Source organism: Petromyzon marinus, unplaced genomic scaffold (assembly GCF_048934315.1).
Source record: "Petromyzon marinus isolate PM22_M1 ecotype Great Lakes invasive population unplaced genomic scaffold, UKy_Petmar_22M1.pri1.0 PM_G_Scaffold_19, whole genome shotgun sequence".
Taxonomy (NCBI): Eukaryota; Metazoa; Chordata; class Hyperoartia; order Petromyzontiformes; family Petromyzontidae; genus Petromyzon; species Petromyzon marinus.
Genome location: NW_027422750.1, coordinates 2,618,567 through 2,742,284, shown reverse-complemented (window position 1 = coordinate 2,742,284; position 123,718 = coordinate 2,618,567). Strand labels below are relative to the sequence as shown.

Genomic DNA, 123,718 nt, shown 5'->3' with positions numbered 1-123,718 from the left:
GCTTCAGGTCTTCTCGGCCACGGTCATTCCCTCCCTTCTCTACGCTTGCGAAACGTGGACCCCCCTAATGGAACATCTACGCCGGTTAGAAACATTTAGGCTGGCCTGCCTACGATCCATCCTGGGTTTAACCAGACTGGATTGTGTGAGGAGCTCACAAATCCTTGAAAGATCTGGGCAGGGTCCCATCGGTGAGCTCCTCCGGCAGGCAAGGCTGCGATGGCTGGGTCATGTAGCCCGCATGCCCAGCCACCGCATGCCGAAACAGCTTTTGTTTGGCCGGATTGAGGGGGCTAAGCGGGCGCGGCACGGGCTAGAGAAGAGATGGAGTGATGTGGTACAGGAGGACGTGGAGCAGAGTGGACTTGCCGATGACTGGTACCAGCGGTGTCAAGATCGGCCTCTGTGGAGGAGGCTCGTGAAGGATGCTACTGGGCAGTTGGAGGCAGTCGCCCTCCAACAACAACGGAGGGCGGAGGAGCGACGCTCACAACAGCGAGCGGAGCGCCGGGTGGCTAAAGCACAGCAGGTTGGCACAGTAGGGGGCACAGGTGGTGCATCAGCCAGTCATCTCTGTCAGTCGACCCGTGGCACCTGGGTCTGCCCCGTGACCTCCTGCCAGCGGGCGTTCGACACTTCACGTGGCCTCAGGGTGCACATAGCCTGGCACAAGCGTCGTGGTGACGTCACCGCCACTTAGTGGCGAATGGCGGTTGTTGTTGTTGTTGTATCTGTGTGAGTCTCTGTGTGTGTGTCTGTGTGAGTCTCTGTGTGTGTATCTGTGTGTGTATCTGCGTGTGTATCTGTGTGAGTCTATGTGTGAGTCTCTGTGTGTGTATCTGTGTGAGTCTCTGTGTGTGTATCTGTGTGAAACTCTGTGTGAGTCTCTGTGTGTGTATCTGTGTGTGTCTCTGTGTGTGTATCTGTGTGAGTCTCTGTGTGAGTCTCTGTGTGTGTCTCTGTGTGTGTCTCTGTGTGAGTCTCTGTGTGAGTGTCTGTGTGTGTATCTGTGTGAGTCTCTGTGTGTGTGTATCTGGAACTTATTTCGCACCGTACGTAACCGAACCTGCCCAGGAGGAGCGGCTGGTATCTGTGGAGCCGTGGGCTGGGTAAATCTGTGAGCAGGAGCGAGAGACAATTAAACTCCCAAGCATTCGGTGTTTCGTATCGAACCTCATCTCAAACAATAGAAGGGCGCCCCCTAGTGGCAGCTGCCCCTGTGTGGCACAAGGTGGCCCTGCACCGGCCTGCACGTGGACATGAGTGTCGATAGGGGGCGATCATTGACGCGTCATCTCCTTGTGGAGTTTCTGGATAGTGTTACTAGAATTGCCACAATTTTGACCGTGACACCAACATGCAATGTGCGTTGTGAGTGACACAGTGGGTTGTTTGACATCCGCTGTTAAGCAGACTGCGCATGTTGTGGTGAATGTTACTGGGGTAGCCAGATATGCCTGTCGGATTTGAACCTCGGCAACGAATAGAGAATGCGCTACCATATTCCTAGTTCTTTCGGTAAAGTCACGTAGATAGAAAAATAAAATATAAAAATAATAAATTAACATTTTCATTATAAAATAATAACAAATTAAAATAATAAATTGAAAATAAATTGATGAAAAAATGTCATGGGTCGACTGACTGAGATGACCGTCCAATGCACCACCTGTGCCCCCCATTACACACACAGTGTACACACACAGTGTACACACACACACATTGTGTACACACACACAGTGTACACACACACAGTGTACACACACACACATGTACGTACACACATTGTATACACACACAGTGTACACACACAGTGTACACAGTGCACACACACACAGTGTACACACAGTGTACACACACACACAGTGTACACACACATTGTACACAGAGTGTACACACACACAGTGTACACACACAGTGTACACACACACAGTGTACACACACAGTGTACACACACACAGTGTACACACACACATTGTACACAGAGTGTACACACACACAGTGTACACACACAGTGTACACACACACATTGTGTACATACACACAGTGTACACACACACACAGTGAACACACACAAAGTGTAGACACACACACTGTACACACAGTGTACACACATTGTACACACACAGTGTACACACACACACACAGTGTACACACACACAGTGTACACACACAGTGTACACACACACATTGTGTACATACACAGTGTACACACACACAGTGTATACACAATGTACACACACAGTGTACACACACACACACAGTGTACACACATTGTGTACACACACACAGTGTACACACACACAGTGTACACACACAGTGTACACACACACAGTGTATACACAATAATGTCCACGTTGTTGTTGTAGCTGAGCCCACGCACCCAAGGGAGGGAGCAATGAAAATTAATCTAAATCAACTTAAACTCCAATCCCGCTGTGACGTCACCACTCAGCATTACTTCATCGGCGTGAAACGCCAGGGGGAGGTGTACCTCGCTAGTGACGTCATGTCACCAAGGTATTCCACCGCGCTCTTGAGCGTGACGTCACCTTGCGCTTGGGTCACTGCCGATTGCGTCCCAGTGGCAATCCTTATTTGGGCAAAGCTACGCCCAGTGACGGTGACTCATTAACATAATGTATCCGTTAAAGCCGTCGCGAGTTTATTTGCGACGGGTTCAGCACCACGACATATGGGACGGGTCACATTAGCATAATTTGTTAATTCTCTAATTTATTTAGTTACGGAGCAGCTCATTGTGGGAGGAGCGTGTCTGGAGAGGCCTACCCACCTGCTGGAGAGGCCTATCCACCTGCCGCTGGGAGGCCTACCCACCTGCTGGAGAGGCCTATCCACCTGCCACTGGGAGGCCTACCCACCTGCTGGAGAGACCTACCCACCTACTTGGAGGCCTACCCACCTGCCGCTGGAGAGGCCTACCCACCTGCCGCTGGGAGGCCTACCCACCTACTGGAAGGCCTACCCACCTGCCGCTGGAGAGGCCTACCCACCTGCCGCTAGGAGGCCTACCCACCTGCTGGGAGGCCTACCCACCTGCTGGGAGGCCTCCCAGCAGGTGGGTAGGCCTCCTGTAAGCGTGAACAATCAATTAAGACCTGAAATGGTTTATCAAATCTTTCCAATGATTGCTAAGATAGAATCCATCTTCTCAGTTGAAATTGTCTCTGTGCTTGTATATGTGGATAGCCTCATGAACGAATCTCTCATGGAAGCCAGATGGCTTACAAAGAACCTCTGTCTTGGAAAAGTCAATGGCATGTGAGCCTACTGAATTAGAACAATGATCTGCCACGGCCGAGGTGTTGGTCCTACCGTGTTTAAAAATAAATTTATGCAAACCAACACACCTGAAGACGACCGTTTGAGTTATGGTCGAAACGTCGTGAGAATTTTTTTATTGTTTTATATATTTTTTATTATTTTGTTGTTTCCCTTCAACGTGACTTTACCGAAAAAACTAAGATTATTATTTATTCAGTTACAGAGCCGCTCATTATGGGAGGGGTGTGTCTCTTACCCCGGAAGTGACGTCATGTTACCTGCTTACCCACGTGACGTCGCGAGGTAACAGGAGGCTGCGGATCCGCGCTTGCACTGAAATCCGAGGTGAGAAATTCTCATGGTGGTAGTGGTGGTTGTTGTTGTTTACCAAGGTAGAGCCTCTCTCTCTCGTAGGGATGTCAGTTGAGTAGCAGCGAGCATGGGAATCGATGTCCAGGTTGGAACTTTACAACGCGGGGCCTAGCCACGCGGGGCCTTGCCTCCTGCCCTCGCCTGATTGCGTTTACTTTAATTATCTCGCTTAAGTTTAATTTGTTTTCACCCGGCTCGCCACTTTGTAACTTTGTTTTATTGTAAATATTCACGCAGTTTTTATTTTCTTTTGTTAGCAGGCCAAGCCCGCTTGAGCTGCTATACCGCTCTTGTTATCAGAAGCGACCTGCCCACAACAACACAAGGTGAGGCTTTGTCAACGTGTGTGAATGTTTTGACTTAAAACTTTGGTGACTGCAGGAATGAATATTCTTGGTTCTTTCGGTAAAGTCACGTAGATAGAAAATTAAATAAGATAATAAATTAAAATAAATGTTTTTTTTTAAATAAAGCAAAAAACCCACGACGTTTCGATCGCAATACAAGTGGTCTTTATCTTATTAAATATAATCTGTTATTTTTATTTTCTATCTACGTGACTTTACTGAAAGAACCAACAATATGTGTCAATGTATCTATCGGTCAAAGACGCTAAGCGCGTGCCGCTGTTGACTCTGAATGTGTGGAGGGGAACACCTTCACCACGGGGAGAGAGAGACAGAGACACGGATAGCCTCGGCTATGTTGATTGATCCTCGATTCATTACTTGGTGGAGTGAGGAAGAATTAATGCTGAGCAGATGAAGGTGGCCAGGCATGGTTCTGGTCACACCACCACCTGTTTACTCATGGCAGTGTGTGACAGTGTCAAGTTTGTGTTTGCAGTAAAATCTATTAACTCTATTGAACACGGAGGTTATATCAAAACAATAGTTTTTTTTGTTTTCCTCTGAAACTCTTTATAAGAATGGAAACAGGAGGCGAACACAGCACACACATTCAGCTGATGTCGGATCTGTTCATCCCAGCATTCAAGGACATCTGAGCCTGGATTCACACCTCTAAGTTGTGATTGAACATTAATTTCTGCATAACACAAATAGTATTGTTTTCAACACCCTTTGCTATGTCAGCTGAATTTAGCTTTCATAAATATTCCTTTTGTAGTCAGACAGCCGAAATTGTGTGCTTAGAGTTTTGGGTTAACATTAATCTTGAAGATATGAAGGCTTCCAGGCATATTAATGATATTTTCCCTCTCATTGTGTGCCCTAACAGCCCGTGGAGAGAAACCCTTCAGGTGCACTCTGTACGTGAAGGCGTTTGCACAGTCAACACATCTTAAAGTACACCAGAGAACACACACGGGAGATAAACCCTTCAAGTTGCAGTGTGTGCGTGAAGGCATTTGCACGTTCATCAAATCTGATGAATTTGGGAAATGTTTTCACTACATCATGAATATATTAATAAGTATAGACGTGTAAGTCACGTGTGCATTCCTCTGTACCTGACGTGTAGATGGTGTGGATATTCTTTTTTTCTGTCTGCAGCTGACGCTTCCTCTACAGAATTGGTCTGATGGAGCAAAGGCAGTCAGCACAGCAGCTCGGTATGACAAGTCAACAATGCGACCAGCGTGCATACAGCACGGACCGGACTGGAAATTTGACACGGCACCAGAGAAGTCACACAGGAGAGAAACCCTTCAAATGTACTGTGTGTAACAAGGCATTTGCTTGGTCATCAGTTTTTCAGAACCACCAGAGAACACACACGGGAGAGAAACCCTTCAGGTGCACTGTGTGCGGGAAGGCATTTACACAGTCATGTAATCTTGTAATACACCAGAGAACACACACGGGAGAGAAACCCTTCAAGTGCACTGTGTGTTGGAAGGCGTTTGCACAGTCATCTGCTCTTGTAACACACCAGAGAACACACACGGGAGAGAAACCCTTCAGGTGCACGATGTGCGGGATGGCGTTTACACAGTCATATAATCTCGTAATACACCAGAGAACACACACGGGAGAGAAACCCTTCAGGTGCACGATGTGCGGGATGGCGTTTGCACAGTCATGTAATCTTGTAACACACCAGAGAACACACACGGGAGAGAAACCCTTCAAGTGCAGTGTGTGTGGGAAGACATTTTCAGATTTATCTACTCTTAAAAAACACCAGAGAACACACACAGGAGAGAAAACCTTCAGGTGCACTCTGTGCGGGAAGTCGTTTGCACGTTCATCAAATCTTGAAGTACACCAGAGAACACACACGAGAGAGAAACCCTTCAAGTGCAGTGTGTGTGAGAAGACATTTTCAGATTCATCTACTCTGAATACACACCAGAGAACACACACAGAAGAGAAACCCTTCCATTGCAGTGTGTGCGGGAAGGCATTTGCAGGTTCATCAACTCTTCAAGTACACCAGAGAACACAGAAGCATCAGAAGATCCACAAGGAGTGCAGTCTGAAATCAGCTTGTGAAAGTCAAAGTGCCGCAATGAGCCCATCCCTCATGAAACACGAACCGGACGAAAATCCCAGCTTGGACACTTTTAAAGTTATCGAGGTGAAATATGAAGAGGTGATGGTGAAGAGGGAAGAAGTGATGGTGAAGAGGGAAGAGGTGATGGTGAAGAGGGAAGAAGTGAAGGTGAAATGTGAAGATGAAGATTCAACTCCAAAATCGGACCTTCACATCGACGGAGGCAACGTGAAGCAGGAGGAGAATTCTGACTGTGAGGCAGAGCGAGGCAACTCCCAGCAGTTTGTGGAAGTGGAGGTGTGGGTGGACTTGCTCCTAGACAATACAAAGTCAAATGGAGGCCCGATAGATGTGTACGCTTGAGATGGTCGCTACAATAGATGCACCTTTGTCACAGGCCTTTAATGACAAGAATGTGAAGTTGAACACTCAATTCCTAGGTTCAACCTGCAGAGTAAGAGCGAGCGGCCAGTCTTTGTGGACCTGTGGGTTGGGGAGATCTCTGACCAGGAGCGAGAGCCAATAAGCTCCCAAGCATTCACTATGTTATAGTAATTGCTTTTACACGGTGTGTGCTTAATCGCCTCGGCATCTCCGAGTTTTGTGTCGTACCTCGTCTGAAACACTCGAAGAGCATCCCCAAGTAGCAGCTGCCCCTGTGTGGCACAGGGTGGTGGCCCTGCACCGGCCTGCATTTATTATTTTTTCGGCCTGAGGACGACCGCTTGTGTTACGATCGAAACGTCGTGATCTATTATTATTTTGTCTACCTACGTGACTTTACTCAAAGAACCAAAGAGTATGTGAACAAGAGGCTGTCAGTAGGGGGCGATGATTGATGTTTCATCTCAGTTATGTAATTTGTCGCTAATGTTTAGAATTCGCCAGCATGCAATGGCCTACTCGTTTTGAATGACACAATAGTATGTTTTACATCCACTGTTAAGCAGACCGTGCGTATTTTTTTTCAAATAGCTTCTTAATCAGATGTTATCTGTTGCAGTACATTTCACTGCAGTAATGAAATTTTGTTAAAATGCCTGTCAATAATTCAGAATGAACGCTTGTCTGATTTTGTGTGTACATGCATCATTTCATTTATAAGGGTCAAACATTGAATATGTGATGTTAGGACAAAGTGTGTGTGTGTGTTTTGGAAGTAACCTGTACAGATAACTCAGGTGAGACCCGTTGTTTTTTGTGATACAGGTCAAACGGTATTTTTGTGTTTCATGAAGCATCTGGAGCAACTCATTGTCTTTGAAATAGGAAGCACACTCTGATCATTCATCAGTTACAAGGCATACCACCTTAAAGCTACACGTAGAGGAGATACATTCTCTGCAACACGAATTATAATTTTGTCTTACGTGTTGACGTAGATTTTGTCGAACTTGGACTAGAAATGCTCCTTGCTGATTAACATCTGGATGTTCACAACCATGGCTTGAAGCAAGCCCCACTGCTGTTGAGACATTGTCCACCAAAACCGGTCCACAGTTGGCTTGCACACACAGTGTACACACACACAGTGTACACACACACACTGTACACACAGTACACACACACAGTGTACACACACAGTGTACACACACACATAGTGTACACACACAGTGTCCACCAAAACCGGTCCACAGTTGGCTTGCACTGAATCAATGCTGCAGTAATTATGGACTCGCACGAAGGCCGTGGGATTTATATTTCGTGTTCAACATTCCTTTGTTTCGTGGAGAGACCGATTAAATTAAAGACGTCTTGTCTGCTGATCTTGTTCATATCTGTGTACATCGATATCCCACATTGCTTGCACGTACACACCACACGCAATTAAATCAATAAGAATAAGAACGACTTCCGGGCATTGCGAAGATCGAGGAATCTCTTTCAATGGAGCGAGTTCAGTGTATTCGATTCAACATCTCTCTGTCCCTGTCCGTCTGTCTCATCTGTTTGCCTCTGTGTTTCTCTCTGCCTGTGTATCTCTGTCGTCTCTGTGTTCCTCTTGTCTGTGTCCGCCTGTCTTGTCTATGTGTGTCTATCAGCGTCTATCCAACCGTATTCAACGACTGTCAGTAGCAACACGTGCCCGGTCAACTTCCACGGCCCGCGACTCAAACTTGTTTATCTGTAACTTTCGCACCGGACGTAGCCAACCGTGATAATCTATGGGTCTCTGTGTGTGTATATAACTTCTTTCGCACCATAACTATCCAACCTTGTTAATCTATGGGTCTCTGTGTGAGTCTCTGTGTGTGTATCTGTGTGAGTCTCTGTGTGTGTATCTGTGTGAGCCTCTGTGTGTGTATCTGTGTGAGTCTGTGTGTGTGTATCTGTGTGAGTCTCTGTGTGAGTCTCTGTGTGTGTATCTGTGTGTCTCTGTGTGTGTATCTCTGTGTATCTGTGTGTGTATCTGTGTAAGTCTCTCTGTGTGTATCTGGAACTTATTTCGCACCGTACGTAACCGAACCTGCCCAGGAGGAGCAGCTGGTATCTGTGGAGCTGTGGGCTGGGTAAATCTGTGAGCAGGAGCGAGAGACAATTAAGCTCCCAAGCATTCACTACGTTATAAACAACATTTGCACTCATAAGTCGCTTGCCTAATTGCCTCAGCAACTCGGTGTTTCGTATCGAACCTCATCTCAAACAATGGAAGGGCGCCCCCTAGTGGCAGCTGCCCCTGTGTGGCACAAGGTGGCCCTGCACCGGCCTGCACGTGGCATGAGTCTGTCGGTAGGGGGCGATCATTGACGTGTCATCTCCCTTGTGGAGTTTCTGGATAGTGTTACTGGAATTGCCACAATTTTGACCGTGACACCAACATGCAATGTGCGTTGTGAGTGACACAGTGGTTTGTTTGACATCCGCTGTTAAGCAGACTGCACAGAGGATGTACTTTCTACGGCAGCTGAAGAAATTCAACCTGCCAAAGACTGATGGTGCAATTCTATACAGCGATCATTGAATCCATCCTCACATCCTCCATAACCGTCTGGTACGCTGCTGCCACTGCCAAGGACAAGAGCAGACTGCAGCGTATCATCCACACTGCTGAGAAGGTAATTGCCTGCAATCTACCAACCCTCGAGGACCTGCACACGACAAGGACCATGAGGCGAGCGAGGAAGATTATGGCCGATTTCTCCCACCCTGGACACTCTGTTTCAGCTACTCCCCTCCGGCAGAAGGCTTCGGTCGATCAGGACCCAAACCTCACGCCATAAAAACAGTTTCTTCCCATCTGCTGCTGGCCTGTTAACATTTTATCTACATAATGAAACCTTGCCGATATTAACTATGTTAACCTATTTGTATTTTTTATTTTGAAATTATATCTTAAAGCTATTTTATATTCGATATTTATTCAATTTTATATACTTCAGCCCCTTGGTGTTAGTTAGACTTTTAACCCTTATTATAATAGTAAGACTTGTTTAAAACTTATTTAGGATTTTAGATTCCTATATGTTGAATGTATGCACCATCCTGCCAAAGTAACTTCCGTGTCGGTGTGAACTTTCATGGCGAATACCCTTTCTGATTCTGATTCATTCTCAATAGGAATCGATTCTAAACGCTCTCCTTTTCTAACACAATCGATTCTCATGGTAGGTATCCCAATGGGATTCGATTCTATGCGCTTTAAATCCCTGGCTAGATCGATTCCTATGTTATTAGAACAAATCGCCATAATCAATTCCCATGTTATCGAAAATGTATTCGATTCCATTTTACACTCACGACCAACGTCAATTCCAATGCAGTCCCAATGTGGATCGATGCCATCGGCAACATTTTTGACCACTATCGATTCGCATTTGTTATCCCCACAGGAATCGATCCGAGTTTTTAATTTAACATTGAATCGATTTCCTCAGTACGTGACTTGGGTGAGGCGGCCACGTGGCTGCGTGTGGAGTTAATGGCGATGTCGAAACTCTACAAACTTGGCCTACTCTTCCCCTTCATCCTGCCTCTCCTCCTCCTCCACCACCTCGTCACGTGCAGCAGCCACGGTGAGCAGAGCCCGAGGTGGTCGATAAATCGGGTGCCAGGTTGTGTGATTGTGGGGGGAGTGGTGGTGCAGTGGTTAGCGCACTGTGTGGGGAGTGGTGGTGGGTTAGCGCACTGTGTGTGTGTGAGTGGGGAGTGGTGGTGCAGTGGTTAGCGCACTGTGTGTGTGTGGGGGGAGTGGTGGTGCAGTGGTTAGCGCACTCTTGAGTGTTTTTTCCCCATCTGCCCAGCTCCGCTGTTCCCACTGAATGTTCGTTTGGAGTCTCGAGACCTCCTGGCGACCCTTTGCTGGGACCCCGTTGAAGCGGCTCCCAGTGGGGATGGAGGGGATAGACCCCCACTTGTTGATCCTTTCACCATCAACTCGACCACCACGACCACGACCAACTCAACGTTCTTGAATGTTACATACACAGTTCAGAGCAAACTGTGAGATGCTCACTCACTCACTCAGCCACTCACTCACCAACCCACTCACTCACCAACCTACTCACTCACCCACTCACTCACCCACTCACTTAGCCACTCACTCACCAACCCACTCACCCACTCACCCACTCACTCACCCACTCACTCACCAACCCACTCACCAACCCACTCACACACCCACTCACCAACCCACTCACCAACCCACTCACTCACCAACCCACTCACCAACCCACTCACCCACTCACCAACCCACTCACCCACTCACTCACCAACCCACTCACCAACCCACTCACACACCCACTCACCAACCCACTCACTCACCCACTCACCAACCCACTCACTCACCCACTCACTCACCCACTCACTCACCCACTCACTCACCAACCCACTCATCCACCAACCAACTCATTCACACACACACGTCTCTCTCACCCACTCGCTCCTCACCACCCTCACCACTCCTCCCTGTGTCTCTGTCTGCGCAGCTTCAGACGAGCCCGCTGGCAGACCGTCTGCGCTTCCACAACGGAGACACGGTGCGACGTCTCCTTGGCGCTGGACGATCCCTGTGACCGCTACCTCCTCCGTGTGAGATTCTCCTTCTCATCCTCGCCGTCGCGATCCTCACGTTGGGTCTCGGTTGTGGTCCTGCCCTTGATGGAAAGTGAGTGGCACGAGATTGTACATATGCCTGTGTCTCTGTGTGTGTGTCTCTCTCTCTGTGTCTCTCTCTCTTTCTGTGTCTGTCTGGTGCTCACTAACAGCACTTGCCCCAGGCTACAAGGAGGATCTTTGTCATCTTTGTCTGTGTGTGTCGCTGTGTATGTCTGTGACTGTTTCTGCCTGTGTGTGTGTCTTCGGCTCACAAGGGGAGATCACACAAACTCCACTCGCTCTGTAGGACAGGGGGAGATCACACAAACTCCACTCACTCACTTTGTAGAACAGGGGGAGATCACAAAAAGTCCACTCACTCACTCTGTAGGACAGGGGGAGATCATCCAAACTCCACTCACTTACTTTGTAGGACAGGGGGAGATCACACAAACTGCACTCACACTGTAGAACAGGGGGAGATCACACAAAGTCCACTCACTCACTGTAGAACAGGGGGAGACCACACAAACTCCACTCACTTACTCTGTAGGACAGGGAGAGATCACACAAACTCCACTCACACTGTAGAACAGGGGGAGATCACATAAACTCCACTCACGCACTGTAGGACAGGGAGCGATCACACAAACTCCACTCACTCTGTAGGACAGGGGGAGATCACACAAACTCCACTCACTCTGTAGGACAGGGGGAGATCACACAAACTCCACTCACTCTGTAGGACAGGGGGAGATCACACAAACTCCACTCACTCACTCTATAGGACAGGGGGAGATCACACAAACTCCACTCACACTGTAGAACAGGGGCAGATCACACAAACTCCACTCACTCACTCTGTAGGACAGGGGGAGATCACACAAACTCCACTCACTCACTTTGTAGAACAGGGGGAGATCACAAAAAGTCCACTCACTCACTCTGTAGGACAGGGGGAGATCATCCAAACTCCACTCACTTACTCTGTAGGACAGGGGGAGATCACACAAACTCCACTCACACTGTAGAACAGGGGGAGATCACACAAAGTCCACTCACTCACTGTAGAACAGGGGGAGATCACATAAACTCCACTCACGCACTGTAGGACAGGGAGCGATCACACAAACTCCACTCACTCTGTAGGACAGGGGGAGATCACACAAACTCCACTCGCTCTGTAGGACAGGGGGAGATCACACAAACTCCACTCACTCACTCTGTAGGACAGGTGGAGATCACACAAACTCCACTCACTCACTCTGTAGGACAGGGGGAGATCACACAAACTCCACTCTCTCCGTAGAACAGGGGGAGATCACACAAACTCAGCTCTCTCTGTAGAACAGGGGGAGATCACACAAACTCCACTTAGTCACTCTGTAGGACAGGGGGAGATCACACAAACTTCACTCACACACTCTGTAGAACAGGGGGAGATCATACAAACTCCACTCACTCACTCTGTAGAACAGGGGGAGATCATACAAACTCCACTCACTCTGTAGAACAGGGGGAGATCATACAAACTCCACTCACACACTCTGTAGAACAGGGGGAGATCACACAAATTCCACTCACTCTGTAGAACAGGGGGAGATCACACAAACTCCACTCACTCACTCTGTAGGACAGGGGGAGATCACACAAACTCCACTAACTCTGTAGCACAGGGGGAGATCACACAAACTCCACTCACTCTGTAGGACAGGGGGAGATCACACAAACTCCACTCACTCTGTAAGACAGGGGGAGATCACACAAACTCCACTCACTCTGTAGGACAGGGGGAGATCACACAAACTCCACTCACTCACTCTGTAGGACAGGGGGAGATCACACAAACTCCACTCACACTGTGGAACAGGGGCAGATCACACAAACTCCACTCACTCACTTTGTAGAACAGGGGGAGATCACAAAAAGTCCACTCACTCACTCTGTAGGACAGGGGGAGATCATACAAACTCCACTCACTTACTCTGTAGGACAGGGAGAGATCACACAAACTCCACTCACACTGTAGAACAGGGGGAGATCACACAAACTCCACTCACGCACTGTAGGACAGGGAGCGATCACACAAACTCCACTCACTCTGTAGGACAGGGGGAGATCACACAAACTTCACTCGCTCTGTAGGACAGGGGGAGATCACACAAACTCCACTCACTCACTCTGTAGAACAGGGGGAGATCACACAAACTCCACTTAGTCACTCTGTAGGACAGGGGGAGACCACACGAACTCCACTCACTTACTCTGTAGGACAGGGAGAGATCACACAAACTCTACTCACACTGTAGAACAGGGGGAGATCACACAAACTCCACTCACTCTGTAGGACAGGGGGAGATCACACAAACTCCACTCACTCACTCTGTAGGACAGGGGGAGATCACACAAACTCCACTCTCTCTGTAGAACAGGGGGAGATCACACAAACTCAGCTCTCTCTGTAGAACAGGGGGAGATCACACAAACTCCACTTAGTCACTCTGTAGGACAGGGGGAGATCACACAAACTTCACTCACACACTCTGTAGAACAGGGGGAGATCATACAAACTCCACTCACTCACTCTGTAGAACAGGGTGAGATCATACAAACTCCACTCACTCTGTAAGACAGGGGGAGATCACACAAACTCCACTCACTCTGTAGGACAGGGGGAGATCACACAAACTCCACTCACTCACTCTGTAGGACAGGGGGAGATCACACAAACTCCACTCACACTGTGGAACAGGGGCAGATCACACAAACTCCACTCACTCACTCTGTAGGACAGGGGGAGATCACACAAACTCCACTCACTCACTTTGTAGAACAGGGGGAGATCACAAAAAGTCCACTCACTCACTCTGTAGGACAGGGGGAGATCATACAAACTCCACTCACTTACTCTGTAGGACAGGGGGAGATCACACAAACTCCACTCACACTGTAGAACAGGGCGAGATCACACAAAGTCCACTCACTCACTGTAGAACAGGGGGAGACCACACAAACTCCACTCACTTACTCTGTAGGACAGGGAGAGATCACACAAACTCCACTCACACTGTAGAACAGGGGGAGATCACGCAAACTCCACTCACGCACTGTAGGACAGGGAGCGATCACACAAACTCCACTCACTCTGTAGGACAGGGGGAGATCACACAAACTCCACTCGCTCTGTAGGACAGGGGGAGATCACACAAACTCCACTCACTCACTCTGTAGAACAGGGGGAGACCACACAAACTCCACTCACTTACTCTGTAGGACAGGGAGAGATCACACAAACTCCACTCACACTGTAGAACAGGGGGAGATCACACAAACTCCACTCACTCTGTAGGACAGGGGGAGATCACACAAACTCCACTCACTCTGTAGGACAGGGGGAGATCACACAAACTCCACTCGCTCTGTAGGACAGGGGGAGATCACACAAACTCCACTCACTCACTCTGTAGGACAGGGGGAGATCACACAAACTCCACTCACTCACTCTGTAGGACAGGGGGAGATCACACAAACTCCACTCTCTCCGTAGAACAGGGGGAGATCACACAAACTCAGCTCTCTCTGTAGAACAGGGGGAGATCACACAAACTCCACTTAGTCACTCTGTAGGACAGGGGGAGATCACACAAACTTCACTCACACACTCTGTAGAACAGGGGGAGATCATACAAACTCCACTCACTCACTCTGTAGAACGGGGAGATCACACAAACTCCACTCACTCTGTAGGACAGGGGGAGATCACACAAACTCCACTCACTCTGTAAGACAGGGGGAGATCACACAAACTCCACTCACTCTGTAGGACAGGGGGAGATCACACAAACTCCACTCACTCACTCTGTAGGACAGGGGGAGATCACACAAACTCCACTCACACTGTGGAACAGGGGCAGATCACACAAACTCCACTCACTCACTCTGTAGGACAGGGGGAGATCACACAAACTCCACTCACTCACTTTGTAGAACAGGGGGAGATCACAAAAAGTCCACTCACTCACTCTGTAGGACAGGGGGAGATCATACAAACTCCACTCACTTACTCTGTAGGACAGGGAGAGATCACACAAACTCCACTCACACTGTAGAACAGGGGGAGATCACACAAACTCCACTCACGCACTGTAGGACAGGGAGCGATCACACAAACTCCACTCACTCTGTAGGACAGGGGGAGATCACACAAACTCCACTCACTCACTCTGTAGAACAGGGGGAGATCACACAAACTCCACTTAGTCACTCTGTAGGACAGGGGGAGACCACACAAACTCCACTCACTTACTCTGTAGGACAGGGAGAGATCACACAAACTCCACTCACACTGTAGAACAGGGGGAGATCACACAAACTCCACTCACTCTGTAGGACAGGGGGAGATCACACAAACTCCACTCACTCTGTAGGACAGGGGGAGATCACACAAACTCCACTCGCTCTGTAGGACAGGGGGAGATCACACAAACTCCACTCACTCACTCTGTAGGACAGGGGGAGATCACACAAACTCCACTCACTCACTCTGTAGGACAGGGGGAGATCACACAAACTCCACTCTCTCTGTAGAACAGGGGGAGATCACACAAACTCAGCTCTCTCTGTAGAACAGGGGGAGATCACACAAACTCCACTTAGTCACTCTGTAGGACAGGGGGAGATCACACAAACTTCACTCACACACTCTGTAGAACAGGGGGAGATCATACAAACTCCACTCACTCACTCTGTAGAACAGGGTGAGATCATACAAACTCCACTAACTCTGTAAGACAGGGGGAGATCACACAAACTCCACTCACTCTGTAGGACAGGGGGAGATCACACAAACTCCACTCACTCACTCTGTAGGACATGGGGAGATCACACAAACTCCACTCACACTGTGGAACAGGGGCAGATCACACAAACTCCACTCACTCACTCTGTAGGACAGGGGGAGATCACACAAACTCCACTCACTCACTTTGTAGAACAGGGGGAGATCACAAAAAGTCCACTCACTCACTCTGTAGGACAGGGGGAGATCATACAAACTCCACTCACTTACTCTGTAGGACAGGGGGAGATCACACAAACTCCACTCACACTGTAGAACAGGGGGAGATCACACAAAGTCCACTCACTCACTGTAGAACAGGGAAAGACCACACAAACTCCACTCACTTACTCTGTAGGACAGGGAGAGATCACACAAACTCCACTCACACTGTAGAACAGGGGGAGATCACACAAACTCCACTCACGCACTGTAGGACAGGGAGCGATCACACAAACTCCACTCACTCTGTAGGACAGGGGGAGATCACACAAACTCCACTCGCTCTGTAGGACAGGGGGAGATCACACAAACTCCACTCACTCACTCTGTAGAACAGGGGGAGATCACACAAACTCCACTTAGTCACTCTGTAGGACAGGGGGAGACCACACAAACTCCACTCACTTACTCTGTAGGACAGGGAGAGATCACACAAACTCCACTCACACTGTAGAACAGGGGGAGATCACACAAACTCCACTCACTCTGTAGGACAGGGGGAGATCACACAAACTCCACTCACTCTGTAGGACAGGGGGAGATCACACAAACTCCACTCGCTCTGTAGGACAGGGGGAGATCACACAAACTCCACTCACTCACTCTGTAGGACAGGGGGAGATCACACAAACTCCACTCACTCACTCTGTAGGACAGGGGGAGATCACACAAACTCCACTCTCTCTGTAGAACAGGGGGAGATCACACAAACTCAGCTCTCTCTGTAGAACAGGGGGAGATCACACAAACTCCACTTAGTCACTCTGTAGGACAGGGGGAGATCACACAAACTTCACTCACACACTCTGTAGAACAGGGGGAGATCATACAAACTCCACTCACTCACTCTGTAGAACAGGGTGAGATCATACAAACTCCACTAACTCTGTAAGACAGGGGGAGATCACACAAACTCCACTCACTCTGTAGGACAGGGGGAGATCACACAAACTCCACTCACTCACTCTGTAGGACATGGGGAGATCACACAAACTCCACTCACACTGTGGAACAGGGGCAGATCACACAAACTCCACTCACTCACTCTGTAGGACAGGGGGAGATCACACAAACTCCACTCACTCACTTTGTAGAACAGGGGGAGATCACAAAAAGTCCACTCACTCACTCTGTAGGACAGGGGGAGATCATACAAACTCCACTCACTTACTCTGTAGGACAGGGGGAGATCACACAAACTCCACTCACACTGTGGAACAGGGGGAGATCACACAAAGTCCACTCACTCACTGTAGAACAGGGAAAGACCACACAAACTCCACTCACTTACTCTGTAGGACAGGGAGAGATCACACAAACTCCACTCACACTGTAGAACAGGGGGAGATCACACAAACTCCACTCACGCACTGTAGGACAGGGAGCGATCACACAAACTCCACTCACTCTGTAGGACAGGGGGAGATCACACAAACTCCACTCGCTCTGTAGGACAGGGGGAGATCACACAAACTCCACTCACTCACTCTGTAGAACAGGGGGAGATCACACAAACTCCACTTAGTCACTCTGTAGGACAGGGGGAGACCACACAAACTCCACTCCATTACTCTGTAGGACAGGGAGAGATCACACAAACTCCACTCACACTGTAGAACAGGGGGAGATCACACAAACTCCACTCACTCTGTAGGACAGGGAGAGATCACACAAACTCCACTCACTCTGTAGGACAGGGGGAGATCACACAAACTCCACTCGCTCTGTAGGACAGGGGGAGATCACACAAACTCCACTCACTCACTCTGTAGGACAGGGGGAGATCACACAAACTCCACTCACTCACTCTGTAGGACAGGGGGAGATCACACAAACTCCACTCTCTCCGTAGAACAGGGGGAGATCACACAAACTCAGCTCTCTCTGTAGAACAGGGGGAGATCACACAAACTCCACTTAGTCACTCTGTAGGACAGGGGGAGATCACACAAACTTCACTCACACACTCTGTAGAACAGGGGGAGATCATACAAACTCCACTCACTCACTCTGTAGAACAGGGGGAGATCACACAAACTCCACTCACTCTGTAGGACAGGGGGAGATCACACAAACTCCACTCACTCTGTAAGACAGGGGGAGATCACACAAACTCCACTCACTCTGTAGGACAGGGGGAGATCACACAAACTCCACTCACTCACTCTGTAGGACAGGGGGAGATCACACAAACTCCACTCACACTGTGGAACAGGGGCAGATCACACAAACTCCACTCACTCACTCTGTAGGACAGGGGGAGATCACACAAACTCCACTCACTCACTTTGTAGAACAGGGGGAGATCACAAAAAGTCCACTCACTCACTCTGTAGGACAGGGGGAGATCATACAAACTCCACTCACTTACTCTGTAGGACAGGGAGAGATCACACAAACTCCACTCACTCACTCTGTAGAACAGGGGGAGATCACACAAACTCCACTCGCTCTGTAGGACAGGGGGAGATCACACAAACTCCACTCACTCACTCTGTAGAACAGGGGGAGACCACACAAACTCCACTCACTTACTCTGTAGGACAGGGAGAGATCACACAAACTCCACTCACACTGTAGAACAGGGGGAGATCACACAAACTCCACTCACTCTGTAGGACAGGGGGAGATCACACAAACTCCACTCACGCACTGTAGGACAGGGAGCGATCCCACAAACTCCACTCACTCTGTAGGACAGGGGGAGATCACACAAACTCCACTCGCTCTGTAGGACAGGGGGAGATCACACAAACTCCACTCACTCACTCTGTAGAACAGGGGGAGATCACACAAACTCCACTCGCTCTGTAGGACAGGGGGAGATCACACAAACTCCACTCACTCACTCTGTAGAACAGGGGGAGACCACACAAACTCCACTCACTTACTCTGTAGGACAGGGAGAGATCACACAAACTCCACTCACACTGTAGAACAGGGGGAGATCACACAAACTCCACTCACTCTGTAGGACAGGGGGAGATCACACAAACTCCACTCACTCTGTAGGACAGGGGGAGATCACACAAACTCCACTCGCTCTGTAGGACAGGGGGAGATCACACAAACTCCACTCACTCACTCTGTAGGACAGGGGGAGATCACACAAACTCCACTCACTCACTCTGTAGGACAGGGGGAGATCACACAAACTCCACTCTCTCCGTAGAACAGGGGGAGATCACACAAACTCAGCTCTCTCTGTAGAACAGGGGGAGATCACACAAACTCCACTTAGTCACTCTGTAGGACAGGGGGAGATCACACAAACTTCACTCACACACTCTGTAGAACAGGGGGAGATCATACAAACTCCACTCACTCACTCTGTAGAACAGGGGGAGATCACACAAACTCCACTCACTCTGTAGGACAGGGGGAGATCACACAAACTCCACTCACTCTGTAAGACAGGGGGAGATCACACAAACTCCACTCACTCTGTAGGACAGGGGGAGATCACACAAACTCCACTCACTCACTCTGTAGGACAGGGGGAGATCACGCAAACTCCACTCACACTGTGGAACAGGGGCAGATCACACAAACTCCACTCACTCACTCTGTAGGACAGGGGGAGATCACACAAACTCCACTCACTCACTTTGTAGAACAGGGGGAGATCACAAAAAGTCCACTCACTCACTCTGTAGGACAGGGGGAGATCATACAAACTCCACTCACTTACTCTGTAGGACAGGGAGAGATCACACAAACTCCACTCACACTGTAGAACAGGGGGAGATCACACAAACTCCACTCACGCACTGTAGGACAGGGAGCGATCACACAAACTCCACTCACTCTGTAGGACAGGGGGAGATCACACAAACTCCACTCGCTCTGTAGGACAGGGGGAGATCACACAAACTCCACTCACTCACTCTGTAGAACAGGGGGAGATCACACAAACTCCACTTAGTCACTCTGTAGGACAGGGGGAGACCACACAAACTCCACTCACTTACTCTGTAGGACAGGGAGAGATCACACAAACTCCACTCACACTGTAGAACAGGGGGAGATCACACAAACTCCACTCACTCTGTAGGACAGGGGGAGATCACACAAACTCCACTCACTCTGTAGGACAGGGGGAGATCACACAAACTCCACTCGCTCTGTAGGACAGGGGGAGATCACACAAACTCCACTCACTCACTCTGTAGGACAGGGGGAGATCACACAAACTCCACTCACTCACTCTGTAGGACAGGGGGAGATCACACAAACTCCACTCTCTCTGTAGAACAGGGGGAGATCACACAAACTCAGCTCTCTCTGTAGAACAGGGGGAGATCACACAAACTCCACTTAGTCACTCTGTAGGACAGGGGGAGATCACACAAACTTCACTCACACACTCTGTAGAACAGGGGGAGATCATACAAACTCCACTCACTCACTCTGTAGAACAGGGTGAGATCATACAAACTCCACTAACTCTGTAAGACAGGGGGAGATCACACAAACTCCACTCACTCTGTAGGACAGGGGGAGATCACACAAACTCCACTCACTCACTCTGTAGGACATGGGGAGATCACACAAACTCCACTCACACTGTGGAACAGGGGCAGATCACACAAACTCCACTCACTCACTCTGTAGGACAGGGGGAGATCACACAAACTCCACTCACTCACTTTGTAGAACAGGGGGAGATCACAAAAAGTCCACTCACTCACTCTGTAGGACAGGGGGAGATCATACAAACTCCACTCACTTACTCTGTAGGACAGGGGGAGATCACACAAACTCCACTCACACTGTAGAACAGGGGGAGATCACACAAAGTCCACTCACTCACTGTAGAACAGGGAAAGACCACACAAACTCCACTCACTTACTCTGTAGGACAGGGAGAGATCACACAAACTCCACTCACACTGTAGAACAGGGGGAGATCACACAAACTCCACTCACGCACTGTAGGACAGGGAGCGATCACACAAACTCCACTCACTCTGTAGGACAGGGGGAGATCACACAAACTCCACTCGCTCTGTAGGACAGGGGGAGATCACACAAACTCCACTCACTCACTCTGTAGAACAGGGGGAGATCACACAAACTCCACTTAGTCACTCTGTAGGACAGGGGGAGACCACACAAACTCCACTCACTTACTCTGTAGGACAGGGAGAGATCACACAAACTCCACTCACACTGTAGAACAGGGGGAGATCACACAAACTCCACTCACTCTGTAGGACAGGGGGAGATCACACAAACTCCACTCACTCTGTAGGACAGGGGGAGATCACACAAACTCCACTCGCTCTGTAGGACAGGGGGAGATCACACAAACTCCACTCACTCACTCTGTAGGACAGGGGGAGATCACACAAACTCCACTCACTCACTCTGTAGGACAGGGGGAGATCACACAAACTCCACTCTCTCCGTAGAACAGGGGGAGATCACACAAACTCAGCTCTCTCTGTAGAACAGGGGGAGATCACACAAACTCCACTTAGTCACTCTGTAGGACAGGGGGAGATCACACAAACTTCACTCACACACTCTGTAGAACAGGGGGAGATCATACAAACTCCACTCACTCACTCTGTAGAACAGGGGGAGATCACACAAACTCCACTCACTCTGTAGGACAGGGGGAGATCACACAAACTCCACTCACTCTGTAAGACAGGGGGAGATCACACAAACTCCACTCACTCTGTAGGACAGGGGGAGATCACACAAACTCCACTCACTCACTCTGTAGGACAGGGGGAGATCACACAAACTCCACTCACACTGTGGAACAGGGGCAGATCACACAAACTCCACTCACTCACTCTGTAGGACAGGGGGAGATCACACAAACTCCACTCACTCACTTTGTAGAACAGGGGGAGATCACAAAAAGTCCACTCACTCACTCTGTAGGACAGGGGGAGATCATACAAACTCCACTCACTTACTCTGTAGGACAGGGAGAGATCACACAAACTCCACTCACACTGTAGAACAGGGGGAGATCACACAAACTCCACTCACGCACTGTAGGACAGGGAGCGATCCCACAAACTCCACTCACTCTGTAGGACAGGGGGAGATCACACAAACTCCACTCGCTCTGTAGGACAGGGGGAGATCACACAAACTCCACTCACTCACTCTGTAGAACAGGGGGAGATCACACAAACTCCACTTAGTCACTCTGTAGGACAGGGGGAGACCACACAAACTCCACTCACTTACTCTGTAGGACAGGGAGAGATCACACAAACTCCACTCACACTGTAGAACAGGGGGAGATCACACAAACTCCACTCACTCTGTAGGACAGGGGGAGATCACACAAACTCCACTCACTCTGTAGGACAGGGGGAGATCACACAAACTCCACTCGCTCTGTAGGACAGGGGGAGATCACACAAACTCCACTCACTCACTCTGTAGGACAGGGGGAGATCACACAAACTCCACTCACTCACTCTGTAGGACAGGGGGAGATCACACAAACTCCACTCTCTCTGTAGAACAGGGGGAGATCACACAAACTCAGCTCTCTCTGTAGAACAGGGGGAGATCACACAAACTCCACTTAGTCACTCTGTAGGACAGGGGGAGATCACACAAACTTCACTCACACACTCTGTAGAACAGGGGGAGATCATACAAACTCCACTCACTCACTCTGTAGAACAGGGTGAGATCATACAAACTCCACTAACTCTGTAAGACAGGGGGAGGTCACACAAACTCAACTCACTCTGTAGGACAGGGGGAGATCACACAAACTCCACTCACTCACTCTGTAGGACAGGGGGAGATCACACAAACTCCACTCACACTGTGGAACAGGGGCAGATCACACAAACTCCACTCACTCACTCTGTAGGACAGGGGGAGATCACACAAACTCCACTCACTCACTTTGTAGAACAGGGGGAGATCACAAAAAGTCCACTCACTCACTCTGTAGGACAGGGGGAGATCATATAAACTCCACTCACTTACTCTGTAGGACAGGGGGAGATCACACAAACTCCACTCACACTGTAGAACAGGGGGAGATCACACAAACTCCACTCACGCACTGTAGGACAGGGAGCGATCACACAAACTCCACTCACTCTGTAGGACAGGGAGAGATCACACAAACTCCACTCGCTCTGTAGGACAGGGGGAGATCACACAAACTCCACTCACTCACTCTGTAGAACAGGGGGAGATCATACAAACTCCACTCACTCACTCTGTAGAACAGGGGGAGATCACACAAACTCCACTCACTCTGTAGGACAGGGGGAGATCACACAAACTCCACTCACTCTGTAAGACAGGGGGAGATCACACAAACTCCACTCACTCTGTAGGACAGGGGGAGATCACACAAACTCCACTCACTCACTCTGTAGGACAGGGGGAGATCACGCAAACTCCACTCACACTGTGGAACAGGGGCAGATCACACAAACTCCACTCACTCACTCTGTAGGACAGGGGGAGATCACACAAACTCCACTCACTCACTTTGTAGAACAGGGGGAGATCACAAAAAGTCCACTCACTCACTCTGTAGGACAGGGGGAGATCATACAAACTCCACTCACTTACTCTGTAGGACAGGGAGAGATCACACAAACTCCACTCACACTGTAGAACAGGGGGAGATCACACAAACTCCACTCACGCACTGTAGGACAGGGAGCGATCACACAAACTCCACTCACTCTGTAGGACAGGGGGAGATCACACAAACTCCACTCGCTCTGTAGGACAGGGGGAGATCACACAAACTCCACTCACTCACTCTGTAGAACAGGGGGAGATCACACAAACTCCACTTAGTCACTCTGTAGGACAGGGGGAGACCACACAAACTCCACTCACTTACTCTGTAGGACAGGGAGAGATCACACAAACTCCACTCACACTGTAGAACAGGGGGAGATCACACAAACTCCACTCACTCTGTAGGACAGGGGGAGATCACACAAACTCCACTCACTCTGTAGGACAGGGGGAGATCACACAAACTCCACTCGCTCTGTAGGACAGGGGGAGATCACACAAACTCCACTCACTCACTCTGTAGGACAGGGGGAGATCACACAAACTCCACTCACTCACTCTGTAGGACAGGGGGAGATCACACAAACTCCACTCTCTCTGTAGAACAGGGGGAGATCACACAAACTCAGCTCTCTCTGTAGAACAGGGGGAGATCACACAAACTCCACTTAGTCACTCTGTAGGACAGGGGGAGATCACACAAACTTCACTCACACACTCTGTAGAACAGGGGGAGATCATACAAACTCCACTCACTCACTCTGTAGAACAGGGTGAGATCATACAAACTCCACTAACTCTGTAAGACAGGGGGAGATCACACAAACTCCACTCACTCTGTAGGACAGGGGGAGATCACACAAACTCCACTCACTCACTCTGTAGGACATGGGGAGATCACACAAACTCCACTCACACTGTGGAACAGGGGCAGATCACACAAACTCCACTCACTCACTCTGTAGGACAGGGGGAGATCACACAAACTCCACTCACTCACTTTGTAGAACAGGGGGAGATCACAAAAAGTCCACTCACTCACTCTGTAGGACAGGGGGAGATCATACAAACTCCACTCACTTACTCTGTAGGACAGGGGGAGATCACACAAACTCCACTCACACTGTAGAACAGGGGGAGATCACACAAAGTCCACTCACTCACTGTAGAACAGGGAAAGACCACACAAACTCCACTCACTTACTCTGTAGGACAGGGAGAGATCACACAAACTCCACTCACACTGTAGAACAGGGGGAGATCACACAAACTCCACTCACGCACTGTAGGACAGGGAGCGATCACACAAACTCCACTCACTCTGTAGGACAGGGGGAGATCACACAAACTCCACTCGCTCTGTAGGACAGGGGGAGATCACACAAACTCCACTCACTCACTCTGTAGAACAGGGGGAGATCACACAAACTCCACTTAGTCACTCTGTAGGACAGGGGGAGACCACACAAACTCCACTCACTTACTCTGTAGGACAGGGAGAGATCACACAAACTCCACTCACACTGTAGAACAGGGGGAGATCACACAAACTCCACTCACTCTGTAGGACAGGGGGAGATTACACAAACTCCACTCACTCTGTAGGACAGGGGGAGATCACACAAACTCCACTCGCTCTGTAGGACAGGGGGAGATCACACAAACTCCACTCACTCACTCTGTAGGACAGGGGGAGATCACACAAACTCCACTCACTCACTCTGTAGGACAGGGGGAGATCACACAAACTCCACTCTCTCCGTAGAACAGGGGGAGATCACACAAACTCAGCTCTCTCTGTAGAACAGGGGGAGATCACACAAACTCCACTTAGTCACTCTGTAGGACAGGGGGAGATCACACAAACTTCACTCACACACTCTGTAGAACAGGGGGAGATCATACAAACTCCACTCACTCACTCTGTAGAACAGGGGGAGATCACACAAACTCCACTCACTCTGTAGGACAGGGGGAGATCACACAAACTCCACTCACTCTGTAAGACAGGGGGAGATCACACAAACTCCACTCACTCTGTAGGACAGGGGGAGATCACACAAACTCCACTCACTCACTCTGTAGGACAGGGGGAGATCACACAAACTCCACTCACACTGTGGAACAGGGGCAGATCACACAAACTCCACTCACTCACTCTGTAGGACAGGGGGAGATCACACAAACTCCACTCACTCACTTTGTAGAACAGGGGGAGATCACAAAAAGTCCACTCACTCACTCTGTAGGACAGGGGGAGATCATACAAACTCCACTCACTTACTCTGTAGGACAGGGAGAGATCACACAAACTCCACTCACACTGTAGAACAGGGGGAGATCACACAAACTCCACTCACGCACTGTAGGACAGGGAGCGATCCCACAAACTCCACTCACTCTGTAGGACAGGGGGAGATCACACAAACTCCACTCGCTCTGTAGGACAGGGGGAGATCACACAAACTCCACTCACTCACTCTGTAGAACAGGGGGAGATCACACAAACTCCACTTAGTCACTCTGTAGGACAGGGGGAGACCACACAAACTCCACTCACTTACTCTGTAGGACAGGGAGAGATCACACAAACTCCACTCACACTGTAGAACAGGGGGAGATCACACAAACTCCACTCACTCTGTAGGACAGGGGGAGATCACACAAACTCCACTCACTCTGTAGGACAGGGGGAGATCACACAAACTCCACTCGCTCTGTAGGACAGGGGGAGATCACACAAACTCCACTCACTCACTCTGTAGGACAGGGGGAGATCACACAAACTCCACTCACTCACTCTGTAGGACAGGGGGAGATCACACAAACTCCACTCTCTCTGTAGAACAGGGGGAGATCACACAAACTCAGCTCTCTCTGTAGAACAGGGGGAGATCACACAAACTCCACTTAGTCACTCTGTAGGACAGGGGGAGATCACACAAACTTCACTCACACACTCTGTAGAACAGGGGGAGATCATACAAACTCCACTCACTCACTCTGTAGAACAGGGTGAGATCATACAAACTCCACTAACTCTGTAAGACAGGGGGAGGTCACACAAACTCAACTCACTCTGTAGGACAGGGGGAGATCACACAAACTCCACTCACTCACTCTGTAGGACAGGGGGAGATCACACAAACTCCACTCACACTGTGGAACAGGGGCAGATCACACAAACTCCACTCACTCACTCTGTAGGACAGGGGGAGATCACACAAACTCCACTCACTCACTTTGTAGAACAGGGGGAGATCACAAAAAGTCCACTCACTCACTCTGTAGGACAGGGGGAGATCATATAAACTCCACTCACTTACTCTGTAGGACAGGGGGAGATCACACAAACTCCACTCACACTGTAGAACAGGGGGAGATCACACAAACTCCACTCACGCACTGTAGGACAGGGAGCGATCACACAAACTCCACTCACTCTGTAGGACAGGGAGAGATCACACAAACTCCACTCGCTCTGTAGGACAGGGGGAGATCACACAAACTCCACTCACTCACTCTGTAGAACAGGGGGAGATCACACAAACTCCACTTAGTCACTCTGTAGGACAGGGGGAGACCACACAAACTCCACTCACTTACTCTGTAGGACAGGGAGAGATCACACAAACTCCACTCACACTGTAGAACAGGGGGAGATCACACAAACTCCACTCACTCTGTAGGACAGGGGGAGATCACACAAACTCCACTCACTCTGTAGGACAGGGGGAGATCACACAAACTCCACTCGCTCTGTAGGACAGGGGGAGATCACACAAACTCCACTCACTCACTCTGTAGGACAGGGGGAGATCACACAAACTCCACTCACTCACTCTGTAGGACAGGGGGAGATCACACAAACTCCACTCTCTCCGTAGAACAGGGGGAGATCACACAAACTCAGCTCTCTCTGTAGAACAGGGGGAGATCACACAAACTCCACTTAGTCACTCTGTAGGACAGGGGGAGATCACACAAACTTCACTCACACACTCTGTAGAACAGGGGGAGATCATACAAACTCCACTCACTCACTCTGTAGAACAGGGGGAGATCATACAAACTCCACTCACTCTGTAGAACAGGGGGAGATCATACAAACTCCACTCACACACTCTGTAGAACAGGGGGAGATCACACAAACTCCACTCACTCTGTAGAACAGGGGGAGATCACACAAACTCCACTCACTCACTCTGGAGGACAGGGGGAGATCACACAAACTCCACTAACTCTGTAGCACAGGGGGAGATCACACAAACTCCACTCACTCTGTAGGACAGGGGGAGATCACACAAACTCCACTCACTCTGTAAGACAGGGGGAGATCACACAAACTCCACTCACTCTGTAGGACAGGGGGAGATCACACAAACTCCACTCACTCACTCTGTAGGACAGGGGGAGATCACACAAACTCCACTCACACTGTGGAACAGGGGGAGATCACACAAACTCAAATCTCTTTGTAGAACAGGGGGAGATCACACAAACTCCACTTACAAACTCTGTAGGACAGGAGGAGATCACACAAACTCCACTCACACACTCTGTAGAACAGGGGGAGATCATACAAACTCCACTCACTCACTCTGTAGAACAGGGGGAGATCATACAAACTCCACTCACACACTCTGTAGAACAGGGGGAGATCATACAAACTCCACTCACACACTCTGTAGGACTGGGAGAGATCACACAGACTCCACTCACACTGTAGAACAGGGGGAGATCACACAAACTCCACTCACGCACTGTAGGACAGGGAGCGATCACACAAACTCCACTCACTCTGTAGGACATGGGGAGATCACACAAACTCCACTCACTCACTCTGTAATACAGGGGGAGATCATACAAACTCCACTCACTCTGTAGAACAGGGGGAAATCACACAAACTCCACTCTGTAGGACAGGGGGAGATCATACAAACTCCACTCACTCACTCTGTAGGACAGGGAGAGATCACACGAACTCCACTCACACTGTAGAACAGGGGGAGATCACACAAACTCCACTCACTCTGTAGGACAGGGGGAGATCACACAAACTCCACTCACTCAACTCTGTAGGACAGGGCGAGATCACACAAACTCCACTCACTCTGTAGGATAGGGGGAGATCATACAAACTCCACTCACTCTGTAGGACAGGGGGAGATCACACAAAGTCCACTCACTCACTCTGTAGGACAGGGGGAGATCACACAATCTCCAGTCACTCTGTAGAACAGGGGGCGATCACACAAACTCCACTCACTCTGTAGGACAGTGGGAGATCACACAAACTCCACTCTCTCTGTAGAACAGGGGGAGATCACACAAACTCCACTTACAAACTCTGTAGGATAGGAGGAGATCACACAAACTCCACTCACACACTCTGTAGAACAGGGGGAGATCATACAAACTCCACTCACTCTGTAGAACAGGGGGCGATCACACAAACTCCACTCACTCTGTAGGACAGGGGGAGATCACACAAACTCCACTCACACTATAGAACAGGGGCAGATCACACAAACTCCACTCACTCACTCTGTAGGACAGGGGGAGATCACACAAACTCCACTCACACTATAGAATGGGGGCAGATCACAAAAAGTCCACTCACTCACTGTAGAACAGGGGGAGACCACAAAAACTCCACTCACTCACTCTGTAGGACAGGGAGAGATCACACAAACTCCACTCACACTGTAGAACAAGGGGAGATCACACAAACTCCACTCACTCACTGTAGGACAGGGAGCGATCACACAAACTCCACTCACTCTGTAGGACAGGGGGAGATCACACAAACTCCACTCGCTCTGTAGGACAGGGGGAGATCACACAAACTCCACTCACTCACTCTGTAGGACAGGGGGAGATCACACAAACTCAACTCACTCACTCTGTAGGACAGGGGGAGATCACACAAACTCCACTCTCTCTGTAGAACAGGGGGAGATCACACAAACTCAACTCTCTTTGTAGAACAGGGGGAGATCACACAAACTCCACTTACAAACTCTGTAGGACAGGAGGAGATCACACAAACTCCACTCACACACTCTGTAGAACAGGGGGAGATCATACAAACTCCACTCACTCACTCTGTAGAACAGGGGGAGATCATACAAACTCCACTCACACACTCTGTAGAACAGGGGGAGATCATACAAACTCCACTCACACACTCTGTAGAACAGGGGGAGATCACACAAACTCCACTCACCCTGTAGAACGGGGGAGATCACACAAACTCCACTCACTCACTCTGTAGGACAGGGGGAGATCACACAAACGCCACTCACTCTGTAGCACAGGGGGAGATCACACAAACTCCACTCACTCTGTAGAACAGGGGGCGATCACACAAACTCCACTCACTCTGTAGGACAGGGGGAGATCACACAAACTCCACTCACTCTGTAGAACAAGGGGAGATCACACAAACTCCACTCACTCACTCTGTAGGACAGGGGGAGATCACACAAACTCCACTCACTCTGTAGGACAGGGGGAGATCACACAAACTCCACTCACGCACTGTAGGACAGGGAGCGATCACACAAACTCCACTCACTCTGTAGGACATGGGGAGATCACACAAACTCCACTCACTCACTCTGTAATACAGGGGGAGATCATACAAACTCCACTCACTCTGTAGAACAGGGGGAAATCACACAAACTCCACTCTGTAGGACAGGGGGAGATCATACAAACTCCACTCACTCACTCTGTAGGACAGGGAGAGATCACACGAACTCCACTCACACTGTAGAACAGGGGGAGATCACACAAACTCCACTCACTCTGTAGGACAGGGGGAGATCACACAAACTCCACTCACTCAACTCTGTAGGACAGGGCGAGATCACACAAACTCCACTCACTCTGTAGGATAGGGGGAGATCATACAAACTCCACTCACTCTGTAGGACAGGGGGAGATCACACAAAGTCCACTCACTCACTCTGTAGGACAGGGGGAGATCACACAATCTCCAGTCACTCTGTAGAACAGGGGGCGATCACACAAACTCCACTCACTCTGTAGGACAGTGGGAGATCACACAAACTCCACTCTCTCTGTAGAACAGGGGGAGATCACACAAACTCCACTTACAAACTCTGTAGGATAGGAGGAGATCACACAAACTCCACTCACACACTCTGTAGAACAGGGGGAGATCATACAAACTCCACTCACTCACTCTGTAGAACAGGGGGAGATCATACAAACTCCACTCACACACTCTGTAAAACAGGGGGAGATCATACAAACTCTACTCACACACTCTGTAGAACAGGGGGAGATCACACAAACTCCACTCACCCTGTAGAACGGGGCAGATCACACAAACTCCACTCACTCACTCTGTAGGACAGGGGGAGATCACACAAACTCCACTCACACTATAGAACAGGGGCAGATCACACAAACTCCACTCACTCACTCTGTAGGACAGGGGGAGATCACACAAACTCCACTCACACTATAGAACGGGGGCAGATCACAAAAAGTCCACTCACTCACTGTAGAACAGGGGGAGACCACAAAAACTCCACTCACTCACTCTGTAGGACAGGGAGAGATCACACAAACTCCACTCACACTGTAGAACAAGGGGAGATCACACAAACTCCACTCACTCACTGTAGGACAGGGAGCGATCACACAAACTCCACTCACTCTGTAGGACAGGGGGAGATCACACAAACTCCACTCGCTCTGTAGGACAGGGGGAGATCACACAAACTCCACTCACTCACTCTGTAGGACAGGGGGAGATCACACAAACTCAACTCACTCACTCTGTAGGACAGGGGGAGATCACACAAACTCCACTCTCTCTGTAGAACAGGGGGAGATCACACAAACTCAACTCTCTTTGTAGAACAGGGGGAGATCACACAAACTCCACTTACAAACTCTGTAGGACAGGAGGAGATCACACAAACTCCACTCACACACTCTGTAGAACAGGGGGAGATCATACAAACTCCACTCACTCACTCTGTAGAACAGGGGGAGATCATACAAACTCCACTCACACACTCTGTAGAACAGGGGGAGATCATACAAACTCCACTCACACACTCTGTAGAACAGGGGGAGATCACACAAACTCCACTCACCCTGTAGAACGGGGGAGATCACACAAACTCCACTCACTCACTCTGTAGGACAGGGGGAGATCACACAAACGCCACTCACTCTGTAGCACAGGGGGAGATCACACAAACTCCACTCACTCTGTAGAACAGGGGGCGATCACACAAACTCCACTCACTCTGTAGGACAGGGGGATATCACACAAACTCCACTCACTCTGTAGAACAAGGGGAGATCACACAAACTCCACTCACTCACTCTGTAGGACAGGGGGAGATCACACAAACTCCACTCACTCTGTAGGACAGGGGGAGATCACACAAACTCCACTCACTCACTCTGTAATACAGGGGGAGATCATACAAACTCCACTCACTCTGTAGAACAGGGGGAAATCACACAAACTCCACTCTGTAGGACAGGGGGAGATCACACAAACTCCACTCACTCACTCTGTAGGACTGGGAGAGATCACACAGACTCCACTCACACTGTAGAACAGGGGGAGATCACACAAACTCCACTTACAAACTCTGTAGGACAGGAGGAGATCACACAAACTCCACTCACACACTCTGTAGAACAGGGGGAGATCATACAAACTCCACTCACTCACTCTGTAGAACAGGTGGAGATCATACAAACTCCACTCACACACTCTGTAGAACAGGGGGAGATCATACAAACTCCACTCACACACTCTGTAGAACAGGGGGAGATCACACAAACTCCACTCACCCTGTAGAACGGGGGAGATCACACAAACTCCACTCACTCACTCTGTAGGACAGGGGGAGATCACACAAACGCCACTCACTCTGTAGCACAGGGGGAGATCACACAAACTCCACTCACTCTGTAGAACAGGGGGCGATCACACAAACTCCACTCACTCTGTAGGACAGGGGGAGATCACACAAACTCCACTCACTCTGTAGAACAAGGGGAGATCACACAAACTCCACTCACTCACTCTGTAGGACAGGGGGAGATCACACAAACTCCACTCACTCTGTAGGACAGGGGGAGATCACACAAACTCCACTCACGCACTGTAGGACAGGGAGCGATCACATAAACTCCACTCACTCTGTAGGACATGGGGAAATCACACAAACTCCACTCTGTAGGACAGGGGGAGATCATACAAACTCCACTCACTCACTCTGTAGGACAGGGAGAGATCACACGAACTCCACTCACACTGTAGAACAGGGGGAGATCACACAAACTCCACTCACTCTTTAGGACAGGGGGAGATCACACAAACTCCACTCACTCAACTCTGTAGGACAGGGCGAGATCACACAAACTCCACTCACTCTGTAGGATAGGGGGAGATCATACAAACTCCACTCACTCTGTAGGACAGGGGGAGATCACACAAAGTCCACTCACTCACTCTGTAGGACAGGGGGAGATCACACAATCTCCAGTCACTCTGTAGAACAGGGGGCGATCACACAAACTCCACTCACTCTGTAGGACAGTGGGAGATCACACAAACTCCACTCTCTCTGTAGAACAGGGGGAGATCACACAAACTCCACTTACAAACTCTGTAGGATAGGAGGAGATCATACAAACTCCACTCACTCACTCTGTAGAACAGGGGGAGATCATACAAACTCCACTCACACACTCTGTAAAACAGGGGGAGATCATACAAACTCCACTCACACACTCTGTAGAACAGGGGGAGATCACACAAACTCCACTCACCCTGTAGAACGGGGCAGATCACACAAACTCCACTCACTCACTCTGTAGGACAGGGGGAGATCACACAAACTCCACTCACACTATAGAACAGGGGCAGATCACACAAACTCCACTCACTCACTCTGTAGGACAGGGGGAGATCACACAAACTCCACTCACACTATAGAACGGGGGCAGATCACAAAAAGTCCACTCACTCACTGTAGAACAGGGGGAGACCACAAAAACTCCACTCACTCACTCTGTAGGACAGGGAGAGATCACACAAACTCCACTCACACTGTAGAACAAGGGGAGATCACACAAACTCCACTCACTCACTCTGTAGGACAGGGGGAGATCACACAAACTCAACTCACTCACTCTGTAGGACAGGGGGAGATCACACAAACTCCACTCTCTCTGTAGAACAGGGGGAGATCACACAAACTCAACTCTCTTTGTAGAACAGGGGGAGATCACACAAACTCCACTTACAAACTCTGTAGGACAGGAGGAGATCACACAAACTCCACTCACACACTCTGTAGAACAGGGGGAGATCATACAAACTCCACTCACTCACTCTGTAGAACAGGGGGAGATCATACAAACTCCACTCACACACTCTGTAGAACAGGGGGAGATCATACAAACTCCACTCACACACTCTGTAGAACAGGGGGAGATCACACAAACTCCACTCACCCTGTAGAACGGGGGAGATCACACAAACTCCACTCACTCACTCTGTAGGACAGGGGGAGATCACACAAACGCCACTCACTCTGTAGCACAGGGGGAGATCACACAAACTCCACTCACTCTGTAGAACAGGGGGCGATCACACAAACTCCACTCACTCTGTAGGACAGGGGGAGATCACACAAACTCCACTCACTCTGTAGAACAAGGGGAGATCACACAAACTCCACTCACTCACTCTGTAGGACAGGGGGAGATCACACAAACTCCACTCACTCTGTAGGACAGGGGGAGATCACACAAACTCCACTCACTCACTCTGTAATACAGGGGGTGATCATACAAACTCCACTCACTCTGTAGAACAGGGGGAAATCACACAAACTCCACTCTGTAGGACAGGGGGAGATCACACAAACTCCACTCACTCACTCTGTAGGACTGGGAGAGATCACACAGACTCCACTCACACTGTAGAACAGGGGGAGATCACACAAACTCCACTCACGCACTGTAGGACAGGGAGCGATCACACAAACTCCACTCACTCTGTAGGACAGGGGGAGATCACACAAACTCCACTCACTCACTCTGTAATACAGGGGGAAATCATACAAACTCCACTCACTCTGTAGAACAGGGGGAAATCACACAAACTCCACTCTGTAGGACAGGGGTAGATCATACAAACTCCACTCACTCACTCTGTAGGACAGGGAGAGATCACACGAACTCCACTCACACTGTAAAACAGGGGGAGATCACACAAACTCCACTCACTCTGTAGGACAGGGGGAGATCACACAAACTCCACTCACTCAACTCTGTAGGACAGGGCGAGATCACACAAACTCCACTCACTCTGTAGGATAGGGGGAGATCATACAAACTCCACTCACTCTGTAGGACAGGGGGAGATCACACAAAGTCCACTCACTCACTCTGTAGGACAGGGGGAGATCACACAATCTCCAGTCACTCTGTAGAACAGGGGGCGATCACACAAACTCCACTCACTCTGTAGGACAGTGGGAGATCACACAAACTCCACTCTCTCTGTAGAACAGGGGGATATCACACAAACTCCACTTACAAACTCTGTAGGATAGGAGGAGATCACACAAACTCCACTCACACACTCTGTAGAACAGGGGGAGATCATACAAACTCCACTCACTCACTCTGTAGAACAGGGGGAGATCATACAAACTCCACTCACACACTCTGTAAAACAGGGGGAGATCATACAAACTCCACTTACACACTCTGTAGAACAGGGGGAGATCACACAAACTCCACTCACCCTGTAGAACGGGGCAGATCACACAAACTCCACTCACTCACTCTGTAGGACAGGGGGAGATCACACAAACTCCACTCACACTATAGAACAGGGGCAGATCACACAAACTCCACTCACTCACTCTGTAGGACAGGGGGAGATCACACAAACTCCACTCACACTATAGAACGGGGGCAGATCACAAAAAGTCCACTCACTCACTGTAGAACAGGGGGAGACCACAAAAACTCCACTCACTCACTCTGTAGGACAGGGAGAGATCACACAAACTCCACTCACACTGTAGAACAAGGGGAGATCACACAAACTCCACTCACTCACTGTAGGACAGGGAGCGATCACACAAACTTCACTCACTCTGTAGGACAGGGGGAGATCACACAAACTCCACTCGCTCTGTAGGACAGGGGGAGATCACACAAACTCCACTCACTCACTCTGTAGGACAGGGGGAGATCACACAAACTCAACTCACTCACTCTGTAGGACAGGGGGAGATCACACAAACTCCACTCTCTCTGTAGAACAGGGGGAGATCACACAAACTCAACTCTCTTTGTAGAACAGGGGGAGATCACACAAACTCCACTTACAAACTCTGTAGGACAGGAGGAGATCACACAAACTCCACTCACACACTCTGTAGAACAGGGGGAGATCATACAAACTCCACTCACTCACTCTGTAGAACAGGGGGAGATCATACAAACTCCACTCACACACTCTGTAGAACAGGGGGAGATCATACAAACTCCACTCACACACTCTGTAGAACAGGGGGAGATCACACAAACTCCACTCACCCTGTAGAACGGGGGAGATCACACAAACTCCACTCACTCACTCTGTAGGACAGGGGGAGATCACACAAACGCCACTCACTCTGTAGCACAGGGGGAGATCACACAAACTCCACTCACTCTGTAGAACAGGGGGCGATCACACAAACTCCACTCACTCTGTAGGACAGGGGGAGATCACACAAACTCCACTCACTCTGTAGAACAAGGGGAGATCACACAAACTCCACTCACTCACTCTGTAGGACAGGGGGAGATCACACAAACTCCACTCACTCTGTAGGACAGGGGGAGATCACACAAACTCCACTCACTCACTCTGTAATACAGGGGGAGATCATACAAACTCCACTCACTCTGTAGAACAGGGGGAAATCACACAAACTCCACTCTGTAGGACAGGGGGAGATCACACAAACTCCACTCACTCACTCTGTAGGACTGGGAGAGATCACACAGACTCCACTCACACTGTAGAACAGGGGGAGATCACACAAACTCCACTTACAAACTCTGTAGGACAGGAGGAGATCACACAAACTCCACTCACACACTCTGTAGAACAGGGGGAGATCATACAAACTCCACTCACTCTGTAGAACAGGGGGAGATCATACAAACGCCACTCACACACTCTGTAGAACAGGGGAAGATCATACAAACTCCACTCACACACTCTGTAGAACAGGGGGAGATCACACAAACTCCACTCACCCTGTAGAACGGGGGAGATCACACAAACTCCACTCACTCACTCTGTAGGACAGGGGGAGATCACACAAACGCCACTCACTCTGTAGCACAGGGGGAGATCACACAAACTCCACTCACTCTGTAGAACAGGGGGCGATCACACAAACTCCACTCACTCTGTAGGACAGGGGGAGATCACACAAACTCCACTCACTCTGTAGAACAAGGGGAGATCACACAAACTCCACTCACTCACTCTGTAGGACAGGGGGAGATCACACAAACTCCACTCACTCTGTAGGACAGGGGGAGATCACACAAACTCCACTCACGCACTGTAGGACAGGGAGCGATCACATAAACTCCACTCACTCTGTAGGACATGGGGAAATCACACAAACTCCACTCTGTAGGACAGGGGGAGATCATACAAACTCCACTCACTCACTCTGTAGGACAGGGAGAGATCACACGAACTCCACTCACACTGTAGAACAGGGGGAGATCACACAAACTCCACTCACTCTGTAGGACAGGGGGAGATCACACAAACTCCACTCACTCAACTCTGTAGGACAGGGCGAGATCACACAAACTCCACTCACTCTGTAGGATAGGGGGAGATCACACAAACTCCACTCACACACTCTGTAGAACAGGGGGAGATCATACAAACTCCACTCACTCACTCTGTAGAACAGGGGGAGATCATACAAACTCCACTCACACACTCTGTAAAACAGGGGGAGATCATACAAACTCTACTCACACACTCTGTAGAACAGGGGGAGATCACACAAACTCCACTCACCCTGTAGAACGGGGCAGATCACACAAACTCCACTCACTCACTCTGTAGGACAGGGGGAGATCACACAAACTCCACTCACACTATAGAACAGGGGCAGATCACACAAACTCCACTCACTCACTCTGTAGGACAGGGGGAGATCACACAAACTCCACTCACACTATAGAACGGGGGCAGATCACAAAAAGTCCACTCACTCACTGTAGAACAGGGGGAGACCACAAAAACTCCACTCACTCACTCTGTAGGACAGGGAGAGATCACACAAACTCCACTCACACTGTAGAACAAGGGGAGATCACACAAACTCCACTCACTCACTGTAGGACAGGGAGCGATCACACAAACTCCACTCACTCTGTAGGACAGGGGGAGATCACACAAACTCCACTCGCTCTGTAGGACAGGGGGAGATCACACAAACTCCACTCACTCACTCTGTAGGACAGGGGGAGATCACACAAACTCAACTCACTCACTCTGTAGGACAGGGGGAGATCACACAAACTCCACTCTCTCTGTAGAACAGGGGGAGATCACACAAACTCAACTCTCTTTGTAGAACAGGGGGAGATCACACAAACTCCACTTACAAACTCTGTAGGACAGGAGGAGATCACACAAACTCCACTCACACACTCTGTAGAACAGGGGGAGATCATACAAACTCCACTCACTCACTCTGTAGAACAGGGGGAGATCATACAAACTCCACTCACACACTCTGTAGAACAGGGGGAGATCATACAAACTCCACTCACACACTCTGTAGAACAGGGGGAGATCACACAAACTCCACTCACCCTGTAGAACGGGGGAGATCACACAAACTCCACTCACTCACTCTGTAGGACAGGGGGAGATCACACAAACGCCACTCACTCTGTAGCACAGGGGGAGATCACACAAACTCCACTCACTCTGTAGAACAGGGGGCGATCACACAAACTCCACTCACTCTGTAGGACAGGGGGAGATCACACAAACTCCACTCACTCTGTAGAACAAGGGGAGATCACACAAACTCCACTCACTCACTCTGTAGGACAGGGGGAGATCACACAAACTCCACTCACTCTGTAGGACAGGGGGAGATCACACAAACTCCACTCACTCACTCTGTAATACAGGGGGAGATCATACAAACTCCACTCACTCTGTAGAACAGGGGGAAATCACACAAACTCCACTCTGTAGGACAGGGGGAGATCACACAAACTCCACTCACTCACTCTGTAGGACTGGGAGAGATCACACAGACTCCACTCACACTGTAGAACAGGGGGAGATCACACAAACTCCACTTACAAACTCTGTAGGACAGGAGGAGATCACACAAACTCCACTCACACACTCTGTAGAACAGGGGGAGATCATACAAACTCCACTCACTCACTCTGTAGAACAGGGGGAGATCATACAAACTCCACTCACACACTCTGTAGAACAGGGGGAGATCATACAAACTCCACTCACACACTCTGTAGAACAGGGGGAGATCACACAAACTCCACTCACCCTGTAGAACGGGGGAGATCACACAAACTCCACTCACTCACTCTGTAGGACAGGGGGAGATCACACAAACGCCACTCACTCTGTAGCACAGGGGGAGATCACACAAACTCCACTCACTCTGTAGAACAGGGGGCGATCACACAAACTCCACTCACTCTGTAGGACAGGGGGAGATCACACAAACTCCACTCACTCTGTAGAACAAGGGGAGATCACACAAACTCCACTCACTCACTCTGTAGGACAGGGGGAGATCACACAAACTCCACTCACTCTGTAGGACAGGGGGAGATCACACAAACTCCACTCACGCACTGTAGGACAGGGAGCGATCACATAAACTCCACTCACTCTGTAGGACATGGGGAAATCACACAAACTCCACTCTGTAGGACAGGGGGAGATCATACAAACTCCACTCACTCACTCTGTAGGACAGGGAGAGATCACACGAACTCCACTCACACTGTAGAACAGGGGGAGATCACACAAACTCCACTCACTCTGTAGGACAGGGGGAGATCACACAAACTCCACTCACTCAACTCTGTAGGACAGGGCGAGATCACACAAACTCCACTCACTCTGTAGGATAGGGGGAGATCATACAAACTCCACTCACTCTGTAGGACAGGGGGAGATCACACAAAGTCCACTCACTCACTCTGTAGGACAGGGGGAGATCACACAATCTCCAGTCACTCTGTAGAACAGGGGGCGATCACACAAACTCCACTCACTCTGTAGGACAGTGGGAGATCACACAAACTCCACTCTCTCTGTAGAACAGGGGGAGATCACACAAACTCCACTTACAAACTCTGTAGGATAGGAGGAGATCACACAAACTCCACTCACACACTCTGTAGAACAGGGGGAGATCATACAAACTCCACTCACTCACTCTGTAGAACAGGGGGAGATCATACAAACTCCACTCACACACTCTGTAAAACAGGGGGAGATCATACAAACTCCACTCACACACTCTGTAGAACAGGGGAAGATCACACAAACTCCACTCACCCTGTAGAACGGGGCAGATCACACAAACTCCACTCACTCACTCTGTAGGACAGGGGGAGATCACACAAACTCCACTCACACTATAGAACAGGGGCAGATCACACAAACTCCACTCACTCACTCTGTAGGACAGGGGGAGATCACACAAACTCCACTCACACTATAGAACGGGGGCAGATCACAAAAAGTCCACTCACTCACTGTAGAACAGGGGGAGACCACAAAAACTCCACTCACTCACTCTGTAGGACAGGGAGAGATCACACAAACTCCACTCACACTGTAGAACAAGGGGAGATCACACAAACTCCACTCACTCACTGTAGGACAGGGAGCGATCACACAAACTCCACTCACTCTGTAGGACAGGGGGATATCACACAAACTCCACTCGCTCTGTAGGACAGGGGGAGATCACACAAACTCCACTCACTCACTCTGTAGGACAGGGGGAGATCACACAAACTCAACTCACTCACTCTGTAGGACAGGGGGAGATCACACAAACTCCACTCTCTCTGTAGAACAGGGGGAGATCACACAAACTCAACTCTCTTTGTAGAACAGGGGGAGATCACACAAACTCCACTTACAAACTCTGTAGGACAGGAGGAGATCACACAAACTCCACTCACACACTCTGTAGAACAGGGGGAGATCATACAAACTCCACTCACTCACTCTGTAGAACAGGGGGAGATCATACAAACTCCACTCACACACTCTGTAGAACAGGGGGAGATCATACAAACTCCACTCACACACTCTGTAGAACAGGGGGAGATCACACAAACTCCACTCACCCTGTAGAACGGGGGAGATCACACGAACTCCACTCACTCACTCTGTAGGACAGGGGGAGATCACACAAACGCCACTCACTCTGTAGCACAGGGGGAGATCACACAAACTCCACTCACTCTGTAGAACAGGGGGCGATCACACAAACTCCACTCACTCTGTAGGACAGGGGGAGATCACACAAACTCCACTCACTCTGTAGAACAAGGGGAGATCACACAAACTCCACTCACTCACTCTGTAGGACAGGGGGAGATCACACAAACTCCACTCACTCTGTAGGACAGGGGGAGATCACACAAACTCCACTCACTCACTCTGTAATACAGGGGGTGATCATACAAACTCCACTCACTCTGTAGAACAGGGGGAAATCACACAAACTCCACTCTGTAGGACAGGGGGAGATCACACAAACTCCACTCACTCACTCTGTAGGACTGGGAGAGATCACACAGACTCCACTCACACTGTAGAACAGGGGGAGATCACACAAACTCCACTCACGCACTGTAGGACAGGGAGCGATCACACAAACTCCACTCACTCTGTAGGACAGGGGGAGATCACACAAACTCCACTCACTCACTCTGTAATACAGGGGGAAATCATACAAACTCCACTCACTCTGTAGAACAGGGGGAAATCACACAAACTCCACTCTGTAGGACAGGGGTAGATCATACAAACTCCACTCACTCACTCTGTAGGACAGGGAGAGATCACACGAACTCCACTCACACTGTAGAACAGGGGGAGATCACACAAACTCCACTCACTCTGTAGGACAGGGGGAGATCACACAAACTCCACTCACTCAACTCTGTAGGACAGGGCGAGATCACACAAACTCCACTCACTCTGTAGGATAGGGGGAGATCATACAAACTCCACTCACTCTGTAGGACAGGGGGAGATCACACAAAGTCCACTCACTCACTCTGTAGGACAGGGGGAGATCACACAATCTCCAGTCACTCTGTAGAACAGGGGGCGATCACACAAACTCCACTCACTCTGTAGGACAGTGGGAGATCACACAAACTCCACTCTCTCTGTAGAACAGGGGGATATCACACAAACTCCACTTACAAACTCTGTAGGATAGGAGGAGATCACACAAACTCCACTCACACACTCTGTAGAACAGGGGGAGATCATACAAACTCCACTCACTCACTCTGTAGAACAGGGGGAGATCATACAAACTCCACTCACACACTCTGTAAAACAGGGGGAGATCATACAAACTCCACTTACACACTCTGTAGAACAGGGGGAGATCACACAAACTCCACTCACCCTGTAGAACGGGGCAGATCACACAAACTCCACTCACTCACTCTGTAGGACAGGGGGAGATCACACAAACTCCACTCACACTATAGAACAGGGGCAGATCACACAAACTCCACTCACTCACTCTGTAGGACAGGGGGAGATCACACAAACTCCACTCACACTATAGAACGGGGGCAGATCACAAAAAGTCCACTCACTCACTCTGTAGGACAGGGGGAGATCACACAAACTCCACTCACTTACTCTGTAGGACAGGGGGAGATCACACAAACTCCACTCACACTGTAGAACAGGGGGAGATCACACAAAGTCCACTCACTCACTGTAGAACGGGGGGAGACCACAAAAACTCCACTCACTCACTCTGTAGGACAGGGAGAGATCACACAAACTCCACTCACACTGTAGAACAAGGGGAGATCACACAAACTCCACTCACTCACTGTAGGACAGGGAGCGATCACACAAACTCCACTCACTCTGTAGGACAGGGGGAGATCACACAAACTCCACTCGCTCTGTAGGACAGGGGGAGATCACACAAACTCCACTCACTCACTCTGTAGGACAGGGGGAGATCACACAAACTCAACTCACTCACTCTGTAGGACAGGGGGAGATCACACAAACTCCACTCTCTCTGTAGAACAGGGGGAGATCACACAAACTCAACTCTCTTTGTAGAACAGGGGGAGATCACACAAACTCCACTTACAAACTCTGTAGGACAGGAGGAGATCACACAAACTCCACTCACACACTCTGTAGAACAGGGGGAGATCATACAAACTCCACTCACTCACTCTGTAGAACAGGGGGAGATCATACAAACTCCACTCACACACTCTGTAGAACAGGGGGAGATCATACAAACTCCACTCACACACTCTGTAGGACTGGGAGAGATCACACAGACTCCACTCACACTGTAGAACAGGGGGAGATCACACAAACTCCACTCACGCACTGTAGGACAGGGAGCGATCACACAAACTCCACTCACTCTGTAGGACATGGGGAGATCACACAAACTCCACTCACTCACTCTGTAATACAGGGGGAGATCATACAAACTCCACTCACTCTGTAGAACAGGGGGAAATCACACAAACTCCACTCTGTAGGACAGGGGGAGATCATACAAACTCCACTCACTCACTCTGTAGGACAGGGAGAGATCACACGAACTCCACTCACACTGTAGAACAGGGGGAGATCACACAAACTCCACTCACTCTGTAGGACAGGGGGAGATCACACAAACTCCACTCACTCAACTCTGTAGGACAGGGCGAGATCACACAAACTCCACTCACTCTGTAGGATAGGGGGAGATCATACAAACTCCACTCACTCTGTAGGACAGGGGGAGATCACACAAAGTCCACTCACTCACTCTGTAGGACAGGGGGAGATCACACAATCTCCAGTCACTCTGTAGAACAGGGGGCGATCACACAAACTCCACTCACTCTGTAGGACAGTGGGAGATCACACAAACTCCACTCTCTCTGTAGAACAGGGGGAGATCACACAAACTCCACTTACAAACTCTGTAGGATAGGAGGAAATCACACAAACTCCACTCACACACTCTGTAGAACAGGGGGAGATCATACAAACTCCACTCACTCACTCTGTAGAACAGGGGGAGATCATACAAACTCCACTCACACACTCTGTAAAACAGAGGGAGATCATACAAACTCTACTCACACACTCTGTAGAACAGGGGGAGATCACACAAACTCCACTCACCCTGTAGAACGGGGCAGATCACACAAACTCCACTCACTCACTCTGTAGGACAGGGGGAGATCACACAAACTCCACTCACACTATAGAACAGGGGCAGATCACACAAACTCCACTCACTCACTCTGTAGGACAGGGGGAGATCACACAAACTCCACTCACACTATAGAACGGGGGCAAATCACAAAAAGTCCACTCACTCACTGTAGAACAGGGGGAGACCACAAAAACTCCACTCACTCACTCTGTAGGACAGGGAGAGATCACACAAACTCCACTCACACTGTAGAACAAGGGGAGATCACACAAACTCCACTCACTCACTGTAGGACAGGGAGCGATCACACAAACTCCACTCACTCTGTAGGACAGGGGGAGATCACACAAACTCCACTCGCTCTGTAGGACAGGGGGAGATCACACAAACTCCACTCACTCACTCTGTAGGACAGGGGGAGATCACACAAACTCAACTCACTCACTCTGTAGGACAGGGGGAGATCACACAAACTCCACTCTCTCTGTAGAACAGGGGGAGATCACACAAACTCAACTCTCTTTGTAGAACAGGGGGAGATCACACAAACTCCACTTACAAACTCTGTAGGACAGGAGGAGATCACACAAACTCCACTCACACACTCTGTAGAACAGGGGGAGATCATACAAACTCCACTCACTCACTCTGTAGAACAGGGGGAGATCATACAAACTCCACTCACACACTCTGTAGAACAGGGGGAGATCATACAAACTCCACTCACACACTCTGTAGAACAGGGGGAGATCACACAAACTCCACTCACCCTGTAGAACGGGGGAGATCACACAAACTCCACTCACTCACTCTGTAGGACAGGGGGAGATCACACAAACGCCACTCACTCTGTAGCACAGGGGGAGATCACACAAACTCCACTCACTCTGTAGAACAGGGGGCGATCACACAAACTCCACTCACTCTGTAGGACAGGGGGAGATCACACAAACTCCACTCACTCTGTAGAACAAGGGGAGATCACACAAACTCCACTCACTCACTCAGTAGGACAGGGGGAGATCACACAAACTCCACTCACTCTGTAGGACAGGGGGAGATCACACAAACTCCACTCACTCACTCTGTAATACAGGGGGAGATCATACAAACTCCACTCACTCTGTAGAACAGGGGGAAATCACACAAACTCCACTCTGTAGGACAGGGGGAGATCACACAAACTCCACTCACTCACTCTGTAATACAGGGGGAAATCATACAAACTCCACTCACTCTGTAGAACAGGGGGAAATCACACAAACTCCACTCTGTAGGACAGGGGGAGATCACACAAACTCCACTCACCCTGTAGAACGGGGGAGATCACACAAACTCCACTCACTCACTCTGTAGGACAGGGGGAGATCACACAAACGCCACTCACTCTGTAGCACAGGGGGAGATCACACAAACTCCACTCACTCTGTAGAACAGGGGGCGATCACACAAACTCCACTCACTCTGTAGGACAGGGGGAGATCACACAAACTCCACTCACTCTGTAGAACAAGGGGAGATCACACAAACTCCACTCACTCACTCTGTAGGACAGGGGGAGATCACACAAACTCCACTCACTCTGTAGGACAGGGGGAGATCACACAAACTCCACTCACTCACTCTGTAATACAGGGGGAGATCATACAAACTCCACTCACTCTGTAGAACAGGGGGAAATCACACAAACTCCACTCTGTAGGACAGGGGGAGATCACACAAACTCCACTCACTCACTCTGTAGGACTGGGAGAGATCACACAGACTCCACTCACACTGTAGAACAGGGGGAGATCACACAAACTCCACTCACGCACTGTAGGACAGGGAGCGATCACACAAACTCCACTCACTCTGTAGGACAGGGGGAGATCACACAAACTCCACTCACTCACTCTGTAATACAGGGGGAAATCATACAAACTCCACTCACTCTGTAGAACAGGGGGAAATCACACAAACTCCACTCTGTAGGACAGGGGTAGATCATACAAACTCCACTCACTCACTCTGTAGGACAGGGAGAGATCACACGAACTCCACTCACACTGTAGAACAGGGGGAGATCACACAAACTCCACTCACTCTGTAGGACAGGGGGAGATCACACAAACTCCACTCACTCAACTCTGTAGGACAGGGCGAGATCACACAAACTCCACTCACTCTGTAGGATAGGGGGAGATCATACAAACTCCACTCACTCTGTAGGACAGGGGGAGATCACACAAAGTCCACTCACTCACTCTGTAGGACAGGGGGAGATCACACAATCTCCAGTCACTCTGTAGAACAGGGGGCGATCACACAAACTCCACTCACTCTGTAGGACAGTGGGAGATCACACAAACTCCACTCTCTCTGTAGAACAGGGGGATATCACACAAACTCCACTTACAAACTCTGTAGGATAGGAGGAGATCACACAAACTCCACTCACACACTCTGTAGAACAGGGGGAGATCATACAAACTCCACTCACTCACTCTGTAGAACAGGGGGAGATCATACAAACTCCACTCACACACTCTGTAAAACAGGGGGAGATCATACAAACTCCACTTACACACTCTGTAGAACAGGGGGAGATCACACAAACTCCACTCACCCTGTAGAACGGGGCAGATCACACAAACTCCACTCACTCACTCTGTAGGACAGGGGGAGATCACACAAACTCCACTCACACTATAGAACAGGGGCAGATCACACAAACTCCACTCACTCACTCTGTAGGACAGGGGGAGATCACACAAACTCCACTCACACTATAGAACGGGGGCAGATCACAAAAAGTCCACTCACTCACTCTGTAGGACAGGGGGAGATCACACAAACTCCACTCACTTACTCTGTAGGACAGGGGGAGATCACACAAACTCCACTCACACTGTAGAACAGGGGGAGATCACACAAAGTCCACTCACTCACTGTAGAACAGGGGGAGACCACAAAAACTCCACTCACTCACTCTGTAGGACAGGGAGAGATCACACAAACTCCACTCACACTGTAGAACAAGGGGAGATCACACAAACTCCACTCACTCACTGTAGGACAGGGAGCGATCACACAAACTCCACTCACTCTGTAGGACAGGGGGAGATCACACAAACTCCACTCGCTCTGTAGGACAGGGGGAGATCACACAAACTCCACTCACTCACTCTGTAGGACAGGGGGAGATCACACAAACTCAACTCACTCACTCTGTAGGACAGGGGGAGATCACACAAACTCCACTCTCTCTGTAGAACAGGGGGAGATCACACAAACTCAACTCTCTTTGTAGAACAGGGGGAGATCACACAAACTCCACTTACAAACTCTGTAGGACAGGAGGAGATCACACAAACTCCACTCACACACTCTGTAGAACAGGGGGAGATCATACAAACTCCACTCACTCACTCTGTAGAACAGGGGGAGATCATACAAACTCCACTCACACACTCTGTAGAACAGGGGGAGATCATACAAACTCCACTCACACACTCTGTAGGACTGGGAGAGATCACACAGACTCCACTCACACTGTAGAACAGGGGGAGATCACACAAACTCCACTCACGCACTGTAGGACAGGGAGCGATCACACAAACTCCACTCACTCTGTAGGACATGGGGAGATCACACAAACTCCACTCACTCACTCTGTAATACAGGGGGAGATCATACAAACTCCACTCACTCTGTAGAACAGGGGGAAATCACACAAACTCCACTCTGTAGGACAGGGGGAGATCATACAAACTCCACTCACTCACTCTGTAGGACAGGGAGAGATCACACGAACTCCACTCACACTGTAGAACAGGGGGAGATCACACAAACTCCACTCACTCTGTAGGACAGGGGGAGATCACACAAACTCCACTCACTCAACTCTGTAGGACAGGGCGAGATCACACAAACTCCACTCACTCTGTAGGATAGGGGGAGATCATACAAACTCCACTCACTCTGTAGGACAGGGGGAGATCACACAAAGTCCACTCACTCACTCTGTAGGACAGGGGGAGATCACACAATCTCCAGTCACTCTGTAGAACAGGGGGCGATCACACAAACTCCACTCACTCTGTAGGACAGTGGGAGATCACACAAACTCCACTCTCTCTGTAGAACAGGGGGAGATCACACAAACTCCACTTACAAACTCTGTAGGATAGGAGGAAATCACACAAACTCCACTCACACACTCTGTAGAACAGGGGGAGATCATACAAACTCCACTCACTCACTCTGTAGAACAGGGGGAGATCATACAAACTCCACTCACACACTCTGTAAAACAGAGGGAGATCATACAAACTCTACTCACACACTCTGTAGAACAGGGGGAGATCACACAAACTCCACTCACCCTGTAGAACGGGGCAGATCACACAAACTCCACTCACTCACTCTGTAGGACAGGGGGAGATCACACAAACTCCACTCACACTATAGAACAGGGGCAGATCACACAAACTCCACTCACTCACTCTGTAGGACAGGGGGAGATCACACAAACTCCACTCACACTATAGAACGGGGGCAAATCACAAAAAGTCCACTCACTCACTGTAGAACAGGGGGAGACCACAAAAACTCCACTCACTCACTCTGTAGGACAGGGAGAGATCACACAAACTCCACTCACACTGTAGAACAAGGGGAGATCACACAAACTCCACTCACTCACTGTAGGACAGGGAGCGATCACACAAACTCCACTCACTCTGTAGGACAGGGGGAGATCACACAAACTCCACTCGCTCTGTAGGACAGGGGGAGATCACACAAACTCCACTCACTCACTCTGTAGGACAGGGGGAGATCACACAAACTCAACTCACTCACTCTGTAGGACAGGGGGAGATCACACAAACTCCACTCTCTCTGTAGAACAGGGGGAGATCACACAAACTCAACTCTCTTTGTAGAACAGGGGGAGATCACACAAACTCCACTTACAAACTCTGTAGGACAGGAGGAGATCACACAAACTCCACTCACACACTCTGTAGAACAGGGGGAGATCATACAAACTCCACTCACTCACTCTGTAGAACAGGGGGAGATCATACAAACTCCACTCACACACTCTGTAGAACAGGGGGAGATCATACAAACTCCACTCACACACTCTGTAGAACAGGGGGAGATCACACAAACTCCACTCACCCTGTAGAACGGGGGAGATCACACAAACTCCACTCACTCACTCTGTAGGACAGGGGGAGATCACACAAACGCCACTCACTCTGTAGCACAGGGGGAGATCACACAAACTCCACTCACTCTGTAGAACAGGGGGCGATCACACAAACTCCACTCACTCTGTAGGACAGGGGGAGATCACACAAACTCCACTCACTCTGTAGAACAAGGGGAGATCACACAAACTCCACTCACTCACTCAGTAGGACAGGGGGAGATCACACAAACTCCACTCACTCTGTAGGACAGGGGGAGATCACACAAACTCCACTCACTCACTCTGTAATACAGGGGGAGATCATACAAACTCCACTCACTCTGTAGAACAGGGGGAAATCACACAAACTCCACTCTGTAGGACAGGGGGAGATCACACAAACTCCACTCACTCACTCTGTAGGACTGGGAGAGATCACACAGACTCCACTCACACTGTAGAACAGGGGGAGATCACACAAACTCCACTCACGCACTGTAGGACAGGGAGCGATCACACAAACTCCACTCACTCTGTAGGACAGGGGGAGATCACACAAACTCCACTCACTCACTCTGTAATACAGGGGGAAATCATACAAACTCCACTCACTCTGTAGAACAGGGGGAAATCACACAAACTCCACTCTGTAGGACAGGGGGAGATCACACAAACTCCACTCACCCTGTAGAACGGGGGAGATCACACAAACTCCACTCACTCACTCTGTAGGACAGGGGGAGATCACACAAACGCCACTCACTCTGTAGCACAGGGGGAGATCACACAAACTCCACTCACTCTGTAGAACAGGGGGCGATCACACAAACTCCACTCACTCTGTAGGACAGGGGGAGATCACACAAACTCCACTCACTCTGTAGAACAAGGGGAGATCACACAAACTCCACTCACTCACTCTGTAGGACAGGGGGAGATCACACAAACTCCACTCACTCTGTAGGACAGGGGGAGATCACACAAACTCCACTCACTCACTCTGTAATACAGGGGGAGATCATACAAACTCCACTCACTCTGTAGAACAGGGGGAAATCACACAAACTCCACTCTGTAGGACAGGGGGAGATCACACAAACTCCACTCACTCACTCTGTAGGACTGGGAGAGATCACACAGACTCCACTCACACTGTAGAACAGGGGGAGATCACACAAACTCCACTCACGCACTGTAGGACAGGGAGCGATCACACAAACTCCACTCACTCTGTAGGACAGGGGGAGATCACACAAACTCCACTCACTCACTCTGTAATACAGGGGGAAATCATACAAACTCCACTCACTCTGTAGAACAGGGGGAAATCACACAAACTCCACTCTGTAGGACAGGGGGAGATCATACAAACTCCACTCACTCACTCTGTAGGACAGGGAGAGATCACACGAACTCCACTCACACTGTAGAACAGGGGGAGATCACACAAACTCCACTCACTCTGTAGGACAGGGGGAGATCACACAAACTCCACTCACTCAACTCTGTAGGACAGGGCGAGATCACACAAACTCCACTCACTCTGTAGGATAGGGGGAGATCATACAAACTCCACTCACTCTGTAGGACAGGGGGAGATCACACAAAGTCCACTCACTCACTCTGTAGGACAGGGGGAGATCACACAATCTCCAGTCACTCTGTAGAACAGGGGGCGATCACACAAACTCCACTCACTCTGTAGGACAGTGGGAGATCACACAAACTCCACTCTCTCTGTAGAACAGGGGGAGATCACACAAACTCCACTTACAAACTCTGTAGGATAGGAGGAGATCACACAAACTCCACTCACACACTCTGTAGAACAGGGGGAGATCATACAAACTCCACTCACTCACTCTGTAGAACAGGGAGAGATCATACAAACTCCACTCACACACTCTGTAAAACAGGGGGAGATCATACAAACTCCACTCACACACTCTGTAGAACAGGGGGAGATCACACAAACTCCACTCACCCTGTAGAACGGGGCAGATCACACAAACTCCACTCACTCACTCTGTAGGACAGGGGGAGATCACACAAACTCCACTCACACTATAGAACAGGGGCAGATCACACAAACTCCACTCACTCACTCTGTAGGACAGGGGGAGATCACACAAACTCCACTCACACTATAGAACGGGGGCAGATCACAAAAAGTCCACTCACTCACTCTGTAGGACAGGGGGAGATCACACAAACTCCACTCACTTACTCTGTAGGACAGGGGGAGATCACACAAACTCCACTCACACTGTAGAACAGGGGGAGATCACACAAAGTCCACTCACTCACTGTAGAACAGGGGGAGACCACAAAAACTCCACTCACTCACTCTGTAGGACAGGGAGAGATCACACAAACTCCACTCACACTGTAGAACAAGGGGAGATCACACAAACTCCACTCACTCACTGTAGGACAGGGAGCGATCACACAAACTCCACTCACTCTGTAGGACAGGGGGAGATCACACAAACTCCACTCGCTCTGTAGGACAGGGGGAGATCACACAAACTCCACTCACTCACTCTGTAGGACAGGGGGAGATCACACAAACTCAACTCACTCACTCTGTAGGACAGGGGGAGATCACACAAACTCCACTCTCTCTGTAGAACAGGGGGAGATCACACAAACTCAACTCTCTTTGTAGAACAGGGGGAGATCACACAAACTCCACTTACAAACTCTGTAGGACAGGAGGAGATCACACAAACTCCACTCACACACTCTGTAGAACAGGGGGAGATCATACAAACTCCACTCACTCACTCTGTAGAACAGGGGGAGATCATACAAACTCCACTCACACACTCTGTAGAACAGGGGGAGATCATACAAACTCCACTCACACACTCTGTAGGACTGGGAGAGATCACACAGACTCCACTCACACTGTAGAACAGGGGGAGATCACACAAACTCCACTCACGCACTGTAGGACAGGGAGCGATCACACAAACTCCACTCACTCTGTAGGACATGGGGAGATCACACAAACTCCACTCACTCACTCTGTAATACAGGGGGAGATCATACAAACTCCACTCACTCTGTAGAACAGGGGGAAATCACACAAACTCCACTCTGTAGGACAGGGGGAGATCATACAAACTCCACTCACTCACTCTGTAGGACAGGGAGAGATCACACGAACTCCACTCACACTGTAGAACAGGGGGAGATCACACAAACTCCACTCACTCTGTAGGACAGGGGGAGATCACACAAACTCCACTCACTCAACTCTGTAGGACAGGGCGAGATCACACAAACTCCACTCACTCTGTAGGATAGGGGGAGATCATACAAACTCCACTCACTCTGTAGGACAGGGGGAGATCACACAAAGTCCACTCACTCACTCTGTAGGACAGGGGGAGATCACACAATCTCCAGTCACTCTGTAGAACAGGGGGCGATCACACAAACTCCACTCACTCTGTAGAACAGGGGGAGATCACACAAACTCCACTTACAAACTCTGTAGGATAGGAGGAGATCACACAAACTCCACTCACACACTCTGTAGAACAGGGGGAGATCATACAAACTCCACTCACTCACTCTGTAGAACAGGGGGAGATCATACAAACTCCACTCACACACTCTGTAAAACAGGGGGAGATCATACAAACTCTACTCACACACTCTGTAGAACAGGGGGAGATCACACAAACTCCACTCACCCTGTAGAACGGGGCAGATCACACAAACTCCACTCACTCACTCTGTAGGACAGGGGGAGATCACACAAACTCCACTCACACTATAGAACAGGGGCAGATCACACAAACTCCACTCACTCTGTAGGACAGGGGGAGATCACACAAACTCCACTCACACTATAGAACGGGGGCAGATCACAAAAAGTCCACTCACTCACTGTAGAACAGGGGGAGACCACAAAAACTCCACTCACTCACTCTGTAGGACAGGGAGAGATCACACAAACTCCACTCACACTGTAGAACAAGGGGAGATCACACAAACTCCACTCACTCACTGTAGGACAGGGAGCGATCACACAAACTCCACTCACTCTGTAGGACAGGGGGAGATCACACAAACTCCACTCGCTCTGTAGGACAGGGGGAGATCACACAAACTCCACTCACTCACTCTGTAGGACAGGGGGAGATCACACAAACTCAACTCACTCACTCTGTAGGACAGGGGGAGATCACACAAACTCCACTCTCTCTGTAGAACAGGGGGAGATCACACAAACTCAACTCTCTTTGTAGAACAGGGGGAGATCACACAAACTCCACTTACAAGCTCTGTAGGACAGGAGGAGATCACACAAACTCCACTCACACACTCTGTAGAACAGGGGGAGATCATACAAACTCCACACACTCACTCTGTAGAACAGGGGGAGATCATACAAACTCCACTCACACACTCTGTAGAACAGGGGGAGATCATACAAACTCCACTCACACACTCTGTAGAACAGGGGGAGATCACACAAACTCCACTCACCCTGTAGAACGGGGGAGATCACACAAACTCCACTCACTCACTCTGTAGGACAGGGGGAGATCATACAAACTCCACTCACACACTCTGTAGAACAGGGGGAGATCACACAAACTCCACTCACACACTCTGTAGAACAGGGGGAGATCATACAAACTCCACTCACTCACTCTGTAGAACAGGGGGAGATCATACAAACTCCACTCACACACTCTGTAAAACAGGGGGAGATCATACAAACTCTACTCACACACTCTGTAGAACAGGGGGAGATCACACAAACTCCACTCACCCTGTAGAACGGGGCAGATCACACAAACTCCACTCACTCACTCTGTAGGACAGGGGGAGATCACACAATCTCCAGTCACTCTGTAGAACAGGGGGCGATCACACAAACTCCACTCACTCTGTAGGACAGTGGGAGATCACACAAACTCCACTCTCTCTGTAGAACAGGGGGAGATCACACAAACTCCACTTACAAACTCTGTAGGATAGGAGGAGATCACACAAACTCCACTCACACACTCTGTAGAACAGGGGGAGATCATACAAACTCCACTCACTCACTCTGTAGAACAGGGGGAGATCATACAACCTCCACTCACACACTCTGTAAAACAGGGGGAGATCATACAAACTCCACTCACACACTCTGTAGAACAGGGGGAGATCACACAAACTCCACTCACCCTGTAGAACGGGGCAGATCACACAAACTCCACTCACTCACTCTGTAGGACAGGGGGAGATCACACAAACTCCACTCACACTATAGAACAGGGGCAGATCACACAAACTCCACTCACTCACTCTGTAGGACAGGGGGAGATCACACAAACTCCACTCACACTATAGAATGGGGGCAGATCACAAAAAGTCCACTCACTCACTCTGTAGGACAGGGGGAGATCACACAAACTCCACTCACTTACTCTGTAGGACAGGGGGAGATCACACAAACTCCACTCACACTGTAGAACAGGGGGAGATCACACAAAGTCCACTCACTCACTGTAGAACAGGGGGAGACCACAAAAACTCCACTCACTCACTCTGTAGGACAGGGAGAGATCACACAAACTCCACTCACACTGTAGAACAAGGGGAGATCACACAAACTCCACTCACTCACTGTAGGACAGGGAGCGATCACACAAACTCCACTCACTCTGTAGGACAGGGGGAGATCACACAAACTCCACTCGCTCTGTAGGACAGGGGGAGATCACACAAACTCCACTCACTCACTCTGTAGGACAGGGGGAGATCACACAAACTCAACTCACTCACTCTGTAGGACAGGGGGAGATCACACAAACTCCACTCTCTCTGTAGAACAGGGGGAGATCACACAAACTCAACTCTCTTTGTAGAACAGGGGGAGATCACACAAACTCCACTTACAAACTCTGTAGGACAGGAGGAGATCACACAAACTCCACTCACACACTCTGTAGAACAGGGGGAGATCATACAAACTCCACTCACTCACTCTGTAGAACAGGGGGAGATCATACAAACTCCACTCACACACTCTGTAGAACAGGGGGAGATCATACAAACTCCACTCACACACTCTGTAGGACTGGGAGAGATCACACAGACTCCACTCACACTGTAGAACAGGGGGAGATCACACAAACTCCACTCACCCTGTAGAACGGGGCAGATCACACAAACTCCACTCACTCACTCTGTAGGACATGGGGAGATCACACAAACTCCACTCACTCACTCTGTAATACAGGGGGAAATCACACAAACTCCACTCTGTAGGACAGGGGGAGATCATACAAACTCCACTCACTCTGTAGAACAGGGGGAAATCACACAAACTCCACTCTGTAGGACAGGGGGAGATCATACAAACTCCACTCACTCACTCTGTAGGACAGGGAGAGATCACACGAACTCCACTCACACTGTAGAACAGGGGGAGATCACACAAACTCCACTCACTCTGTAGGACAGGGGGAGATCACACAAACTCTACTCACTCAACTCTGTAGGACAGGGCGAGATCACACAAACTCCACTCACTCTGTAGGATAGGGGGAGATCATACAAACTCCACTCACTCTGTAGGACAGGGGGAGATCACACAAAGTCCACTCACTCACTCTGTAGGACAGGGGGAGATCACACAATCTCCAGTCACTCTGTAGAACAGGGGGCGATCACACAAACTCCACTCACTCTGTAGGACAGTGGGAGATCACACAAACTCCACTCTCTCTGTAGAACAGGGGGAGATCACACAAACTCCACTTACAAACTCTGTAGGATAGGAGGAGATCACACAAACTCCACTCACACACTCTGTAGAACAGGGGGAGATCATTCAAACTCCACTCACTCACTCTGTAGAACAGGGGGAGATCATACAAACTCCACTCACACACTCTGTAAAACAGGGGGAGATCATACAAACTCTACTCACACACTCTGTAGAACAGGGGGAGATCACACAAACTCCACTCACCCTGTAGAACGGGGCAGATCACACAAACTCCACTCACTCACTCTGTAGGACAGGGGGAGATCACACAAACTCCACTCACACTATAGAACAGGGGCAGATCACACAAACTCCACTCACTCACTCTGTAGGACAGGGGGAGATCACACAAACTCCACTCACACTATAGAACGGGGGCAGATCACAAAAAGTCCACTCACTCACTGTAGAACAGGGGGAGACCACAAAAACTCCACTCACTCACTCTGTAGGACAGGGAGAGATCACACAAACTCCACTCACACTGTAGAACAAGGGGAGATCACACAAACTCCACTCACTCACTGTAGGACAGGGAGCGATCACACAAACTCCACTCACTCTGTAGGACAGGGGGAGATCACACAAACTCCACTCGCTCTGTAGGACAGGGGGAGATCACACAAACTCCACTCACTCACTCTGTAGGACAGGGGGAGATCACACAAACTCAACTCACTCACTCTGTAGGACAGGGGGAGATCACACAAACTCCACTCTCTCTGTAGAACAGGGGGAGATCACACAAACTCAACTCTCTTTGTAGAACAGGGGGAGATCACACAAACTCCACTTACAAACTCTGTAGGACAGGAGGAGATCACACAAACTCCACTCACACACTCTGTAGAACAGGGGGAGATCATACAAACTCCACTCACTCACTCTGTAGAACAGGGGGAGATCATACAAACTCCACTCACACACTCTGTAGAACAGGGGGAGATCATACAAACTCCACTCACACACTCTGTAGAACAGGGGGAGATCACACAAACTCCACTCACCCTGTAGAACGGGGGAGATCACACAAACTCCACTCACTCACTCTGTAGGACAGGGGGAGATCACACAAACGCCACTCACTCTGTAGCACAGGGGGAGATCACACAAACTCCACTCACTCTGTAGAACAGGGGGCGATCACACAAACTCCACTCACTCTGTAGGACAGGGGGAGATCACACAAACTCCACGCACTCTGTAGAACAAGGGGAGATCACACAAACTCCACTCACTCACTCTGTAGGACAGGGGGAGATCACACAAACTCCACTCACGCACTGTAGGACAGGGAGCGATCACACAAACTCCACTCACTCTGTAGGACATGGGGAGATCACACAAACTCCACTCACTCACTCTGTAATACAGGGGGAGATCATACAAACTCCACTCACTCTGTAGAACAGGGGGAAATCACACAAACTCCACTCTGTAGGACAGGGGGAGATCATACAAACTCCACTCACTCACTCTGTAGGACAGGGAGAGATCACACGAACTCCACTCACACTGTAGAACAGGGGGAGATCACACAAACTCCACTCACTCTGTAGGACAGGGGGAGATCACACAAACTCCACTCACTCAACTCTGTAGGACAGGGCGAGATCACACAAACTCCACTCACTCTGTAGGATAGGGGGAGATCATACAAACTCCACTCACTCTGTAGGACAGGGGGAGATCACACAAAGTCCACTCACTCACTCTGTAGGACAGGGGGAGATCACACAATCTCCAGTCACTCTGTAGAACAGGGGGCGATCACACAAACTCCACTCACTCTGTAGGACAGTGGGAGATCACACAAACTCCACTCTCTCTGTAGAACAGGGGGAGATCACACAAACTCCACTTACAAACTCTGTAGGATAGGAGGAGATCACACAAACTCCACTCACACACTCTGTAGAACAGGGGGAGATCATACAAACTCCACTCACTCACTCTGTAGAACAGGGGGAGATCATACAAACTCCACTCACACACTCTGTAAAACAGGGGGAGATCATACAAACTCTACTCACACACTCTGTAGAACAGGGGGAGATCACACAAACTCCACTCACCCTGTAGAACGGGGCAGATCACACAAACTCCACTCACTCACTCTGTAGGACAGGGGGAGATCACACAAACTCCACTCACACTATAGAACAGGGGCAGATCACACAAACTCCACTCACTCACTCTGTAGGACAGGGGGAGATCACACAAACTCCACTCACACTATAGAACGGGGGCAGATCACAAAAAGTCCACTCACTCACTGTAGAACAGGGGGAGACCACAAAAACTCCACTCACTCACTCTGTAGGACAGGGAGAGATCACACAAACTCCACTCACACTGTAGAACAAGGGGAGATCACACAAACTCCACTCACTCACTGTAGGACAGGGAGCGATCACACAAACTCCACTCACTCTGTAGGACAGGGGGAGATCACACAAACTCCACTCGCTCTGTAGGACAGGGGGAGATCACACAAACTCCACTCACTCACTCTGTAGGACAGGGGGAGATCACACAAACTCAACTCACTCACTCTGTAGGACAGGGGGAGATCACACAAACTCCACTCTCTCTGTAGAACAGGGGGAGATCACACAAACTCAACTCTCTTTGTAGAACAGGGGGAGATCACACAAACTCCACTTACAAACTCTGTAGGACAGGAGGAGATCACACAAACTCCACTCACACACTCTGTAGAACAGGGGGAGATCATACAAACTCCACTCACTCACTCTGTAGAACAGGGGGAGATCATACAAACTCCACTCACACACTCTGTAGAACAGGGGGAGATCATACAAACTCCACTCACACACTCTGTAGAACAGGGGGAGATCACACAAACTCCACTCACCCTGTAGAATGGGGGAGATCACACAAACTCCACTCACTCACTCTGTAGGACAGGGGGAGATCACACAAACGCCACTCACTCTGTAGCACAGGGGGAGATCACACAAACTCCACTCACTCTGTAGAACAGGGGGCGATCACACAAACTCCACTCACTCTGTAGGACAGGGGGAGATCACACAAACTCCACTCACTCTGTAGAACAAGGGGAGATCACACAAACTCCACTCACTCACTCTGTAGGACAGGGGGAGATCACACAAACTCCACTCACTCTGTAGGACAGGGGGAGATCCCACAAACTCCACTCACTCACTCTGTAATACAGGGGGAGATCATACAAACTCCACTCACTCTGTAGAACAGGGGGAAATCACACAAACTCCACTCTGTAGGACAGGGGGAGATCACACAAACTCCACTCACTCACTCTGTAGGACTGGGAGAGATCACACAGACTCCACTCACACTGTAGAACAGGGGGAGATCACACAAACTCCACTTACAAACTCTGTAGGACAGGAGGAGATCAAACAAACTCCACTCACACACTCTGTAGAACAGGGGGAGATCATAGAAACTCCACTCACTCACTCTGTAGAACAGGGCGAGATCATACAAACTCCACTCACACACTCTGTAGAACAGGGGGAGATCATACAAACTCCACTCACACACTCTGTAGAACAGGGGGAGATCACACAAACTCCACTCACCCTGTAGAACGGGGGAGATCACACAAACTCCACTCACTCACTCTGTAGGACAGGGGGAGATCACACAAACGCCACTCACTCTGTAGCACAGGGGGAGATCACACAAACTCCACTCACTCTGTAGAACAGGGGGCGATCACACAAACTCCACTCACTCTGTAGGACAGGGGGAGATCATACAAACTCCACTCACTCACTCTGTAGAACAGGGGGAGATCATACAAACTCCACTCACACACTCTGTAGAACAGGGGGAGATCATACAAACTCCACTCACACACTCTGTAGAACAGGGGGAGATCACACAAACTCCACTCACCCTGTAGAATGGGGGAGATCACACAAACTCCACTCACTCACTCTGTAGGACAGGGGGAGATCACACAAACGCCACTCACTCTGTAGCACAGGGGGAGATCACACAAACTCCACTCACTCTGTAGAACAGGGGGCGATCACACAAACTCCACTCACTCTGTAGGACAGGGGGAGATCACACAAACTCCACTCACTCTGTAGAACAAGGGGAGATCACACAAACTCCACTCACTCACTCTGTAGGACAGGGGGAGATCACACAAACTCCACTCACTCTGTAGGACAGGGGGAGATCACACAAACTCCACTCACTCACTCTGTAATACAGGGGGAGATCATACAAACTCCACTCACTCTGTAGAACAGGGGGAAATCACACAAACTCCACTCTGTAGGACAGGGGGAGATCACACAAACTCCACTCACTCACTCTGTAGGACTGGGAGAGATCACACAGACTCCACTCACACTGTAGAACAGGGGGAGATCACACAAACTCCACTTACAAACTCTGTAGGACAGGAGGAGATCAAACAAACTCCACTCACACACTCTGTAGAACAGGGGGAGATCATAGAAACTCCACTCACTCACTCTGTAGAACAGGGCGAGATCATACAAACTCCACTCACACACTCTGTAGAACAGGGGGAGATCATACAAACTCCACTCACTCACTCTGTAGAACAGGGGGAGATCATACAAACTCCACTCACACACTCTGTAGAACAGGGGGAGATCATACAAACTCCACTCACACACTCTGTAGAACAGGGGGAGATCACACAAACTCCACTCACCCTGTAGAACGGGGGAGATCACACAAACTCCACTCACTCACTCTGTAGGACAGGGGGAGATCACACAAACGCCACTCACTCTGTAGCACAGGGGGAGATCACACAAACTCCACTCACTCTGTAGAACAGGGGGCGATCACACAAACTCCACTCACTCTGTAGGACAGGGGGAGATCACACAAACTCCACTCACTCTGTAGAACAAGGGGAGATCACACAAACTCCACTCACTCACTCTGTAGGACAGGGGGAGATCACACAAACTCCACTCACTCTGTAGGACAGGGGGAGATCACACAAACTCCACTCACTCACTCTGTAATACAGGGGGAGATCATACAAACTCCACTCACTCTGTAGAACAGGGGGAAATCACACAAACTCCACTCTGTAGGACAGGGGGAGATCACACAAACTCCACTCACTCACTCTGTAGGACTGGGAGAGATCACACAGACTCCACTCACACTGTAGAACAGGGGGAGATCACACAAACTCCACTCACGCACTGTAGGACAGGGAGCGATCACACAAACTCCACTCACTCACTCTGTAGGACAGGGGGAGATCACACAAACTCCACTCACTCTGTAGAACAGGGGGAGATCACACAAACTCCACTCACTCTGTAGGACAGGGGGAGATCACACAAACTCCACTCACTCACTCTGTAGAACAGGGGGAGATCACACAAACTCCACTCACTCACTCTGTAGGACAGGGGCAGATCATACAAACTCCACTCACTCTGTAGGACAGGGGGAGATCACACAAACTCCACTCACTCACTCTGTAGGACAAGGGGACATGACACAAACACCACGCACTCATTCTGTAGGACAGGTGGAGATTACACAAACTCCACTCACTCACTGTAGAACAGGGGGAGATCAAACAAACTCTATACACTCTGTAGGACAGGGGGAGATCACACAAACTCCACTCACTAACTCTGTAGTACAGGTCTAGATCACACAAACTCCACTCACACACTCTGTAGGACATGGGGAGATCACACAAACTCCACTCACTCTGTAGTACAGGGGGAGATCACACAAACTCCACTCACTCTGTAGGACAGGGCGAGATCACACAAACTCCACTCACTCTGTTGGACAGGGGGAGATCATACAAACTCCACTCACTCTGTAGGACAGGGGGAGATCACACAAAGTCCACTCACTCACTCTGTAGGACAGGGGGAGATCACACAAACTCCACTCACTCTGTAGGACAGTTGGAGATCACACAAAGTCCACTCACTCACTCTGTATGACAGTGGGAGATCACACAAACTCCACTCACTCTGTAGGACAGGGGGAGATCACACAAAGTACACTCACTCACTCTGTCGGACAGGGGGAGATCACACAAACTCCACTCACTCTGTAGAACAGGGTGAGATCACACAAACTCCACTCACTCACTCTCTAGGACAGGGGGAGATCACACAAACTCCACTCACTCACTCTGTAGGACAGGGGGAGATCACACAAACTCCACTCACTCTGTAGGACAGGGGGAGATCACACAAAGTCCACTCACTCACTCTGTCGGACAGGGGGAGATCACACAAACTCCACTCACTCACTCTGTAGGACAGTGGGAGATCATACGAACTCCACTCACTCTGTAGGACAGGGGAGATCACACAAACTCCACTCACTCACTATGTAGGACAGGGGGAGATCACACAAACTCCACTCACTCTGTAGAACAGGGGGAGATCACACAAACTCCACTCACTCACTATCTAGGACAGGGGGAGATCACACAAACTCCACTCACTCACTCTGTAGGACAGGGGGAGATCACACACACTCCACTCACTCTGCACAACAGGGGGAGATCACACAAACTCCACTCACTCTGTAGGACTGGGAGAGATCACACAAACTCCACTCACACTGTAGAACAGGGGGAGATCACACAAACTCCACTCACGCACTGTAGGACAGGGAGCGATCACACAAACTCCTCTCACTCACTCTGTAGGACAGGGGGAGATCACACAAACTCCACTCACTCTGTAGAACAGGGGGAGATCACACAAACTCCACTCACTCTGTAGGACAGGGGGAGATCACACAAACTCCACTCACTCACTCTGTAGAACAGGGGGAGATCACACAAACTCCACTCACTCACTCTGTAGGACAGGGGCAGATCATACAAACTCCACTCACTCTGTAGGACAGGGGGAGATCACACAAACTCCACTCACTCACTCTGTAGGACAAGGGGACATGACACAAACACCACGCACTCATTCTGTAGGACAGGTGGAGATTACACAAACTCCACTCACTCACTGTAGAACAGGGGGAGATCAAACAAACTCTATACACTCTGTAGGACAGGGGGAGATCACACAAACTCCACTCACTAACTCTGTAGTACAGGTCTAGATCACACAAACTCCACTCACACACTCTGTAGGACATGGGGAGATCACACAAACTCCACTCACTCTGTAGTACAGGGGGAGATCACACAAACTCCACTCACTCACTCTGTAGGACAGGGCGAGATCACACAAACTCCACTCACTCTGTTGGACAGGGGGAGATCATACAAACTCCACTCACTCTGTAGGACAGGGGGAGATCACACAAAGTCCACTCACTCACTCTGTAGGACAGGGGGAGATCACACAAACTCCACTCACTCTGTAGGACAGTTGGAGATCACACAAAGTCCACTCACTCACTCTGTATGACAGTGGGAGATCACACAACCTCCACTCACTCTGTAGGACAGGGGGAGATCACACAAAGTACACTCACTCACTCTGTCGGACAGGGGGAGATCACACAAACTCCACTCACTCACTCTGTAGGACAGTGGGAGATCATACAAACTCCACTCACTCTGTAGGACAGGGGAGATCACACAAACTCCACTCACTCACTCTGTAGGACAGGGGGAGATCACACAAACTCCACTCACTCTGTAGAACAGGGTGAGATCACACAAACTCCACTCACTCACTCTCTAGGACAGGGGGAGATCACACAAACTCCACTCACTCACTCTGTAGGACAGGGGGAGATCACACAAACTCCACTCACTCTGTAGGACAGGGGGAGATCACACAAAGTCCACTCACTCACTCTGTCGGACAGGGGGAGATCACACAAACTCCACTCACTCACTCTGTAGGACAGTGGGAGATCATACAAACTCCACTCACTCTGTAGGACAGGGGAGATCACACAAACTCCACTCACTCACTATGTAGGACAGGGGGAGATCACACAAACTCCACTCACTCACTATCTAGGACAGGGGGAGATCACACAAACTCCACTCACTCACTCTGTAGGACAGGGGGAGATCACACACACTCCACTCACTCTGCACAACAGGGGGAGATCACACAAACTCCACTCACTCTGTAGGACTGGGAGAGATCACACAAACTCCACTCACACTGTAGAACAGGGGGAGATCACACAAACTCCACTCACGCACTGTAGGACAGGGAGCGATCACACAAACTCCACTCACTCACTCTGTAGGACAGGGGGAGATCACACAAACTCCACTCACTCTGTAGAACAGGGGGAGATCACACAAACTCCACTCACTCTGTAGGACAGGGGGAGATCACACAAACTCCACTCACTCACTCTGTAGAACAGGGGGAGATCACACAAACTCCACTCACTCACTCTGTAGGACAGGGGCAGATCATACAAACTCCACTCACTCTGTAGGACAGGGGGAGATCACACAAACTCCACTCACTCACTCTGTAGGACAAGGGGACATGACACAAACACCACGCACTCACTCTGTAGGACAGGGGGAGATTACACAAACTCCACTCACTCACTGTAGAACAGGGGGAGATCACACAAACTCTATACACTCTGTAGGACAGGGGGAGATCACACAAACTCCACTCACTCACTCTGTAGTACAGGTCTAGATCACACAAACTCCACTCACACACTCTGTAGGACATGGGGAGATCACACAAACTCCACTCACTCTGTAGTACAGGGGGAGATCACACAAACTCCACTCACTCACTCTGTAGGACAGGGCGAGATCACACAAACTCCACTCACTCTGTTGGACAGGGGGAGATCATACAAACTCCACTCACTCTGTAGGACAGGGGGAGATCACACAAAGTCCACTCACTCACTCTGTAGGACAGGGGGAGATCACACAAACTCCACTCACTCTGTAGGACAGTTGGAGATCACACAAAGTCCACTCACTCACTCTGTATGACAGTGGGAGATCACACAAACTCCACTCACTCTGTAGGACAGGGGGAGATCACACAAAGTACACTCACTCACTCTGTCGGACAGGGGGAGATCACACAAACTCCACTCACTCACTCTGTAGGACAGTGGGAGATCATACAAACTCCACTCACTCTGTAGGACAGGGGAGATCACACAAACTCCACTCACTCACTCTGTAGGACAGGGGGAGATCACACAAACTCCACTCACTCTGTAGAACAGGGTGAGATCACACAAACTCCACTCACTCACTCTCTAGGACAGGGGGAGATCACACAATCTCCACTCACTCACTCTGTAGGACAGGGGGAGATCACACAAACTCCACTCACTCTGTAGGACAGGGGGAGATCACACAAAGTCCACTCACTCACTCTGTCGGACAGGGGGAGATCACACAAACTCCACTCACTCACTCTGTAGGACAGTGGGAGATCATACAAACTCCACTCACTCTGTAGGACAGGGGAGATCACACAAACTCCACTCACTCACTATGTAGGACAGGGGGAGATCACACAAACTCCACTCACTCTGTAGAACAGGGGGAGATCACACAAACTCCACTCACTCACTATCTAGGACAGGGGGAGATCACACAAACTCCACTCACTCACTCTGTAGGACAGGGGGAGATCACACACACTCCACTCACTCTGCACAACAGGGGGAGATCACACAAACTCCACTCACTCTGTAGGACTGGGAGAGATCACACAAACTCCACTCACACTGTAGAACAGGGGGAGATCACACAAACTCCACTCACGCACTGTAGGACAGGGAGCGATCACACAAACTCCACGCACTCACTCTGTAGGACAGGGGGAGATCACACAAACTCCACTCACTCTGTAGAACAGGGGGAGATCACACAAACTCCACTCACTCTGTAGGACAGGGGGAGATCACACAAACTCCACTCACTCACTCTGTAGAACAGGGGGAGATCACACAAACTCCACTCACTCACTCTGTAGGACAGGGGCAGATCATACAAACTCCACTCACTCTGTAGGACAGGGGGAGATCACACAAACTCCACTCACTGACTCTGTAGGACAAGGGGACATGACACAAACACCACGCACTCACTCTGTAGGACAGGGGGAGATTACACAAACTCCACTCACTCACTGTAGAACAGGGGGAGATCACACAAACTCTATACACTCTGTAGGACAGGGGGAGATCACACAAACTCCACTCACTCACTCTGTAGTACAGGTCTAGATCACACAAACTCCACTCACACACTCTGTAGGACATGGGGAGATCACACAAACTCCACTCACTCTGTAGTACAGGGGGAGATCACACAAACTCCACTCACTCACTCTGTAGGACAGGGCGAGATCACACAAACTCCACTCACTCTGTTGGACAGGGGGAGATCATACAAACTCCACTCACTCTGTAGGACAGGGGGAGATCACACAAAGTCCACTCACTCACTCTGTAGGACAGGGGGAGATCACACAAACTCCACTCACTCTGTAGGACAGTTGGAGATCACACAAAGTCCACTCACTCACTCTGTATGACAGTGGGAGATCACACAAACTCCACTCACTCTGTAGGACAGGGGGAGATCACACAAAGTACACTCACTCACTCTGTCGGACAGGGGGAGATCACACAAACTCCACTCACTCACTCTGTAGGACAGTGGGAGATCATACAAACTCCACTCACTCTGTAGGACAGGGGAGATCACACAAACTCCACTCACTCACTCTGTAGGACAGGGGGAGATCACACAAACTCCACTCACTCTGTAGAACAGGGTGAGATCACACAAACTCCACTCACTCACTCTCTAGGACAGGGGGAGATCACACAATCTCCACTCACTCACTCTGTAGGACAGGGGGAGATCACACAAACTCCACTCACTCTGTAGGACAGGGGGAGATCACACAAAGTCCACTCACTCACTCTGTCGGACAGGGGGAGATCACACAAACTCCACTCACTCACTCTGTAGGACAGTGGGAGATCATACAAACTCCACTCACTCTGTAGGACAGGGGAGATCACACAAACTCCACTCACTCACTATGTAGGACAGGGGGAGATCACACAAACTCCACTCACTCTGTAGAACAGGGGGAGATCACACAAACTCCACTCACTCACTATCTAGGACAGGGGGAGATCACACAAACTCCACTCACTCACTCTGTAGGACAGGGGGAGATCACACACACTCCACTCACTCTGCACAACAGGGGGAGATCACACAAACTCCACTCACTCTGTAGGACTGGGAGAGATCACACAAACTCCACTCACACTGTAGAACAGGGGGAGATCACACAAACTCCACTCACGCACTGTAGGACAGGGAGCGATCACACAAACTCCACGCACTCACTCTGTAGGACAGGGGGAGATCACACAAACTCCACTCACTCTGTAGAACAGGGGGAGATCACACAAACTCCACTCACTCTGTAGGACAGGGGGAGATCACACAAACTCCACTCACTCACTCTGTAGAACAGGGGGAGATCACACAAACTCCACTCACTCACTCTGTAGGACAGGGGCAGATCATACAAACTCCACTCACTCTGTAGGACAGGGGGAGATCACACAAACTCCACTCACTCACTCTGTAGGACAAGGGGACATGACACAAACACCACGCACTCACTCTGTAGGACAGGGGGAGATTACACAAACTCCACTCACTCACTGTAGAACAGGGGGAGATCACACAAACTCTATACACTCTGTAGGACAGGGGGAGATCACACAAACTCCACTCACTCACTCTGTAGTACAGGTCTAGATCACACAAACTCCACTCACACACTCTGTAGGACATGGGGAGATCACACAAACTCCACTCACTCTGTAGTACAGGGGGAGATCACACAAACTCCACTCACTCACTCTGTAGGACAGGGCGAGATCACACAAACTCTACTCACTCTGTTGGACAGGGGGAGATCATACAAACTCCACTCACTCTGTAGGACAGGGGGAGATCACACAAAGTCCACTCACTCACTCTGTAGGACAGGGGGAGATCACACAAACTCCACTCACTCTGTAGGACAGTTGGAGATCACACAAAGTCCACTCACTCACTCTGTATGACAGTGGGAGATCACACAAACTCCACTCACTCTGTAGGACAGGGGGAGATCACACAAAGTACACTCACTCACTCTGTCGGACAGGGGGAGATCACACAAACTCCACTCACTCACTCTGTAGGACAGTGGGAGATCATACAGACTCCACTCACTCTGTAGGACAGGGGAGATCACACAAACTCCACTCACTCACTCTGTAGGACAGGGGGAGATCACACAAACTCCACTCACTCACTCTGTAGGACAGGGGGAGATCACACAAACTCCACTCACTCTGTAGAAGAGGGGGAGATCACACAAACTCTACTCACTCTGTAGAACATGGGGAGATCACACAAACTCCCCTCGCTCACTCTATAGGGCAGGGGGAGATCACACAAACTCCACTCACTCACTCTGTAGAACTGGGGGAGATCACACAAACTCTACTCACTCACTCTGTAGAACAGGGGGAGATCACACAAACTCCACTCACTCTGTAGGACAGGGGGAGATCACACAAACTCCACTCACTCACTCTGTAGGACAGGGCGAGATCACACAAACTCCACTCACTCTGTAGGACAGGGGAAGATTATACAAACTCCACTCACTCTGTAGGACAGGTGGAGATCACGCAAACTCCACTCACTCACTCTGTAGGACAGGGGCAGATCATACAAACTCCACTCACTCTGTAGAACACGTGGAGATCACACAAACTCCACTCACTCATTCTGTAGAACAGGGGGAGATCACACAAACTCCACTCACTCATTCTGTAGGACAGGGCGAGATCATACAAACTCCACTCACTCTGTAGAACAGGGGGAGATCACGCAAACTGCACTCACTCACTCTGTAGGACAGGGGGAGATCACACAAACTCCACTCACTCTGTAGAACAGGGGGAGATCACACAAACTCTACTCACTCTGTAGGACAGGGGGAGATCACACAAACTCCACTCACTCACTCTGTAGAACAGGGGGAGATCACACAAACTCCACTCACTCACTCTGTAGGACAGGGGCAGATCATACAAACTCCACTCACTCTGTAGGACAGGGGGAGATCACACAAACTCCACTCACTCACTCTGTAGGACAAGGGGACATGACACAAACACCACGCACTCACTTTGTAGGACAGGGGGAGATTACACAAACTCCACTCACTCACTGTAGAACAGGGGGAGATCACACAAACTCCATACACTCTGTAGGACAGGGGGAGATCACACAAACTCCACTCACTCACTCTGTAGTACAGGTCGAGATCACACAAACTCCACTCACACACTCTGTATGACAGGGGGAGATCACACAAACTCCACTCGCTCACTCTATAGGGCAGGGAGAGATCACACAAACTCCACTCACTCACTCTGTAGAACAGGGGGAGATCACACAAACTCCACTCACTCTGTAGGACAGGGGGAGATCACACAAACTCCACTCACTCTGTAGAACAGGGGGAGATCACACAAACTCTACTCACTCTGTAGGACAGGGGGAGATCACACAAACTCCACTCACTCACTCTGTAGAACAGGGGGAGATCACACAAACTCCACTCACTCACTCTGTAGGACAGGGGCAGATCATACAAACTCCACTCACTCTGTAGGACAGGGGGAGATCACACAAACTCCACTCACTCACTCTGTAGGACAAGGGGACATGACACAAACACCACGCACTCACTTTGTAGGACAGGGGGAGATTACACAAACTCCACTCACTCACTGTAGAACAGGGGGAGATCACACAAACTCCATACACTCTGTAGGACAGGGGGAGATCACACAAACTCCACTCACTCACTCTGTAGTACAGGTCGAGATCACACAAACTCCACTCACACACTCTGTATGACAGGGGGAGATCACACAAACTCCACTCGCTCACTCTATAGGGCAGGGAGAGATCACACAAACTCCACTCACTCACTCTGTAGAACAGGGGGAGATCACACAAACTCCACTCACTCTGTAGGACAAGGGGAGATCACAAAAACTCCACTCACTCTGTAGAACAGGGGGAGATCACACAAACTCCACACACTCTGTAGGACAGGGGGAGATCACACAAACTCCACTCACTCACTCTGTAGGACAGGGCGAGATCACACAAACTCCACTCACTCTGTAGGACAGGGGAAGATCATACAAACTCCACTCACTCTGTAGGACAGGGGGAGATCACACAAACTCCACTCACTCACTCTGTAGGACAGGGGCAGATCATACAAACTTCACTCACTCTGTAGAACACGGGGAGATCACACAAACTCCACTAACTCATTCTGTAGAACAGGGGGAGATCACACAAACTCCACTCACTCACTCTGTAGGACAAGGGGACATGACACAAACACCACGCACTCACTCTGTAGGACAGGGGGAGATCACACAAACTCCACTCACTCTGTAGGACAGGGGGAGATCACACAAACTCCACTCACTCACTCTGTAGAACAGGGGGAGATCACACAAACTCCACTCACTCGCTCTGTAGGACAGGGGCAGATCATACAAACTCCACTCACTCTGTAGGACAGGGGGAGATCACACAAACTCCACTCACTCACTCTGTAGGACAAGGTGACATGACACAAACACCACGCACTCACTCTGTAGGACAGGGGGAGATTACACAAACTCCACTCACTCACTGTAGAACAGGGGGAGATCACACAAACTCCATACACTCTGTAGGACAGGGGGAGATCACACAAACTCCACTCACTCACTCTGTAGTACAGGTCTAGATCACGCAAACTCCATTCACACACTCTGTAGGACATGGGGAGATCACACAAACTCCACTCACTCTGTAGTACAGGGGGAGATCACACAAACTCCACTCACTCACTCTGTAGGACAGGGCGAGATCACACAAACTCCACTCACTCTGTTGGACAGGGGGAGATCATACAAACTCCACTCACTCTGTAGGACAGGGGAAGATCATACAAACTCCACTCACTCTGAAGGACAGGGGGAGATCACACAAACTCCACTCACTCACTCTGTAGGACAGGGGCAGATCATACAAACTCCACTCACTCTGTAGAACACGGGGAGATCACACAAACTCCACTCACTCATTCTGTAGAACAGGGGGAGATCACACAAACTCCACTCACTCACTCTGTAGGACAGGGGGAGATCACACAAACTCCACTCACTCTGTAGAACAGGGGGAGATCACACAAACTCCACTCACTCTGTAGGACAGGGGGAGATCACACAAACTCCACTCACTCACTCTGTAGAACAGGGGGAGATCACACAAACTCCACTCACTCGCTCTGTAGGACAGGGGCAGATCATACTAACTCCACTCACTCTGTAGGACAGGGGGAGATCACACAAACTCCACTCACTCACTCTGTAGGACAAGGGGACATGACACAAACACCACGCACTCACTCTGTAGGACAGGGGGAGATTACACAAACTCCACTCACTCACTGTAGAACAGGGGGAGATCACACAAACTCCATATACTCTGTAGGACAGGGGGAGATCACACAAACTCCACTCACTCACTCTGTAGTACAGGTCAAGATCACACAAACTCCACTCACACACTCTGTAGGACATGGGGAGATCACACAAACTCCACTCACTCTGTCGTACAGGGGGAGATCACACAAACTCCACTCACTCACTCTGTAGGACAGGGCGAGATCACACAAACTCCACTCACTCTGTTGGACAGGGGGAGATCATACAAACTCCACTCACTCTGTAGGACAGGGGGAGATCACACAAAGTCCACTCACTCACTCTGTAGGACAGGGGGAGATCACACAAACTCCACTCACTCTGTAGGACAGTTGGAGATCACACAAAGTCCACTCACTCACTCTGTATGACAGTTCGAGATCACACAAACTCCACTCACTCTGTAGGACAGGGGGAGATCACACAAAATCCACTCACTCACTCTGTCGGACAGGGGGAGATCACATAAACTCCACTCACTCACTCTGTAGGACAGTGGGAGATCATACAAACTCCACTCACTCTGTAGGACAGGGGAGATCACACAAACTCCACTCACTCACTCTGTAGGACAGGGGGAGATCACACAAACTCCACTCACTCTGTAGAACAGGGGGAGATCACACAAACTCCACTCACTCACTCTCTAGGACAGGGGGAGATCACACAAACTCCACTCACTCACTCTGTAGGACAGGGGGAGATCACACACACTCCACTCACTCTGCACAACAGGGGAAGGGGAAGATCACACAAACTCCACTCACTCTGTAGGACAGGGGAGATCACACAAACTCCACTCACTCTGTAGAACAGGGGGAGATCACACAAACTCTACTCACTCTGTAGACAGGGGGAGATCACACAAACTCCACTCGCTCACTCTATAGGGCAGGGAGAGATCACACAAACTCCACTCACTCACTCTGTAGAACAGGGGGAGATCACACAAACTCCACTCACTCTGTAGGACAAGGGGAGATCACACAAACTCCACTCACTCACTCTGTAGAACAGGGGGAGATCACACAAACTCCACTCACTCTGTAGGACAGTGGGAGATCATACAAACTCCACTCACTCTGTAGGACAGGGGAGATCACACAAACTCCACTCACTCACTCTGTAGGACAGGGGGAGATCACACAAACTCCACTCACTCTGTAGAACAGGGGGAGATCACACAAACTCCACTCACTCACTCTCTAGGACAGGGGGAGATCACACAAACTCCACTCACTCACTCTGTAGGACAGGGGGAGATCACACACACTCCACTCACTCTGCACAACAGGGGAAGATCACACAAACTCCACTCACTCTGTAGGACAGGGGAGATCACACAAACTCCACTCACTCTGTAGAACAGGGGGAGATCACACAAACTCTACTCACTCTGTAGACAGGGAGAGATCACACAAACTCCACTCGCTCACTCTATAGGGCAGGGAGAGATCACACAAACTCCACTCACTTACTCTGTAGAACAGGGGGAGATCACACAAACTCCACTCACTCTGTAGGACAAGGGGAGATCACACAAACTCCACTCACTCACTCTGTAGAACAGGGGGAGATCACACAAACTCCACTCACTCTGTAGGACAGGGGGAGATCACACAAACTCCACTCACTCACTCTGTAGGACAGGGCGAGATCACACAAACTCCACTCACTCTTCTTTGGTTCTTTCGGTAAAGTCACGTAGAATGATAATAAAATAATAAATTGATAAAATAAAATAACACAATAATATTCTCACGACGTTTCGGCCACAACACAAGCGGCCTTCATCAGGTGAAGGGGGGCGAGACTGTCTGGTAGGACAGCGCTGTCTGGTAGGACAGCGCTGGAGTGGACACTCCAGGTAGGACAGCGCTGGACAGCGCTGGAGGTAGGACAGCGCTGGAGTGGACACTCCAGCGCTGTCCTACCAGACAGTCTCGCCCCCCTTCACCTGATGAAGGCCGCTTGTGTTGTGGCCGAAACGTCGTGAGAATATTATTGTGTTATTTTATTTTATCAATTTTTTATTTTATTATCATTCTACGTGACTTTACCGAAAGAACCAAAGAAGATGAATCATTGCAGTCACGAAAGCTTTAAATCGAAATCCACTCACTCTGTAGGACAGGGGAAGATCATACAAACTCCACTCACTCTGTAGGACAGGGGGAGATCACACAAACTCCACTCACTCACTCTGTAGGACAGGGGCAGATCATACAAACTCCACTCACTTTGTAGAACACGGGGAGATCACACAAACTCCACTCACTCATTCTGTAGAACAGGGGGAGATCACACAAACTCCACTCACTCACTCTGTATGACAGGGGGAGATCACACAAACTCCACTCACTCTGTAGGACAGGGGGAGATCACACAAACTCCACTCACTCACTCTGTAGAACAGGGGGAGATCACACAAACTCCACTCACTCTGTAGGACAGGGGGAGATCACAGACTCCACTCACTCACTCTGTAGGACAGGGGGAGATCACAGGCTCCACTCACTCTGTAGGACAGGGGGAGATCACACAAACTCCACTCACTCACTCTGTAGGACAGGGGGAGATCACACAAACTCCACTCACTCTGTAGAACCATGGGGAGATCATATAAACTCCACTCACTCACTGTAGAACAGGGGGAGATCACACACACTCTATACACTCTGTAGGATAGGGGGAGATCACACATACTCCACTCACTCACTCTGTAGGACAGGGGGAGATCACACAAACTCCACTCACTCACTCTGTAGAACAAGGGGAGATCACACAAACTCCACTCACTCTGTAGGACAGGGGGAGATCACACAAACTCCACTCACTCTGTAGAACAGGGGGACATCACACAAACTCCACTCACTCACTCTGTATGACAGGGGGAGATCACACAAACTCCACTCACTCTGTAGGACAGGGGGAGATCACACAAACTCCACTCACTCACTCTGTAGAACAGGGGGAGATAACACAAACTCCACTCACTCTGTAGGACAGTGGGAGATCACAGACTGCACTCACTCTGTAGGACAGGGGGAGATCACAGGCTCCACTCACTCTGTAGGACAGGGGGAGATCACACAAACTCCACTCACTCACTCTGTAGGACAGGGGGAGATCACACAATCTCCACTCACTCTATAGGACAGGGGGAGATCATACAAACATCCCTCGCCATGACCCCCCCCTCTCCCGTGTCTCAGCTGTCCTCAGCGCTCCGTCGTTCACCCTGAGGCTCGACAAACTGACGCTGGGGGAGGAGGAGGATGAGGAGTGCGGTGTTGTGGGTGACGATGAAGACAACGACGATGATGGCTACAACGACAACCACGACGGCGATGACCGTGACGATGATGATGACGATGACCGTGACGGCGGTGATGACGGTGACCCTGACGGCGGTGATGACAATGACCGTGACGACGGTGATGATGACCGCCGTGATGACGATGGTCCTGGGGAGGCTTGGGAGTTGGAGGCGGCGGTTGACGGAGAGCCGGAGGTGTGGAAGCTGTCGTTGTTGGTCTCCGTCGGGCGTGGGTGGAGGGCGCTGGTGTCCCATGACGTGAAGTTCCACCATCAGGTTGACATCTCAACACGAGGCGGCGTTCGACTCACGGTGAGAGGTTGCCGGAGTTGTGACGGGGGTAGGGAGGTTGTGGCGGGAGATGTGTGTGGTTGAGTGGGTGGGTGGTGATGCTGCTACTGATGATGATGATGCTACCAATGACACTACTACTGATGATGCTACTACTACTGATGATGCTTTTGCTGCTACTATTACTACTGCTGCTACTACTGATGATTACTGCCAGGAGCGCTTCATCGGATGCCGGTACCAACACCAAATGATGCTTCTGCCGGGACGCGAGGATGAGTACTGCGTCCGCGTGAGAATGGTAGCCGACTTGCCACAGTGGAAGGCAGGGGAGTGGTCTCCACTGTCGTGTGTCTCCGTCCGTCCACCACACAGCACCTTGGGTGAGTGGGTGACTTGGTCAATGAGTGAGAGGTATTTTTGTGCGTGTGAAGTGGGTCTCTGTGTGAGTAGTCTTGTGGATCCCTATGAGTGGTCTATGGGTCTCTGTGTGAGTAGTTTTGTGGGTCTCTGAGTGGATCTGTGCGTGAGTAGTCTATGGGTTTCTATATGAGTAGTCTATGGGTTTCTATGAGTAGTATATGGGTCTCTGCGTGAGAAGTCTATGGGTCTTTGAGTGGTTAATCTATGGGTCTCTGCGTGAATAGTCTATGGGGTTCTATGAGTAGTCTATGGGTCACTGCGTGAGTAGTCTATGGATCTCTGCGTGAGTAGTCTATGGGTCTCTGCGTGAGTTGTCTATGGGTTTCTATGAGTAGTCTATGAGTCTCTGCGTGAGTAGTCTATGGGTTTCTATGAGTAGTCTATGGGTCTCTGTGTGAGTAGTCTATGGGTCTCTGCGTGAGTAGTCTATGGGTTTGTATGAGTAGTCTATGGGTCTCTGCGTGAGTAGTCTATGGGTCTCTGCGTGAGTTGTCTATGGGTTTCTATGAGTAGTCTATGGGTCTCTGCGTGAGTAGTCTATGGGTCTCTGTGTGAGTAGTCTATGGGTCTCTGCGTGAGTAGTCTATGGGTGTCTGCGTGAGTAGTCTATGGGTGTCTGTGTGAGAAGTCTATGGGTCTCTGCGTGAGTAGTCTACGGGTCTCTGTGTGAGTAGTCTATGGGTCTCTATGAGTAGTCTATGGGTCTCTGCGTGAGTAGTCTATGGGTCTCTGCGTGAGTAGTTTATGGGTCTCTATGAGTAGTCTATGGGTCTCTGTGTGAGTAGTCTATGGGTCTCTGCGTGAGTAGTCTATGGGTCTCTGCGTGAGTAGTTTATGGGTCTCTGCGTGAGTAGTCTATGGGTCTCTGCGTGAGTAGTCTATGGGTCTCTGTGTGAGTAGTCTATGGGTCTCTATGAGTAGTCTATGGGTCTCTGCGTGAGTTGTCTATGGGTCTCTGCGTGAGTAGTCTATGGGTCTCTATGAGTAGTCTATGGGTCTCTGCGTGAGTAGTCTATGGGTCTCTGCGTGAGTAGTCTATGTGTCTCTGTGTGAGTAGTCTATGGGTGTATGTATGAGTAGTCTATGGGTCTCTATGAGTAGGCTATGGGTCTCTGCGTGAGTAGTCTATGGGTCTCTGCGTGAGTAGTCTATGGGTCTCTGCGTGAGTAGTCTATGGGTCTCTATGAGTAGTCTATGGGTCTCTGCGTCAGTAGTCTTTGGGTCTCTGTGTGAGTAGTCTATGGGTCTCTGCGTGAATAGTCTATGGGTCTCTGCGTGAGTAGTCTATGGGTCTCTATGAGTAGTCTATGGGTCTCTATGAGTAGTCTATGGGTCTCTGCGTCAGTAGTCTTTGGGTCTCTGTGTGAGTAGTCTATGGGTCTCTGCGTGAATAGTCTATGGGTCTCTGCGTGAGTAGTCTATGGGTCTCTATGAGTAGTCTATGGGTCTCTATGAGTAGTCTATGGGTCTCTGCGTGAGTAGTCTATGGGTCTCTGCATGAGTAGTCTATGGGTCTCTGCGTGAGTAGTCTATGGGTCTCTGTGTGAGTAGTCTATGGTTCTCTGCGTGAATAGTCTATGGGTCTCTGCGTGAGTAGTCTATGGGTCTCTATGAGTAGTCTATGGGTCTCTGCGTGAGTAGTCTATGGGTCTCTGCGTGAGTAGTCTATGGGTCTCTGTGTGATGAGTCTATGGGTCTCTGCGTGAGTAGTCTATGGGTCTCTGCGTGAGTAGTCTATGGGTTTCTATGAGTAGTCTGAGTCTCTGCATGAGTAGTCTATGGGTCTCTATGTGAGTAGTTTATGGGTCTCTATGAGTAGTCTATGGGTCTCTGTGTGAGTAGTCTATGGGTCTCTGCGTGAGTAGTCTATGGGTCTCTGCGTGAGTAGTCTATGGGTCTCTATGTGAGTAGTCTATGGGTTTCTATGAGTAGTCTATGGGTCTCCATGAGTAGTCTATGGGTCTCTGCGTGAGTAGTCTATGGGTCTCTGTGTGAATAGTCTATGGGTCTCTGCTTGAATAGTCTATGGGTCTCTGCGTGAGTAGTCTATGGGTCTCTATGAGTAGTCTATGGGTCTCTGCGTGAGTAGTCTATGGGTCTCTATGAGTAGTCTATAGGTCTCTACGTGAGTAGTCTATGGGTCTCTGCGTGAGTAGTCTATGGGTCTCTGCGTGAGTAGTCTATGGGTCTCTGCGTGAGTAGTCTATGGGTGTCTCTATGAGTAGTTTATGGGTCTCTGCGTGAGTAGTCTATGGGTCTGTATGAGTAGTCTATGGGTCTCTATGAGCACTCTATGGGTCTCTGTGTGGTCTTCCCACCCAGCCCCTCGTGTGGGTGTCGACACGGACGGCCAGAAGGTGGCGCTGCAGCGCTGCGTCCTGTGGGGTGCGGCCGTGGTGATGGTGCAGGCCAACTGGCTGAAGGCCTCCCGTGACGACGTCTGGGCGGGGGCCAATTTGGCCGCGCTCAGCCCGCTGCACGGCACGGCGTACTCCAACTCGTCCCTCGCGGGCCGACTGCGGTTCCGCGTTGGGGGGCCTCCCGGCGACGTCTCTCTGGAGCTGCTGGACGTGGGGGCTGGCGACGGGGGCCTCTTCCTCTGTCACGTGGCCACCTTCCCCCACGGTAACTTCGAGGGGAGGGTCAACCTCTCTGTCATCGGTGAGAATTGGCACTGCCCCACGCAGAGACCCATAGACTCATCACACAGAGACCCATAGACTACTCACACAGAGACCCATAGACTACTCACACAGAGACCCATAGACTCACACAGAGACCCATAGACTACTCACACAGAGACCCATAGACTACTCACACAGAGACCCATAGACTCATCACACAGACACCCATAGACTACTCACACAGAGACCCATAGACTCATCACACAGAGACCCATAGACTCACACAGAGACCCATAGACTACTCACGCAGAGATCCATAGACTACTCACACAGACACCCCTAGACTACTCACACAGACACCCATGATATAATTGCCCAAGTAGACATTGCTCGCAGGGGCCTGGGTCACATCGCTGCAGACGTAGCAAGATCTGAAATCGCTGCAACCCTCAAAAACGCTAAGATGGCAGCTAGCAACCTCAGCAAAGATGAGCGTTTTGAATTATATAAATTAAAAAAGAGGGATGATATTGTAGTCCTCTCAGCTGACAAGGACAATGCTACTGTCATCATGGATAAAATAGAATACAACACCAAAATTAAAGAATTACTCGACGATGGTAGTTAAACAATAATAAAAAGAGATCCCACCAACAGCCTCGTCACACAAACCAACAAAATAATTTCTGATTCAACCGCATTAATTGATCAATCTAAACAGTTTTCGTTGAAGCCTTCTGCTGCCAGGCCACCAAGATTATACGGCTTACCAAAAATACATAAAGTAGATAGACCCCTTCGTCCCATCGTCTCTACTATCAACTCCCCCACCTACAAACTGGCTCGTTTTTTGTCCGAAATCCTGCGTCCTTTCACTGGAAAAACCACCTCTCCGTTACAAAATTCTACTCACCTGGTATCGACAATCAAGGGTATTTCCCTGTCCCCAGACGACCTGCTTGTCAGTTTTGATGTAGTTTCCTTATTCACCAAGGTTCCTGTACCTGACACCATCGCAATCATTGCAGACTTGGTTCATCAAGGACTAAACAATGAGGTACCCCCCCCTGGTGAGACACTGTTTAACCAATACATACTTCACTTGGAATGGAACTTTCTACAAACAAAGTGAGGGCACCCCAATGGGCTCCCCCCTATCTCCGGTTATAGCTAACATTTTTCTGGAGAAATTTGAGATTGACTCGATCCAGACTGCCACTCTGCGCCCAACCTTATGGAAGAGGTACGTGGATGACACTTTTGTCATCTGGCCACATGGCCGGCCTGCTCTAGACCAATTCTTCGAACACATCAAGTCCATACACCCAGCCATCAGATTTACCATGGAAGTAGAAAAAGATGGCAAGCTACCTTTTTTGGATGTCCTAATTAAAAAGAGACCTGATGGTTCAATGAGCCACTCTGTCTACAGGAAAGCTACCCATACGGATGCTTATCTGAAACCGGATTCCCACCACCATCCATCACAGAAGATCTCTCTCATTAAGACTCTGTATCATAGAGCCCAATGCATATCCGACCAGAAACACATAGGCAGTGAACTCAAGCACGTACACCAAGCTCTTAAGGCTAATGGTTACTCCGACTATACAATCCGCAAAGCTATCACTCAAACCATGAAGAAGGACCCTCTTGAGGAGCCTTTCAAAACCATCACTTTACCCTACATTGCGGGGATCACAAAAAAGATCTCCAAAATCTTGAATAAACACAAGATCCAGGTCCGTTTCAACACATTACATAAAATCCGTGATCTGGTTCCGTCTGTAAAAGATGTGATTCCAAGCATACAGTACCCTGGTGTCTACAAACTAAGTTGCCTCTGTGGTAGTAGTTACATTGGAGAAACCAAACGCCATGTCTCGGGCCGCATTCGTGAACACAAAGCAGACCTTAAACACGGTAGGACCAACACCTCGGCCATGGCAGATCATTGTTATAATTCAGTAGGCTCACATGACATTGACTTTTCCAAGACAGAGGTTCTTTGTAAGCCATCTGGCTACCATGAGAGATTTGTTCATGAGGCTATCCACATATACAAGCACAGAGACAATTTCAACCGAGAAGATGGATTCTGGCTTAGCAATCATTGGAAGGATTTGATAAACCATTTCAGGTCTTAATTGATTGTTCACGCTTACAGTGGCTTTCAGACTAGCATACATTAATTTTTCGTCTCCCCCCTCCTCTTTTCAGAACATAGATGGACTAGTCCTTCTAAATAAACTGCCAAATCGCTGCGCGTGGCGCTGACGTGTTTTTATTATAAATAAATAAAAACACCGTTTAAAAGTAAATAAATTTATGCAAACCGACACACCTGATGACGACCGTTTGTGTTATGGTCGAAACGTCGTGAGAATTTGTATTGTTTTATATATATTTTATTATTTTATTGTTTCCCTTCAACGTGACTTTACCGAAAGAGCTAAGAATATGAATTACTGCAGTCATGAAAGCTTTAAATAAAAATTTAACCACCTCTACTGGGAGGGTTTTCACCTAACTTTAAGATCCTTCAACAAACTCCGGGATAAGAAGGCTCAGCTGATCGAGTCTCTCACCTTTCTGAAGAGATGCCGCGACTCTGGGGTAATACCAATCGCATTTACACTGACCTCTGCTGCTGTAACTTCTTCTAATGCGAAACGAATTATTTTCAAAACTAGCTTAGCTCTTATCTCAGAAAAAATCAGACTTATACGCACCAAACTAGATCAGTTAGACAAGACACTCTACAAATCACACTTATCATTGACGGCAACAATGTCCACATCGGATTGGGAACATGTAGACAATATGACTGCCTCTTCAGCTGCTGCTATGTCGACCAAATGTAGGGACAACCTGATTTCCAAATTTAACCTCCTCTTCAACAAAAGACCGGACCCACACACCAAAAAGTTAGACGTTAACAAAGTCGTAATTAATCGCAGTAACAGTTCTATTTCCGATGGTCTGAAATCCGTTTTAGCTAAAGGTCTAAACTTTGCAGTCAAACCTAAACACATACCAGTTAATGATATAATTGCCCAAGTTGACGTTGCTCTCAGGGACCTGGGTCACATCGCTGCAGACGTAGCAAGATCTGAAATCGCTGCAGCCCTCAAAAACGCTAAGATGCCAGCTAGCAACCTCAGCAAAGTTGAGCGTTTTGAATTATATAAATTAAAAAAGAGGGATGATATTGTAGTCCTCTCAGCTGACAAGGGCAATGCTCCTGTCATCATGGATAAAATAGAATACAACAACAAAATTAAATAATTACTCGACAATGGTAGTTATACAAAAATAAAAGAGATCCCACCAACAGCCTCGTCACACAAACCAACGAAATATTTTCTGATTCAACCGCATTAATTGATCAATCTAAACAGTTTTCGTTGAAACCTTCTGCTGCCAGGCCACCAAGATTATACGGCTTACCAAAAATACATAAAGTAGATACACCCCTTTGTCCCATCATCTCTACTATCAACTCCCCCACCTACAAACTGGCTCGTTTTTTGTCTGAAATCCTGCGTCCTTTCACTGGAAAAACCACCTCTGCGGTACAAAATTCTACTCACCTGGTATCGACAATCAATGGTATTTCCCTGTCCCCAGACGACCTGCTTGTCAGTTTTGATGTAGTTTCCTTATTCACCAAGGTTCCTGTACCTGACACCATCGCAATCATTGAAGACTTGGTTCATCAAGGACTAAACACTGAGGTACCCCCCCTGGTGAGACACTGTTAAACCAATACATACTTCACTTGGAATGGAACTTTCTACAAACAAACTGAGGGCACCCCAATGGGCTCCCCCCTATCTCCGGTTATAGCTAACATTTTCATGGAGAAATTTGAGACTGACGCCATCCAGACTGCCACTCTGCGCCCAACCTTATGGAAGAGGTACGTGGATGACACTTTTGTCATCTGGGCACATGGCCGGCCTGCTCTAGACCAATTCTTCGAACACATCAATTCCATACACCCAGCCATCAGATTTACCATGGAAGTCGAAAAAGATGGCAAGCTACCTTTTTTGGATGTCCTAATTAAAAAGAGACCTGATGGTTCAATGAGCCACTCTGTCTACAGGAAAGCTACCCATACGGATGCTTATCTGAAACCGGATTGCCACCACCATCCATCACAGAAGAACTCTCTCATTAAGACTCTGTATCATAGAGCCCAATGCATATCTGACCAGGAACACATAGGCAGTGAACTCAAGCACGTACACCAAGCTCTTAAGGCTAATGGTTACTCCGAATATACAATCCGCAAAGCTATCACTCAAACCATGAAGAAGGACCCTCTTGAGGAGCCTTTCAAAACCATCACTTTACCCTACATTGCGGGGATCACAAAAAAGATCTCCAAAATCTTGAATAAACACAAGATCCAGGTCCGTTTCAACACATTACATAAAATCCGTGATCTGGTTCCGTCTGTAAAAGATGTGATTCCGGACATACAGTACCCTGGTGTCTACAAACTAAGTTGCCTCTGTGGTAGTAGTTACATTGGAGAAACCAAACGCCATGTTTCGGACCGCATTCGTGAACACAAAGCAGACCTTAAACACGGTAGGACCAACACCTTGGCCCTGGCAGATCATTGTTATAATTCAGTAGGCTCACATGACATTGACTTTTCCAAGACAGAGGTTCTTTGTAAGCCATCTGGCTACCATGAGAGATTCGTTCATGAGGCTATCCACATATACAAGCACAGAGACAATTTCAACCGAGAAGATGGATTCTGGCTTAGCAATCATTGGAAAGATTTGATAAACCATTTCAGGTCTTAATTGATTGTTCACGCTTACAGTGGCTTTCAGACAGCATACATTAATTTTTCGTCTCCCCCCTCCTCTTTTCAGAACATAGATAGACTAGTCCTTCTAAATAAACTGCCAAATCGCTGTGCGTGGCGCTGACGTTTTTTATAAACAAATAAAAACACCGTTTAAAAGTAAATACATTTATGCAAACCGACACACCTGATGATGACCGTTTGTGTTATGGTCGAAACGTCATGAGAATTTTTATTGTTTTATATATATTTTATTGTTTCCCTTCAACGTGATTTTACCGAAAGAGTTAAGAATATGAATTACTGCAGTCACGAAAGCTTTAAATCAAAATTTAACCGCCTCTACGGGGAGGGTTTTCTCATAACTTTAAGATCCTTCAACAAACTCCGGGATAAGAAGGCTCAGCTGATCGAGTCTCTCACCTTTCTGAAGAGATGCTGCGACTCTGGGGTAATACCAATCGCATTTACACTGACCTCTGCTGCTGTAACTTCTTCTAATGCGAAACGAATTATTTTCAAAACTAGCTTAGCTCTTATCTCAGAAAAAATCAGACTTATACGCACCGAACTAGATCAGTTAGACAAGACACTCTACAAATCACACTTATCATTGACGGCAACAATGTCCACATCGGATTGGGAACATGTAGACAATATGACTGCCTCTTCAGCTGCTACTATGTCGACCAAATGTAAGGACAACCTGATTTCCAAATTGAACCTCCTCTTCAACAAAAGACCGGACCCACACACCAAAAAGTTAGACGTTAACAAAGTCGTAATTAATCGCAGTAACAGTTCTATTTCCGATGGTCTGAAATCCGTTTTAGCTAAAGGTCTAAACTTTGCAGTCACACCTAAACACATACCAGTTAATGATAGAATTGCCCAAGTAGACGTTGCTCTCAGGGGCCTGGGTCACATCGCTGCAGACGTAGCAAGATCTGAAATCGCTGCAACGCTCAAAAACGCTAAGATGCCAGCTAGCAACCTCAGCAAAGATGAGCGTTTTGAATTATATAAATTAAAGAAGAGGGATGATATTGTAGTCCTCTCAGCTGACAAGGACAATGCTGCTGTCATCATGGATAAAATAGAATACAACAACAAAATTAAAGAATTACTCGACGATGGTAGTTATACAAAAATAAAAAGAGATCCCACCAACAGCCTCGTCACACAAACCAACAAAATAATTTCTGATTCAACCGCGTTAATTGATCAATCTAAACAGTTTTCGTTGAAACCTTCTGCTGCCAGGCCACCAAGATTATACGGCTTACCAAAATTACATAAAGTAGATACACCCCTTCGTCCCATCGTCTCTACTATCAACTCCCCCACCTACAAACTGGCTCGTTTTTTGTCTGAAATCCTGCGTCCTTTCACTGGAAAAACCACCTCTGCGGTACAAAATTCTACTCACCTGGTATCGACAATCAAGGGTATTTCCCTGTCCCCAGACGACCTGCTTGTCAGTTTTGATGTAGTTTCCTTATTCACCAAGGTTCCTGTACCTGACACCATCGCAATCATTGCAGACTTGGTTCATCAAGGACTAAACAATGAGGTACCCCCCCCTGGTGAGACACTGTTTAACCAATACATACTTCACTTGGAATGGAACTTTCTACAAACAAACTGAGGGCACCCCAATGGGCTCCCCCCTATCTCCGGTTATAGCTAACATTTTCATGGAGAAATTTGAGACTGACGCCATCCAGACTGCCACTCTGCGCCCAACCTTATGGAAGAGGTACGTGGATGACACTTTTGTCATCTGGCCACATGGCCGGCCTGCTCTAGACCAATTCTTCGAACACATCAATTCCATACACCCAGCCATCAGATTTACCATGGAAGTCGAAAAAGATGGCAAGCTACCTTTTTTGGATGTCCTAATTAAAAAGAGACCTGATGGTTCAATGAGCCACTCTGTCTACAGGAAAGCTACCCATACGGATGCTTATCTGAAACCGGATTGCCACCACCATCCATCACAGAAGAACTCTCTCATTAAGACTCTGTATCATAGAGCCCAATGCATATCCGACCAGGAACACATAGGCAGTGAACTCAAGCACGTACACCAAGCTCTTAAGGCTAATGGTTACTCCGAATATACAATCCGCAAAGCTATCACTCAAACCATGAAGAAGGACCCTCTTGAGGAGCCTTTCAAAACCATCACTTTACCCTACATTGCGGGGATCACAAAAAAGATCTCCAAAATCTTGAATAAACACAAGATCCAGGTCCGTTTCAACACATTACATAAAATCCGTGATCTGGTTCCGTCTGTAAAAGATGTGATTCCGGACATACAGTACCCTGGTGTCTACAAACTAAGTTGCCTCTGTGGTAGTAGTTACATTGGAGAAACCAAACGCCATGTTTCGGACCGCATTCGTGAACACAAAGCAGACCTTAAACACGGTAGGACCAACACCTTGGCCCTGGCAGATCATTGTTATAATTCAGTAGGCTCACATGACATTGACTTTTCCAAGACAGAGGTTCTTTGTAAGCCATCTGGCTACCATGAGAGATTCGTTCATGAGGCTATCCACATATACAAGCACAGAGACAATTTCAACCGAGAAGATGGATTCTGGCTTAGCAATCATTGGAAAGATTTGATAAACCATTTCAGGTCTTAATTGATTGTTCACACTTACAGTGGCTTTCAGACAGCATACATTAATTTTTCGTCTCCCCCCTCCTCTTTTCAGAACATAGATGGACTAGTCCTTCTAAATAAACTGCCAAATCGCTGTGCGTGGCGCTGACGTTTTTTTTATAAACAAATAAAAACACCGTTTAAAAGTAAATACATTTATGCAAACCGACACACCTGATGATGACCGTTTGTGTTATGGTCGAAACGTCATGAGAATTTTTATTGTTTTATATATATTTTATTGTTTCCCTTCAATGTGACTTTACCGAAAGAGTTAAGAATATGAATTACTGCAGTCACGAAAGCTTTAAATCAAAATTTAACCGCCTCTACGGGGAGGGTTTTCTCATAACTTTAAGATCCTTCAACAAACTCCGGGATAAGAAGGCTCAGCTGATCGAGTCTCTCACCTTTCTGAAGAGATGCTGCGACTCTGGGGTAATACCAATCGCATTTACACTGACCTCTGCTGCTGTAACTTCTTCTAATGCGAAACGAATTATTTTCAAAACTAGCTTAGCTCTTATCTCAGAAAAAATCAGACTTATACGCACCGAACTAGATCAGTTAGACAAGACACTACAAATCACACTTATCATTGACGGCAACAATGTCCACATCGGATTGGGAACATGTAGACAATATGACTGCCTCTTCAGCTGCTACTATGTCGACCAAATGTAAGGACAACCTGATTTCCAAATTGAACCTCCTCTTCAACAAAAGACCGGACCCACACACCAAAAAGTTAGACGTTAACAAAGTCGTAATTAATCGCAGTAACAGTTCTATTTCCGATGGTCTGAAATCCGTTTTAGCTAAAGGTCTAAACTTTGCAGTCACACCTAAACACATACCAGTTAATGATAGAATTGCCCAAGTAGACGTTGCTCTCAGGGGCCTGGGTCACATCGCTGCAGACGTAGCAAGATCTGAAATCGCTGCAACGCTCAAAAACGCTAAGATGCCAGCTAGCAACCTCAGCAAAGATGAGCGTTTTGAATTATATAAATTAAAGAAGAGGGATGATATTGTAGTCCTCTCAGCTGACAAGGACAATGCTGCTGTCATCATGGATAAAATAGAATACAACAACAAAATTAAAGAATTACTCGACGATGGTAGTTATACAAAAATAAAAAGAGATCCCACCAACAGCCTCGTCACACAAACCAACAAAATAATTTCTGATTCAACCGCGTTAATTGATCAATCTAAACAGTTTTCGTTGAAACCTTCTGCTGCCAGGCCACCAAGATTATACGGCTTACCAAAATTACATAAAGTAGATACACCCCTTCGTCCCATCGTCTCTACTATCAACTCCCCCACCTACAAACTGGCTCGTTTTTTGTCTGAAATCCTGCGTCCTTTCACTGGAAAAACCACCTCTGCGGTACAAAATTCTACTCACCTGGTATCGACAATCAAGGGTATTTCCCTGTCCCCAGACGACCTGCTTGTCAGTTTTGATGTAGTTTCCTTATTCACCAAGGTTCCTGTACCTGACACCATCGCAATCATTGCAGACTTGGTTCATCAAGGACTAAACAATGAGGTACCCCCCCCTGGTGAGACACTGTTTAACCAATACATACTTCACTTGGAATGGAACTTTCTACAAACAAACTGAGGGCACCCCAATGGGCTCCCCCCTATCTCCGGTTATAGCTAACATTTTCATGGAGAAATTTGAGACTGACGCCATCCAGACTGCCACTCTGCGCCCAACCTTATGGAAGAGGTACGTGGATGACACTTTTGTCATCTGGCCACATGGCCGGCCTGCTCTAGACCAATTCTTCGAACACATCAATTCCATACACCCAGCCATCAGATTTACCATGGAAGTCGAAAAAGATGGCAAGCTACCTTTTTTGGATGTCCTAATTAAAAAGAGACCTGATGGTTCAATGAGCCACTCTGTCTACAGGAAAGCTACCCATACGGATGCTTATCTGAAACCGGATTGCCACCACCATCCATCACAGAAGAACTCTCTCATTAAGACTCTGTATCATAGAGCCCAATGCATATCCGACCAGGAACACATAGGCAGTGAACTCAAGCACGTACACCAAGCTCTTAAGGCTAATGGTTACTCCGAATATACAATCCGCAAAGCTATCACTCAAACCATGAAGAAGGACCCTCTTGAGGAGCCTTTCAAAACCATCACTTTACCCTACATTGCGGGGATCACAAAAAAGATCTCCAAAATCTTGAATAAACACAAGATCCAGGTCCGTTTCAACACATTACATAAAATCCGTGATCTGGTTCCGTCTGTAAAAGATGTGATTCCGGACATACAGTACCCTGGTGTCTACAAACTAAGTTGCCTCTGTGGTAGTAGTTACATTGGAGAAACCAAACGCCATGTTTCGGACCGCATTCGTGAACACAAAGCAGACCTTAAACACGGTAGGACCAACACCTTGGCCCTGGCAGATCATTGTTATAATTCAGTAGGCTCACATGACATTGACTTTTCCAAGACAGAGGTTCTTTGTAAGCCATCTGGCTACCATGAGAGATTCGTTCATGAGGCTATCCACATATACAAGCACAGAGACAATTTCAACCGAGAAGATGGATTCTGGCTTAGCAATCATTGGAAAGATTTGATAAACCATTTCAGGTCTTAATTGATTGTTCACACTTACAGTGGCTTTCAGACAGCATACATTAATTTTTCGTCTCCTCCCTCCTCTTTTCAGAACATAGATGGACTAGTCCTTCTAAATAAACTGCCAAATCGCTGTGCGTGGCGCTGACGTTTTTTTTATAAACAAATAAAAACACCGTTTAAAAGTAAATACATTTATGCAAACCGACACACCTGATGATGACCGTTTGTGTTATGGTCGAAACGTCATGAGAATTTTTATTGTTTTATATATATTTTATTGTTTCCCTTCAATGTGACTTTACCGAAAGAGTTAAGAATATGAATTACTGCAGTCACGAAAGCTTTAAATCAAAATTTAACCGCCTCTACGGGGAGGGTTTTCTCATAACTTTAAGATCCTTCAACAAACTCCGGGATAAGAAGGCTCAGCTGATCGAGTCTCTCACCTTTCTGAAGAGATGCTGCGACTCTGGGGTAATACCAATCGCATTTACACTGACCTCTGCTGCTGTAACTTCTTCTAATGCGAAACGAATTATTTTCAAAACTAGCTTAGCTCTTATCTCAGAAAAAATCAGACTTATACGCACCGAACTAGATCAGTTAGACAAGACACTACAAATCACACTTATCATTGACGGCAACAATGTCCACATCGGATTGGGAACATGTAGACAATATGACTGCCTCTTCAGCTGCTACTATGTCGACCAAATGTAAGGACAACCTGATTTCCAAATTGAACCTCCTCTTCAACAAAAGACCGGACCCACACACCAAAAAGTTAGACGTTAACAAAGTCGTAATTAATCGCAGTAACAGTTCTATTTCCGATGGTCTGAAATCCGTTTTAGCTAAAGGTCTAAACTTTGCAGTCACACCTAAACACATACCAGTTAATGATAGAATTGCCCAAGTAGACGTTGCTCTCAGGGGCCTGGGTCACATCGCTGCAGACGTAGCAAGATCTGAAATCGCTGCAACGCTCAAAAATGCTAAGATGCCAGCTAGCAACCTCAGCAAAGATGAGCGTTTTGAATTATATAAATTAAAGAAGAGGGATGATATTGTAGTCCTCTCAGCTGACAAGGACAATGCTGCTGTCATCATGGATAAAATAGAATACAACAACAAAATTAAAGAATTACTCGACGATGGTAGTTATACAAAAATAAAAAGAGATCCCACCAACAGCCTCGTCACACAAACCAACAAAATAATTTCTGATTCAACCGCGTTAATTGATCAATCTAAACAGTTTTCGTTGAAACCTTCTGCTGCCAGGCCACCAAGATTATACGGCTTACCAAAATTACATAAAGTAGATACACCCCTTCGTCCCATCGTCTCTACTATCAACTCCCCCACCTACAAACTGGCTCGTTTTTTGTCTGAAATCCTGCGTCCTTTCACTGGAAAAACCACCTCTGCGGTACAAAATTCTACTCACCTGGTATCGACAATCAAGGGTATTTCCCTGTCCCCAGACGACCTGCTTGTCAGTTTTGATGTAGTTTCCTTATTCACCAAGGTTCCTGTACCTGACACCATCGCAATCATTGCAGACTTGGTTCATCAAGGACTAAACAATGAGGTACCCCCCCCTGGTGAGACACTGTTTAACCAATACATACTTCACTTGGAATGGAACTTTCTACAAACAAACTGAGGGCACCCCAATGGGCTCCCCCCTATGTCCAGTTATAGCTAACATTTTCATGGAGAAATTTGAGACTGACACCATCCAGACTGCCACTCTGTGCCCAACCTTATGGAAGAGGTACATGGATGACACTTTTGTCATCTGGCCACATGGCCGGCCTGCTCTAGACCAATTCTTCGAACACATCAATTCCATACACCCAGCCATCAGATTTACCATGGAAGTTGAAAAAGATGGCAAGCTACCATTTTTGGATGTCCTAATTAAAAAGAGACCTGATGGTTCAATGAGCCACTCTGTCTACAGGAAAGCTACCCATACGGATGCTTATCTGAAACCGGATTCCCACCACCATCCATCACAGAAGAACTCTCTCATTAAGACTCTGTATCATAGAGCCCAATGCATATCCGACCAGGAACACATAGGCAGTGAACTCAAGCACGTACACCAAGCTCTTAAGGCTAATGGTTACTCCAACTATACAATCCGCAAAGCTATCACTCACACCATGAAGAAGGACCCTCTTGAGGAGCCTTTCAAAACCATCACTTTACCCTACATTGCGGGGATCACAAAAAAGATCTCCAAAATCTTGAATAAACACAAGATCCAGGTCCGTTTCAACACATTACATAAAATCCGTGATCTGGTTCCGTCTGTAAAAGATGTGATTCCGGACATACAGTACCCTGGTGTCTACAAACTAAGTTGCCTCTGTGGTAATAGTTACATTGGAGAAACCAAACGCCATGTCTCGGACCGCATTCGTGAACACAAAGCAGACCTTAAACACGGTAGGACCAACACCTCGGCCGTGGCAGATCATTGTTATAATTCAGTAGGCTCACATGACATTGACTTTTCCAAGACAGAGGTTCTTTGTAAGCCATCTGGCTACCATGAGAGATTCGTTCATGAGGCTATCCACATATACAAGCACAGAGACAATTTCAACCGAGAAGATGGATTCTGGCTTAGCAATCATTGGAAAGATTTGATAAACCATTTCAGGTCTTAATTGATTGTTCACACTTACAGTGGCTTTCAGACAGCATACATTAATTTTTCGTCTCCCCCCTCCTCTTTTCAGAACATAGATGGACTAGTCCTTCTAAATAAACTGCCAAATCGCTGCGCGTGGCGCTGACGTGTTTTTATTATAAATAAATAAATACACCGTTTAAAAGTAAATACATTTATGCAAACCGACACACCTGATGACGACCGTTTGTGTTATGGTCGAAACGTCGTGAGAATTTGTATTGTTTTATATATATTTTATTATTTTATAGTTTCCCTTCAACGTGACTTTACCGAAAGAGCTAAGAATATGAATTACTGCAGTCATGAAAGCTTTAAATAAAAATTTTACCGCCTCTACTGGGAGGGTTTTCACCTAACTTTAAGATCCTTCAACAAACTCCGGGATAAGAAGGCTCAGCTGATCGAGTCTCTCACCTTTCTGAAGAGATGCCGCGACTCTGGGGTAATACCAATCGCATTTACACTGACCTCTGCTGCTGTAACTTCTTCTAATGCGAAACGAATTCTTTTCAAAACTAGCTTTACTCTTATCTCAGAAAAAATCAGACTTATACGCACCAAACTAGATCAGTTAGACAAGACACTCTACAAATCACACTTATCATTGACGGCAACAATGTCCACATCGGATTGGAAACATGTAGACAATATGACTGCCTCTTCAGCTGCTACTATGTCGACCAAATGTAGGGACAACCTGATTTCCAAATTTAACCTCCTCTTCAACAAAAGACCGGACCCACACACCAAAAAGTTAGACGTTAACAAAGTCGTAATTAATCGCAGTAACAGTTCTATTTCCGATGGTCTGAAATCCGTTTTAGCTAAAGGTCTAAACTTTGCAGTCAAACCTAAACACATACCAGTTAATGATATAATTGCCCAAGTAGACGTTGCTCTCAGGGACCTGGGTCACATCGCTGCAGACGTAGCAAGATCTGAAATTGCTGCAGCCCTCAAAAACGCTAAGATGCCAGCTAGCAACCTCAGCAAAGTTGAGCGTTTTGAATTATATAAATTAAAAAAGAGGGATGATATTGTAGTCCTCTCAGCTGACAAGGGCAATGCTCCTGTCATCATGGATAAAATAGAATACAACAACTAAATTAAATAATTACTCGACAATGGTAGTTATACAAAAATAAAAAGTGATCCCACCAACAGCCTCGTCACACAAACCAACGGAATAATTTCTGATTCAACCGCATTAATTGATCAATCTAAACAGTTTTCGTTGAAACCTTCTGCTGCCAGGCCACCAAGATTATACGGCATACCAAAAATACATAAAGTAGATACACCCCTTTGTCCCATCATCTCTACTATCAACTCCCCCACCTACAAACTGGCTCGTTTTTTTGTCTGAAATCCTGCGTCCTTTCACTGGAAAAAACACCTCTGCGGTACAAAATTCTACTCACCTGGTATCGTCAATCAAGGTTATTTCCCTGTCCCCAGACGACCTGCTTGTCAGTTTTGACGTAGTTTCCTTATTCACCAAGGTTCCTGTACCTGACACCATCGCAATCATTAAAGACTTGGTTCATCAAGGACTAAACACTGAGGTACCCCCCCTGGTGAGACACTGTTAAACCAATACATACTTCACTTGGAATGGAACTTTCTATAAACAAACTGAGGGCACCCCAATGGGCTCCCCCCTATCTCCGGTTATAGCTAACATTTTCATGGAGAAATTTGAGACTGACGCCATCCAGACTGCCACTCTGCGCCCAACCTTATGGAAGAGGTACGTGGATGACACTTTTGTCGTCTGGGCACATGGCCGGCCTGCTCTAGACCAATTCTTCGAACACATCAATTCCATACACCCAGCCATCAGATTTACCATGGAAGTCGAAAAAGATGGCAAGCTACCTTTTTTGGATGTCCTAATTAAAAAGAGACCTGATGGTTCAATGAGCCACTCTGTCTACAGGAAAGCTACCCATACGGATGCTTATCTGAAACCGGATTGCCACCACCATCCATCACAGAAGAACTGTCTCATTAAGACTCTGTATCATAGAGCCCAATGCATATCCGACCAGGAACACATAGGCAGTGAACTCAAGCACGTACACCAAGCTCTTAAGGCTAATGGTTACTCCGACTATACAATCGGCAAAGCTATCACTCAAACCATGAAGAAGGACCCTCTTGAGGAGCCTTTCAAAACCATCACTTTACCCTACATTGCGGGGATCACAAAAAAGATCTCCAAAATCTTGAATAAACACAAGATCCAGGTCCGTTTCAACACATTACATAAAATCCGTGATCTGGTTCCGTCTGTAAAAGATGTGATTCCGGTCATACAGTACCCTGGTGTCTACAAACTAAGTTGCCTCTGTGGTAGTAGTTATATTGGAGAAACCAAACGCCATGTCTCGGACCGCATTCGTGAACACAAAGCAGACCTTAAACACGGTAGGACCAACACCTTGGCCCTGGCAGTTCATTGTTATAATTCAGTAGGCTCACATGACATTGACTTTTCCAAGACAGAGGTTCTTTGTAAGCCATCTGGCTACCATGAGAGATTCGTTCATGAGGCTATCCACATATACAAGCACAGAGACAATTTCAACCGAGAAGATGGATTCTGGCTATGCAATCATTGGAAAGATTTGATAAACCATTTCAGGTCTTAATTGATTGTTCACGCTTACAGTGGCTTTCAGACAGCATACATTAATTTTTCGTCTGCCCCCTCCTCTTTTCAGAACATAGATGGACTAGTCCTTCGAAGTAAACTGCCAAATTGCTGCGCGTGGCGGTGGCGCTTTTTCAATATAAATAAATAAATATTCCGTTTAGAAATGAATAAATTTATGCAAACCGACACACCTGTTGATGACCGTTCGTGTTATGGTCGAAATGTCGTGAGAATTCTTATTGTTTTATATATTTGATTATTTTATTGTTTCCCTTCAACGTGACTTTACCGAAAGAGCTAAGAATATGAATTACTGCAGTCACGAAAGCTTTAAATCAAAATGTAAAACCCATAGACTACTCAAACAGAGACCCATAGACTCATCACAGAGAGACCCATAGCCTACTCACACAGACACCCATAGACTACTCACACAGAGACCCATAGACTACTCACACAGAGACCCATAGACCCACACAGAGACCCATAGACTCATCACACAGACACCCAAAGACTACTCACATAGAGACTCATAGACTCACACAGAGACCCATAGACTACTCACACAGACACCCATAGACTACTCACACAGAGACCCATAGACCCACACAGAGACCCATAGACTCATCACACAGACACCCAAGGACTACTCACATAGAGACTCATAGACTCACACAGAGACCCATAGACTACTCACACAGAGACCCATAGACTACTCACACAGAGACCCATAGACTACTCACACAGAGACCCATAGACTACTCACACAGAGACCCATAGACTACTCACACAGAGACCCATAGACTCATCACATGGAGACCCATAGACTCACACAGAGACCCATAGACTACTCACACAGAGACCCATAGACTACTCACACAGAGACCCATAGACTCATCACACGGAGACCCATAGACTACTCACAGAGACACCCATAGACTACTCACACAGAGACCCATAGACTCATCACACGGAGACCCATAGACTACTCACACAGACACCCATAGACTACTCACACAGAGACCCATAGACTCATCACACGGAGACCCATAGACTACTCACACAGACACCCATAGACTACTCACACAGAGACCCATAGACTCATCACACGGAGACCCATAGACTACTCACACAGACACCCATAGACTACTCACACAGAGACCCATAGACTCATCACACAGAGACCCATAGCCTACTCACACAGACACCCATAGACTACTCACACAGAGACCCATAGACCCACACAGAGACCCATAGACTCATCACGCAGACACCCAAAGACTACTCACACAGAGACCCATAGACTCACACAGAGACCCATAGACTACTCACACAGAGACCCATAGACTACTCACACAGAGATCCATAGACTCACACAGACACCCATAGACTACTCACACAGAGATCCATAGACTCATCACACAGACACCCAAAGACTACTCACACAGAGACCCATAGACTCACACAGAGACCCATAGACTACTCACACAGAGACCCATAGACTACTCACACAGAGACCCATAGACTACTCACACAGACACCCATAGACTACTCACACAGAGACCCATAGACTCATCACACAGACACCCATAAGCTACTCACACAGAGACCCATAGACTCATCACACAGACACCCACAGACTACTCACACAGAGACCCATAGACTACTCACACAGAGACCCATAGACTTATCACACAGAGACCCATAGACTCACACTGAGACCCACAGATTACTCACACAGACACCCATAGACTACTCACACAGACACCCATAGACTACTCACACAGAGACCCATAGACTCATCACACAGACACCCATAGACTACTCACACAGAAACCCATAGACTAATCACACAGAGACCCATAGACTCACACAGATACCCATAGACTACTCACACAGAGACCCATAGACTCACACAGACACCCATAGACTACTCACACTGAGACCCATAGACTCATCACACAAAGACCCATAGACTATTCACACAGAAACCCATAGACTTCTCACACAGAGACCCATAGACTCACACAGACACCCATAGACTACTCACACAGAGACCCATAGACTCATCACACAGAGACCCTTAGACTACTCACACAGAGACCCATAGACTCATCACACAGAGACCCATAGACTACTCACACAGACACCCATAGACTACTCACACAGAGACCCATAGACTACTCACACAGAGACCCATAGACTCATCACACAGAGACCCATAGACTCACACAGATATCCATAGACTACTCACACAGAGCCCCATAGACTCACACAGACACCCATAGACTACTCACACAGAGATCCATAGACTCATCACACAGTGACCCATAGACTACTCACAAAGAGACCCATAGACTCATCACACAGAGACCCATAGACTACTCACACAGAGACCCACAGACTCACACAGAGACCCATAGACTACTCACACAGAGACCCATAGACTCACGCAGAGACCCATAGACTACTCACACAGAGACCCATAGACTACTCACACAGAGACCCATAGACTACTCACACAGAGACCCATAGACTACTCACACAGAGACCCATAGACTACTCACACAGAGACCCATAGACTCATCACACGGAGACCCATAGACTCACACAGAGACCCATAGACTACTCACACAGACACCCATAGACTATTCACACAGAAACCCATAGACTTCTCACACAGAGACCCATAGACTCACACAGACACCCATAGACTACTCACACAGAGACCCATAGACTCATCACACAGAGACCCTTAGACTACTCACACAGAGACCCATAGACTACTCACACAGAGACCCATAGACTCATCACACAGAGACCCATAGACTACTCACACAGACACCCATAGACTACTCACACAGAGACCCATAGACTCATCACACAGAGACCCATAGACTACTCACACAGACACCCATAGACTACTCACACAGACACCAATAGACTACTCACACAGAGACCCATAGACTCATCACACAGACACCCATAGACTACTCACACAGAGACCCATAGACTCACACAGAGACCCATAGACTCATCACACAGACACCCAAAAACTACTCACACAGAGACCCGTAGACTCACACAGAGACCCATAGACTACTCACACAGAGACCCATAGACTACTCACACAGACACCCATAGACTACTCACACAGAGACCCATATACTACTCACACAGACACCCATAGACTACTCACACAGAGACCCATAGACTACTCACATAGAGACCCATACACTCATCACACAGAGACCCATAGACTCACACTGAGACCCATAGACTACTCACACAGACACCCATAGACTACTCACACAGAGACCCATAGACTCATCACACAGAGACCCATAGACTCACACAGATATCCATAGACTACTCACACAGAGCCCCATAGACTCACACAGACACCCATAGACTACTCACACAGAGATCCATAGACTCATCACACAGTGACCCATAGACTATTCACAAAGAGACCCATAGACTCATCACACAGAGACCCATAGACTACTCACACAGAGACCCACAGACTCACACAGAGACCCATAGACTACTCACACAGAGACCCATAGACTCACGCAGAGACCCATAGACTACTCACACAGAGACCCATGGACTACTCACACAGAGACCCATAGACTACTCACACAGAGACCCATAGACTACTCACACAGAGACCCATAGACTACTCACACAGAGACCCATAGACTCATCACATGGAGACCCATAGACTCACACAGAGATCCATAGACTACTCACACAGAGACCCATAGACTACTCACACAGAGACCCATAGACTCATCACACAGAGACCCATAGACTACTCACACAGACACCCATAGACTACTCACACAGAGACCCATAGACTCATCACACGGAGACCCATAGACTACTCACACAGACACCCATAGACTACTCACACAGAGACCCTTAGACTCATCACACAGAGACCCATAGCCTACTCACACAGACACCCATAGACTACTCACACAGAGACCCATAGACCCACACAGAGACCCATAGACTCATCACACAGACACCCAAAGACTACTCACACAGAGACCCATTGACTCACACAGAGACCCATAGACTACTCACACAGAGACCCATAGACTACTCACACAGAGACCCACAGAGTACTCACACAGACACCCATAGACTACTCACACAGAGACCCATAGACCCACACAGAGACCCATAGACTCATCACACAGACACCCAAAGACTACTCACACAGAGACCCATAGACTCACACAGAGACCCATAGACTACTCACACAGAGACCCATAGACTACTCACACAGAGATCCATAGACTCACACAGACACCCATAGACTACTCACACAGAGATCCATAGACTCATCACACAGACACCCAAAGACTACTCACACAGAGACCCATAGACTCACACAGAGACCCATAGACTACTCACACAGAGACCCATAGACTACTCACACAGAGACCCATAGACTACTCACACAGACACCCATAGACTAGTCACACAGAGACCCATAGACTCATCACACAGACACCCATAAGCTACTCACACAGAGACCCATAGACTCATCACACAGACACCCATAGACTACTCACACAGAGACCCATAGACTACTCACACAGAGACCCATAGACTTATCACACAGAGACCCATAGACTCACACTGAGACCCACAGATTACTCACACAGACACCCATAGACTACTCACACAGACACCCATAGACTACTCACACAGAGACCCATAGACTCATCACACAGACACCCATAGACTACTCACACAGAGACCCATAGACCCACACAGAGACCCATAGACTCATCACGCAGACACCCAAAGACTACTCACACAGAGACCCATAGACTCACACAGAGACCCATAGACTACTCACACAGAGACCCATAGACTACTCACACAGAGATCCATAGACTCACACAGACACCCATAGACTACTCACACAGAGATCCATAGACTCATCACACAGACACCCAAAGACTACTCACACAGAGACCCATAGACTCACACAGAGACCCATAGACTACTCACACAGAGACCCATAGACTACTCACACAGAGACCCATAGACTGCTCACACAGACACCCATAGACTACTCACACAGAGACCCATAGACTCATCACACAGACACCCATAAGCTAATCACACAGAGACCCATAGACTCATCACACAGACACCCATAGACTACTCACACAGAGACCCATAGACTACTCACACAGAGACCCATAGACTTATCACACAGAGACCCATAGACTCACACTGAGACCCACAGATTACTCACACAGACACCCATAGACTACTCACACAGACACCCATAGACTACTCACACAGAGACCCATAGACTCATCACACAGACACCCATAGACTACTCACACAGAAACCCATAGACTAATCACACAGAGACCCATAGACTCACACAGATACCCATAGACTACTCACACAGAGACCCATAGACTCACACAGACACCCATAGACTACTCACACTGAGACCCATAGACTCATCACACAAAGACCCATAGACTATTCACACAGAAACCCATAGACTTCTCACACAGAGACCCATAGACTCACACAGACACCCATAGACTACTCACACAGAGACCCATAGACTCATCACACAGAGACCCTTAGACTACTCACACAGAGACCCATAGACTACTCACACAGAGACCCATAGACTCATCACACAGAGACCCATAGACTACTCACACAGACACCCATAGACTACTCACACAGAGACCCATAGACTCATCACACAGAGACCCATAGACTACTCACACAGACACCCATAGACTACTCACACAGACACCAATAGACTACTCACACAGAGACCCATAGACTCATCACACAGACACCCATAGACTACTCACACAGAGACCCGTAGACTCACACAGAGACCCATAGACTCACACAGAGACCCATAGACTCATCACACAGACACCCAAAAACTACTCACACAGAGACCCGTAGACTCACACAGAGACCCATAGACTACTCACACAGAGACCCATAGACTACTCACACAGACACCCATAGACTACTCACACAGAGACCCATATACTACTCACACAGACACCCATAGACTACTCACACAGAGACCCATAGACTACTCACATAGAGACCCATACACTCATCACACAGAGACCCATAGACTCACACTGAGACCCATAGACTACTCACACAGACACCCATAGACTACTCACACAGAGACCCATAGACTCATCACACAGAGACCCATAGACTCACACAGATATCCATAGACTACTCACACAGAGCCCCATAGACTCACACAGACACCCATAGACTACTCACACAGAGATCCATAGACTCATCACACAGTGACCCATAGACTATTCACAAAGAGACCCATAGACTCATCACACAGAGACCCATAGACTACTCACACAGAGACCCACAGACTCACACAGAGACCCATAGACTACTCACACAGAGACCCATAGACTCACGCAGAGACCCATAGACTACTCACACAGAGACCCATGGACTACTCACACAGAGACCCATAGACTACTCACACAGAGACCCATAGACTACTCACACAGAGACCCATAGACTACTCACACAGAGACCCATAGACTCATCACATGGAGACCCATAGACTCACACAGAGATCCATAGACTACTCACACAGAGACCCATAGACTACTCACACAGAGACCCATAGACTCATCACACAGAGACCCATAGACTACTCACACAGACACCCATAGACTACTCACACAGAGACCCATAGACTCATCACACGGAGACCCATAGACTACTCACACAGACACCCATAGACTACTCACACAGAGACCCTTAGACTCATCACACAGAGACCCATAGCCTACTCACACAGACACCCATAGACTACTCACACAGAGACCCATAGACCCACACAGAGACCCATAGACTCATCACACAGACACCCAAAGACTACTCACACAGAGACCCATAGACTCACACAGAGACCCATAGACTACTCACACAGAGACCCATAGACTACTCACACAGAGACCCACAGAGTACTCACACAGACACCCATAGACTACTCACACAGAGACCCATAGACCCACACAGAGACCCATAGACTCATCACACAGACACCCAAAGACTACTCACACAGAGACCCATAGACTCACACAGAGACCCATAGACTACTCACACAGAGACCCATAGACTACTCACACAGAGATCCATAGACTCACACAGACACCCATAGACTACTCACACAGAGATCCATAGACTCATCACACAGACACCCAAAGACTACTCACACAGAGACCCATAGACTCACACAGAGACCCATAGACTACTCACACAGAGACCCATAGACTACTCACACAGAGACCCATAGACTACTCACACAGACACCCATAGACTACTCACACAGAGACCCATAGACTCATCACACAGACACCCATAAGCTACTCACACAGAGACCCATAGACTCATCACACAGACACCCATAGACTACTCACACAGAGACCCATAGACTACTCACACAGAGACCCATAGACTTATCACACAGAGACCCATAGACTCACACTGAGACCCACAGATTACTCACACAGACACCCATAGACTACTCACACAGACACCCATAGACTACTCACACAGAGACCCATAGACTCATCACACAGACACCCATAGACTACTCACACAGAGACCCATAGACCCACACAGAGACCCATAGACTCATCACGCAGACACCCAAAGACTACTCACACAGAGACCCATAGACTCACACAGAGACCCATAGACTACTCACACAGAGACCCATAGACTACTCACACAGAGATCCATAGACTCACACAGACACCCATAGACTACTCACACAGAGATCCATAGACTCATCACACAGACACCCAAAGACTACTCACACAGAGACCCATAGACTCACACAGAGACCCATAGACTACTCACACAGAGACCCATAGACTACTCACACAGAGACCCATAGACTGCTCACACAGACACCCATAGACTACTCACACAGAGACCCATAGACTCATCACACAGACACCCATAAGCTAATCACACAGAGACCCATAGACTCATCACACAGACACCCATAGACTACTCACACAGAGACCCATAGACTACTCACACAGAGACCCATAGACTTATCACACAGAGACCCATAGACTCACACTGAGACCCACAGATTACTCACACAGACACCCATAGACTACTCACACAGACACCCATAGACTACTCACACAGAGACCCATAGACTCATCACACAGACACCCATAGACTACTCACACAGAAACCCATAGACTAATCACACAGAGACCCATAGACTCACACAGATACCCATAGACTACTCACACAGAGACCCATAGACTCACACAGACACCCATAGACTACTCACACTGAGACCCATAGACTCATCACACAAAGACCCATAGACTATTCACACAGAAACCCATAGACTTCTCACACAGAGACCCATAGACTCACACAGACACCCATAGACTACTCACACAGAGACCCATAGACTCATCACACAGAGACCCTTAGACTACTCACACAGAGACCCATAGACTACTCACACAGAGACCCATAGACTCATCACACAGAGACCCATAGACTACTCACACAGACACCCATAGACTACTCACACAGAGACCCATAGACTCATCACACAGAGACCCATAGACTACTCACACAGACACCCATAGACTACTCACACAGACACCAATAGACTACTCACACAGAGACCCATAGACTCATCACACAGACACCCATAGACTACTCACACAGAGACCCGTAGACTCACACAGAGACCCATAGACTCACACAGAGACCCATAGACTCATCACACAGACACCCAAAAACTACTCACACAGAGACCCGTAGACTCACACAGAGACCCATAGACTACTGACACAGAGACCCATAGACTACTCACACAGACACCCATAGACTACTCACACAGAGACCCATATACTACTCACACAGACACCCATAGACTACTCACACAGAGACCCATAGACAACTCACATAGAGACCCATACACTCATCACACAGAGACCCATAGACTCACACTGAGACCCATAGACTACTCACACAGACACCCATAGACTACTCACACAGAGACCCATAGACTCATCACACAGAGACCCATAGACTCACACAGATATCCATAGACTACTCACACAGAGCCCCATAGACTCACACAGACACCCATAGACTACTCACACAGAGATCCATAGACTCATCACACAGTGACCCATAGACTATTCACAAAGAGACCCATAGACTCATCACACAGAGACCCATAGACTACTCACACAGAGACCCACAGACTCACACAGAGACCCATAGACTACTCACACAGAGGCCCATAGACTCACGCAGAGACCCATAGACTACTCACACAGAGACCCATGGACTACTCACACAGAGACCCATAGACTACTCACACAGAGACCCATAGACTACTCACACAGAGACCCATAGACTACTCACACAGAAACCCATAGACTCATCACACGGAGACCCATAGACTCACACAGAGACCCATAGACTACTCACACAGAGACCCATAGACTACTCACACAGAGACCCATAGACTCATCACACGGAGACCCATAGACTACTCACACAGACACCCATAGACTACTCACACAGAGACCCTTAGACTCATCACACGGAGACCCATAGACTACTCACACAGACACCCATAGACTACTCACACAGAGACCCTTAGACTCATCACACAGAGACCCATAGCCTACTCACACAGACACCCATAGACTACTCACACAGAGACCCATAGACCCACACAGAGACCCATAGACTCATCACACAGACACTCAAAGACTACTCACACAGAGACCCATAGACTCACACAGAGACCCATAGACTACTCACACAGAGACCCATAGACTACTCACACAGAGACCCACAGAGTACTCACACAGACACCCATAGACTACTCACACAGAGACCCATAGACCCACACAGAGACCCATAGACTCATCACACAGACACCCAAAGACTACTCACACAGAGACCCATAGACTCACACAGAGACCCATAGACTACTCACACAGAGACCCATAGACTACTCACACAGAGATCCATAGACTCACACAGACACCCATAGACTACTCACACAGAGATCCATAGACTCATCACACAGACACCCAAAGACTACTCACACAGAGACCCATAGACTCACACAGAGACCCATAGACTACTCACACAGAGACCCATAGACTACTCACACAGAGACCCATAGACTACTCACACAGACACCCATAGACTACTCACACAGAGACCCATAGACTCATCACACAGACACCCATAAGCTACTCACACAGAGACCCATAGACTCATCACACAGACACCCATAGACTACTCACACAGAGACCCATAGACTACTCACACAGAGACCCATAGACTTATCACACAGAGACCCATAGACTCACACTGAGACCCACAGATTACTCACACAGACACCCATAGACTACTCACACAGACACCCATAGACTACTCACACAGAGACCCATAGACTCATCACACAGACACCCATAGACTACTCACACAGAAACCCATAGACTAATCACACAGAGACCCATAGACTCACACAGATACCCATAGACTACTCACACAGAGACCCATAGACTCACACAGACACCCATAGACTACTCACACAGAGACCCATAGACTCATCACACAGAGACCCTTAGACTACTCACACAGAGACCCATAGACTACTCACACAGAGACCCATAGACTCATCACACGGAGACCCATAGACTACTCACACAGACACCCATAGACTACTCACACAGAGACCCATAGACTCATCACACGGAGACCCATAGACTACTCACACAGACACCCATAGACTACTCACACAGACACCAATAGACTACTCACACAGAGACCCATAGACTCATCACACAGACACCCATAGACTACTCACACAGAGACCCATAGACTCACACAGAGACCCATAGACTCATCACACAGACACCCAAAAACTACTCACACAGAGACCCGTAGACTCACACAGAGACCCATAGACTACTCACACAGAGACCCATAGACTACTCACACAGACACCCATAGACTACTCACACAGAGACCCATATACTACTCACACAGACACCCATAGACTACTCACACAGAGACCCATAGACTACTCACATAGAGACCCATACACTCATCACACAGAGACCGATAGACTCACACTGAGACCCATAGACTACTCACACAGACGCCCATAGACTACTCACACAGAGACCCATAGACTACTCACACAGAGACCCATAGACTCATCACACAGAGACCCATAGACTCACACAGATATCCATAGACTACTCACACAGAGCCCCATAGACTCACACAGACACACATAGACTACTCACACAGAGATCCATAGACTCATCACACAGTGACCCATAGACTACTCACAAAGAGACCCATAGACTCATCACACAGAGACCCATAGACTACTCACACAGAGACCCACAGACTCACACAGAGACCCATAGACTACTCACACAGAGACCCATAGACTCACGCAGAGACCCATAGACTACTCACACAGAGACCCATGGACTACTCACACAGAGACCCATAGACTACTCACACAGAGACCCATAGACTACTCACACAGAGACCCATAGACTACTCACACAGAGACCCATAGACTCATCACACAGAGACCCATAGACTCACACAGAGACCCATAGACTACTCACACAGAGACCCATAGACTACGCACACAGAGACCCATAGACTCATCACACGGAGACCCATAGACTACTCACACAGACACCCATAGACTACTCACACAGAGACCCATAGACTCATCACACGGAGACCCATAGACTACTCACACAGACACCCATAGACTACTCACACAGAGACCCATAGACTCATCACACAGAGACCCATAGCCTACTCACACAGACACCCATAGACTACTCACACAGAGACCCATAGACCCACACAGAGACCCATAGACTCATCACACAGACACCCAAAGACTACTCACACAGAGACCCATAGACTCACACAGAGACCCATAGACTACTCACACAGAGACCCATAGACTACTCACACAGAGACCCACAGAGTACTCACACAGACACCCATAGACTACTCACACAAAGACCCATAGACTACTCACACAGAGATCCATAGACTCACACAGACACCCATAGACTACTCACACAGAGATCCATAGACTCATCACACAGACACCCAAAGACTTCTCACACAGAGACCCATAGACTCACACAGAGACCCATAGACTACTCACACAGAGACCCATAGACTACTCACACAGAGACCCATAGACTACTCACACAGACACCCATAGACTACTCACACAGAGACCCATAGACTCATCACACAGACACCCATAAGCTACTCACACAGAGACTCATAGACTCATCACACAGACACCCATAGACTACTCACACAGAGACCCATAGACTACTCACACAGAGACCCATAGACTTATCACACAGAGACCCATAGACTCACACTGAGACCCACAGATTACTCACACAGACACCCATAGACTACTCACACAGACACCCATAGACTACTCACACAGAGACCCATAGACTCATCACACAGACACCCATAGACTACTCACACAGAAACCCATAGACTAATCACACAGAGACCCATAGACTCACACAGATACCCATAGACTACTCACACAGAGACCCATAGACTCACACAGACACCCATAGACTACTCACACTGAGACCCATAGACTCATCACACAGAGACCCATAGACTATTCACACAGAAACCCATAGACTTCTCACACAGAGACCCATAGACTCACACAGACATCCATAGACTACTCACACAGAGACCCATAGACTCATCACACAGAGACCCTTAGACTACTCACACAGAGGCCCATAGACTACTCACACAGAGACCCATAGACTCATCACACAGAGACCCATAGACTACTCACACAGACACCCATAGACTACTCACACAGAGACCCATAGACTCATCACACAGGGACCCATAGACTACTCACACAGACACCCATAGACTACTCACACAGACACCAATAGACTACTCACACAGAGACCCATAGACTCATCACACAGACACCCATAGACTACTCACACAGAGACCCATAGACTCACACAGAGACCCATAGACTCATCACACAGACACCCAAAAACTACTCACACAGAGACCCATAGACTCACACAGAGACCCATAGACTACTCACACAGAGACCCATAGACTACTCAGACACCCATAGACTACTCACACAGAGACCCATATACTACTCACACAGACACCCATAGACTACTCACGCAGAGACCCATAGACTACTCACATAGAGACCCATACACTCATCACACAGAGACCCATAGACTCACACTGAGCCCCATGGACTACTCACACAGAGACCCATAGACTACTCACACAGAGACCCATAGACTACTCACACAGAGACCCATAGACTACTCACACAGAGACCCATAGACTCATCACACGGAGACCCATAGACTCACACAGAGACCCATAGACTACTCACACAGAGACCCATAGACTACTCACACAGAGACCCATAGACTCATCACACGGAGACCCATAGACTACTCACACAGACACCCATAGACTACTCACACAGAGACCCATAGACTCATCACACGGAGACCCATAGACTACTCACACAGACACCCATAGACTACTCACACAGAGACCCATAGACTCATCACACAGAGACCCATAGCCTACTCACACAGACACCCATAGACTACTCACACAGAGACCCATAGACCCACACAGAGACCCATAGACTCATCACACAGACACCCAAAGACTACTCACACAGAGACCCATAGACTCACACAGAGACCCATAGACTACTCACACAGAGACCCATAGACTACTCACACAGAGACCCACAGAGTACTCACACAGACACCCATAGACTACTCACACAAAGACCCATAGACTACTCACACAGAGATCCATAGACTCACACAGACACCCATAGACTACTCACACAGAGATCCATAGACTCATCACACAGACACCCAAAGACTACTCACACAGAGACCCATAGACTCACACAGAGACCCATAGACTACTCACACAGAGACCCATAGACTACTCACACAGAGACCCATAGACTACTCACACAGACACCCATAGACTACTCACACAGAGACCCATAGACTCATCACACAGACACCCATAAGCTACTCACACAGAGACTCATAGACTCATCACACAGACACCCATAGACTACTCACACAGAGACCCATAGACTACTCACACAGAGACCCATAGACTTATCACACAGAGACCCATAGACTCACACTGAGACCCACAGATTACTCACACAGACACCCATAGACTACTCACACAGACACCCATAGACTACTCACACAGAGACCCATAGACTCATCACACAGACACCCATAGACTACTCACACAGAAACCCATAGACTAATCACACAGAGACCCATAGACTCACACAGATACCCATAGACTACTCACACAGAGACCCATAGACTCACACAGACACCCATAGACTACTCACACTGAGACCCATAGACTCATCACACAGAGACCCATAGACTATTCACACAGAAACCCATAGACTTCTCACACAGAGACCCATAGACTCACACAGACATCCATAGACTACTCACACAGAGACCCATAGACTCATCACACAGAGACCCTTAGACTACTCACACAGAGACCCATAGACTACTCACACAGAGACCCATAGACTCATCACACAGAGACCCATAGACTACTCACACAGACACCCATAGACTACTCACACAGAGACCCATAGACTCATCACACAGAGACCCATAGACTCATTACACAGACACCCATAGACTACTCACACAGAGACCCATAGACTCACACAGAGACCCATAGACTCATCACACAGACACCCAAAAACTACTCACACAGAGACCCATAGACTCACACAGAGACCCATAGACTACTCACACAGAGACCCATAGACTACTCAGACACCCATAGACTACTCACACAGAGACCCATATACTACTCACACAGACACCCATAGACTACTCACACAGAGACCCATAGACTACTCACATAGAGACCCATACACTCATCACACAGAGACCCATAGACTCACACTGAGACCCATAGACTACTCACACAGACACCCATAGACTACTCACACAGAGACCCATAGACTACTCACACAGAGACCCATAGACTCATCACACAGAGACCCATGGACTACTCACACAGAGACCCATAGACTACTCACACAGAGACCCATAGACTACTCACACAGAGACCCATAGACTACTCACACAGAGACCCATAGACTCATCACACGGAGACCCATAGACTCACACAGAGACCCATAGACTACTCACACAGAGACCCATAGACTACTCACACAGAGACCCATAGACTCATCACACGGAGACCCATAGACTACTCACACAGACACCCATAGACTACTCACACAGAGACCCATAGACTCATCACACGGAGACCCATAGACTACTCACACAGACACCCATAGACTACTCACACAGAGACCCATAGACTCATCACACAGAGACCCATAGCCTACTCACACAGACACCCATAGACTACTCACACAGAGACCCATAGACCCACACAGAGACCCATAGACTCATCACACAGACACCCAAAGACTACTCACACAGAGACCCATAGACTCACACAGAGACCCATAGACTACTCACACAGAGACCCATAGACTACTCACACAGAGACCCACAGAGTACTCACACAGACACCCATAGACTACTCACACAAAGACCCATAGACTACTCACACAGAGATCCATAGACTCACACAGACACCCATAGACTACTCACACAGAGATCCATAGACTCATCACACAGACACCCAAAGACTACTCACACAGAGACCCATAGACTCACACAGAGACCCATAGACTACTCACACAGAGACCCATAGACTACTCACACAGAGACCCATAGACTACTCACACAGACACCCATAGACTACTCACACAGAGACCCATAGACTCATCACACAGACACCCATAAGCTACTCACACAGAGACTCATAGACTCATCACACAGACACCCATAGACTACTCACACAGAGACCCATAGACTACTCACACAGAGACCCATAGACTTATCACACAGAGACCCATAGACTCACACTGAGACCCACAGATTACTCACACAGACACCCATAGACTACTCACACAGACACCCATAGACTACTCACACAGAGACCCATAGACTCATCACACAGACACCCATAGACTACTCACACAGAAACCCATAGACTAATCACACAGAGACCCATAGACTCACACAGATACCCATAGACTACTCACACAGAGACCCATAGACTCACACAGACACCCATAGACTACTCACACTGAGACCCATAGACTCATCACACAGAGACCCATAGACTATTCACACAGAAACCCATAGACTTCTCACACAGAGACCCATAGACTCACACAGACATCCATAGACTACTCACACAGAGACCCATAGACTCATCACACAGAGACCCTTAGACTACTCACACAGAGACCCATAGACTACTCACACAGAGACCCATAGACTCATCACACAGAGACCCATAGACTACTCACACAGACACCCATAGACTACTCACACAGAGACCCATAGACTCACACAGAGACCCATAGACTACTCACACAGAGACCCATAGACTACTCACACAGAGACCCAAAGACTACTCACACAGACACCCATAGACTACTCACACAGAGACCCATAGACTCATCACACAGACACCCATAAGCTACTCACACAGAGACCCATAGACTCATCACACAGACACCCATAGACTACTCACACAGAGACCCATAGACTACTCACACAGAGACCCATAGACTTATCACACAGAGACCCATAGACTCACACTGAGACCCACAGATTACTCACACAGACACCCATAGACTACTCACACAGACACCCATAGACTACTCACACAGAGACCCATAGACTCATCACACAGACACCCATAGACTACTCACACAGAAACCCATAGACTAATCACACAGAGACCCATAGACTCACACAGATACCCATAGACTACTCACACAGAGACCCATAGACTCACACAGACACCCATAGACTACTCACACAGAGACCCATAGACTCATCACACAGAGACCCTTAGACTACTCACACAGAGACCCATAGACTACTCACACAGAGACCCATAGACTCATCACACGGAGACCCATAGACTACTCACACAGACACCCATAGACTACTCACACAGAGACCCATAGACTCATCACACGGAGACCCATAGACTACTCACACAGACACCCATAGACTACTCACACAGACACCAATAGACTACTCACACAGAGACCCATAGACTCATCACACAGACACCCATAGACTACTCACACAGAGACCCATAGACTCACACAGAGACCCATAGACTCATCACACAGACACCCAAAAACTACTCACACAGAGACCCGTAGACTCACACAGAGACCCATAGACTACTCACACAGAGACCCATAGACTACTCACACAGACACCCATAGACTACTCACAAAGAGACCCATATACTACTCACACAGACACCCATAGACTACTCACACAGAGACCCATAGACTACTCACATAGAGACCCATACACTCATCACACAGAGACCGATAGACTCACACTGAGACCCATAGACTACTCACACAGACGCCCATAGACTACTCACACAGAGACCCATAGACTACTCACACAGAGACCCATAGACTCATCACACAGAGACCCATAGACTCACACAGATATCCATAGACTACTCACACAGAGCCCCATAGACTCACACAGACACACATAGACTACTCACACAGAGATCCATAGACTCATCACACAGTGACCCATAGACTACTCACAAAGAGACCCATAGACTCATCACACAGAGACCCATAGACTACTCACACAGAGACCCACAGACTCACACAGAGACCCATAGACTACTCACACAGAGACCCATAGACTCACGCAGAGACCCATAGACTACTCACACAGAGACCCATGGACTACTCACACAGAGACCCATAGACTACTCACACAGAGACCCATAGACTACTCACACAGAGACCCATAGACTACTCACACAGAGACCCATAGACTCATCACACAGAGACCCATAGACTCACACAGAGACCCATAGACTACTCACACAGAGACCCATAGACTACTCACACAGAGACCCATAGACTCATCACACGGAGACCCATAGACTACTCACACAGACACCCATAGACTACTCACACAGAGACCCATAGACTCATCACACGGAGACCCATAGACTACTCACACAGACACCCATAGACTACTCACACAGAGACCCATAGACTCATCACACAGAGACCCATAGCCTACTCACACAGACACCCATAGACTACTCACACAGAGACCCATAGACCCACACAGAGACCCATAGACTCATCACACAGACACCCAAAGACTACTCACACAGAGACCCATAGACTCACACAGAGACCCATAGACTACTCACACAGAGACCCATAGACTACTCACACAGAGACCCACAGAGTACTCACACAGACACCCATAGACTACTCACACAAAGACCCATAGACTACTCACACAGAGATCCATAGACTCACACAGACACCCATAGACTACTCACACAGAGATCCATAGACTCATCACACAGACACCCAAAGACTACTCACACAGAGACCCATAGACTCACACAGAGACCCATAGACTACTCACACAGAGACCCATAGACTACTCACACAGAGACCCATAGACTACTCACACAGACACCCATAGACTACTCACACAGAGACCCATAGACTCATCACACAGACACCCATAAGCTACTCACACAGAGACTCATAGACTCATCACACAGACACCCATAGACTACTCACACAGAGACCCATAGACTACTCACACAGAGACCCATAGACTTATCACACAGAGACCCATAGACTCACACTGAGACCCACAGATTACTCACACAGACACCCATAGACTACTCACACAGACACCCATAGACTACTCACACAGAGACCCATAGACTCATCACACAGACACCCATAGACTACTCACACAGAAACCCATAGACTAATCACACAGAGACCCATAGACTCACACAGATACCCATAGACTACTCACACAGAGACCCATAGACTCACACAGACACCCATAGACTACTCACACTGAGACCCATAGACTCATCACACAGAGACCCATAGACTATTCACACAGAAACCCATAGACTTCTCACACAGAGACCCATAGACTCACACAGACATCCATAGACTACTCACACAGAGACCCATAGACTCATCACACAGAGACCCTTAGACTACTCACACAGAGGCCCATAGACTACTCACACAGAGACCCATAGACTCATCACACAGAGACCCATAGACTACTCACACAGACACCCATAGACTACTCACACAGAGACCCATAGACTCATCACACAGGGACCCATAGACTACTCACACAGACACCCATAGACTACTCACACAGACACCAATAGACTACTCACACAGAGACCCATAGACTCATCACACAGACACCCATAGACTACTCACACAGAGACCCATAGACTCACACAGAGACCCATAGACTCATCACACAGACACCCAAAAACTACTCACACAGAGACCCATAGACTCACACAGAGACCCATAGACTACTCACACAGAGACCCATAGACTACTCAGACACCCATAGACTACTCACACAGAGACCCATATACTACTCACACAGACACCCATAGACTACTCACACAGAGACCCATAGACTACTCACATAGAGACCCATACACTCATCACACAGAGACCCATAGACTCACACTGAGCCCCATGGACTACTCACACAGAGACCCATAGACTACTCACACAGAGACCCATAGACTACTCACACAGAGACCCATAGACTACTCACACAGAGACCCATAGACTCATCACACGGAGACCCATAGACTCACACAGAGACCCATAGACTACTCACACAGAGACCCATAGACTACTCACACAGAGACCCATAGACTCATCACACGGAGACCCATAGACTACTCACACAGACACCCATAGACTACTCACACAGAGACCCATAGACTCATCACACGGAGACCCATAGACTACTCACACAGACACCCATAGACTACTCACACAGAGACCCATAGACTCATCACACAGAGACCCATAGCCTACTCACACAGACACCCATAGACTACTCACACAGAGACCCATAGACCCACACAGAGACCCATAGACTCATCACACAGACACCCAAAGACTACTCACACAGAGACCCATAGACTCACACAGAGACCCATAGACTACTCACACAGAGACCCATAGACTACTCACACAGAGACCCACAGAGTACTCACACAGACACCCATAGACTACTCACACAAAGACCCATAGACTACTCACACAGAGATCCATAGACTCACACAGACACCCATAGACTACTCACACAGAGATCCATAGACTCATCACACAGACACCCAAAGACTACTCACACAGAGACCCATAGACTCACACAGAGACCCATAGACTACTCACACAGAGACCCATAGACTACTCACACAGAGACCCATAGACTACTCACACAGACACCCATAGACTACTCACACAGAGACCCATAGACTCATCACACAGACACCCATAAGCTACTCACACAGAGACTCATAGACTCATCACACAGACACCCATAGACTACTCACACAGAGACCCATAGACTACTCACACAGAGACCCATAGACTTATCACACAGAGACCCATAGACTCACACTGAGACCCACAGATTACTCACACAGACACCCATAGACTACTCACACAGACACCCATAGACTACTCACACAGAGACCCATAGACTCATCACACAGACACCCATAGACTACTCACACAGAAACCCATAGACTAATCACACAGAGACCCATAGACTCACACAGATACCCATAGACTACTCACACAGAGACCCATAGACTCACACAGACACCCATAGACTACTCACACTGAGACCCATAGACTCATCACACAGAGACCCATAGACTATTCACACAGAAACCCATAGACTTCTCACACAGAGACCCATAGACTCACACAGACATCCATAGACTACTCACACAGAGACCCATAGACTCATCACACAGAGACCCTTAGACTACTCACACAGAGACCCATAGACTCATCACACGGAGACCCATAGACTACTCACACAGACACCCATAGACTACTCACACAGAGACCCATAGACTCATCACACGGAGACCCATAGACTACTCACACAGACACCCATAGACTACTCACACAGAGACCCATAGACTCATCACACAGAGACCCATAGCCTACTCACACAGACACCCATAGACTACTCACACAGAGACCCATAGACCCACACAGAGACCCATAGACTCATCACACAGACACCCAAAGACTACTCACACAGAGACCCATAGACTCACACAGAGACCCATAGACTACTCACACAGAGACCCATAGACTACTCACACAGAGACCCACAGAGTACTCACACAGACACCCATAGACTACTCACACAAAGACCCATAGACTACTCACACAGAGATCCATAGACTCACACAGACACCCATAGACTACTCACACAGAGATCCATAGACTCATCACACAGACACCCAAAGACTACTCACACAGAGACCCATAGACTCACACAGAGACCCATAGACTACTCACACAGAGACCCATAGACTACTCACACAGAGACCCATAGACTACTCACACAGACACCCATAGACTACTCACACAGAGACCCATAGACTCATCACACAGACACCCATAAGCTACTCACACAGAGACTCATAGACTCATCACACAGACACCCATAGACTACTCACACAGAGACCCATAGACTACTCACACAGAGACCCATAGACTTATCACACAGAGACCCATAGACTCACACTGAGACCCACAGATTACTCACACAGACACCCATAGACTACTCACACAGACACCCATAGACTACTCACACAGAGACCCATAGACTCATCACACAGACACCCATAGACTACTCACACAGAAACCCATAGACTAATCACACAGAGACCCATAGACTCACACAGATACCCATAGACTACTCACACAGAGACCCATAGACTCACACAGACACCCATAGACTACTCACACTGAGACCCATAGACTCATCACACAGAGACCCATAGACTATTCACACAGAAACCCATAGACTTCTCACACAGAGACCCATAGACTCACACAGACATCCATAGACTACTCACACAGAGACCCATAGACTCATCACACAGAGACCCTTAGACTACTCACACAGAGACCCATAGACTACTCACACAGAGACCCATAGACTCATCACACAGAGACCCATAGACTACTCACACAGACTCCCATAGACTACTCACACAGAGACCCATAGACTCATCACACAGAGACCCATAGACTACTCACACAGACACCCATAGACTACTCACACAGACACCAATAGACTACTCACACAGAGACCCATAGACTCATTACACAGACACCCATAGACTACTCACACAGAGACCCATAGACTCACACAGAGACCCATAGACTCATCACACAGACACCCAAAAACTACTCACACAGAGACCCATAGACTCACACAGAGACCCATAGACTACTCACACAGAGACCCATAGACTACTCAGACACCCATAGACTACTCACACAGAGACCCATATACTACTCACACAGACACCCATAGACTACTCACACAGAGACCCATAGACTACTCACATAGAGACCCATACACTCATCACACAGAGACCCATAGACTCACACTGAGACCCATAGACTACTCACACAGACACCCATAGACTACTCACACAGAGACCCATAGACTACTCACACAGAGACCCATAGACTCATCACACAGAGACCCATGGACTACTCACACAGAGACCCATAGACTACTCACACAGAGACCCATAGACTACTCACACAGAGACCCATAGACTACTCACACAGAGACCCATAGACTCATCACACGGAGACCCATAGACTCACACAGAGACCCATAGACTACTCACACAGAGACCCATAGACTACTCACACAGAGACCCATAGACTCATCACACGGAGACCCATAGACTACTCACACAGACACCCATAGACTACTCACACAGAGACCCATAGACTCATCACACGGAGACCCATAGACTACTCACACAGACACCCATAGACTACTCACACAGAGACCCATAGACTCATCACACAGAGACCCATAGCCTACTCACACAGACACCCATAGACTACTCACACAGAGACCCATAGACCCACACAGAGACCCATAGACTCATCACACAGACACCCAAAGACTACTCACACAGAGACCCATAGACTCACACAGAGACCCATAGACTACTCACACAGAGACCCATAGACTACTCACACAGAGACCCACAGAGTACTCACACAGACACCCATAGACTACTCACAAAGACCCATAGACTACTCACACAGAGATCCATAGACTCACACAGACACCCATAGACTACTCACACAGAGATCCATAGACTCATCACACAGACACCCAAAGACTACTCACACAGAGACCCATAGACTCACACAGAGACCCATAGACTACTCACACAGAGACCCATAGACTACTCACACAGAGACCCATAGACTACTCACACAGACACCCATAGACTACTCACACAGAGACCCAAAGACTCATCACACAGACACCCATAAGCTACTCACACAGAGACTCATAGACTCATCACACAGACACCCATAGACTACTCACACAGAGACCCATAGACTACTCACACAGAGACCCATAGACTTATCACACAGAGACCCATAGACTCACACTGAGACCCACAGATTACTCACACAGACACCCATAGACTACTCACACAGACACCCATAGACTACTCACACAGAGACCCATAGACTCATCACACAGACACCCATAGACTACTCACACAGAAACCCATAGACTAATCACACAGAGACCCATAGACTCACACAGATACCCATAGACTACTCACACAGAGACCCATAGACTCACACAGACACCCATAGACTACTCACTCTGAGACCCATAGACTCATCACACAGAGACCCATAGACTATTCACACAGAAACCCATAGACTTCTCACACAGAGACCCATAGACTCACACAGACATCCATAGACTACTCACACAGAGACCCATAGACTCATCACACAGAGACCCTTAGACTACTCACACAGAGACCCATAGACTACTCACACAGAGACCCATAGACTCATCACACAGAGACCCATAGACTACTCACACAGACACCCATAGACTACTCACACAGAGACCCATAGACTCATCACACAGAGACCCATAGACTACTCACACAGACACCCATAGACTACTCACACAGACACCAATAGACTACTCACACAGAGACCCATAGACTCATCACACAGACACCCATAGACTACTCACACAGAGACCCATAGACTCATCACACGGAGACCCATAGACTACTCACACAGACACCCATAGACTACTCACACAGAGACCCATAGACTCATCACACGGAGACCCATAGACTACTCACACAGACACCCATAGACTACTCACACAGAGACCCATAGACTCATCACACGGAGACCCATAGACTACTCACACAGACACCCATAGACTACTCACACAGAGACCCATAGACTCATCACACAGAGACCCATAGCCTACTCACACAGACACCCATAGACTACTCACACAGAGACCCATAGACCCACACAGAGACCCATAGACTCATCACACAGACACCCAAAGACTACTCACACAGAGACCCATAGACTCACACAGAGACCCATAGACTACTCACACAGAGACCCATAGACTACTCACACAGAGACCCACAGAGTACTCACACAGACACCCATAGACTACTCACACAAAGACCCATAGACTACTCACACAGAGATCCATAGACTCACACAGACACCCATAGACTACTCACACAGAGATCCATAGACTCATCACACAGACACCCAAAGACTACTCACACAGAGACCCATAGACTCACACAGAGACCCATAGACTACTCACACAGAGACCCATAGACTACTCACACAGAGACCCATAGACTACTCACACAGACACCCATAGACTACTCACACAGAGACCCATAGACTCATCACACAGACACCCATAAGCTACTCACACAGAGACTCATAGACTCATCACACAGACACCCATAGACTACTCACACAGAGACCCATAGACTACTCACACAGAGACCCATAGACTTATCACACAGAGACCCATAGACTCACACTGAGACCCACAGATTACTCACACAGACACCCATAGACTACTCACACAGACACCCATAGACTACTCACACAGAGACCCATAGACTCATCACACAGACACCCATAGACTACTCACACAGAAACCCATAGACTAATCACACAGAGACCCATAGACTCACACAGATACCCATAGACTACTCACACAGAGACCCATAGACTCACACAGACACCCATAGACTACTCACACTGAGACCCATAGACTCATCACACAGAGACCCATAGACTATTCACACAGAAACCCATAGACTTCTCACACAGAGACCCATAGACTCACACAGACATCCATAGACTACTCACACAGAGACCCATAGACTCATCACACAGAGACCCTTAGACTACTCACACAGAGACCCATAGACTACTCACACAGAGACCCATAGACTCATCACACAGAGACCCATAGACTACTCACACAGACACCCATAGACTACTCACACAGAGACCCATAGACTCATCACACAGAGACCCATAGACTACTCACACAGACACCCATAGACTACTCACACAGACACCAATAGACTACTCACACAGAGACCCATAGACTCATTACACAGACACCCATAGACTACTCACACAGAGACCCATAGACTCACACAGAGACCCATAGACTCATCACACAGACACCCAAAAACTACTCACACAGAGACCCATAGACTCACACAGAGACCCATAGACTACTCACACAGAGACCCATAGACTACTCAGACACCCATAGACTACTCACACAGAGACCCATATACTACTCACACAGACACCCATAGACTACTCACACAGAGACCCATAGACTACTCACATAGAGACCCATACACTCATCACACAGAGACCCATAGACTCACACTGAGACCCATAGACTACTCACACAGACACCCATAGACTACTCACACAGAGACCCATAGACTACTCACACAGAGACCCATAGACTCATCACACAGAGACCCATGGACTACTCACACAGAGACCCATAGACTACTCACACAGAGACCCATAGACTACTCACACAGAGACCCATAGACTACTCACACAGAGACCCATAGACTCATCACACGGAGACCCATAGACTCACACAGAGACCCATAGACTACTCACACAGAGACCCATAGACTACTCACACAGAGACCCATAGACTCATCACACGGAGACCCATAGACTACTCACACAGACACCCATAGACTACTCACACAGAGACCCATAGACTCATCACACGGAGACCCATAGACTACTCACACAGACACCCATAGACTACTCACACAGAGACCCATAGACTCATCACACAGAGACCCATAGCCTACTCACACAGACACCCATAGACTACTCACACAGAGACCCATAGACCCACACAGAGACCCATAGACTCATCACACAGACACCCAAAGACTACTCACACAGAGACCCATAGACTCACACAGAGACCCATAGACTACTCACACAGAGACCCATAGACTACTCACACAGAGACCCACAGAGTACTCACACAGACACCCATAGACTACTCACAAAGACCCATAGACTACTCACACAGAGATCCATAGACTCACACAGACACCCATAGACTACTCACACAGAGATCCATAGACTCATCACACAGACACCCAAAGACTACTCACACAGAGACCCATAGACTCACACAGAGACCCATAGACTACTCACACAGAGACCCATAGACTACTCACACAGAGACCCATAGACTACTCACACAGACACCCATAGACTACTCACACAGAGACCCAAAGACTCATCACACAGACACCCATAAGCTACTCACACAGAGACTCATAGACTCATCACACAGACACCCATAGACTACTCACACAGAGACCCATAGACTACTCACACAGAGACCCATAGACTTATCACACAGAGACCCATAGACTCACACTGAGACCCACAGATTACTCACACAGACACCCATAGACTACTCACACAGACACCCATAGACTACTCACACAGAGACCCATAGACTCATCACACAGACACCCATAGACTACTCACACAGAAACCCATAGACTAATCACACAGAGACCCATAGACTCACACAGATACCCATAGACTACTCACACAGAGACCCATAGACTCACACAGACACCCATAGACTACTCACACTGAGACCCATAGACTCATCACACAGAGACCCATAGACTATTCACACAGAAACCCATAGACTTCTCACACAGAGACCCATAGACTCACACAGACATCCATAGACTACTCACACAGAGACCCATAGACTCATCACACAGAGACCCTTAGACTACTCACACAGAGACCCATAGACTACTCACACAGAGACCCATAGACTCATCACACAGAGACCCATAGACTACTCACACAGACACCCATAGACTACTCACACAGAGACCCATAGACTCATCACACAGAGACCCATAGACTACTCACACAGACACCCATAGACTACTCACACAGACACCAATAGACTACTCACACAGAGACCCATAGACTCATCACACAGACACCCATAGACTACTCACACAGAGACCCATAGACTCACACAGAGACCCATAGACTCATCACACAGACACCCAAAAACTACTCACACAGAGACCCATAGACTCACACAGAGACCCATAGACTACTCACACAGAGACCCATAGACTACTCAGACACCCATAGACTACTCACACAGAGACCCATATACTACTCACACAGACACCCATAGACTACTCACACAGAGACCCATAGACTACTCACATAGAGACCCATACACTCATCACACAGAGACCCATAGACTCACACTGAGACCCATAGACTACTCACACAGACACCCATAGACTACTCACACAGAGACCCATAGACTACTCACACAGAGACCCATAGACTCATCACACAGAGACCCATAGACTCACACAGATATCCATAGACTACTCACACAGAGCCCCATAGACTCACACAGACACCCATAGACTACTCACACAGAGACCCATAGATTCATCACACATAGACCCATAGACTACTCACACAGAAACCCATAGACTACTCACACAGAGATCCATAGACTCACACAGACACCCATAGACTACTCACACAGAGATCCATAGACTCATCACACAGTGACCCATAGACTACTCACAAAGAGACCCATAGACTCATCACACAGAGACCCATAGACTACTCACACAGAGACCCACAGACTCACACAGAGACCCATAGACTACTCACACAGAGACCCATAGACTCACGCAGAGACCCATAGACTACTCACACAGAGACCCATAGACTCATCACACAGAGACCCATAGACTCACACAGATACCCATAGACCACTCACACAGAGACCCATAGACTCACACAGACACCCATAGACTACTCACGCAGAGACCCATAGACTCATCACACAGAGACCCATAGACTACTCACACAGAGACCCATAGACTACTCACACAGAGACCCATAGACTCATCACACAGAGGCCCATAGACTACTCACACAGACACCCATAGACTACTCACACAGAGACCCATAGACTCATCACACAGAGACCCATAGACTACTCACACAGACACCCATAGATTACTCACACAGACACCCATAGACTACTCACACAGAGACCCATAGACTCATCACACAGACACCCATAGACTACTCACACAGAGACCCATAGACTCACACAGAGACCCATAGACTCATCACACAGACACCCAAAAACTACTCACACAGAGACCCATAGACTCACACAGAGACCCATAGACTACTCACACAAAGACCCATAGACTACTCACACAGAGACCCATAGACTCACACAGAGACCCATAGACTACTCACACAAAGACCCATAGACTACTCACACAGAGACCCATAGACTACTCACACACACACCCATAGACTACTCACACAGAGACCCATAGACTCATCACACAGAGACCCATAGCCTTCTCACACAGACACTCATAGACTACTCACACAGAGACCCATAGACTCACACAGAGACCCATAGACTCATCACTCAGACACCCAAAGACTACTCACACAGAGACCCATAGACTCACACAGAGACCCATAGACTACTCACACAGAGACCCATAGACTACTCAAACAGAGACCCATAGACTACTCACACAGAGACCCATAGACTACTCACACAGACACCCATAGACTACTCACACAGAGACCCATAGACTCATCACACAGACACCCATAAACTACTCACACAGAGACCCATAGACTCATCACACAGACACCCATAGACTACTCACACAGAGACCCATAGACTCATCACACAGACACCCATAGACTACTCACACAGAGACCCATAGACTACTCACACAGACACCCATAGACTACTCACACAGAGACCCATAGACTACTCACAC

At 48.4% G+C, this 123,718-nt stretch overlaps 1 protein-coding gene and 1 long non-coding RNA gene across 2 annotated transcripts; both read left to right on the top strand.

The window, feature by feature from the left end:
* Positions 1 to 9,984: 9,984 nt before the first annotated feature.
* Positions 9,985 to 11,181, top strand: LOC142912157 (uncharacterized). The gene is made up of 3 exons (XR_012933938.1): positions 9,985 to 10,127; positions 10,356 to 10,554; positions 11,040 to 11,181. It is a non-coding gene; the product is annotated as an uncharacterized LOC142912157 (long non-coding RNA).
* A 30-nt stretch (positions 11,182 to 11,211) lies between these two features.
* Positions 11,212 to 78,706, top strand: LOC142912136 (uncharacterized). Its single transcript, XM_076060454.1, has 4 exons — positions 11,212 to 11,218; positions 75,065 to 75,480; positions 75,677 to 75,842; positions 78,205 to 78,706. Exons 1-4 carry the CDS (start codon positions 11,212 to 11,214, stop codon positions 78,600 to 78,602), a joined length of 987 nt encoding a protein of 328 aa, XP_075916569.1. The 3' UTR covers positions 78,603 to 78,706.
* Positions 78,707 to 123,718: the final 45,012 nt, after the last annotated feature.

Excerpts from the sequence above, each read along its gene's own strand:
- LOC142912136 (XM_076060454.1), top strand. Across the intron at positions 75,481-75,676 it reads GAGGCGGCGTTCGACTCACG|GAGCGCTTCATCGGATGCCG; the intron begins GTGAGAGGTTGC and ends GATTACTGCCAG. Across the intron at positions 75,843-78,204 it reads TCCACCACACAGCACCTTGG|CCCCTCGTGTGGGTGTCGAC; the intron begins GTGAGTGGGTGA and ends CTTCCCACCCAG.